At 54.4% G+C, this 135,777-nt stretch overlaps 10 protein-coding genes and 1 long non-coding RNA gene across 16 annotated transcripts; 2 read left to right on the top strand and 9 right to left on the bottom strand.

The window, feature by feature from the left end:
• Positions 1-3,530: 3,530 nt before the first annotated feature.
• Positions 3,531-5,771, bottom strand: HOXC4 (homeobox C4). Of its 2 annotated transcripts, XM_087855886.1 has the most exons (3): positions 5,333-5,472; positions 5,168-5,216; positions 3,531-4,840 (listed from the first exon to the last, which is right to left on the bottom strand). In XM_087855886.1, the coding sequence occupies exons 2-3, from the start codon at positions 5,169-5,171 to the stop codon at positions 4,485-4,487; spliced, it is 360 nt and encodes a 119-aa protein (XP_087712012.1). In that variant the 5' UTR covers positions 5,172-5,216; positions 5,333-5,472; the 3' UTR covers positions 3,531-4,484. The 2 variants fall into 2 exon arrangements, with proteins under 2 accessions (XP_087712012.1, XP_087712011.1); XM_087855885.1 differs by lacking the exon at positions 5,168-5,216 and having other exon boundaries at positions 5,333-5,771.
• A 12,117-nt stretch (positions 5,772-17,888) lies between these two features.
• Positions 17,889-26,935, bottom strand: HOXC5 (homeobox C5). Its single transcript, XM_045800879.2, has 2 exons — positions 25,507-26,935; positions 17,889-24,801 (listed from the first exon to the last, which is right to left on the bottom strand). The coding sequence occupies exons 1-2, from the start codon at positions 25,958-25,960 to the stop codon at positions 24,587-24,589; spliced, it is 669 nt and encodes a 222-aa protein (XP_045656835.1). The 5' UTR covers positions 25,961-26,935; the 3' UTR covers positions 17,889-24,586.
• Positions 26,936-28,286: 1,351 nt separating this feature from the next.
• HOXC6 (homeobox C6) lies at positions 28,287-36,447 on the bottom strand. Of its 2 annotated transcripts, none has more exons than XM_087855887.1 (2): positions 30,173-36,447; positions 28,287-29,477 (listed from the first exon to the last, which is right to left on the bottom strand). In XM_087855887.1, the coding sequence occupies exons 1-2, from the start codon at positions 30,570-30,572 to the stop codon at positions 29,146-29,148; spliced, it is 732 nt and encodes a 243-aa protein (XP_087712013.1). In that variant the 5' UTR covers positions 30,573-36,447; the 3' UTR covers positions 28,287-29,145. The 2 variants fall into 2 exon arrangements, with proteins under 2 accessions (XP_087712013.1, XP_045656839.1); XM_045800883.2 differs by having other exon boundaries at positions 28,287-29,453.
• Positions 36,448-45,459: 9,012 nt separating this feature from the next.
• On the bottom strand, positions 45,460-51,821 carry HOXC8 (homeobox C8). Its single transcript, XM_045800881.2, has 2 exons — positions 49,097-51,821; positions 45,460-47,720 (listed from the first exon to the last, which is right to left on the bottom strand). The coding sequence occupies exons 1-2, from the start codon at positions 49,530-49,532 to the stop codon at positions 47,428-47,430; spliced, it is 729 nt and encodes a 242-aa protein (XP_045656837.1). The 5' UTR covers positions 49,533-51,821; the 3' UTR covers positions 45,460-47,427.
• Positions 51,822-51,830: 9 nt separating this feature from the next.
• LOC148107823 (uncharacterized) lies at positions 51,831-53,544 on the top strand. Its single transcript, XM_087855884.1, has 2 exons — positions 51,831-52,454; positions 52,861-53,544. The coding sequence occupies exons 1-2, from the start codon at positions 52,012-52,014 to the stop codon at positions 53,423-53,425; spliced, it is 1,008 nt and encodes a 335-aa protein (XP_087712010.1). The 5' UTR covers positions 51,831-52,011; the 3' UTR covers positions 53,426-53,544.
• A 2,297-nt stretch (positions 53,545-55,841) lies between these two features.
• On the bottom strand, positions 55,842-58,825 carry HOXC9 (homeobox C9). Its single transcript, XM_045800882.2, has 2 exons — positions 58,087-58,825; positions 55,842-56,382 (listed from the first exon to the last, which is right to left on the bottom strand). Exons 1-2 carry the CDS (start codon positions 58,622-58,624, stop codon positions 56,138-56,140), a joined length of 783 nt encoding a protein of 260 aa, XP_045656838.1. The 5' UTR covers positions 58,625-58,825; the 3' UTR covers positions 55,842-56,137.
• Positions 58,826-68,578: 9,753 nt separating this feature from the next.
• On the bottom strand, positions 68,579-73,708 carry HOXC10 (homeobox C10). 2 transcript variants are annotated; one of them, XM_087855882.1, is made up of 3 exons: positions 72,860-73,708; positions 70,248-70,428; positions 68,579-69,688 (listed from the first exon to the last, which is right to left on the bottom strand). In XM_087855882.1, exons 1-3 carry the CDS (start codon positions 73,613-73,615, stop codon positions 69,411-69,413), a joined length of 1,215 nt encoding a protein of 404 aa, XP_087712008.1. In that variant the 5' UTR covers positions 73,616-73,708; the 3' UTR covers positions 68,579-69,410. The 2 variants fall into 2 exon arrangements, with proteins under 2 accessions (XP_087712008.1, XP_045656836.1); XM_045800880.2 differs by lacking the exon at positions 70,248-70,428 and having other exon boundaries at positions 72,865-73,708.
• Positions 73,709-82,524: 8,816 nt separating this feature from the next.
• On the bottom strand, positions 82,525-86,019 carry HOXC11 (homeobox C11). Its single transcript, XM_045800767.2, has 2 exons — positions 85,048-86,019; positions 82,525-83,788 (listed from the first exon to the last, which is right to left on the bottom strand). The coding sequence occupies exons 1-2, from the start codon at positions 85,727-85,729 to the stop codon at positions 83,556-83,558; spliced, it is 915 nt and encodes a 304-aa protein (XP_045656723.1). The 5' UTR covers positions 85,730-86,019; the 3' UTR covers positions 82,525-83,555.
• Positions 86,020-90,111: 4,092 nt separating this feature from the next.
• On the top strand, positions 90,112-98,031 carry LOC123794612 (uncharacterized). 3 transcript variants are annotated; one of them, XR_015721696.1, is made up of 4 exons: positions 90,112-90,578; positions 92,957-93,108; positions 93,615-93,718; positions 94,970-98,031. It is a non-coding gene; the product is annotated as an uncharacterized LOC123794612 (long non-coding RNA). The 3 variants fall into 3 exon arrangements; XR_006780217.2 differs by lacking the exon at positions 90,112-90,578 and adding an exon at positions 92,545-92,599; XR_006780216.2 differs by lacking the exon at positions 90,112-90,578 and having other exon boundaries at positions 92,862-93,108.
• Positions 98,032-102,560: 4,529 nt separating this feature from the next.
• Positions 102,561-104,153, bottom strand: HOXC12 (homeobox C12). Its single transcript, XM_045800768.1, has 2 exons — positions 103,547-104,153; positions 102,561-102,801 (listed from the first exon to the last, which is right to left on the bottom strand). The coding sequence occupies exons 1-2, from the start codon at positions 104,151-104,153 to the stop codon at positions 102,563-102,565; spliced, it is 846 nt and encodes a 281-aa protein (XP_045656724.1). The 3' UTR covers positions 102,561-102,562.
• Positions 104,154-113,533: 9,380 nt separating this feature from the next.
• HOXC13 (homeobox C13) lies at positions 113,534-120,105 on the bottom strand. Its single transcript, XM_045800769.2, has 2 exons — positions 119,373-120,105; positions 113,534-113,876 (listed from the first exon to the last, which is right to left on the bottom strand). Exons 1-2 carry the CDS (start codon positions 120,103-120,105, stop codon positions 113,620-113,622), a joined length of 990 nt encoding a protein of 329 aa, XP_045656725.2. The 3' UTR covers positions 113,534-113,619.
• Between the last annotated feature and the right edge of the window lie 15,672 nt (positions 120,106-135,777).

Below are 135,777 nucleotides of genomic sequence, written 5' to 3'. Positions count from 1 at the left end.
TACCGGGCCACTTTTAATTCTCAAGAGGCGACTAAAACTCTGATACCCCAAACAGCCACAAGCTTCGAGAAAAAATTTAAATGGGGCTAGCTGTATGGGGTGTAGAAAAAGCAGGCCAAGTTGGGGGGGGGGTCAGTTCAATCAGAAAGATTGGTCAGAGGCAAAGACTTTTTTCCCTACCAAATCCCCCAAATATTTATTTTGGGCTCCTGCCCATCCAGATAAATCAAGCTAACAGATTAGGAAGTGCATAAAATTGTATTCTTAGATAATGATATCCAGAGAGGTAATAAATATTCCCTCTGCTCTGGTGGCCGCTGGAGTTGGGGAATCCTCCCTCGGTCTCTTTTTCCAAGCCTGGGAAGGTTCTCAGAATTAGCTCTCCGAAAGTGGGGTACCAGGTAGAAGCTGTGGAAAACTATAAGAAGTGGCTCTCCCCCAGGACTGGGCAAAAGGCAGAGGAAAAGATGGTGGAATTGCCCCAGGCCACTGCTCCTCCCTCCTTCCCGTCATAGCACCCTCAATCTCGAGGGCCCCCTTCGGAGTCTGTCTTCCCTAATCTTGAACAAGCAGACAAATGGTGCCCAGCAGAGGGTACCCTGGTCCCAAGCTCTGGAGAACCCCTTGTTTTATCTTCCGTTCCACTCCCCCAAACGCACACATACACGTCCATCTAACAGCGGGAAGGCAGCTGTGAACTGCAATCCGCTAAGTCCACGCATGAAAAAAAAAAAAAGGGGGGGGGCTGATGCCCAGATTGCAGAGAAAACTTTGTAGGAAACTTCATACAAGCAGCAGCAAGACGCCCTCAGAGAAATAAAGTTCCCCAGTCCTTCCCCCACCCCAGGCTCACTGCCCCCCACCTTCTCCTTTCTGAGCCAAGTTTCTTCACTCCCCAGGTACACGAGGCAGCACAGAAACTCCATTTTCCCCAAGCAGAAGCCCTCTGTTCATGATTGGTTTTCCCGCCTTCCCTCCCCAAGATCGGGAGTTGAGCTAAAAATGGAATGGCCAACAGAGACAGAGTTGAAACTGCTGTGCTCCTCGCCCTGAGCAGATCGAGTGCTAACTACTTACATGGCAAGGGGATTTGTGACCTGTGGGGATCTCCTGGTGCTTGGAGAGAAGGACCTTGGAAGATTGGCCTTGCCGCTTTCACCCCGTCTTCTTTTAACTTAGCCATTGGAGAGAGAGATACAATACGCTAGCAGGCATTCATGCGCCTTGCCTCTCCCATTACTCTGGGCAAGAAATCCCCAGCCCTACAAAAGCAGTGGCATCCTATCTGGAGACCAGGGGCTGAGCCAGGGCTGGCTTGGGAGGGTCGGAGATGGGGGTGGGGGAGAGGTCAGAGGCGCTGCTGAATATAAAGGCGATGGGAGAGAAAATGCTGTGTTCTTCCCGTGAACCTGGGCTGCGTCCTCCCCGCCCCCCCCCCCCCAGCCTTTCCCCTCTGCTCAACCCAACTTCCATAAAAGCTCTAGCCCTCTGGCAGCATCGCATGGAGCAGCCGCCTCAGCGGGACCCGGACTGTTGGAGCTAGGGGCTCCGGCCCAGGTCGGCCCTCCACACCCCTCACTCCACCCCACCCCATCCTTCCCTGGCACCCTGATCCCATTCCGGGGTGGTCAGGCCCAAGAAAAGGAGAGCTTGGGGAAAGAAGAGAGAATGGAGCCCACTGGAGGGAAGGCCAGAGGCCAAAATCTCTAAAAACTCAAATGTAGGGGGGTTCAGTTTCATTTCATTTGTCAAGAATTAGGGATTTCTGATGTGTCCCCTTGTCACACCAAGAGGAACAGAGAACAACTGCGTGTGTACATGTGAGAGGGAGGGAGAACTGAAGCCCCCGAAAGAAGGCAAATGAAAGAACTGTCCCAATCCTTTCCTGAGCGGGAGGGTCCCTTCGGCAAGTTCAGGGAGAAGCTTAAGAATGAAAAGATAGTAATTTTTCTCCTCCTCACTTTCATGTCTTCCACTTTGGGGAAGAGAGGGGAATCAATTCCTCTAAAACCAAAGGAGCAAAGTTAGAAAAGACTATGGATCTCAAGTTCCTTTTCTTTCTCTTTTGCCCCTCTTTTTCCATTTAAACTTCCTTACAGGGTTGAAAAGACACCCCAGTCCACCCCTCAGACCTTCCTTCCCTTTCCCCAAGCATAGTTCGAGCCCCTCTTCCTGCCCCAAAGTCAATTACCTCAAGATGCTAGGAGCCACAGTCAGATTTGGCCCCTAATTCACTGGATTACACCAAATAACTCCAGATAATTGTTGGCCCTGCTTCCTCACACTGGAGGCAGCGTGTTTTGCTGTCTCCAGGGCACCATTGAGGGAGGAGAAAGTAGACCTGCAGGACCAAGTGATTCCCCCCAACACACACACACACACACACACACACACACACACACACACACACACACAGATGGACGCGCCCACACGTACTCCACTCCAAGTTACCAGCCAGCAAGTGGTTCAAGAAGAAATAAATCCGAAGCACTCCCAACAACAGATTTGCACAACTGTCCCATTGCTACCTTTCACTCCAGAATTTGGGGAGAGGGGATAGGGGTATCCCTGGCTCCTCTACAAATCCCAGATCTCTTCGCCCTCTCTTCTATTTCTGGTAGCCCTCCCTTCTGAAATTTGGATAAATTGAGAAGCTCACCAAGTACCCACCCCACCTTCTCCCAACAAACAAGCAAACACTTGAGCAGGTCTGTTTAGGGCCTGGTCTTCAGGATCAGGATTATTTGGGAGCCTTTGGCTTAAATTAATTATTCAGGTAATCCAGGCCAGTTTTTGTTGTTGTTTGTTTCTCTCTCTCTCTCTTTTTTATCCCCAAGGAAACAATTGGAATTTTTTTTTTTTTTTTAAACAGCAGGGAGAGCTTTTCCCAGCTATCCCCAAGCCCTGCCAGGATCTGGGAGCTTATAGGAAGAGGGGTGGTCCCTGCCTCTCCCTGTGTCTTTTCTCAACACCTGGCAGGTCCATGATAAAAGTTAGGGAAAAAAAATAAAAGTTCTTCATTATCTCCAGGCATCAGGCTTTGAGGCCTACCCATGCAAGGGGGCCTCCCAGGCCTCTGGCCTCCACTTCACCCTTCTTTCCAAGTCTAAACAAACAGAGAAGCCATCCTGACAGGTCACTTTGCTGTTCCAGAATCACCAGCTCAAAATCTTCCTTCTTTTAAGAAGCACAGGCACTGTCGAGAGGCCATCTTCCTTAATCCCTCATCCCCAAAGAGTCCTAAATGATGAAAACTCTTCTCTCCCTCCCACTCCCCAAACTTGCCTTCTTGTCTGCAAATCAGGCAGGCCTACTCAGCAGAGAGGAAAGAGAAGAGGGGAGAGGGAAATCAACAAAAAGGAGACACTGAGCCTAACTAGAGAAAAGTGAGACCCTCCCAGCTCCTCTATAAGTACCCCCAGGAGAGTCTGGCCTCCCTGCAGACTCAGGCAAGGGGCAGGAGAAATCGGCACTAACCTTCCACATTCCCTCTTTTGAGAACCCCCTGCCCCAACCCCCTTGCCGGTTGGTCTAAGGACATTGGAAACCGAGCTGAGAGTTAAGATTTGTGTGTTTGCTTACAGTCAACTTAGGCAACTACAGAGAAGGTGGGATGTTACCAGGCCAGAAGGAGGAGGGGGATAAAAAGAAACCATCAGACATTGACGTAAAACTAATTCACATCCACTGGTTTATTATTGATCACGGGGCATTTCACATCGACACTAAAATTCTTTATTGCAAGTTTTACAATAATCAAGTAAATTCAGTCCAAAAACACAATAACCACGATGGCGGGGGGGGGGGGTTTCTACCTATAGACTGCCTCTCTGAACTGAAAGTTCATTTTTATTTTCTTTTGGCTTCTCAAACTGAACAGCTCTGAGAGGCTCTTCAGATGCATTTAGCTTTGTCTGCTGTCGTCCCCCCTCTCCTCCCAGCCCCCCCCAACAATAATACAAAAGAACTTCATAGCTTTGTTCTCCTTAAAATGACTTCCCCCTCACTAACCTCCCCCTGGTGCATTTTCAATGCAAAAGGCCTAAGGAAAGAGGGGGGAAGGAGGAGGAGGAGAGGAGGAGAATTGGCTTTAAAATCTCTCTTTCCTTTTTTCTTTTCCTCATTTCCCCTGAAATTCACCCAAACCAGACCATCGCACCTTGCAATATATAATTTTTGCAGCTTTTTCCTTAAAAAATAAATAACCCCCCAAAATGGCCTTAAAAAAAAAAAAAAAAACAAACCCCAGCAGGTACCATGCTAAGACAACATCACATGCTTAAAAGGGTCCTTAACAGTGGAAGGGAGAGAAGGGCAGAAGGCTTGTTTATCTGTTTTGTCAGTTTGGAATTGACAAGGGATAATGTGGGAGGAAGAGAGAAAAGAACCAAAAAATATATATATATTAAATTCTATAAATAAGAGTCAATTTGTGTGTGAGGGGAGGATGGGGGCAGGGGTGGGGGCAGGGGGTGAGTTATGTTTTATAACCTGGTAATGTCCTCTGCCCGTTGCTGCTCCGGCGGCGTGGCGCTCTGGGAGTGGTCTTCAGAAGTGCCCGGGGTGGCTGCCGAGAGGGTGCTGGGCGCAGCGCCGGCCGGGGGCGCTGACCTGACTTTGGTGTTGGGGAGCCGGTGGTCCTTCTTCCATTTCATGCGACGGTTTTGGAACCAGATTTTGATCTGCCTCTCAGAGAGGCACAGCGAGTGGGCGATCTCGATCCTTCTCCTTCGGGTCAGGTAGCGATTGTAATGAAACTCTTTCTCTAATTCCAGGACTTGCTGCCGGGTGTAGGCTGTCCTCGAGCGCTTGGGTTCCCCTCCGTTATAATTGGGGTTCACTGGGGGGAGGAGGAGGGGAAGAGCAAATAGTGGGGTTCAGAGGCAGCAGGCTCCCGCCCCCCACCCTCACCCCATCCTCGGCTCTGTGGAACAGGAGGAGGGGGTGGTGGAAATAAAGTCATCAAGCTAAATGGGTTATAAAGAAGTTGAAGGAAGCTGGAGACTTTGTAGTGTAATAAGAGGGGAATCCTCATTGTAACGACACTGAATTATTTATGCGCCCTTAGAAAGCGAGCACAGTTTTCACACATACATAACAGATCGTAGCACATGGCTCGGACTGCCCAGAGTAGCTAAGCCATAAAATTTATGGGGGATGTAATTACCCATTCTCGCTCGTAAATCCAGTTCAATTGTGCTAACCCAGAGTCGCTCCTGGAGAGAGAGGGGGAAGGAGAGAAAGGAGGACGGGGGCCGGAGGGGGCCGGGGAGGGTGGGGAGCGCCGGGGAAGAGGGGAGGGAGGGGGAGAGCAAAAAGCAAAGTTGCCTACCCGTGCTAACGTGGATTTTTTTCATCCATGGGTAGACTATGGGTTGCTTGCTGGCGGCGCTGGAGGGATGGTCAGGGGCTGGCTGGCTGCAGGCTGGCGGGGCTGGGGACGGGGAGGCGGAGGCGCCTGAGAGAGGCGCCGGCTCGCAGAGCGGCTGTGATTTCTCGGGGTGGTGGTGGCCCGCCTGGGCCGGCCCGTGGCCTCGCGAATTGCCCGGCCCCTGGAGACTGGTGCAGCTATACTGGCGCTCGGGGTAGCTAGGGCGCGGAGGCGGTGGTGGGTACAGCTCCTGGTGGTGATGCTGGAATCCCGATTCCCTGGTCCGGCCGTAATATTCCGGACTGTGCTCAGGGATGTAGCTATTTTGCGAATATTCTTCGCATGGAGGAAATTTCGGATCGATGTAGTTAGAGTCCATCAAATACGAGCTCATGATCATTAATTTCTGGAGTGGAAAATAATTTTTCTCGCTTTGTCGTTTTTCTGCTCCATAAAGCCCTCCTACTAGCTAGCGACCCTGTAAAGTTACTTTCACCATGTGACTCCGCCGGCCAATCACACGGAGCAACCCAGTCCCCGGATAAGGAACCGAATCGCTTTATTCAAAATGTATCCAATTTTTTTTTGTGTGGTGGTGGTGGTGGTGGTGCTGGGGGTGGTGGTGGTGGTGATGTGGGGCTAGCCGGCGGGGGCTGAGGTGCCCCCAGTGCGCACCCCGCCAACTGACAGCCCTCCCCTGCAAAAGGAGATGGGAAGCCCCCAGCTCCCTTCCAGAGCCTGGGCTTTGGGGGGCTGTCGGGAGGCTGTGGTTCAGCCCGCTCCCAGAGTCTCCCCGTGGGCCTCCGGTGGGCCCCTGGGCCTCGGCTCCTGAGCTTTTCGAGAGGTCTCCATTCATGGCGATCCTGTCTCAGTCTGTGTAGGTCACCGGGCAGCGCCCCTCTTTTGCAGGAAGAGGAAGTTGAATGAGGAGGACTGGAGTGGAGGTTGGATGGGGAGGGGCCCAGGCTGAGCCCAGGAGGCTGGAGAGCCTGGGGTGCCCCCCATCCAAGGATACCAGAGTCCAGCCCCCTTCCCCATACACACTCACCCAACCCTCTGGCCATGGGGCCGGCGAGGCAGGGTCCCAGCTGGACCGGGCAGGTAGAGGCAGCGGGACGCAAATGATTCTGATGTCATTTCTGGAGGTCTGGGGGTTGAGCCCCCGCTGAAGAGAGACAGGAAGTGGTTGGCAAAAGCAGAGTTCAGAAGCCTTGCCCTCCTCCCCTAGTACCCACTGACCCTCCCTGCCCCGGCCCCAGAGCAGAGGATCTCTTCTTCCGCTGGCTGCTGTTTCCACTCTCATTCCATCTGGCCTGCTGCTTTCTGACAACTACCTCCAGGGCTGGCTCCTAAGGACCTGGGGCGAGCAGGAGAGGGATCTGCCAGGAGCCGGTGCCCTGCGATGGTGCCCAGCCAAGGCCCTGAGAGCTCTTCTTTCTTCATCCCTACAGAGGGATGAGCTTAGCCGACCAAGCTAAGAGGGAGGCCTGTGTGGGTAGAGCCTGCTTCCGGCCAGGGATTGTATCCATGTAACACATGTGTTTACATGTAAACACACATTCCCAAGGGCCAGCTCCAGGCTGCCTTCCAAAAGCTGAGGGGTGAGCTCACCAAGCTGGGGAGGCTGGGCAGGCCTTGGGGGTCTCCAGTCCATTCCTACCCGCTCCCCTTTCTCTGCCACCCACCCACAGGAATACCCTGATGGCGGGGTGGCAGGGCCATGGAGAAAGGAGGGGGCAAGAAAGGGCTGCTTTTTCTGACCCCCCCCCCGCCAGGGGTGGCCACGTCGTGCCACCAATTCCAATGAGCTGATCGCATAACTCTGAGTTGGGGGTGGCGGAAGGGGGAGCCCAGGGAGGGAGCTGGGTCCCCTTGTTGTACTTGATAACAATTATAGTTTAAAATCATAGCTTGCCGGGGCTCGGCTATATTTTACTTGATAACAATAAAAGTGACACATAAAGTTAACTGTTTATGTTTTATTTATTAGACTAAATCTGCCAGCGGTGGTAGGAGCGCTTGCCTCCTCGCTACAGCTTTTATAGGCCTGTAAAACGTCATAAATCAGTCTCGCGGAATCGCCCGCACTCTTTGTGTCGGCGGCGCAGGGCTGGCGGCCGCTGGCTGCCTGCTCCCTCCTTTCCACGAAAAGTCGTAATGTGATTTTTTCCCTCTGATTTTATTATTATGATCGCCGCCGTGATTAGTCAATCTACCTCTAATTCGCCGCCCTACGCTGCCTCCTCCCAGCCCAGCCTGGTTGACACTTGAATAAGTACCTTTTAAAACGGCATAACAACTATTTGAGGGTTTAATTAGAACATCTGCAATTAAGGGAATGAGGAGGGAAAGGGAAAAAAAAGAAAGCCCTCGTGAGAGGGAGACTGAAGGCGGGAGATTCCCCACCTGTCTTTCACCACCTTAGGGATGTGGGAGAGGGGGTCCCCACGTCCAAATTAGGGCTCACCCTGAGGGCAGGAACGAGAACCGCCTGGGCCCGCTGGCCACTCTCTATCCTCCAGGGCTGAGTCTCTCCTCGCCCAGGCTCTCCAGGAGCCAGGGCTTGGGGGCCCCTGGATGCCCTCTCCCCAGGAGGACAATGCCCTGTGCCCCTACCACCAGGAGAGTGAGGGAACAGGAATTCCCTCAGAGAAGAGTCCCAAATTTCCCAGTGGGTCCCTGCCCATTCCTGTCTGGGACCGTCTGCGTGTGAGGACTGGCCAGTTTGGGTGGAAGAGGAACGTGAAACTGTGGGGAAGAGAAGGCTGCTGCTTGGTTGATAGTGGTTTGGAGCCTGGGAGGTTTTATTTGTTCTAATTATTGGGGGCAGGGGTGGGTTAATTATAAGTTGCTGGAAGAGGGCAAAGGGAAACCAATGCTGAATGCTGCCCTACATAAAAGTCTGAACCGCAGCCCCAGACTGCCCCCCGGGGAGAGCCAAAGCTCCAGAGAGCTCAGGTAGGGTGGGGGAGGGTTGCTGAAGGAGGAGGAAGCCTTCCAGCCCCACCCCCAGCCTCCCTTCAGGCCAGCACCTGGATCAGGCTGCCCCACCCAATCCTGGCCGAGAATATTCTCTTCCTCACCTTGGAAAGGTGAGGTCTTGGCCTGGCTCCTCCGCTCCCAGCCCTCACACTCATCTTCTATCAGCCCTGCCCACCCCACCCCCCACAACCCTTTTCTCTTCCATCTTTTCACCTTCTTGGGCTTGTTAGGAAATTCTTCCCAAGGCGTCGCCCATCCTAGCCCCCATTCCCCAGGATTCTGAGCTCCTGCAGGTGGGTCAAGGGAGCCGGAGCAGGAAACCCACTTTGGGACAGTAAGTGTAAGTAGATACAGAGTTCGGGTGCCTCCAGCTGAATGTCAAGTCTGTCTTTGGTTATTACAGCTAACAAGTGTATATGCATACGTGCTGGTAATACTTATTAACACATTAAATGCCTCCTTATGCAGCCGTAAAAACGTGGGGTTCGCATCCCAGGTTTGCACAGCTAATTCAATGCACCTCCAGAAAGTGAAATCTGGGAGGTTCTCCCAAATTTGCCCACATTCATCTACATCATTGGCCAAAAAACTCTTTCTGGGTGCCCGTACCTTAACACCTTAACAGCAAGGAAGTTGCTTATCACAAGGGGGAAGAGCAAGCCAGCCAGACTCTACCGCACACATACATGCAAACATTTTCACCTGGATATTATTACAAGCACAGAAATCAAATCCCTCTGGAGAGCTCGTGCACTTAGCATTGGCTTAAGGGGGGGGGGGACTCAAGCAGCTCTTGCCTGTGATGAGTCCTTGTATCTGGTCCTCTCTCCTTTTGTGCTTTGCCCTCCTGCCCCTGTCTTGCCAGCCCAAGGATCTCCTCCCCGCTCTGCCCTCCACCTCTCTCTGCCCCAATTTTATTTATTTTTTATTTTTTCTGACCACCCTTTGCCAGCGTCCAAATGCTCTCTGCAGGCCACCCTCCCCACCTCCTTTCTAAATCTCGATCTGGTTTCTCTTTCGGAAACATGTTTCAGTACAAAGCGCTTCCCTTCTGACACCGCTGAAGAAAAATATGTGTCCATTGTGTGCGAGGCCTTATTGTGCCCGGATTACCATACTGACCGTTGGATAACCCATATTCCTCCCCTCCCCAGTAACAAGCTGCCGGCTGAGGGACCTCGGCCGCTCCACTCATTCTGTGCTGCATTAAAATCTCACCTCTCAGACTCCCTGGATTTTCCAGGGAGAGAAATCAATGGGAGAACCAACTCAGGATTTGGAGGGCCAAGAGAAGGAAAACGAGGGTCACTCCTTTTCCCACCCTCAGAAGTGCAGGATTTTGTGTGTACGATGTGGTTCTGTGATTGTTGTTTTAGAGATTAAAAACGCAGCACCTCTCTTTCCTCTTCCTCAAATAAATGGACTTTCAGATGCTATGCAATCAAGGAATTCACTTCATTTTTATTTTTTCTCCAAACAGCTTGAAAACCCCAAACTAAAGCAAGACTCTTATCTCATTTTTGCCGTTGCGTCCGTATATTTGTGTGTTTTTGTCCCTTTCTAATGCCAGCAGGCAGAGGTAATGTATGCAAAAGAATATGCAAATGCTTAATTGATTTTTTCTTAAATCTCTTGTCAGTAAAAGTAATGAATTGGTCTAAAATGATTTTAATAACCCAGACGTGTCACCAGAAAATACTAAACCTTTATTTTTCCTCCTGGAATCGCTTATAGTCTCAAAAAAAAAAAAAGCAATCATGGAATGTTAATTTGCCCCCCTTTAAAATATTAAAGATGAATTTCTCTTGTTTGTTCGGAGACCATAGGCAAGGTCCTCTCGTGGATTTCCCCCTCCTTGCCTTGCCTTCCTTGGAATTCAATTTTCCTCAAATCTCGTTTAAAGTGGCTTTTTAAAAAGTGGCCGCATTTTAATATTGGTTAGACAGAGTGACCTGCATTTCACCTCGGGTGTTTGACTTGTTCCAATAGGTCACTGCCATGGGGTTATTGATGGGGAAACTCCATTGAAATTTGTCTCTTCGCAAATGGCCTTTAGATCTTCCAGCGAGTTCAATAACTAGTTATAATGTGGAAGGGGAAAAATGAAGGCCCTGGGCTAACGAATTTGATGTTTCATTTTTATGCTGGAGAAATTGTTAGTTAGAGGTTGGGTTCCCCACCCCCTTCCTTGCTCATCCTGGCCTCACTGACCCCCACTCTCATCCAAGGCTGCTGGATTATATCCCCTTTAAAACTTGAGCTGGGGTGTCCCTTTCTGCCTTTGATGCAAGCTTTAATTCTTTTTATTATTAATATTGTTGCTGCTGCTGCTGGAAATTCTGACTTAAGGTTGCAGGAAGCTTGCGCTGCTGGAGATTTGTAACCTAAACTTTCCTGTTAGAGGGGGAAAAGGACTTTTACTTTTAAAGGAGGTGAAATGCAGTTTTGAAAGTTCTAGGAATTAGGCTGGCTTTAGGGTAGCTTATGGTGGGCTCCTTGACCTGGTGCTTCCAGAATTAAGGAAATGGTAGGAGGCTGGGAACCCTTTGAGGGCTTGACGAGGGCATCTCAAAATGGCCCAATCTGTTCTTGGCCTCTGAGCTGCCACAGACCCATGGGCTCAGGCACCCAGGACCAAGGAAGGCAGAGACTGGGAGGGAGAATTCCATGGAGCAGGCAAGAGAATCCTGGGTCTCTCTCCTCCAGGGTCCGAGACAGAATTCCTGGAGACTTGGATCGGTAACTGCTTGCTTCAGGAGAAGGGCGCTCCAGGAAAGCCCACCGCCTGAAGACAGTGCATTTTAGTGAGCTGGAAAGAACAGAGGAAAATAATGGGGGTGGGGGGTGGAGATTTTTTATAAGATTCCCTTGTTTTCTGGAGTTCTCAAGGAGTCAGAGAGGAAAGGGCAGGGGGAGGGAGGGAAGGTCTTTATTTTATTCTCCCCAACCACAACCAAGTTGGGGCCCCCTTGACTTGTCCAGAAAACCCTCTGCGAGAAAGGACTGTGGGGAGTTTGGTCTCTCCGGCTGACCCAGCCGTACAAGATCATTACCATTATTAACCTCTGTAATAACAAGAGCATCATTCCCTCACGAAACAGAGCTCCCAGTGTGCCTCATTTTCTTCTTCCAGGAACTGTCCCTTCTCCTTCCCTGTCCAAAGAGGCCCAGTTTGTTCAACCCCAAGTTTCTCCTTTAATAAAGCCCACCTGCCTCCTACTCCCTTTCCCAGCCTTGGCCCATAGATGGGAGTCATTCCAAAGGCTTGCCTGGACTCCTGGGTTGGGGGAATCAAGGTCCTGGCCACTATGTAAGGGCCTGAAACCGGGGTGCCACCTCCCTCCATCCCCTCAAACCTAGAGGCTGCATCTTGGTGCCCCCTGGGCTCTCGACAAACTTCCCCAGACGCATCCCTGACACCACTGGACTATGGGGAGCAGAGTTTAACCCCGCACCGCAGCTCCATAAAAATGGGGGGCCGAGAAGGGGCCATCGGGTGGCTTCTGGGTCGGGCCTGGGAGAGGACACGCAGCCTGTTCTCCCCAGCCCAGCGGGAATCAATTGCGATCTGCTCTCAACTTGCCCGCAGCCCCTCCGCGCTCTGGCCCCAGCGGGCGAGCCCCCATCCCCGGGCCGCTCGCCCGCCTCGGCCCACACCTTGGCCGCCTCCTCCGAACCCTGGACCCCCAGCCTCGGGCCTCGCCCTCTCCCCGGTTTAATTACGTGATTGCTTTTCGCTTTGGTCGCGTCGGGACGCCTCTGCCTCCGACTGTTTAAATCTTTCGGCTCTCTTTTTGTGTTTCCGAGTCCTCCTGACGGGCTGTAATTTAGAGGCTGCCCCTCGGGTGGCCTGGGTCCGGTCCGGGCTGCCGCCTCGCCCTACACTCCAACGAAATGGTCCTCCCGCGGTTCTCGGAGCCGCCCGGGCTGCAGCCGCCCCCCGCCGCCGGGCTCTGCTCCGCGGGCCCTGCCCATTCGCCTTCCTGAATTATTTTGTGCTCCATTATCCTCTGATAGAGAAATGTTCCATGGGAGTTATCACTCCGTGCCTGGGCCCGGAGCTGCGCTGCTCCGCGTTTTCGTGTTTTCTCTTCCCCCGAGTGTGGCTTGCAGGAGGAGGTCTGGATCGGGACCGAGGCAGCACCGCGCCTGGCTCCAGGCTCGGCGGAGCTCCAGCCGCTTCCCCCACGCAGCCGCCCGCGCCGGAGGCCCCGAAGCGCCCGGACGAGCAAATTCGGCCGCCACGTTCCGCCACGGAGCGCCGGCGGGACCGCAGGGGGCGGCCCCCAGCCCGCAGCGGGCCGCGGAGTCCGCTTCTGCCTCCCGGCCCCAGACAGAGGCCCGGCTGCGGGCACCTGCGTCCAGCAACACGCGGGGCGGCGGCCCCGGCGCCGGAGGGACTGAAGGTGAGGCGAAGGGCGGATCTTTGGGAAAGAGGGAAGGAACTTTGATTTCGGATCAGTGTGGCTTTGGGGTGGGGAGTGGAAGGGGGAGCCATGGAATAAAGAAAAGGAGCCCCTGCGCCCACCGTGGCTGACCTCTTTCCCCGGCTCTCTCCGGAAGAAAACACTCTCTTTCCTCCCCAAACCGCTGGTTTTCCGCTTACTCATGCATCTGTTTACAACTAATAAACACTTCTCTGATGATTCTCCCACGTCCTGTTCATTCTTTGATCCCTCCTAACGAGGCAAGCCCTGAGTTACTATTAGCAGTATTTTCTGATTGTGTTTTTCCCACTCGGGGAGAGGAGGGACTTGGGAATGTCTTTCTCACTGGGGAAGAAGTTCAGGGAAACTTGAGTTGGTGACAACCTTCTCCCTGTCCTCCGACCTACAACACCCCAACCCCTGCTCCCCCAACCCCCCCCCCCACGCAGCAATGTTGCCAGCTAAATAAGAGTCCGCCTGCCTGGCTATTAGGATTCTGGAGACGTTGGCATCTGTAGCAATCATTAGTCAAAGCCGCGGAAGCCAAAGGAGCCGAGGAGTTGGACAGAAGAAATCTTGGAAATAATATACAGGAGCCGCGAAGGCATCAATCCCGGCCGATAAGAGCGCGGCTGCAGGGAGCGCGCCGCCGCTTAATTGGGCCCTGGGCACCAAGAACAATCGGGGAAGAGGCACCTAGGGGTTGGGCAGTGACCCTGGCACCATGTGGGCACCCTACAAAAAACGATCCGGGGCTTACACACCCTTTCCCCCCAAATCCAGAGGCCCAGTTAGGGTTGGGGAGGACTCTCATGTCCCTGTCAGCCTCTCCACCCTGACAGCCAAGAGGAGCCGGACTGAAGGGCTCTCCCCTTCTTCTCAGTGGCTGTCTTGAGAGGTACTGCAGGATGGGGAGCCTGGCTGGGACTTCAGGGCACAGGGACAGCCTGGAGAGAGAGACTGTGGTCCCTACAGTAGGTTTCAAGGGGGTAGATGACTCAGTTGGACTAGATTTGGAGATAGCTTTAGAGATAGCAGCAGAATTGCTCACCTTAATAAGCAAAACATCCCAAAGATATTTGTTCTCCATCCCCACTTGCCTGATGTCTCTATTGATCACAGAGACAGAGAGATGCAGGAAGTTTAAATCCTTCCAGAGGGAGATCTATGCCCCTACATATAGATATGTGTATTATGGAACCATCTCTAAACATATGCTCAAATGTTTACGTTTGCAGCAAAACTACAAAGACCATAAAGATCTCCACATATGTAGCTTCGATATGTAGCTACTTTATGGGTTGAGGCCCTTGCATAAATCTAGATAAAATTTTCAAAATAGAGATTGAGCAACACACACATAGTTCTTTCCAATCGAGGAAAAAACCCCCAAATATTCGTCTAGATGTTTAGAGAGCTATACCAATACATCCCAGCGTATGCATCCAACCACTGCAGGAAGATTGGTAATGCGCACACAGGAATTCGACAGAGGACTGGATGTTCACTGTGGATCTATAAATCTGAAGCTCTATACACCTGCATTTAAATGTGGAATAGAGAGTGATATAAAACATACGTCCTGTTATATAGACATAGATCGATCTATAAATACATCTTCACGGGGGTAGCTATCGGACTGCTCAGCTCTCTATAACGACATGTGTATTTGCATTGAGTCCTAGGAATGAGGGAGATTCTCTAGTGCTTGTGGGCTTGGGATGTCCCAGCCCAGACCTCTCTGGGAAACAAATGAGGGTAAACGAGAGCCTGTGCATGTGCTAAGAGGCCCAGGAACTCATAATCTACGGCCTCATTTCCAGCATATGGGGGCATTTCTCCGGGCAATGGATAGGAGTCCTCATCCCTGGGCCCCAAAGCGTCCCTAACTGAGATGGAGGGAGAGAGCTCTTTACTTCCTTTCCCTTCAGCTCCCTAGCCCAAGGCTGGGGTGGAGGGACCCGTGGGAGGTTGGGGTGTCTTTAGGGGAAGGCTCATTAACATTACAAAATGGAGCTATTCAGGTAAAATATAGTTTTGTTTGGAGACAGCTCAGTTACAGCGTTACAGCGAGATGTGAGCAGGCTGTGGGCTTTCACACACACACCTGCACCCGTCTTAATCACATAAAACCCGGTCACAGGCTGTAGAGAGTTTCCTCCATTCTGGCTTCTTCTATATGCCTCACTCCCACTGCCTCTTCTCAAGAGCTCTCTATACACCTGAAGTCCCATCTTCCCAAGAAAGGGTTTGGGGCTCAGGAAAGGGGTCACAGGGAATAGCAGACCCAGAAGTCATGGTAGAGTCCCCAGGAGTCATAGTATTAGCCACCAGGTGCAGAAGCTGATTGCCTTTTATGTTAGTTCTTTTTTAATTGCGGGGTTGGGGGGGGACCAAGGTCTGTGTGGGGGAAAAAGAAAAAAAGAAAGATTGCATCGTTTTTAAATCTGGAACTTTGAGGGGGGAAAATCACTGTTGAGCCCTTTTCTTATTGGAGGCATAGGATTTGGAAAGCTCTGGACTTCCTTTTATTCTTCTCTTTTGGTTTACGGGGAAAAGGGAGGTAAGGAGGGGCCCCAGGTGGGCTTGGAGAAGTGCAATCCAATCTAGCTGGCCAGCTTGGGGGAGAGTGATTTACAAAGCAAAACCTCAGATGCCACTTCCTGAGAAGTCACCAGATCAAAACAGCTCCTCTAGGCTTTTATGACCCCGTCTCTATTCCCAACAGGAAAAGCACCCTCAATAAAACCTCAGCCCATGCCCCCATCCTCCATCCAGAGGAGGGGGAGAGACACAATCTAAAATGAGAGACCTGACCCTTTCTCCCTTCATTCACACACCACACACACACACTCACACACACTGGATTTTCCAGAAAGTTGACTTTTTAAAGAAGTATTTACTAGATGAAAATTTCCCTCACTGAGTAAAGAAGCAGCCCTGAGTTTGAGCTTGAGCCTAGAATAGCAAGTAAAAGGAGGATTTGATCAGATAAGGGGTCTGGTCTTACAGTCCCACATTGCCTTCCAACCCCCCACAACCGAACAGGCTAACAGGACACTAAAGGTCATCAAGAGCCTGACTGCCACCATCTGTGGGGGCTGCTCCAGGGTCTTGGTTTTCCAGGGAGGCAGAAGAGAGGAAACTTAACAGTTACCCAGGGCTTCAGGGGGCAGGGGTGGGCTGGGGAGGACAAATGGTCTCCAGGCTGAACGGACGGGACGAACAGGGCAGGACAATGAGTGGGAAGTTGGTTCAGGTCAGCTGGTTTACTGTCCTCTGCCGGGGTTGCTCTTTCACACCATACTTGGACACATACATATGTACACTTCGGAGTGTTCCGGTGTGGTGTTCGGGTCCAGGGGGCTGGGAGATGTAGGGATCTTTCAAGGGCAGAACCCAGCCTGCCCTACCTCTCTGAGAGCTGTGACATCTGCAGTCCTGAAGGAACACCAGGTAGCTGAGCCCACACATTGCACCCAGCCCGTGTGGGGCTGCAGATCATGGTAGAACTTTCTCTGTATGTGTGTTAGGTGTAGAGAAAAAGCTGCCTTCCTTCATAAGTCTCCTAGTCAACTTCTCATTGTGGATCTTAAGGCCTGGTCATCAGAGGCTAAACAAAGTCCTGGGTTAACTTGCCCAACTTTCCCAAGTCCCAAATTGCACCCCACCCATCCACCCCATCTCTCTCTCTCTCTCTCTCTCTGTCTCTCTCTCTCTCTCTCTCTCTCTCACACACACACACACACACACACACACACACACACCCTGAATCCTTCTGGGTATCTCTGTTTTCCTTTTGCCCCTCAGTGATCCTTAGGAATGCCAGAAGTTGGATCCCAGGGTTGTGTAGGACTCAAGGATGAAGAGATCTCTCTCACCCCAGTTCCTCAGTCGAGACACCTTGAGCTTCTGGAGCCCCATCAAAGTAGCCAAGGGATATATACAGACACACTATTCTGGGTTACAAGGACCCAATAAAAGGGAATGTGATTTTCTTGGCCCTCCGGCAATCTAGTTCCTTCCTTAAATTGAATCTCTAATCCAGAAAGCCTTAGCTTGGGGGTCTTAAATCTGGATTGTCTCTCTTCTCCATCTCAAAGAGCTCCAGGGTCTCCAGTCCCATGAGCAGGAGACTCAGAGTAATTCACGCATCCCCGGCAAAAGAAAACAGAGAATTGAAGCCTAGGATCATGATGGTTCAGCTCAAAAACTCAGCCCAAAGCATTTGTACACAGAAAGGGAGAGTCAAAGAGACAGATAAAGTTCACACGGGTATTAGGAGGGATTGAGGCAATACAATCTCTCTTTCCAGTGCCTGTTTGGACAGAAGCAAGCTTCCATCTTTCTTTTTCTACCCTTCATGAGACCTGGAAACTCTAATGTGAGAAATCCACACTCTAGGTGAAGGTTGGTCTCAAAGATTACCACACCATTTACCAGGGAAAAATAAATGTTGGTGCTTTAATTCTAACTCATGAAAGAGGTCAATGGTGCAGTGTGGTTGAAGTTGACTTGGGACGTGGGGGCTCCTGGTTTCTAAGAAGAGCTGCCCTTCCTCTGACTTCTCATCCCAGTCCTTCCCATCTGTCCTGTGGCATTGTCCCCAAATCAGGCCCACCCAGAAGACCAAGGAGCACAGGGGTGCTGACAAAGCCCAGCTCATACTGGCTTATTCCTTCCACCCCTGCACCCTTGATGCCCCCGAAGAGAGATTAGAGGTCTGGGTGGCACAGGCCATCAGACCTCCCGCCCCTCAGTCAGCTTGGGGAGGCAGAAGTTCAAGAGGAGAAGGGGAGTGAAGGGGAACTCAACCATAAAATTCACCATGGAACAAAACCCTGGAGACTGGAAGGCGAAATGTCTGGGTCTGGACCCACACACAAGTGGATTGGCTCAGGGCCCAGCCCAGGTGTTCAGGAAACACAGGCACTTCTGTCCGACGTGCACAGCTTCTGTGCCATCAGATGCTCTTGCTCAGAAATAGTTTCTCACCCACTGCTTGTTCTGACTTGACCCATGTAAACACGAACACAGAAATCCACACCTTCCTGGGCTGTATCCTTTAATAGCTACCCACTGAGCACAGGCACAGGATCATCACTTAGTTGTTTTTATTATTATTATTATTATTATTATTATTATTATTATGAAAAGAAAGGGACTTACATTCATCAACTGTTTATAATATATTGGCGGAGGGTCCTGGTTTTCTGTGCTCACTCCTTTTTCCAAACCCCTTTTTCGACCGGCTCAGAGTTATTCAACAAACTAAAGGTACCAAACACAACTTCCAAACAGTCTCCACTTCTGCTCCCTTCCCCCACCCCATCAGAGGTCTTCTGATAAAACCAATGGCTCCTGGGCACTTCCAGAAAGATAAATCAGAACAGGTCTCCTCTAATCACCCCCACCTGCCCCCAGGAGGATCAGAAGAGAATGAGAACTGGTACAAGGTGAGTGTTTAGAGAATAATCGCCGTCAGAATTTGAATTCGGGGCTGGAGTTCATGTCCACACCTACTTGCACGCCCTGATCTAGAGTCCACATCTCTAAAGCCCAGTGAATTGGGAATGATCCAGGGGACACCCCCACAACTTCAGATCCCTGTAAACCGAGAGGGACCTCAGGGCACATTGTTAGAACTGGAGGACGCAAGCCAAAGACTCCCCAGAACTAGTTCAGAGACAAAGGGAGGGGCTAGAATATTTTCAGCATGGCTTTTCCCATTCATATCTGAGATAGGGTGGACCCAGGAGCTAAAGGGGGTGGTAAGGGAGGGATGGAGGAAGGGGAGTTGAGGGGATGGGCGAGACAGAGATCCAAGTACTTTTTGGCTGATTGGTCGGTGGGGGCCATGTGACCTTGCTTAGAGCCTTTCTGATTGGTTGTTTGACCTTTTCCAGGGTTAAGGACCTAGGAACAAAATTAAAAGCTTCCCGGGTTGACTGGGGCACCTTGGCACTTGATTGATGGCCTATCTCCCACTCCAGGAAGACCCCAAAATTGAGTGGGGGGGCGGGATGGAAAACCAAGAGTCTCAGGCTCAAATGATATTTGTCTTTCTTCCATTTATGTATTTGTTCTACAAAACTGTAAAAAAAAACTGGCCCAGACAGATTATTTGAGAGGAAGGACAATCTATTATTACTGGAGCAGGAAGAGGGGGTGATATTTAAATGGAACTTTTGAGCCTAAGAAACAGAAAGGGAGATGAGGAAGTCATAGAACCCCCAAGAGACGCTGTGTAAATCTGTAAAACAGAAACACACCCCTCTCCATGGACAGGAAGGGAATGGGACTGCGCTTTGGCCAGGAGTACGGGAAGGCCGAGTTTGCCTGGGTGTGGGACTTTGGCCCTGGCTAAATTCTTGGTTGAAGACCATTAGACTCTCACTCCGTAAAGCCCTGGGGAGCTGGCAAGAGGGGAAGAGTCAAGTTAGAGAGCAAGGAAAACTCCCACCTCCCTGAGGCTTGAATGGAAAGTTTCCAGAAACCCCCAAAATCACAGACTGGTGGGGAGGGGAGAGTGGAGAGGGCCGATTATGAGAAAGGGAGAACCTGAGAGTTAACTTTTTGAATGGGCTCCTGGGGAGATCTTCAGGGATCCTCATGCAATAAAGGAGTGGAGAGGACGACAGTGGGAAGGCCCAATCTTGGTGCCGGTGGGGAGGCCCAATCTTGGTGCGGGACAGGGGTCCCCAGAGGGAAGGCGTTGGGGAGTGCCCCAGGTCCCGCGCCAGCACTCCTCACGCAGGCAAGAGCCCGCTAGAGCTGGCTTGGAGATCAGCTCAGGCGCCCGCCCCGTGTCTTTGGGTCTCTGTTCCCCTTCACGCTCCCAGAGTCGGCCTGGGCTCTCCGTCTCTGCTTGAGTCCTGCTTTCCTCAGCCCCCTGGGCGGCAGGGGCACACTCACTGCGTCCTCTCCCCGTCCCCCAACCGCACTTCTCCACAAAAGCAGGTGTCCAGACCCCCTCGCGCCCCAGGGCAGTCCTCCCTTCTGGAAAGGCACAGACCTGGCTCTCCTCCGCCACTCTCCTCCCCTTTCCCTTGGCCTGGACCAGTCGCCCTCCATGGGCCCGCCTTCCGCCCTGATTCAGAATCCCTCCAGATTCGGTCGATTGGGCCGGCCCCTTCAAGGAGCCTGGGTTTCTCCGTAGTCGCTGTCCTGGCTTAGCTCCGGCTGACGCACGGGAGGGGGGTGCACTCGCAGGTGTGGAGGACACGTGCCTCCCTTGCCCGAGGCCTCACTACTCCTTTCTAGAAACCTTTAGGGAGCCCCAGCCTGAGACTGGCCAAAGAACTCTATGCCCATATTGGGCCCTGATGGCTCCACCACCAGCCCCAGGCCACTCTCTCCCCAGGACTGGAGGGCTTTCCTGGACAGCCGAGGAAAGACATTGCCTCCACTCTCCGGACCGGCGGGAACCTCTAGGCCTGCCCGGCCTACTTTACCCTCACGCAAGCGCTAGGGAATGCCAGGGGAGACCCCAACAGCTAGAGGGAAGCATGAAACCACACTGGCCCCAGGCAGACTAAGACCCCAGACTACAGACGCTGGAACAGCTGCCCCCCCCCCGCCCCCGCCTGGTGGTAAGGAAAGAGAAAATGCTCTGGGACTCTGGGCTCAACCCGCTACCTTTAAGATGCTTCTACCATTTCAGGTCACAGCCTGTGGGCTCAGCAGTCCCAGTCCCGAAGCCTTCCTTCCTGGCCTCCCTCTCCAGCTGCCTGACCTGCCTGGACTCTGAGCCACTGGCCCAAGGGCTGGCCTGGCCCCTCCCTGGGCTGGGGGGGCCCCAGAGGCACTTTGCGCTTGCGCCTAGAGTTTGCACGTTCTTACAAACGCCAAACACCCATGTGTCTGCCCAGTCTTGCTCCCCAACTGAGGAGGGAGAGGGGGTCAGGGAGACCTGGCAAAGCTCTAGAGAACCCAGGCCTCTCTTTACCGCAGTCGACTTGCAGCTGGAGGGAATAAAGGGCAGGGAGGGGAGGGCTGGTCAGAGGAGACAAGTTCCCCCATCCTCCTACCTCCCAGCGGCTTCTACTCTTCTTCTTCCACCAAAGCCTGGGAATGCCCGGGGAGGCCTTCTTCCCCTCCCCTTAATGAGTGGGAACTGCCTTCTATCATGGGGAGGGGGGATTAGGTAAACGGGAGAAAGGGTCAGAGAGAGAGAAAATTAACTTACAGCGTTCGCCTGGGATTCATTTGCGAAGATGTAACCTCTCACCGTCATCCCCAGCGCCGTAATCCCCTCTAACTGCCAGGCCCTCTGTCCTAGCATTAAACCCCACCAGCAGCTGCGTGGCTGGACAGTTAAGATTATATATGATGTAAATATATTGTGGGTTTGTCAGCTCTCCCTACACCATAAAACTTGGTTTAATGACATCACGTGGTCCCCCAAGAGCCACTCACGGGCTTGCCTTCGGGCCATTCACATAAATAACCTCCAAAAGTTTCAAACTCCTAAATTCACATAGAAGCCGTGCGTATTTCTCTAATGCTCAGTTACACTAAAAAGCCCTTGTGCTGCTCCTTTGCCCCACCCCCACACCCCCCTTGCAGGGTGGGGAGGGGGGAGAGGGTGGATCCTTATTTATTTATTTATTTACTTACTTACTTACTTACTTATTTCCATAAGGACCTGTCGCCTTGAGGTCGTGTTGATATTTTTTCCTCCTATTTTTTTCCTCCTCTCTCCTCTAATTGCTCAGAGTGGGTCGTGTCCCCCTCTTCCCACTCCCCCGGGAAGGTAAGTCATGCTTCTTCCCCTTTTTTTTTGCTGGCTGCCAGAGGGGGTGGGCTTCAGGGCAAAGTGGGGAGGAAGGCTCCATGGTCCCTGCTTGGGACCCAGAAGCCCCTCCACTAACTTTCCCAGAGCAATGCCAAATCCTGGTGCTTGGAGATCGGTCCGGAGGCTGGCTGGTGGGAGAACCACCCCAGGCTTCAAAGCAGAAGGCTCTGCTCAGAGAGAAAGCAAGGGTCTGGGCCGTACCTAGTCCCAGCGTAGGGGAGTACGGCGGAGGCCTCTGGCTGGGTTGTGGCAGCTGCTGCGGCTGAGGCAGAGGCTGGGGCCTGGGGCAGGCCTGCACACGGACAGGAGGGGCGGGGGCAGGCGGGCGCTGGCTGCGTCGACCCAAGTCTGGCCAACTTGAGTCAACCCTCCAGCTCCTCCAGGGAAAGAGGCCTTAACGCTGCAGGAAGGAGGCATTCTGTGCAAGGTGGGGCTGGTGTGCCCTGCAACGCGGGTCTGAGCAACTTCGCCCCTGGCCCTGGCCCAGCCCTTGGTTCTACCCCTGGGGCGGTGTGTCCCCTGGGGAGGAAGCTCAGGGCCTCGGCAGCCAGGGATGCTGGAGTGCGTGATGGCGGGCGCCACGGCCTCTTTCTTAGTTAACTGTTACCCATTGGAGACGCCAGTGCTTCTCCACGCTTCACCGCCCGCCCAATAGTTTTACTCAGCATGGAGAAAAAATTAAAATAACTCCCTGAAGAAAATTACACATTTTATTTGAGAGAGAGAGGGAGAGAGAGTGAGGGACTGAGAGGGGAGCCGAGTTGGTGCTCAGCTGGGCCGACTGCTGTGTGCTAGTCAGGGAGAGACGCAACTGGCGCCCTAACCTGGACTGAGAGCAGTGCGAAGGGAAGGGTGTAGCAATGGGCACAGATCAATAAACATTTGTTGAGACCTCCTACGTGCCGGGCACAGGGTGAGGAAAGACTCCTGGGTTTAAAAAAAATGACGGATAGCTTAGGCAGTGGGATGCAGAGAAGTCAGTCCTTCTAATAAATCCAAGGAGCATCAGCATTAATAATCATAAATATTCCCCTTGCCCCTCCCCAGAGTCTCTCTGCTCCCTTTCCCTCTTGGCTGTAAGAGCAGCCTTCCAGCCCAGCTCCTGAGCCGCGCCCTCCCCCAGTGTGGGGGGCCTAGGCTTGGCTCCAGGAAATCACCCCCGTTGTGGGAGGCGGGAGAGGAAATGCAGTAAAGTTTTATGGACCCTTCCCACATTTGTTTCTCCTATAAAGTACTTCCTCCCCCATCCCATCCCAGGAACCTGGAGCAGAGCAGAGTGTGGGCCTCAGCCAGCCTCGGCACCACCTGAATTATCCGCCTTTTCCCCTTCCCTTTAGCCCGCCCTCCCCCTCCACACAAAATCCCAGAGACTGAGACAAATGAGGGCAAACAGAAGGACTCCGGCACCAGTCTACGCAGCTCCTCTCCCAGCTAATTGTCCTGCATAGCCTCAGGCCCTAGAAGTGGGGGAAACAGTCTGCACGTTTCCTGCCAGGCAGGTACACTGTAGGCTGCCCTCCTTGCTCCCATCTCCCCCAGTATCTTAAAAAGCTGAGACACACTTCCTCCAACTCCCCCAGACCCCTTCACCAAGCAGTACCAACTCTATCTGAGGAGGCTTCTTGGGACCAAAGGGGCCCCTAGGCTGAGGGCTCAGCCCTCCATGTCCAGCGAGGCCCCCTCAGGGAACACCTAGTCCTGGGAGAGATCTTCAGAGGCCCAGAAGGGCCCGAGAGTCTGAGTCTGAGCACCACGGAGCCCCCAGGCCCTGCAGATTATCTCTGGCATGCAGTGGGGGCTGCTTGCCAGTCTAGAGGCCTCAGACCCACCTAGCCAAGGTGGGAGTGGGATGCAGAGGCCTGAAAGCCTTGGAGAGCCACAGCACGGGGAAAGCCAGTACAGACTGCCTACGTGCTCTCCCCTTTCCCCAAAGGCCCTTCTGAGAACCAGGGATCTGGAAAGGAGCTCAATTTCACCTCCCTCTTCTCAATACCTCTAGAAGCTCCTAAAAATTCTTTTTAAAAAGAGGGCTGAGAGGCTGTGGGTCTCCCCTATACCCCACAGCCCATTTAGACCCTTTCACCCAATGCATGCCCCAAAGAGAGGCACCACTGCATCTTTAGTCCTGTTCTCTCTTTGTCTTTATTTGATATGACAAAATATAGTTTCAGGGAAGACCTGGAGTCAATAAATAGTTGGACAACAGCGATGGGGCAGGAGGGCACAGAGAGTCGTGGCAGGGACTAGTGGGCAGCCAGGAACCTCAAGAACTGCTTGCTGGGGTCCAGTGACAGGGAACCCCCATAGTTGAGCTATCTAGTGGTCTGAGGCGGAGGGGCCTGAGGCGGCATGCAGAGGGCGCAGGCTGGAAAAGTTACCGGGCTTAGGGATGGGTGAGAAGGTTTGGAGAGCCTAGGGCAACCGAGGGGGCCCTAGGCGGACCCTCCAGTCATCTCCCCCTTTCATATGCAAATCATTTAAAAACCGAACATGGACTTTAGTCGCTACAACCAAGCACCCCGAGTCTGGCGCCGGACTCCGCCAAGCACAACCGCTCTCGCCAGCCCTCAGCCGCCTGGCCAGCCTAAGCCGGGAACAAAGGACGGGGGAGGCCGGAGGGTCGGGGCGCTGGGCCTGGAGCGCCTGCAGGGCCCACCTTAATTCCGGCGGGCCGCGCTGGGGCTGGAAGCCTGAGAGGCGGCCCAGGCCCGGGGTCGTTCAGTGCCAGCCCGTCTCCCGCAGCCCTCTGGGGAGCCCCACGGAGCTCGCCCTGGCCCCCGGGTGCTGAGCAGAACTGAGGGGAGTCCGGGCAGCGCGGACAGCCCCGCGGGAACCTGGGGTCGGTGGGGATGCGGAATGCCAAGGGAAAGCGCTTTTGTCTGTGAGGCCCCGCAGCCGGTGCTGCAGCCCCCGCCCTTGCCCCAAAATATAGAGAGAGGAAAACGGAAAAGGAAAGGCGCGGGGACCCAAGCGGGCTCGGGGCGCTATCTGCGGGCCTCCCCGCTGCCTCTAAAGAGCCTCTTTGCTTTTCATTTTGGAATCTTTCTTCCACTTCATCCTGCGGTTCTGGAACCAGATCTTGATCTGTCTCTCGTTGAGACACAAGTTGTTGGCGATCTCTATGCGCCTGCGGCGAGTGAGGTAGCGGTTAAAGTGGAATTCTTTTTCCAGTTCCAGAGTCTGGTAGCGCGTGTAACTGGTTCGGGACCGCTTGCCGTCCGTCTCTGGAATATAAACCCCCCAAGCCAGGAAGGGGTGAATAGCGTGCAGCGCCCCAGCGTCCCGACCCCAGCCCAGGCCCCCACCCGCCGCCGGAGGGAGAGGAGGCGAGCAGGGCAGGACAGGCCCAGCGGGCCGCAGGCGGGCCCGGCCCGGCCCAGCCCAGCCCAGCCCCGGGACAGGCGCCTCTGCCCTGGCAGAAACTTTCCGCCGCAGCCTTCACTCAGCAGCCGGAGGGGCTGAGGGGGGTGGGGGGAGAGGGAGACCCGGGCTCGGACCGAACAATAAGCACCCTCGAGATCCGAGCACCGGGGACCCCCCTCCCGCCCCTCCCGAGTCGCTGGAATCCTCCGGAGCGGCCGGCGCCGGCCGAGCGGGCTCCGCAGGGGAGGGAGGGAGGGAGCCGCGGGGGGATCCCCGCTCTGGAGCCCCGCGCTCCTCACCCTTCAGATCCCTCTATTTTTTTAACTCCCTCCCTCTCCCCCAAAAATTGAATATTGCCTTTTATACACGTTTTGTTCCTATGATCCAATTATGTCGTCGTAAATTTGGGCGCACACAGCCTCTAAGCCTTTTAGTGGACAGTTTTACGAGCCATTGATGCCTGGATCGTAAAATTTATGGCCGCAGGTTTTTTTTCTTTATTTGCCCCGCATGGCCTATAAAACCCAGGCGGACCCGAGCGCGCAAAATGAAGTCCTAAAGTTTACCGTGGCTCATGTGCAGTTTGGTCATCCACGGGTAAATCTGTGGCGGGGCCGGTGGCTGGCTCAGTCCGGCGGGCTGCCCTGTCTGCGCCTGTTCCTCTTTGATCTCCCCACCGCTCTTAGCTCGCTCCTCCAGCGCTGGGCGAGCCGCCTTCTGACTGTACATCCCGGGGTTCAGAGGAGCCGCTTCATCTCTGCCCAGAGCGTGTCCCGGAGCGGCCGCGGCGCTGCAGGCGGGGCGGTCGGGGTGAGCCCGGGGGTTGGCAGCCATGTCTACCCCGTGGAGAGAGTTGGAAGGCGCAGGCGGTGGGAAAGTGATGCTTAAGTCCAATCCACCGTAGCAGTACCTGGATGCCTGCACCTCTGAGGCCGATCCATAGTTCCCACAAGTTTGCATGTTATAGGCAGGGATATTGGGGCTCTGCTTATAGAATGAATTGGCTACGTAGGAGCTCATGGCGGGGAGGGCCCAAAAAAAAATTTCTGCACCCTTTTTGATTAAGGGTGATTTGTGACTCTTTGAAGTTGAGGGTTTTTTTGTTCTCCAAAGTGCACAATTTATAGGTGGAGATATCTCTTTCTTTATCCTATGCGCTCTTCCCAAATAAGGGAGCCTTAAATAGAGTCACGTGACTCCAGCGGCCACTCATAAATTTGGCTTGATGACCTCCGGGAGGTTAGTGATGGAAGCCGGCGAAACGCATCTTGATATGTTGGCAAAGCCCAACCAAGGGGGAGAGGGAGTGAGAGAGAAAGAGAGAGAGAAGGGGGAGAAAAAAAATGGTTCTTGGAATTGGGGGGTAGCCGGGACAACGAGCCCACAGCGACACCTGGTGCCTACTCGGAGGAATTGCAGTCTGGCTTGTTGGCTCGCCTTCAGACCGCTGGATTTTCTACCCTGTAGAGAAACTGGTTGTTGCTGCAACAAACCCTTGAAATGGTCTTTTAAACTGTATTTAATTTTAAGGAAAGATGAGGTCTTGTTTAGGATACAAAAACTAAAGCATAGCCCTGCCTCCCCACCCCCCGAGCCTTTCAATCTTCAAAAATGACTGAGGAAAGGAGATTTAGGTAGGGGGTCCCTGGTCAAGTTGGAGATCCCAAGAGATTTATCTCAGGTTCTCTAAACCAAGGGGTAAGGTCCCTCTCCTTGCAGGCCCCAAGGCCCTGCTACTGCTGAGGAGGTGACTGTCAGCATGGGGAAGTGAACCCAGCCCCTGGAGAAGTAGATAGGGTGCCCAGAGGAGGAGGGGTCCTGGGTGGGCAGACCTAGATAGAGGGAGGGTCAGGAAGCTGAAAGTGCTGGGAACCCTGGGATGAGCCTGGAGGTGAGGATCCAGGGGGACTTGAGTACACCTCACCATGCTGGGACCCCAGAGTGGTAACTAGGCAATTTTCTGTGTGTGTGTGTGTGTGTGTGTGTGTGTGTGTGTGTGTGTGTGTGTAGAACCAGACACAATGGGCTTGGAGGACTGCTCTGCATCCCTGTGTATGACCTTATGGGGTATTCTATGCCAGATATTTGGGATAGAAAATAGATGTTAATTGAGGGCATAGAGACGCAAGATTAAAGCCTCCACAAATATTATATGAGCAGGGCAGAGGAAAAGGCCTGTGTTGTGCCCTTTTTGAAAAAAGGCCTCTGGAACAGGTTTTCAGGGACCTAGATACAGAAGGTCCACAGGAGAGCAATTTCTGAGCTATTTGGAGGCGTGGAAAGGACCTGGCTGGGGGTGGGGGATGGAGGAGTTGGGCAGGGCAGGCGCCTGGGCAACCTTCACAGCCTGTGGCCAGGGGCTCCGCAGCCATTCGGCCCCTTTCCGACCCCCCTCCCCTAGCCCCAAGTCTTATTCTTTCCTGCCTGCCTCTCCCCAGGAAATCCCCGCCCCTGCCAGGAGAAGCCCCCCTCCGGCCCCCCCGCTGGCGGAGGCGCTGGAGGGGGCGCTGGCGGGGATCTGGAAGGTCTGGAAAACTCTGGCGGATTTTTTCCCTCCGGGAGACCCCCTCACTACCTCACTCCCTAGGTCCACTCAGGTTTCTCTGGCTGGGCTTAAGGAGAGAAGGCCCGAGCTGGGGAAGGGTGAGGGTCTGGCTGCGCTCCTCACCCGCCGAGTTTGAGAGGTGGAGTGCGGAACCAGACTGGGGCTGTAAGGAAGAAGGAATTTTGTCCCAGCCCTGTCAGGAGTCCCAGAGCAGGCTCAGTTTCCAGGCTTTCTTTTTCGAGATGTCCTTGAATCGCTCAGTCCCTGCGGAAGGGCTCAAATCCCGCGGTCTTCTCTTTCCCCTCGGCTCTCCGCCTCCGCCACGTTTCGCAACAGTCGGCCTGGCGCGGGCTGGGGGCTGCTCACGCGGCGCCCCCTCCTCACTCCGGGGAGTGGACGGGGGAGACCCGGGTGCCTGGAGAATGCTTCTTTTCTGGCCCTTGGGGGCTCGGGGTTCAGAAGCCGAGGACCCCAGACTACCACAGGCTGGAAGAAAGGCCTGTGTGGGGCTGGAGACCAATCCGAGCAACCCAGGCCCCCCCCCACCCCACAACGAGATCCTATGCGGCCTTTTTTGCGGGGTGAGTGTGTTGCTCGGCTGGGAAGCCCAGAGAGGCCCCCCAGCCCCCTAGCGCGTTCACCAGGAGGACGGGAGGCCCGGCTCTGCGCCCGGCTCCCGGGAAAGGCGAGCGCAGGGGGCTGGGGGCTTGCAGGCGGCGGGCAGACGCGGGAGCGCTCGGAGCCTGCTCCAACTTTCACCCCAGGCCGGCGGACGAGCGAATGAACAGAAATCCCCATATAAACTTTTAAAAATAATATCAGTTTTATTAAATATTCGAGAACGGATCCAGAGGTCGGATTTATACAGGAGGGTAACACGAGGGGATTTTTTTAAATTTATTTTTTTCTCCTACTGGCTAAACAAACGTCATTCACTTTTTTTCTCTCTTTTTGTAATTTTCCCTCTTTTTTTTCCCCTTTTAAGACGGGAGTGGAACACGGACGGTGCTAAACATAAATATAAATACAGAGACCACAAATACAGCTAAAAATATTCACACAGAAACGGTCACAGTTTGTAATATGCCATAATGACCCCCAGGATTCTCTAAATACAATTTGCCTGGGCTGGGCATTTGCTGGGTTAGAGGGGCCGGGCAGGGGCTGCGGGGAGGCCCTGGGGGTTGCTCTGGGGCCACGACGCGCCCTCCTTGGGCCTCCCGCCCTCCGCGGCTGCCAGGCCGGGCCCTGAGGCCCCGGAGCGAGGCCCCCGCCCGGGAGCCGGCTCTCTGCGCAGGGCGGGGGTGGAGGCGCCGAGGGGGTGGCAGGCCCAGTCCTCATGTGGAGGGAGATCTGTAGAGTCTGAAGCGAGGTTCAGGGACGGAGCCCCAAGGCCTGGGCGGGGGAAGGGGCCTGCAGACGAGCCGAGAATGAGCTAGCGAGGGAGCGAGGAGGAGGAGGCGCGTGTGGGAGAGAGTTTGTGCGGTGAGGGAGGGGGTCCAGAGTTGACTTGCAGGTCCATATTTGACTCCCTAATTTTGTTTTAGGGAGTCAAAACGCATCAATTGTGCCAGTGATAAATATAGAGTGTGTGATCAGGAGGGAATTGGGGGGGGTAGCAAGGGAGAAGGAGAGCGAGGGGTGGCAGGGACAGTCCTGGTCACTCTTTCTGCTTCTCCTCTTCTGTCTCTTCCCGCTTTTCCTCTTTTCCGCCCAGGCTGTCGGCCGCGGCCCCTCCGCCGCCCCCTGAGAGCGTGGACGTGAGATTAGATTCTTTTTTCCACTTCATCCGGCGGTTCTGGAACCAGATTTTGATCTGTCGCTCGGTCAGGCAGAGCGCGTTGGCGATCTCGATGCGCCGGCGCCGCGTTAGATAGCGGTTGAAGTGAAATTCCTTCTCCAGTTCCAGGGTCTGGTACCGCGAGTAGATCTGGCGACCGCGCCTCCGGTCCGCTCCGTAGCCGACCCCTAGAGATCCGGGCACAAAACACACTAAAAACAATCAGCGAGGCATCCTCCGTAGATGATATAGCCTAGCAAAGTCCTGACCCTCCCAACTTGGCCAGCAGCTCACGGGCCCCCTCGGACTCCAGCCTTCTCCCTTTTGCTCTGCCCCACCCCCACTGGGGGTACAGCCAGGATCCCAACTTCATTCAGTCGCCCACCATATGTTGGTAGGTGAGTGTCCCAAAGAAGGGGGGGGCAAGAACCAGGCAGAAAGCTGTAAGTCTAAAAACTGGTTTTTGAAAAATCCCAAACACTGGGGAGGAGGGCCCCATTTCTCAACAACTGGGCTCCCCCACCTCCCCAAGCACCCTAGCTCCTTGGAAACTTCTCCCCACTTCTCTGCCCCCTCCTCTCCCCCCTCCCTTTTTCTCGGCCTGACTCGACTTTGGGGGGCTCCCTACCCCCTGCCCCCTCCCATCATACCCTGCCCTGTTCCTGCCCCCTCAGCTAGCCTTGGAGCCCTCCAATCCGTCAGGGGCCGAGGGGGCCAGGCCCCTGCGAGCAAGCGGGAGGCGAGCAGAGGGGGCAGAAGAGGGGGCCCTGTCTCGGCGTCGGCGAGGAGACGAGCGTGATTGTTTTTATGGGGCCATAAAAAACTCTCTCCGCCCGTTCTTCTAGGGAAGCCGGTCATAAAGCCAGTTCAGTTTATTTAATTTATATCTCGGAGCTGTAAAACTCACCACTGTGCGAATTCATTCGCTGCATCCAAGGGTAAATCTGGATGCTGGCTTTCTGGTCCTGGGGCGCAGTCCTGCCCTGCTCAGAACTAAAATCCTGAGCGATTGAGGTCTGTGTGTTATGTCCTAAGGTGTTTTGTCTGCAGTTTGAGAGCATGTCTTTCTCCTGGTAAAAGGAATTAGATCCATAGTCATACGGCCCCCGGCTGGAACTGAACACGACATTCTCCTGTGGCGAATAAAAGGGAGTCGAGTAGATCCGGTTCTGGGCAACGGCTGCTCCATAGGTCGAGAAATGCCTCACTGGATCATAGGCGGTGGAATTGAGGGCGACGTTGGGGAGGACGTCCTGGCCCCCGGCGAGGTGGCAGGATAAGGAAGGGTTAGTGAAGTAGGAATTCATCCCTTTGCCTTTACCTGGTCGGGCTATGATTTCTTTAATATTTATTTCTGTCTCCAGTTTGTACTCGGAACTAGATGGTTATAGGGACGGCTCCAATCCAGGACAGACAAAATGACAAAGTCAGCTGACCCCCTTCCAGCCAATCGCAAGCCAGATGTCAAGAAGGGGGAAAAAAATCGCTTCTGCTTCTGTTGATTCCCTAGTTGAGACTAAGTGTGTGCTTTGAAAGTAAGACTTGGATTTCTTTTAAAAATATATATGCTAGGGAACTGATTTGGAGGTGAAGAAGGGTGCATACGCATTAGCAGGGCCTTGGGGCCCAGGGAGAAGAGCCGCACTGCTAGGAAATCTCAGCCCCAGCTAACTTTGCTGTGCTGTGGCCAGAGCCAGATCTGGAGAAATCCCTCTATTTTCAATCTGATTTCATCTTTTATATCTTTCCCCTTCTAAAATTACATCCTGATTTCTTTATGGAAAGAGCCCCTTCCCAGCTCCTGGGGGGAATCCCCAGAAATCCTACAGGAAATCCTAGTTTGACCCTCCATGGAGTGAGTCCTCATCACTAAACCAGTATTTTCCCCCCAATAATTAAAAAAATCAAAAGTAGAACGAACTGCGTAAAACATGGTGCTCAGAGCAAGGAGAGTGTGGCTGATAGGCTTAGGTGGAAGGGGGATGGAGGGAGCAAGGGGCTCTAAGGGCTCAGGGAGAGATTTCAGGATAGAGTGGCAGAGCTGAAGTACCAAAGGGGCCATGCATTTGCTTCCTCTTCCCCTTAGCCCCCCTCTGCCTCTCAGAACACCCTTTTGGGGGGAAACTCTTGCAGCATTTTTGCCTAAAAGGGAAAATGTGTAAAAACACAATAGAAAAGAGAGAGGAAGAAGTAAAAGGTTGGAGAGAGAGAGAGAAAGGAAGAAAGAAAGGAAGAAAGAACTCTGAGAGTCTTTCTAGACACATCAACTCCTGTTTATGTTGGTGAGAATTTATGATTTGGAGCCAGCAAGGGCCGGTGGGGTAATTCACATAGGATCCAGGCAGAAAGAGAAGGCTGGTGGGGCTCTGAAGGCCAGTTAGCGTCTTGCAGGCTGAAGCCCCTGCACAAGTCAGAAGCCCCCAGCCCCCTCCGAACACCGCCCCGCCAGGGAGGCACCCCTGGACCTGAGCGCTGGGGCTTGGGAGATTCCAGCAAAGGGCTCCTGGGGAACTCTCACTCAAGGGCCAGCCACACCTGGCAGAGCCCAGCCTCTCAGCAGCCCCTACCCCCGTTTTCTCTCCACCTTGGGGCTGAGAAAAAGGAAGAGAAGGTTAGGAAAAGGCAGCTGAGTTCGAAGCTTCTGAGGGAGCCGCAATGGGCGAACTGAAACAGCGGAAGGTGTGCAGATGGGTTTTCTCCTGATTAATCCAAACTTAATTTGATATCGTGACATAGGCTGAAAATGCTTTGAGCTGACAAAGAGGGGGCGGTGGGGCTAGCAAAGGGAGCAGTGGAAGCTCATATTTTCTCTTCACCATTTTTTTGGGGGGGGTGGCTATAACAAGAACCCGGATGTCGCCGGATTTTATGATCTTTTCCTTCTGTGTAACAAAGCGGAGTAATCAATGGGTAGCAATAAAGCCATAAACGGGACTACGCTGGGAAAAAACTCGTTTATTCATCTTCTGTAACGTTAAGGTTTCCCTGGAGTGTCGCTAGGGGGGAAAAATAAAGTTTCGAACCCCAAAGCAGACAGTGTGTAGGAGCTGGTGGAGACAACATGTTAGCTAATACATGAACCTCGTTAGGGGATTGAAGAGTCTTCCTGCCGGACAATTTGTGTTGGCTTTTAAAAATACAGCCCCAATCCTTCAGAAAGGAGGGAAATTTGTTGGTATTTAAAAGGGTGGGGGAAAGACCCCTATAATTATAAAGGTTCCCCCTCTTGGACCATACTTGCTTCTGCTCAAGGAGATGAAAGCGTAAGGGTAGAGGAGGGTTCCAAATTAAGAAGGAAATTTGGAAATGAGTTGTCTTGTTTGGGGGTGACATGGCAGGTACATAAACACAGACACCAGGGCGACTTGCTTTTTGCTCTAGAATCCAGCTGTCCTCCAATTCATGGCGTGCCTGGACAGAGGTTTTCAACAGCTGGCTGGGGCTCCAGGCCCCCTGGAGGGCAAGATGTAGAGCGAGAAAGAACTAGGGGGAGGGGGAAGACCCAGGGGGCTGAGCTAAGAAACAAGTCAGCGCACCCTTGGACACAAGTAGCCGCTCTTAGAGTTCCCAGCCTCATTTCTGCCCTAAGGGTAGCCGTGTAACACGTACAACAGGCTGGAGGAGAGGGTAAATTCCCTCCATCCCCCCCCCCCATTTCAGAGAGATTGCTAGAGGGATAAATCATGTCAGTGATATTTCCTTCAAGATATTAAATTGTTGCAATGTACAACAAATTGAATGATGGAAGATAGGATGTCTTAATGAGGTTTCACTTTCAATGAGTGTTGATTTTCTATGTATTTTTGAATCTCTTTTATGGGGGGTGGGGGAAGGAAGGACCTTGGGAGAAAGAAGGGGCTTCTGGGGAAGCATGTGCTGCAGCCCCCCAGCAAGGATGCCTGGATTTCCTTGAGCCCCTCCTCAACAAAGTCTGGAGGGGAAAGGGGCCCCAAAGTTGGGGATAGTCAGCTTTGGGGCCTGAAAGTAGTGGGCGCGGGGGTGGGCGACCTGAGGAGCAGAATGTAAGTCTCAGCCCCGGAAAGTTAAGTGTTTTATTACGTCCCTAAACAGAGGGCAGAGACTGAAAGGTCTCGCCGATTTATAATGAACAGAAACCAGCTGCTGGGGGAAAAAGGCAGAAATGCTGGAAGGGGGAGAGGAGGGGAAGCAGAAATACAAATAAATTCCCCCCACTGCTTAAAGATTTTTGGCAAAATTAATTTCCAACATACTCTCCCCCATCACCTTTCATCCCTGAAAAAAAGAAGCCTCCTTCTTTCAGTCAGATCTTTAATTATGCAGCTGAAATTTGCTGGAAGGATTCGCTCCAAGGGGGGAGCGCAGGTCAGATAAGCCCGATCTTCCCTCCATTGGATTATATTTTCCTTTTCTCATTTTATGTTAATTTTATTTTTTTGGCGCAAAAACGAGTGTCTATGGGGGGATAGCTGGGACTTGGGTTTTTCTATATATATTTATATTTTCCTGTTAAATTTGTCTGAAAACAATTATGGAAACTCATCAGCAGAAGCAAGAACAGATGTTTTATTAAAACTGCAGTTGAGCTCTGTAAATATGCACAAGTCCTGGGAAGGGGGGGGACTTGTTCTTTGTTTCTATAAAACAAGCCTAGAGCAATCAGAGAACACCCCCATCAGGCCCGCAGGTCTCCGAGTAGCTCTGCCCCTTGGGCCTCCGGAATCAGGCATTCCGAGGGGTTTGGCGGCGAGAGCAGATTTTCGCTTTCGTAGCTGTAATTAGTGGATTCGAAAACAGAATTCAAAAAACACAGAAAAGGAATAAAGGGGGAAAGTTGCCGCTCGCTGCTCCAGTCCCCCCATCTACCCAGTCAAAAAAACATGCTTCTCATGAGCTCTAATTATAGGAGAGGAACTTACTCCAGGCGCCATGGGCCTGCGTGGGGGGCAGTCACTGGCCCGGAGTCCCCAAGGCTAAGGGGTACTTGGGAGGCTGGGCACTTGAAGGTTTCTCAGAATGAGTCAAGCGCTCCTACCCCAGCCTTCACCTGCTCCAGGCCAGGGGCTGGCGGCCTGTGTAGCTCTGAACTGGGGAGAGGGTGGGTATGACTGGACTCTGACTGGGAAGGGGTTCTGGGCAGGCCTCACCTTGCCTGCCTTTGCTTTCCACTCAGCTCTGGGAAATATATTAATTTCTTGGGGAAGGGTATCTGAAGTGAGAGGGATGCGATCTGGAATATTTATTGGGGGGCAATCTTTTCCAGAGGTCCTGGCTAGTTTGTGTTCTGCCAGTCTTCTCTCTTTTCCTAGATCCCCCAACTCTGCGCGGATGTCTGTGACTCACCCAGCCTTGCACACAGATACACACACTCCATTCCTGGCTGCCGGCGCCACCAACTCCAGCTCGGCGCCTCCGGAGGCTGCTCAAGGACCTGGACACCCGGAGCGGCAGGACTCAGCACTCGGCCTGGGCGCTGGGCTGCCTGGAAGCCACTGCAGCTGCCCCACTCACCCCTGCCAGTTCTCAATTTTGCGAGCAGGGGAGGAGCGGTGGCCCCACCAACCCCTTTTGTGCCACTGGGCAAGGGCTGAAATTCCTCTTGCGGAGAAAGCCCAGTTTCAATAATTGTTGAGCTCACCTTACAATCGCACTGTTTGGTTAAGGCTTTGCTGTTCAAGAGCGACTGCTCGGTTGGCCCGACTGGCTTATGATCAGCATTTTTTAACTTAAAAATCAGAAACTAAATTCTACTCCAAATGCCCAGGGTTTTGTGTAGGAGTTCCTTTGATCTCCATAGAATCCGGAGTAAAAGGGTTGCAAAGAGAGTCTCCAGGTCCACCAGAGAACCTGAATGCGGGGAGCGGGGTCTGCCTGGGGACACCACAGCACAGCTCACCCAAGGAGCCTCCACTTTCTCAGAGATGGGGGGGGGGAGTAGTCTGAGCACACACCTCCTCATACACACTGCATTCCAAAACAGAATGTTCCTCCTCCTTTCAAAGTTAAGGCATGGAGACACTTGGAGAAAGGTGAAATCTGACACATCCAGCCCGGAAATGGAGCCCATTTGGGGGTGCTTATATTCTGGGGACAGGGCCCAGGCTGGCCAGCTGAATGGAGTTGGGGGTCAACAGGGAGGGGGGGAAGGAGGATGAGGCCAGATGGGGTATGTCAAGCGCCTGAGAACTGCCCCCAAACGCCTCTGAGGCCTGGGCTGGCAAATTCTCTTTGGAGCTAAGAGGTTGAGAGGCTGCCCAAGCTGCTTTTGCTTTATTTGCAATTAAACAGAGAATAAAGGTACCCTGAGAGGCTCTGCTAAAGCCCATCCTATTTTCTCTCCTCTGTCTCTCTTTCCAGAAATCTGCCTGCCCTTTCTTTACCAGCACTCCAGTTCCTGCTGCTACCATCAGCAGACACAAACTCCCACAATGGCGTTTGTTTAGCTTCTCAATTCACTTCACTAACTGAAGGTTAAAAAGTAAAATAGATCCCCAGCATCTCTGTCCCACCCCACTCAGTCCTGAGCCCCTTTGGGCTCATCTTTGGAAGAAATCATTTCTGGCTAAGCGTCCCACCTCTGTCCCAAGCAGCTGGATATCAGCTGAGGAGACAGCATGCGAGAGAGCCTTCGGACAGAGTATCTCATCCCCACTGGGAATGGGGAGGGAACTCAGATGCTGACTGACATTTCAGGGAGGAAAAGCAAGTGGCCCTGGCTGGCCCAGGAGGAAAACTGAAAATCTAGAATATTTAGAATATTTTTGGCCCCCAGAATGGGGCCAAAGGACCCCCAACTTCCTGGCTTTTCTGAAACCCCTCCCCACTAAGCACTGCTCGAACCCACTTTGCAGGTTTATGAGAACTGTAAAATTCAGGAGCACGGCATTCATGACGTCACAGTGAGTTGTCATGAGGAAATTGTAAATGTCACGTTAAGTTATATACAGTAGGAGTTTTGTGTGGGGGTGCCCTGCCTCTCCTCACTTTTTTTCCTTTTCCCCTTTTTTTCAGGCCTAAGTTCTCCCCCTTGAAAATAAAATGTTATTATGTTCTGGAACAATAAGCCAACAATGAAACATCGTCCTCATTTCCCTATAAATAATTTTATCCTGTATTGTTTGCGGATCTGAGAGAACCATTTAGTCTGCACTGGCGAAGAGAGAGAGAGAGACGGGGAGGGGAATTAATTTCAGAAACGAGAATATTACTTACTTCGATGATACTCCTTTAGATTTGATAGCCAGGAGCAAAATTAGAGGCGAACAGCGGCCTCTCCGACTCTACACCTGGCGGGATTGGAGATTTATAGGATCTTTAGCGAAGGGGCAATTTAATTTTGTAGGATTTGCTCAAATTCACTGCTATTTTGGGGGGCTGAGGAGAAGGGAGGGTGAGGGGAGAACGACATGCTTTATCTAGTTTTATGAATCTGCCAACATGACCCTGATTTAAAACCCAACAACCAGTGTCTCAGGGAAAACTCCTGCAGAAAGGGGTGGAAGAGTGGGGTGAGGGGGACTCAGCTTTCTCAATGACTGTGGCCCCCTTAACCAAGCAGTTGCCAGAGGGAAGGAAGAAAAGCCCGAGGCAAGGGGAGGGCAGCTCTAAGTCTCTCTACCACCAGGACACCCGGAGCTTTATGGTGTCCCCATAATTCCCCCAACCCTATAAACAGCTGCCCTATTTTAGGACGATTTCTGCTTCCTCCCCTGGGAAAGGGAGCGTGAGGGAGGAGGTAATGGCGGGAGCAGGGTGCCGGAAAGGGGAGGGAGCACAGGATAGCGCCGCACTTTGTTCTCCTGGGTGAGTTTGCTGGTTTGGCGGGTTTCTGACGCAGGGTGGCAGCAGACAAAACAAGTAAACAAGTCACAGACACAATAAACAGGGGCGGCCGCAGCCGCCGTGGCAGAGGCCGTGTGCCGGGTGAGGGGCACAATTTGGGGGTAATGTCACCCCAGCACCCAGGCATGGCCGAGGTCCAAAAGCCCGAGGCCACCCCCGTGCTGGCGGGAGAAGCTGGAAGGAAGCTGTACCTCTCGGCCAGCCTGTCTGCACAGGAAAAGTCTTGGGAGGAACCTGATTGCCTAGGGAGTGGAGGAAAACCCCACTAGCCCCTATCCTGTCTTTACTTTCCTTCAGGAGCGTTTCACGGACATTTATATTCTCCCCTCCTCTGCCTTTTCGTGGCCCCGGAAGGGAGACAGGCTAGGAAGGGAGGCTGGTCATTCCCAGCGCGGCCCACATTCAGTGCTCCAGGCCCACAGGCAGCTCGACCCAGCTTCTTCTCCGGCACTGCCCTGTCAGCCTTCTCCCCAGCGTCTTCGGCAGCAGAGAGAATTAAAACGAAGTCCCACCAGGAGCCAGATCTGGGTATTTGGGGCGCTTAGAGAGCCCCTAATCTGCCCCACAGACAACGCAAGCAAATCTGGGGTCCAGTGAGCAGGGGCGAGAGCAGGGGGGTTAGATGTTCACTGCAGCCCTACGCATTCTGTCTCGCCTTCTCCACCAGCCTCTTCACACAGCTGCCTCAGACCACTGCCCAGAGGCCACCTTATTAACCGCTTAGATCTCCTTCAGAGTCCCAGCGAGGCTGCAAGCACCAGGGCCTAGCCAACTGCTCAGAACTGCTCAAAGGTCCACCTTACCCACAAAAAGAGTTTCCCACAAAACTCACTTTCAACACCACAGTGTTTCCCTGGTAAACAGCCTCTGAGTTGGGCAAGTTTGGGGGGAGGTGTGGAGAGAACGCAGAAGAGAGTCAATATTTCCCCAGCCCAGCTGCTTGGTCAGTGAAAGCAATAAGGTCTGGGAAAGCCTTTGTGGCGCCCATCCGTTACTGGAACCCGCATACTCCGATTCCGGCACACACACACGTTTCCAGGAGAGCAGGCACAGAGGGCTTCTCGATGCACCCAGTGCCTCCTTGAGCCCAATTCCATCTAACAAAATTTTGCATGCACATAAAACGGTGTTTGAGCGAGTATAAGCATGGTAATATACAAGTAACCACCGAGGAAATATGAGTCTGTATATATTCATGCATAAGTCCCGGTCTGTACATTTGACACCGTATATAATAAGTGTATAAAGCTACGAAGCCTGGTTTTGGAACACAACAGCCAACCCAACAAGGCCGCCTCCTCCAAACAAGGGTGCATTCTTCGTAGGGATGACAACTGTCAGACCAGGGAAAGGGTTTGCTCTGTCCATTTCTCCTTAGCTAGAAACTGGCGCATGGAATACAGTCCGTGGCAGGGGCTGACGAAGCCTGTAAGGGTCAGGCCTGAGTGCCCGAAGAAGAGTAGACTCAGAGGGGAACACTGGGGGCCCTGGGCTCCAGGGAGTGTTGCCAGGACCTGCCCACAGATTCGCTGCCTCTGCCCAGACTTAGTCCTGGGCATGCAGAGTCCTGCAGCCACATTCTATTCTCAGCCGCCCTGGCTATTATTAGATATACACACCAGTGCTTTCCTGCGCTAAGGACCACGTTTACAGGGAATGTGGCCTGCACGGAGGCTGAGGGTTGCCAACGGTGGCCCCTCCTGTGCTTCTGTTTGAGCACCAGAGTGGGAGAGGAAGAAGGGAAAGAAAATCGAAAGTAAGGAGGGAAGGAAGGGGCTGGCGTTTGGGGCTGGGTTTATCCCCTGGCCCGATGAGAAAACTGGACAACCAGGGTCAGTCACTGCTGCTCCACTTTTCTCTGTATCCCTCTCTCTCATGAGGGTCTAGGGGGTGAAGGACGGGGTGGGGGGGCCTGCAGGACCCTAGCCAGGAAGGGGCAGAAAATCAATTGATAAAAGTACTATATAAGGACACCTCAGGATAGTGCCGTTAACCCGTCACCCCTGAACCCTAGCACCCTGAAATCTCCCCGCCAGCAGCACAACTGTTTAGATCTCCATAGGCCCAGATAAATACCGGAGCCTTACCCAGGCCCACCCCTCGGACGGGAGGGGGGGGCCCCCTCTAATACCCCAGGTGAATCCCCACTGTCCTGAGTGGCCTTCTCCGGAAACTGTTTTCCAGGGTGGGGGACGAACAAAGGAGACTGTGCCCCCCCAAGTCAGTGCAGCCGTCTGCAGGGGCGGAGGGGGGGCAGACAACGGGGGCAGACAAAATACAGGCGAAAGAGCGAAATAGAGGCCTCACCGGTCGGCGGTTCCCACATTACGCCAGGAGAAAGGCTCCCATTTTCAGGCCCCCGCGGGCCCCTCCACCGGCCCATTGCACTCCCCTGGCCCTTCTCAGGTCCCACCGACTCGGGGTCTCGGTGGCCGCGGCGCGGCTACCCGGGGCGTCAGGCCCTGGGCCGCGCTGGAGCGGCGGGAGAGCGCGCGGCAGCCTGAGCAGGCGGCGGGCTGGGCCCATTTGGGGAGAGCCGAGCGCTTTTCTCGATCGTAAACAAGGAACGCGAAATTAGCCCCTCGGCAGACGCCTCTGCCGACACACAAGTCCTATTGGGGGGGGAAGGGAAGGGGGGAGAAAATGCCATTTCTTCCCCCGGGAGAATACCTCAGAGGCCTTTATGTCGGATATGAAACGGGAATTTTGGGGGGGCAGGAGAGGAAGGAAAGGGGATTGTGGGGGGAGGGGAGAGAAGATTCACCATCAACTCGGACCCAAGGGGTTTGATTTGAATGCAGTCGAATGATGTTTTTAAGAATTTGATAAAAACAGGTTCTCCCTCCACCCCCCGACCCCCAGGCGACGGGTCAGGGTTTAAACAGGAAATCGAGGAGCGTTCCCCTCCCCCACTCGGGCTTGGCGGAGAAGCCCAGTCGCAGCCTCTAGAAAGGATTGGAGGTGGGGGGCAGCTCTTAGCTCGGACTGAAGGTGAGTCTGGCCCCCAGACTCTCAGACCTCTCCAGGAATATGCGCTCCCCTCCCCCAGCCCTGGGGTGTGTCTGCCTGGGTGTGTAAGCGTTTGTGTGTGCATCGCCCTTTATAAACAGAAGCTCACACATATAGGGGCCGCCTCGGACCCAGGCCAGGGAGCAGGGCGGGGTCATATATCAAACTGCAACACATTCAGGGCCACGTACATTTGGAAGAAATTAAGCCACTGTGTTATGAAACCATATGTGTCGGGTTAAGACCATACAACACGCCATTAGCACCAATTATTAGGAAGATCCCGAGCGCCTAGGACCCTCCGGGCCGCCCGATTCTGACGTCCCTACCCCAGGAGCCAGCCGCGCTTTGAGTCCTCACTGCCTCCACTCACCCAAGAGGCCCCGCCAGCGAGGCCTGGGCCTGTCCCCAGCCAGCCTGGGGCCTCCCCAATTCCCACCTCCGCCCCAGACAAGGCAGATCCTAGCTCGGAGCAGCCCGGCGAGGCGGGTGAAGCAGCCCAGTGGGCATCCCGGGTACGGTGGCCGCGGTTGGGGGTGGGGGACGCTGGGCCGGGTGAGAGAAGGCAGATTGGCCCCTTTTCTCCTAGCACAAGATGGCTTTTGAGTCCCGCGTCCCCCACCCCCACCCATCCACCCGCAGTGCAGGGCACCTCCCATCTTTCCGTCCGGTCGAGTGGGGGCGGGAGCTGGGGGTGGGCAGACGCACTCTCCTCCGCTGAAGCGCACCAGCCAACAGCCTCCCCCCTAATTGCCAATTAACAGGCCCCGCCGCCCGCCTAGCTGCGCTCTCTTCCTGCTCCGCCGCCCGGCTCTGGGCCCGCACTGCGCATGTGTGAGCTCTAGCGGTGGCGCTCTCCGGGAGGGAGGGGGCTGCGGGCAAGGAGGGGGCCTTGGAAAGTTTGTTTGGGGGTTGGGGGGCTGACTTTGCTCAGGGGGCAATGGATACAGCCTACAGTTCTCTCTCCTGCCCTGGAGTTTGAGCTTCCGGGCCCCCTCCGTCCCAGTCCCATTAGCCAAGAGGCCGCAGATCTATAATAGGTAAGGGCAGGGTGGGCATCGGGCAGCGGGTCAGCGCACTAGACCCCGGCCTTGAGCCCCACAGGCGCAGTCCTCTTGCCCCCCGACCCCCAGCTGCGGCGCACAGTGACATCAGGACAACACACTTCCCACACTACCGTATTACAGCTTAACCCAATCCTCCCCCCCACTTTTCCTCCCCTTAATTGCCCTCACGCCCACCCTCTCGCCAGCCCCCCTCTCCTCTCTAACCAAGACAAGCCGCTGCTGTCCTTATCTTGAAACCGCCACCCAGCTACGGACCATTAGTTACATATTTGAACCAATAAGGAAACACTTACCGGGCGCTGCTGTCACTCTCCCTCTCCCTCTCTCTCTCTGCCTCTCTCTCTCTCCCACTCTCTCTTTCTCGTCTTCCCTTATTCTGTGCCGCTGCCGAGCCTGTCTCAGCTCCACACACATACTTTATATAAATTTAAAAATAAAAAAAGAATAGTCCCAATGATCAAAAAGCCAAATAAAATTAAGGAGAGTTGCAAGAAGGGGGCAGGAGGGAGAGGCTGGGAGAGGGGAGGGGCGGAGGCATCTGCAGCTCCCTATCTCAACTCCTGCTCCCGCATTCCTCCTGCCCCTTGGGGGGCTAGAGGATCGGGAAGGGAGAGAGAGGTGCCCTCAACTCCTGCCCCTTCCCCCCATCCCCCTCCCCCGGTGCCCCCAGCTTCCGGCAACTCCACCTGGGAGGAAAAAAATTAAACGGGGGGGGGGTAGAAAATAATTATTAATCAGATTAATAAAAAAAAAATACTGGTAATGAAGGGAGCGCCCAGCGCAGGTTTCCCTGGCAATGGTTAGGCTCTTACAGGGAGGACTGTTCTGCGGAGCGCTCCGAACGGACAAACCACAATAAAAAGTTCACGTTCATGGATGGAATCCACATGACTTCTTGTGGCCAATCCAACTTGTGAGTCGATCGTAAACTTTTATTACTCAGCTGTAAATTTTCTGCAAACAACCGGGAATGCGATGCATTTGTGTAGCGTGTGCAAATGGGCGCCGCGGTCGCCATGTTTACCCAATTCTCTCGGAGAGGGAGCACCCCCCCGACCCCCACCCCACCCTCACCCACCGCCCACTCCCCACGGGCCAGGCTGCTCCAGGCTAGCGCAGAAAGGGCAAAGGGGGGACGCAAGAGGAGGAAAGGAAGGATTCTGACGCTGAGTCCGCCGCCTCCCTTTCCCATACCGAATTTTAAATATTTTTCTTAATAAATGGGGTATTAAGGTTGGATCTGGGGGAAGTGAGGCTTTGCAAAGGTTTGTGGCCCTGGTGGTGCAGTGACGGCTGGAGGGATGAAGGGACTGAGAAGGGATGCGCTCCCTACTCCTACCTTTTTTTCTAGGAAGAGAACTACATCTTTCCCAGTGGGGAGCCCTGGCAGCCCCCCACTCAGCCCTAGACAGGAACAGGAGGGATACGCGGCTGGAAGCCTCATAACCAATCCTGACCTGGCCTGGTCTGAAGAACGGAGAGGGCTTAGATCCGTATTGGGTAGCCCTGCGGTGGCAGCAGGAGGGGTGAGAGTTGGGGGTAGCCACCAGAACCCCCAAAGTGCCCATCATCCCCAGGCTCCTTTCTCTGAGAAAATGACATTTTTTTTTTCTTCTCCAAGACCATCTCTAGTGTCAGGTCTCCTCAATTCCTAGGTTTAGATGGCAGATTACTCCCAATCTTTTTAGAATTAGAAATAAAATTAAGGCCCAAGACCTTGGTTCCTACTTTTTCCCCCTCTTTGGGTGCAAGGCGGTTTGAAGCTTTTCTATCTTGTCGGGTGACCCGCACCCACCTGGCTTTTTCAGCAAATGTGGCGTCCAAGCAGCTGGGATACACCTTGGAGGCCCTCCCTCCAAAAAGAAACTTATCCTTCCCCAAAGTCCACCTTCTGTGCTAAATTCCGAGCACCTGAGGTGTCCCCCACCTTTCTCCAGACTCCTGATTTTGGCGATGAATCCAATGTGGGGGAACCCAGAATAAATCCCCCCACAGAGACTGCCAACCAGTCGCAGCCCAGCCGAGTCATAGCTCAACACTCCCCACCAGCTGGAGATTTGAAGGCCCCAAGCTCTCCCCTTGATTCCGCACGGAGCTGGCGTGGAGACTTCCATGGCTGGGTGCCCCCACCCCAACCAATAGGGGGTCCCTCATCCCCTCCCCAAACTTCCTCCCTCAGTACGGGAAGCAGTTCCCTCGGCCGGATGCAGAGACCTAGTTTCTTTTACAAACCCACCCATAAATTTTATAACAGGTAGTTAAAAATTACGACAAGGAAGCTCTGGCCCAGCTTTTCACAATGGGCTGATGGGAGAATGGGACAGCGCTGTGGGCTGCTCACCGGAAATTTTACTTCTCGTCTGTGGCACAACCTGTCCCGAGTTCGGTCTAATTGGGGCAAGGTAACTTTCTGCAGCCGGCAGGCAGCCAGTGGGACATCTCATTTGAGGAGGATGAGGCTGGGGGAGGCCAATCCACTCTCCCATGCTAGGGTCCCCCCCAAAGCCCTTTAGAGCACTCGCTACCTCCCTCAGCCCCCAGGTCCCCTGCAGGCCCGCACCTCCCTTGGCCTCTGCAATGAAGTGGGGAGGGAGAGAAAATGCCGAGAATTAAAAAAAAATCCAGAGAAACGAATTTGCCCCCCAACTTAATAGCTGCATTATCCCGTCTCTACGGTTGAGATTAGAATAATAAATTAAAGGCGAAATGAGCGAGATGCTTCAACTCAGCATTTTGAAAGATACTATTTTTCACAAATCACAAATAGCTTTCGGAAGCCACTTTGATTGGCTAATAAAAAAGTAAAGAATGGGAGAAAGTCCTATCCGCTGCAGCCGAATGGTCCCCATTCCGGTAATGGGACGGCGGGAGCATTTGGGAGGACGCGTTTCTAAAGAGAGCGCATCCCGCTCGCAATTAAGCTCCCCCATAAAACGGGTTTTACCTCCTTTTCTCTCCAAACGAGAAAAAAGAGGCGGTGGGCAGAAGGGGTGGGGGAGCGGGTGCTGCAAGAAGAAGGGGCGGCTGGAGCTCTCTTGGTCTGGCCCACCCGAGGCTTCGCATCTCAAGCAGTGCCGGGCGCCAGACTCACCCCGCCCTCCGACGCCCGGCTTGGGGCCACGGGCATTGCTGAGCAGGGCCAGGGATGAATGGGGCATTGGGTGTGGGGGAAATTCGGCGAGGTCTTTCGGAGCCACTTAGTGTAGGGTTCAAGCAACTTGGCTACGGGGCCGGCGATGTTTATTAATAGCAATCATAATTCCACATTAAAAAAATGAAACGGCCCGCGGCCGGCCCTCGGAGTCTGGAAGGGATGCCCGTGGGAAGGCCTGAGGTTGGAGCGAAATGCTCTCTCTTCGGGCTTCCCTAGCGGGAAGCCGGTGCCTCGGGGCAGCAAACGGGGTTACCTGGCTGGCGCAACGGCGCACAGCAGGGACCCCAGGTTTGCAAGGATTTCCCTAGAGCTGCTCAAAGTTGTTCCCGGCTGCCGGCAGCCTGTGCTTCCAATCGGCAGCCTCTCTTGGGTCGCAGGAGTCCCATATCGAGGATGCCTGACCCAATCCTGTATTCACGACCACTTTGCGTGGGAGCCAGGGACCCAGATGTGGGTGAAATTACACAAAATAAGAGTCAGCCTGGGCCTAAGTCTGGGAAAATCATTGACCAGGAGGAGAGAGAGAAAGAGGGAGATCTGGCCTCAAAAATATTTCAGTCTTTGGGGGATCTGGTTTTAAGGACCAGAAGACCCCATCTCCTTCCCTTTCCTCCTTCTCCCGAATGAGTCAGATGACTTGTATCTCTGGAGTTTGGTATTATTTGACCAGAATCTTACTGGCATAAACAGATTGCTCTGCCTAGGACCCACCAGGGAGGAGTGAGAGACCCCTTTGCCCCCTGACTCCCTGAGCCTTCAACCCCTTATTTTGGGGAATGGGGAGTCCAGTGAAGACTCTCTTTACCCTGCTGTGGCTGGGATGGAGGACTGTCCACTCAGCAGGCCCATCCTCCTCACCCCCAGGCCAAGGGCCCACACTATGAGAGCAGGGCAGACTGCCCAATTGCCAAGGTGAAGCCCGGAGCCGGCTTGAAACAGCCAGAAGAGTAGCTGGTGTAGATGCTGGCGGCCTGGGTGACAGCGATGGCTCTGTGCTGACGGAATTTGAATTTCAGAACATGGACCCAGGCTGCTTGGTGGACCAACTCACTCACCTTCCCCTTTTCCTTTCCTTTCCCCCAGGCTGAAGCTTCCCCATCCCCCACCCCTAACCATCTCCGCCCCCCCCCCAGCCAAGTCCTCCAGGCTGCCTTGAGCCTCACATTCCTCCCCCCTGTTCACTGTTCTAGTGCTGGGTGCTGGGTGCCCAGGGTTGACCACGAGGGGCGTGTGGTTCAGAGAGAACCCCACTGTCTCATCCTCAGTCCCTGGTAGTAAAAGGCCTAGCTGTGGGAGGGGCGTGGGGGGCAGATTCTTTGTCTGGGCCCAGCCCAGGGCTGAGGAGGAGGAAGGTGAGTAAGTGGGGAGACGCTTTCTTCCCACTGGGATCCTGGCATCTAGAAACCCATTTTGTTCGGAGCCAAGGTTCTCCCAAGAGCATACTTGAAACACAATGTTCTTCTTCCTCCCCCTCGACACCTCCCCCACCTTTCACCTGCCCTCCCTGCCCAGCCTGCCCTCTCAACTCCTAGGCGCTTCTCCACGTGAGTTACCCCACCCCAAAGTCAGATCAGTGACCACCCCAAAGTCAGATCAGTGATGGAGACCTTTTCCACAGTGCTGGGAAAGAAGGATAAGGAGGGAAAGAGGAGTAGACAATGGGGGGGGGAGGGGGGCGTTGGAGAAAAAGCAAGTCATTCCAGCTTCCAATATTTTTTCTCCTTTTTTTTTTATTATGACTCACGTATACAATACAAAGTACTTGGACCAGGAACAGGGCTGCCGGGACACAAAATCTACATTCATAGCTGGACATAAAGACAAATGACCAAAAATTATTATTATAGATATATTTTAACGTTTTTTTTTCTTTCGAGCACATTGCATAAACAGAGAATTCAAGACAGAGTTAACTATACATTCAGTGCAATTTAGTTCTACTCTACTGGGGTTAGAAGCACAATGAAAGCGCACAGGACCGGCGGGCTAGGCAGTCTCAGTTGTTGGGTTTTTCTTAGTGAAATAAGCAGCAACAAACGACAACAAAACCGCATTACGAATACTCTCAAAGCAGGATTTCCTTCTATAGGTAGTGATAAAATACGTTGGAGGTTTCTTTCTTTTTTTTTAATTTTAGTCTTTTTCTCTTTTTTTCTTGCATATTAGGATTTTTAAAAATTTCTTTTTTATTTTTTCAAGATTATTGCAGGTTCCCTTTAGGTAGTATGTTAAAGATTTATTATCAGTATTATTATTATTATCATTCTTATTATTTTCATGATTATGGTGATTTCTGAGCGCTAGCACTAGTGCGGCTCAGAGGAAGCTGGGCCCAACAACAGAAATCAGACAGCGAAGGGGAGGAAGGCATGGGCCCGAGTGACCATGGGATGGCTAGGTAGGATTTTAGCGGCGACTGCAGGCTCTTGTCTACCCCGTGGGGAGGGGGGAGGGGAGAGACCCGCATCTCCTTCAGGTTTCCATCAGGTTTCTAGAGAAAGTCAAGGGGGTCTTTCTAAGTGGGGGAGCCCCAGAGAGGGAGAAGAGATATTCCTTGCTATCATTTAAAAAATTTCTTTAAACATCTCCCTTTCCTTCCCTTCCTTCCTTCCTTCACTTTTCTTTCCTTTCTTTTGAAAAGAAGTAAATCTAATGCACTAATCCTAGCATAAAAACAAAGCCACAAGTCTTCTTCCACATTTGGAGAGGGCTCCCCTCTAAAATAAATACCAGAGAGGCAGGGAGGTGGGAGTGTGGCAAGAAGGGGTGGGAGGGGGGCAAAGAGGCCAGGTCTCAGACCTTAAAACTCCAAGCAGGACTCCGAAGGGTGGGGGTAGGGGACAAGTGTGTGTGTTGGGGCAAGGACTGAGACAGAGTCCGAACTTTCCGTGGTGTCTCGGTCTCCCCCCTTCAGCCCCCAAACAAATAAAGATCGGGGGAGTCCAAACGTAATAAAACCAGAGCTGCAAGTATCTGACAGGTAGTTAGAGTTGTGAGTGTCATTCTATTCTCTATAAAAGCAAATGACAGTCGTAAACTTCCCAATTTATCCGCTACCATAAAACGAAACTTCAAGGGAGTTGCTAAGGGAGGGGGGTCTCTCTTTTTTGCTTAGTCCTTGTTTTCTTCCTTTTCCTCCTCTTCTTTCTCCTCTTCCTCGTTTCCTTCTTCCTCCACCTTCTCTTCATCTCGGGCTCCAGGCAGTTTATCCTTGTTGTTCTCCTTTTTCCACTTCATCCTTCGGTTCTGGAACCAGATCTTCACTTGTCTCTCAGTCAGTCCCAGGGCGTGAGAGACTTCAATCCGGCGCTTTCGTGTCAAATAAGGATTAAAGAGAAACTCCTTTTCTAGTTCCAAGGTCTGATACCGGCTGTAAGTTTGCCTTCCGCTGCGCCGCCCCGGAGCTGGACAGAATAGAACCCCAATCTGGTTATGTTTGGGTGGGGGCTCGGCTTTCTCCTGTCACTCTTCCTCCCCTAAAGTTCCCCCTGTGATCTCCCCAGTTCCCCTCCCTCCTGAAGACCAGGCGAGAGCAGGGAGCAGGCAAGGGCAGGAAAGTTTGGGGGCTTGTTTTGGTTTGGCTTCACCTTGGGAGATGGGGTGGGGGTGGGGGCAGGGACTGGGGTCTCTCAGGAAACTGGGGGATGGCAGGGGTCTGGGGGGAGCACAGCAGAGTTCCCACCTCCCCCCCAGGCCTGCAGTCTCAGGGAACTGGACCTTGCAGCTTTGTTTACAAGTGCAGAGTGGCATTTGGTGAGCAGAGCTGGGGACAGATTCTGTTTCCAAAAGAAAGGAAAAAAGGTCTGGGGTTAAAGAAGAGGGGCTCTGCTCACTGCCCCCTCCTTGAATCCCTCTGCCTAATGCCTTGCCAGGAAGAAAAATAATTGATCTCCTGGAATGTATCACTGCTTGGCCTGATTGCTAACTGGAGACCAGCAAATAAATCATGGGCCATCCCCGCTGGAACTTGTCGCTTTCTCGCTTCCCCTTTTACTTCGAAATTGGGCCATGAGGGGCCACCCTTGGAGGGGCACATGGCCTGAGCCACTCTGAAGCTCTCAGGGAAAGCCCACAAACCTTTGATTGGGGGCAGCTCCGCTTGGGTCCTCTGGACCCCAGAGCCCTCTAATCTGCATGGCCCCTCTCCTTCCCTGCACTCTTTTCTCTCCTCTCTGGCTCCCTCTCTTCTCTCCAACTGAGGGAACTAAAGCAAAGCTGGGGTGGTGGCCTTAAGGCTAGTTCTCTGAGAGGAGGCAGTGGGTACCCCAGAGAGCCAGAGCACCTGTCCTTGGGGTCTTGTCACCCTCTGGTCCAGGTAGGGGAGGGAAACAGGGGTCTCCCTTTGCCCCAAGACGGCCTGGCCACTGTTCTGGACTGAGGCTTTCTGCCTTTTGGAAAGACAGGTTTGTTTCAAAGGCTGATAACCTCAGGGTCCTCGGGGGCCCCTGCCCAGCCACCTCCCCAACTTTGACTTTAGAGATGGCAAGAGGGAGAGACAGAGAAGGAGACAGGCAGACAGACAGACAGTGGTGGAGAAAGCGATTTTTAACCCTTTGCACCCAGACACCACCTTCACCCCAGTCCCCCAAATATCCCAGGCGAGCCCCGCGCCCCACCCCCAGCTGAACCTCCCAACCTCAAGAAACCCACTCCGGCACGGGGGTGGGGCCGGAGAGACCCCAAAGCCAGGAGGGAACGCGAGGGCAGACAAAAAGGAGGCAAGGGAGGGGGGAGACCCCGGAGCGCGGGAGACCAAGGGGGAAGAGAAAAGGCTTCTCACCGTGGGGTCTCATCCATGGAAACATGAGGCTGGGAGACGAGTTTTGATTTAAGTGGCCTTGTCCTTCGCTACTGTTAGTGTTGGCGGAGGATTTACAGTCGGGATACTGCACCACGCTCGCCTCTTGCTGAGCCCCATAAAGGGACTGTCTGGGGAGCGCCTCGTAGCCATAGAATTTGGAGGCGTCTCCGTGGCAGCTCAGCGAGCACGGGTTCTGCTGGTAGCCCGAGTTGGAGATGCCCGAGGTGCCGTGGTGGAAGAAGTCTTGGACGTGGTGCGAGGCGTGCTGGAAGCCGGGCGCCGAGCCGCCGGGCCCGTACACCAGCGCATGGCTCCTGCCCACGCTCTGCGGGAACCGGCAGTCGTAATAGGCCGGTTCCAGGGACTCGCCGCCTTTGTATTTGGAGAACAGGGGGTTGACGAAGTAGGAGCTCATGCTGGGCACATGAAAACCCGCCGCCCCCTCCCCTCTGGCTCGCGACTCCCCCGCCCCGTACCCCCGAAAGTCCCCTCCCCCGGGAGCGAACCCCGGGCCGGCCGGCTCCCCGGGGCTGGGCTGGGCAGGTGGGGGCGCCTGGGTGCCGGGCCCGGCCGGCTCGGCGCGGCTCCCGGGGCTGGGCGCGGGCGGCGGCGGGCGCGGCGGCGGCGGCGGCGGCGGCTCTCTTCACTGTCGGTAGGTAGAGCTCGCGCTCTCGCACTTAGCTCTTTGCTTTAACAGCCCAGGCGAATTCCTCAGACTCCCGGCGGTGGCGGCGCTTACACGCGATTCGCGTTCATCAATCCACGACATGAAGACAGGCGAGAGAGAGAGAGAGAGAGAGAGAGAGAGAGGGAGAGAGAGAGAGGGAGAGAGAGGGAGAGAGAAGGAGGGATGGCGGGGGGTTGAGGGGTTCAGGGCTGGGGGGACCTGGAGGAAGGGGAGGAGAGGGAGGGGGAGGGAGGGGGTGTGGTATATGTGTGTTGCGGGGGGTGGGTGGTGAGCCAGCCCCTGCTAAGGGCTGGGGCCAGCTTCTCCAAGGTGCGCATTCAGATTTGAAGGTGCCTCTCCCCCCTTCCCCTTTCCTTCCTCTCAGACACAGATACCTGAGCCAGCAGGTCAACTCAGGTTACCTCAACAGGTACGAGACCCTCCCCCCAGGGGGTTGAATGCCAGCAAGAGAGAGAAGGTCCCCTAACCCAAAAGATGGGCTCCCCAGGGGGTCCTTAAGCCGGGGACTCAGAAGGGGCAAGCACATCAGCACAGCATATCCCCAAATACTTCAGGCATCCCAACCCTCCATGTCTCCTGCCCCTCGTCAGGGTGGGAAACCACCTACCTTCCCCCATCCCTAAGATTCTCTTGCTTGCCTGGGTAGAGGAGAGGGCCGGAGGTGGGGCGCACTCCATATACCCAGGCAGGGCTGCACTGCCCCTTCAGACACCAGCTCCTGCCTGAAGCTTGGCTGCGGGCTCTGAGAGCAAAGCAGTTTATGGGGACAGAGGAGAGGGCAGCTGGCGGATCCCTGGTTTTGGGCTGGGCTGATCCAGGATGCTTCTTCTCAGGAGACTATTTGTATCTGGATTGGAGGGGACTGGAGCAGGCCTCTTACTTGTCCCCACATACTCTAGCCCTATAGGAAATGCCAGCTGAAGCCCCCTGGCTTCACTGCAGCCCCTACTTCCCCAGGCAGGCTGCCCAGGCCAGGATGTGGATGGGAACTGTCAACGGACACTCTTTAAATATTTACCCACAGTTTCTCTAGGGGGTTCCTCCCCCAACCCCAAGACTAGGTAAATTCAAGGTAGTTCTAATGGATAAAAGAACCTTAGTCCATCAGCACCCTTCTCTGGCCATGAATGTGTACAGTTATGTGGGGTTTAACACAGACAGAGAGAAAAGGCAGAAAGTGAGAGAGCTGTGAATACGTGTGCTGTGTGCATACGAATGAGGAGAGGAATTAGAAGGATTTTTCCGGTCCTCCCGTTGCACAGTATGTGAGGTTGTGGCACACAGGGCAGTAGTGGGGCACACTGGGGATACACACACCGTGGATGTGCCACCTCCCACCCTGAAACACCTCGAATGCATGCTCCCTCAACTATCATGCATGCCCAGAAGCACCCCTGTCACCTCACAGACCCTGTGCACCCAGGCACGTAGGGAAGGAATACCTGACAAACACACGAGCCTCTTTAGCTGGTTGCATCCTGAAAAAATTTGCTACCGATTTTCCTTCCACATCCTGGGCTTTCAGGGTTGGATGAGGAAGGAGGCTGTTAGAAAACCAGATCTTTTTCTTCCCCATCCGGAGCCCAGCTCTAGGGATGGATGAAGGAATGGCAGTGCAGGAAAGGATGGTATAGATAACACACACCCCCAGTCCCTCTATCATCTAAATAATTGCTGGGAAAATGGCCACTGTCAGCCCAATTCCCAAAGAGTCGTCACTGGGGCCCCAGCAAAAGACACTTGCAGGATCCCTTGAATATGGAGGAGCCCACCTGCGCCTGAATTAAGGACTGCCCAGACTCTGCAAACGTCCAGAACTCTGGCCCTGGAGCAGCAGGAGGGGAGGATCAGAGGAGGGCTGTGCCAGGGCTGCAGGCCTCCCTAGGGTCCAGGACATGCGGGGCATGACAGGGGTCTCCTCCACTACCAGAGCAAGCTCCAGCCTTGGCTTCAGCCCTGCCTTCGCTGAGCCACTGTGCTCAGAGTACCAAGCTGAACGAGATGGGCTCTGGGTTCCCAGCATCTGGGGCACTGGGGACTGTCATAAATATTTTCCCTTCCCTGCCTGGAAAGAGGAGGCTCGGCAGGCCAGATCCGCTCTGGGGCCTGCGCCTTATCTTTTAGAGGGTGGGGGGATATCTCGACATTTTATGGTCCAGCAAAAACCCTGCCACAGAGCTATTCTTCCAGGCCTTTGTGTCTTGGAATGCGACTGTCCCGCCACCACCGTCTGCTCTCAGAGCCCACCAGTCCTGAAACCCCTGGCTGGACTCGATTTCCCCTTTTGGGGGTCCCTCGTCTTTTCTTTCTTTTTTTTTTTTTTCATTTGATTGTCTTTTTTTCTTTTACACGTATCTGGTTGATTTCGCTCCCGGAGCTTGGAAATAAAGGAACCGCAAGCAGCCATCCTCGCTGGGGCGTCTCTGCCCCTCGCCCCAAGGCCTGCTCCGCCCTCCTAGGTACCACGGATTTATGTTCGTTTGTCCGGGTCATTCTGCCTTTTTGTGTTAATTGCGCGCTGCCTGCCTGGTGCTTATCTCCTTCGCAAAGCGATTATTCTCGACGCCAGCGCTCCAGAGCCTCTCGAGCCTGCTGCCAGAGCGAGGGCCCATCTCCCGCCGCCACTCGCGATTTATTTACACCTCGCAGGTGAGAGGATTGATTTGCTCAGAGCCACTGGGGCCGGGCTGGGCCGGGGCGCGGGGCCTTCTCCCCGCTGCTCCTCCGGGCCGGGCCTCAAATGTCAGTGCGGCCAGGCCGGCCAGGGGCACTGCCGCCGCGTCTAACATTGAGCAACAGCGCCACCTCGCGTCCACTTGCTCCAATGCAGTCCGGCCGGGAAAAAGCCCACAGATAGAGCAAGCAGGTCCCAGCCTTGGCCCAAAGGTGGGAAGAGAGAGGAAGGAGTTCCCAAACGGGTGCGAGAGAGAGAGAGGGGTCCCCGGAAGGGAGTTCTCCCAGGACCGCTGTCCTTGTGTTTTCCAAGTTCTCCAAATAAACCTTCTCAAAGGTTTCACACTATTTTCTTTTTGTCACCCTCCCTTCCCGCATTAAGAGACACTGTGCAAAGGACCTGCCGCGATCTCCCCCATTCAGGCGCATTTCTGGGCTCGGAACACCTCCGCTCACGCAGAAGCACGCTCCGAGGCTCCCGAGACCTCCTTCCCGCGGCGCGCACCCTAAACTCCTCGTTCCTCTTACCCTGCCGCTGGTTCCGCACCGCCTATTCCGCCGCCTCCTGCAGGACTTTGCGGTGGGACGCTGACTTCTCCCGACTGTTTGCCCCCTGGTTTGTAGCCCACCTCTCTCTCTCTCTCTCTCTCTCTCTCTCTCTCACGCGCGCCTCTCTCTCTCTCCACCTCTCCCTCCCAGCCAGTGAGGTCCTGTTCTCCGTGGGCCATAGACAAAACATTCCTATAATCCGATTTCAAAGGAAAGAGTGTCCACCTTATTTAAACCATAAAACAATTAAGCCCAGACGTCTAGCCAGCTCCGCGCTGCTGTTTTGTTCGGCCCCATTCAGAATCCAGCGCAGGGAGACAAACAGCGCCATAAAAGTGGCATTTCGGGGCTGCGGAAATGTACCTATCCGCTGCCTTCCCAAGTGGAACAACCTTTAGGGTTTTGTGATTCTGACAAAGGAACAGAGGAGAGGTGGGAGGGGAAGATTAGGGCAGGAGGGCGTTTGCTAGCCCCTCTTCCTGCTCCCCCCACCCCAGCTTTCGCTTCTTTCCCTAGATGTGTGTTGTGTTGTGATTTTAATTCACAAATTGTAATAAATTTAAGAAAATGAATCCAATCCTGACCCGCAGGCCGGAGGCTGAGCTGGAACTGAACAGTGGGCTGGGCCGGGTGGGCCTGCTCTGGATCCCACGCTCTCGCCCGGGCCCTCGGAGCCCTGAGCCCTGCGGCCCTCCTTCCTGTCCGGAGTAAGGCCGGCTCGGGCCGGCTGCAGGAAGCAGGCCGCGCTGAGGGACGAGGGGAGGCGACAGGGCCTTGGAGCAGGGGCGGGGTGGAGGCCCGGAAACGCCGTGGAGCCTGGGCTGGGAGAAAAGCCTGAGTCCCCGCAGTCAGAACCGGCAGTCAGGATCCAGGGACACGGGTGTCCTGGCCTCCGCCCGGTGTGAAACCAACGCCAGTGTTCCAGAACAGCAAAACGGCCAAAGGGGGGAGTGAGGATTGAGAAAAGAGGATGAACTACAGGCAAAACACCATTCAAAAGGACCAAGGAAACAACTGCTTCTAGAATTAGGGAGGAGGTCTCTTCGGTGGGAAAGAGAAGGTGCTTCAGCCACTGGGAAAAACCAGTGTTTGCGACTTTTGATTGTCCCCCTCAAAATACCATCCACACAAAATGTTTGTCCCTTCCCACCTCCTCCAGTGCCCGAAATCGGAGTGTTGAATGGAAGGAGGGGGTAGGAGATTCAAATGATGGGGAAGGGGCTGGTCCCTCCGAGTGCCTCACCAATCCTGTAAGGCCATGTGATGGAGGAAGCTGCAGAAGGACTGGGATCCCCAATGATTTTCTTTTATGGTGGTATTCCCCAAGTACTCAGAACAACACCCTGCACCCTCGCCAGAATGGGCAGCCTGAGATATTAAAGTGCTATATTTCAAGCCGTCTGAGTTTAATAGTTTCCAGATTGGGGGATTTCCGAAAAAGGGGGCGACGGGCTGAGGCATACCCAGCAGCTCGTGTCTGCTTCTGATTACCAGATGAAAACTGCTGGGGAAGGCGCTCTGGGGTGCAGGGCAACTGACCAGCCCCAATGAGCTGTTGCACATACAGGCCTCTACCCTCGTGCCTGGGGTCCCACCACCATCAGGGAACAACCCACTCCAGGCTAATCCCTGACCAGCTTCCTTAGGCCTTGACCGTGTCACCCCCAGAAACGCTGCAGCCACTCAGCATAACCCTGTTACCCCCAAACCAACATTCAAACTAACCACTAGACAGAGAAAGAGAGGGAGAGACTGAGAAGAAAAGAGAACCAGGAGAGGGAGAGCGAGAGGGAGAAGCTGAGAATGCATTGAGAAGTTGAAACTAAATCTAATTCTGATTGTATTGCCTTTGCCATCTTTCTTCCCTCCCTACTTCCTCTCTCCCTCCTTCCTTCTCTCCCTCCCCTCTCTCTCTCCCTTTTTACTCTCAATGCAGTCCCCAGTGCCTATTCTGCTCCCTGAGGCCTGCTCAGCCTTCTCTCTCAACGCTCACCGCGCACCCTCCCTCCCGCCCAGCCACCCCTCGAAGCGCCAATGCAGGCCGGCAAGAATCCAGCCCGGGCCCTCACCCAGCACCCAACTTTCATCTTCACCTATCTCCCCCCTCCGATCGTGTACTCATAAATTATTACAATTAATTACAGCCAGGGAAAACCATGCATGCCATGCCCCACCCCCCTGGACTCCTTCGAGCTACCAGGAAACTCACAGGCAGCCGGCGGGGCAGGCACAAGCAGGGCCCGGGCCTCAGCAGCCTCCACTCCATCCCTGGAGCCCTCGCGCCCACCCCACCCTGCCTGGAGAGCAGCGGCAGGCACTTGCCCTTCCGAGGTAGAGGGAGCCCCTTCCCTGGCTCCGGCTGGCCCCAAAGGAACAGAGCGCTTGCCTCCTGCACGACAGCAGCCTGGGAGCCACGGGGAGGAGAAATAACGAGAACTGGATACGGTTGGGTTTCTGGGTTTTTAAGTGACTTCGATATATTAACACAGAGCTGTTCTAGCATAACAAACAGAAGCACGTAACAGGACGGACGCTGGGGACGAGGAGACACACGGCTATGTACACGCCCGAGGCGCGGGCCTGCGCCGCGGACCCAGCCGCCGGACCCAGCCTGCCGCCCGGTCCGGGCCCTCGCCCCTCCGCTCCTGGGCTGGGGATCGTTATTGTGTAGGTGTGTGTGTCTTTTTTTGTACAAAATCTGCACGCAGAGCACCCCAGGCCTGGGGAGGGATGGCCCGGACCAAATACTATACAGAAAAAAAATAGAAATATAGCGATTCAAGTACTGGCTTCTCTGAAGAAAGGAGGGAAAAATCACATTTGTGTTATTTATTTCAGTTGCGCTGGGAGAAGAGAACGCGGTTTCTCTCCCCGCCGCCTCCTCGCTGGGTAGAACTAACTCTAAAACACCAATTTCTCAACACTGAACCCTCCCAAATCACAAGAGTTTTCCTTTCCCCTTCCTTTTTTTTTTCTTTTTAAGCTGATTGGCTTTTCTCTATCTTGCTCTTTCCTTTTCTTTTCGTGCTCTCTCCCGCCTGGGTTGGGGTATTTTTGTGGGGTTTTTGTTTTTCCCTTGGCTGTGCCGAGGCAGCAGGCTGGGGCAGGGTTTAGGATTGCTCCTTGTCGGTTTTCTCTTTATTCATCTTTTTCATCTTCATCCTCCGGTTCTGAAACCAGATTTTGACCTGCCGCTCGGTGAGGTTGAGAACCCGGGCCACCTCGTACCGACGGTCCCTGGTTAAATACATATTGAAGAGAAACTCCTTCTCCAGTTCCAGCGTCTGGTACTTGGTGTAGGGGCAGCGCTTCTTCCTCGTGGAGCGGGCGTGGATCCAGTTGGCCACGGGGTTGCCTGGAGGGCCAAACACAGGCAGGGGTCAGTGGAGCCCCTTTCTAGCCCAGGACCCCTGCCGCCCTACCCCCCAGGCTTAGCCAGGCTCCCCAAATGCAACAATTGAACCTGAATTTGGACACGTTTTGCTTCGGGAATTTTCTCCCTGACTCCTTGTGCATTCTGCTTCCTCCCCATCTTGCCCCCTCTTCAATTTCTAGCACCTAAAACTATAGGAAATCAAAGCTATCAAAGCCCCTACAGTCCGGTCCTCAGCTTCAAGAGTAGTAATTTGAGAATATGCTCATAAAAAGTCCAAATTCCCAACCGTTTCATAGGCCCATAAACGCTTCTCTCTCTTGTTTTTTATTTTTATAGTGAGGTCTCTCTCCTCCCCACTTCCCTCCTCCTCTGCCCCCTCCCACCCTCCCAGCCCACGACCGAGTCCTGAAATTTCAGCAGTTCTGTTTCCTGACCCTGAGAGTCCCTAAGCCCCTCACTACCCTCTTCAGCGCCCAGCTCCGCTCTCGGAGTTCAACCCTGCTGAGGCGAATTCTCAGAGTGATGCTAGAATGGGGAAAGCCTTTCTCCTCTCCCCAGAGAGCTGCTGGCCTTGGGACAGGCTCCCCCATATCTTAGCTTCCCTGTTAGGCTTCCAGTGCCCCCCTCCTGCCAGCCCAGGACAGGCTCTGCAGGAGCCAAGCCTCCAATTTCAGGTTTATGGGAGTAGCTGAGGGCAAGGAGGGAAGCCTTCAGAGGGGTATAATTAGGCCCTGGCCCCTTATGGGGCTGGAGGAAAGGATTTCCTACAGCCCCCTCCTGGGACTCCCCCAGACACTTCCTCACACCCAGGGGCTGCACCCCCTCCCCTGCTGTTTCCCCTTCTTTCCCCTTTCTCTGGCCCAGCAGCTCCCACCTGCCCCCCCCACCCCTGCCCTTCTTTGCAATACTCAGAAGGCTCCAGTCTCCTTGATGGGAGTGTGTGTGTGTGTATGTGTATGTGTGTGTATAATTCTCTAATCCGGAGATGCCTCCCCCCCATTCCTCATCCCTGAGCCCAGTTCTCAACCCTCTTTCCTGCAGAGCCTCAGAAGAGGGCTCTCAAGTTTAAGGAGACTGGGACCCCACTTCTCTTCCCCAACTCTGGAAGTCCTGATTTCTCCAAGTTCCCAGGCTGTGAAAACCCCCAGACCCCTCACCTAGTGTTCCTGGGGGAAGAAGTCCATGCACCTTCTGTTTAATGACTCCCTGGTGGGGTGAGAACCCCCATGCTGGCTGGGAGGTAGGGGTGATTTTTCTCCCTGGGGTATTTCCTCTCTGTCCCCAATGTCCTCCTCATCTCTCCCCCAATCCCACCTCAAACCATAAAATGAACCTCACCCCCTACACCATCCCCTGGCCCTGTCTGCATTTCTTGGAAAGTAGCGACTGAGCCAAAAAGCCTGGGCTGGGGGGTGGGGGGGGGGGTCTCTCATCAAAGCCAGCTCTAGGGAGAGAAGCCCCCCTCAGCCCTCTCCCAACCTGGCTCCCGGGGCTCCCTTCTCAGACCTTCCTGCCCCTGAAAGCTCCCCAAGGTAATTCGCTTTTATTGAGTCCTCGCCCCCTCGCCCTCGCCCCTCTCCCGCGCTCCCTGCGCTGCTGCGAGGGGCTGTAATCTGGCTCCCCCCCGCCCGGCCTCCCCTCCCCTCCCGCGCCGGTTGTAAAGGAAAATTGCTCCCAACTTACTGGGGTCCAGGTCGGCCTTCTCCTCTTTGTGCTTGCTGCCGGCGAGTGCGTCCGCCTCGGGCGAGGGCAGTGTCTGCGGGGCGCGGTCGCGCAGCTCCCCGGGCGAGCCGTACATGTAGTCCGGGTAGCTGCGGCCGTCGCCCGGGCCGCAGTCCGCGCGGCGCCCGGGGTAGGCGTCCGGCTTGAGGGCGTAGTGACGGCCCCCGGCCGGGAAGCTGGGGAAGGAGACGGCGCCGGACAGCGGCTCGAGCCAAGTCCGCATGTAGCGCGTGTCGGCGCCGAGGTGGGGCTGGGGGCCGTACGGGTGGTATACCACGGACGACTGCGAGGGCACGGGCGCCCACGACGTGCTGAACACTGCCGGCTTGGGCGCGAAGCTACAGGACGGAAAATCGCTACAGTCCGGCACCAGACCGCTGGGTCTGGCGGCGGCGGGGTGAGCCCCCGTGGCCGGAAACCTGGACGCTAGGAGGTCTTCATTGTCGTGAGAGATGAGCGAGTCCACGTAATAGTTACTGATGGGCCCCGTCGCCGACATCGTAACAGGGTTTTACATACATAAGATTATTGTATGAACTGTATATGTACTTTTTATCTGCTCACAGAACAATCAAGGCAGGTAATTATTTTTCCAGCCTTTTCCCCGCAGCTCATTGGTTCCCCGGCCCCCACGTGATCGTATTTACCCAAAAATACGGCGCGGATCAATGCGCAGGGGCTTTTTTTTCCTTGCTTTTTTTTTTTCCCCCCTTCTCCCACCCCCTTCTCTCTGCTGATCCCCGCGACCTGCGTTTTCCCGGGGGTCCGGAACTCTGGACCCAAGGCACCGGCCACCCCCTCAGGACAACTCGTATCTCATCAGAGCACCCCCTTGCCCATGTCCACCCATAAGCAGATGGCCTCCCGCACCCCCCCACCCTGGAGGATTTCTTAATGGGGTGAAAATGCCAGTCCCCGAAGCCAGGGTTGCCGGACCCCCAGGGCCGAGCTTGGGCGCGGGAGCCCCGCAGGGGCGGAGAGGCCGGCCGAGGTAGGTGGAGGAACTATTTCTTGACGTAATCCGTCTCTGTCGGCCCCGATGCTCCCGCAGTCTCTGCGCGAGCCGAGATCAGCGATTGTCAGTTCGGAACGTGGCTTTTAAAAATGCGTTTTTAAATAGTGTGTATGTATGTATTTCTTTCTGGAGCAGCAGCAGCGAGGGAGGGAGGGTGGGAGGGGACTGGGGAAGCTGGGGTGGAGGGAGGGAAGGAGGGAAAGGGGAGCGTCCTTCTGCCACTGGCCAACTCAGCCCCCCAAATCTGGGGTAGGGCAGCTTGAGGAAGGTGGTCTGCGTGTGGGAGGGGTGGGACCTCATACACCTTTATCATCAGAAGTCCTCTCTTTGCTTTGGCACAGATATGCAAGCTCCTTTATTTTAAATTTATTGTCTATATCTATTTATCTTTCTTTGCCAGCTTGAAGAAGTGGAGGAGAGATCAGCACAAGTTAAGTGGGGCGTCCCCATCCCGTCTTCCTGCTCACCCTCCTTTGCCCCCAACTCCATCTCTGCGACAACCCTGCCCCCCCCAAAAGAAGTCACTCCAGGGCTCTGTCTGAAGAGAGCCAGGGTGAGAGCGGGCAAGGCAAGAGAGAGCGACCTCGGTCGTGGGCAAGTAGCTTGTTTTTACGTCCTTCAATAAAATTTTTATGAGGATCATTTGATTGTTCATAAATGTGTCTTTCATTAAATAAAATTGTAGGCTGTTTTTGGAACGGGAAAAAAGCAACGGAGGAATGGGAGAAAGCAATTTCTTTGGGGTCGGATGCAGGAATTCCGGAGGGGGCAATGTGATTGTAGGGAAGATCAGACAACTTGGATTCCTCCCCCCAATAAGTTGGTTGCTACCCTCCTCCTTGAATTTGGGGTTTGTTGCCCAGCCCTCTGCTTTCCATCAGACTGCCCCATGGTGGTTTAGTAAAGGTGGGCTTTTGGCAAGCAGGACATTCTCAGTGTGGGTACAAGAGAGGGGGCAGGGAGGTTGGCTGGGGGGTAGGGAGAAAGGCAGGTGATGTCCCCCAGAGACATGATGCACCCTAGGCTCGGCAGAGTGAGTTTGAAGGAGGGGTGCAATTTCAGGGTCAGAAGAGAGGAGTCCCAGTTTGTGCTATGGGAAATGGGCAGGAGCTGAGGCTGAGACACAGGTTCTGAGGCAGCAGGGAAGGACAAGGATTCCCAGACATGAGACGCCTGCCCTTCTTTCCCATTCCTGTCCCCAGGAGGGGACCAAACGCCAGGGGTGGGGGTGAAGGATGGTTTTCTCCTGCATCTCTGTCGACCTGTCTCCTCTGGGGTGGAGAAGGGCTAGGGAGAGATGTCCAAGAGTGTGTAGCTTGTGTGTTCTGGGGGGGCGGGGAGTTGAGGGGGGAGGGCATATCTGCAGCCTGCAGCACTGACCCCAGCTTTCCAGGTCCCCTCCCTAGTCCCTGTTCCTCCCCCTCTCAGTTCTTTCCTTTTCGGTCTAGCGGGGCTGGGATTTCGACGCACGGGGGGTGTGTGTGAAGTGCCTGGCTGGGGAGAGACAACCCGGGGCCTCAGCCTCCTCGCCCTCAGCTCTGATTGTCTTCCCCTCCCCCGGACTGGACTGGTGTGGGAAATCCAAATTACAGCAAGAAACAGAATATCTCTTTGGCCTTGATGGAGTCGGGTTAGCTGTCAATCAAAAATTCTCCCTCACTAGTTCAAGGAAAAGACAGGAGGTTCCCTCCCGTCCCCCTGCCGAGGCTTTCTCCAAATCCCCAGCACCGTCAGCACCTCCCCCAGCCCTGGCGGCTGGGGACCCTGCCTGGCTCTTGGGCGGCTGCTGGCAGCACTGAGCAGAGACGTGTAGCCCTCAGCGGGCCCGGGGCCAGACAGAGACCTAGAGGACATCAGGGGACAGAGCCTGAGAGAGACTGAGCCTGAGACATAACAACTGAAACACGGCGCCAGGCCCATGGAGAGGAAGGAAGGAGGGAAAGAGAGAAGAAAACGGAGGACTGAGATAAAAAGAAGAGGAGAGGGGAGAATTAAAGGAAAGGGGGGGCAAGATGAAAAGAGATGGGAGAGCAGGGAGAGGAAGGCGTGCAGAGAGCGAGAGGGAGGAAGGGCGGCGATAGGCAGGCAGGACGGGGCAGGGCGCGAGCTGGGAGCAGCCGTGGCATTGTGCAGTCCGCTTGCTTGCCGGGCCTTTGCCGCGGGACCGGCTCCGGGCGCGGCGGCCACTTCTGTCCGGACACAAAGGAGGAAGAGGCCTCCTCTCCTGCCCCTCCCAGGCGACCTGCTGGGGTGGGTACACTAGGCCTCCGGAGGATGTAGAACCCCATCTCAGCCCAGGCAGCCACCCAGGCATCTGGGGGCTGAGCCACACTCTAGTCAAGGAGCAAACAAGCCACGAGGAAGGAGAAGGTCTCACGCCCCGCTCCTCCTTTTGCGTCTTCGCCAGTCGACAGGGCCCATCTGCCCCAATCTCAGTTTTCCTAGAAGAAAGGCGCCCCTAAAGACCCTTCCCTATGGGCCTCTACTATTTGGGAGCGCCCCTCAGACATAGTGTCTGTAAAGAGATGCCCCTTTCTGTCCTACCCCCTTCGGCCACTACCTTCTTTTCAACTCTCGAGCTGCCTGCGTACCCTGCTTGCCCACCCCGCAGAGGCGGCGGAAGCGGGGCAGCTCGGATCACCCGGCCCAGGCTCCCCGCTGCCGTCAAATTCCCTGTGAAACTGAGGGGAGATTGTCGCCTCGTTTGAGAGCGTGAACTCAGACCCTCCCCACTCAGGCACAGACACAGCTGTGGATCAGGAAGCAGGCCTCGCCCACAGCCCCCTCCCCACCAATGCCCCGGCTTGCCTAGGCCTTGCGGAGAGCAGCAGCCGCGAGGAGGGGGGCTGGAAGAGGCTGGGAGTCCCTGAATTCACCAGGCCGAGGTCCCTCGGGTTCCACAACTGCATGTGGGCTGTACCCCTAGTCTCTGCATTTGGAGGTGGGATGGCAGGTCAGGACTCTGAAGCAGAACTTCGGGCTCCCCCCAAATCCCGGCCTGTGAACGTGGGGGCTCAAAGGATGTGGGGGCACCAATAAAGAGGGGCTTGTCTTTCCAGGTTCACCTATTCCTGCTGCGTCTCCTGCCAGATTCCCAGACTCCCTCTCACCCCCACCACCACCACTCCCTTCCATTTTCCTCAGCACCGATGGGGCAAACCCGAGGGACTGGAGGACACTGGGAGTCCCTGTTGGAAAGGGGGGGAAACCCCAGCTTTAGCCAGCAGCTCTGCATTCACTCTGGTTCTTACAGCTCGCCTCCGACCCCAAAAGAATTCACTGGGCACAGCCGAGCCCCCTAAGGGGGAGGGGCACCCTTACTCCATCACCTCAGACCTGCACAGCTGCGACCACAACCAAGCTAGCACCACCGTGGGAAGGACAGACAGACAGAAAGACAGACAGGTTAGAGTCATCTCCTCCCCTTGCCCTGCGCCTCCCTCTTAGTGATTTAAATTCCCTCCGGTTCAATCCACACCGTCAAGTTCGGATTAAATTTAAAGCAGGCTTTTCCCGGTCCCCAGCCCCGCAGGCAGGGAGCCCGCTCCCCGGCTCGCCAGCACCCGCCCGCGCGGAGGAGGCCGTGCTCCATTTGCTTTCATTTTCCTTCTCCCCCTGAAATGGGCTCATTTCACCTCTCGGCTGCCCTCTCCCCCTCCCCGCCCCCTCCTCGGTTCCCCTCTACTTTCCCCCCTTCTCGCTCCTGATCCCTCTTTGTTGGGAAAAGCACACCCACACACAACTCGTCCTAGCTAAGGCCTGCGCTGGAAGCAGACACTGAATTCTCCCGGCCCGCCGCGAGGAGCCCGCGTCCTGCCCCCACCCCAGGTGGGTATCCGGGATCCCTACGCGCCAGGAGTCAGGCCCCTGCGCCCAGCAGGAGTGAAACCCCTAGGGCCTGTGAACGTGGCCCTCTCAACGCCACGGCCTGCCTTCCCGCCGGCCCCCAGCCCTGCCGCCCCGCAGCAAACGGGGCTATTTCCGGCTCCCCCAACCCGGTCTGGTTTCCCAGGCTGGGGAGTGGCTGGGGGAGGAGCGGCCCCCGAACCGGGGGTGCTCTCTGCCTGAAGCCCCCCGGCTCTGGCCGCCCTGTTACCTGATCTTTGTGTGATGTGTGTGTCGCAAGGAAATTTGCAGTGACTTTGGAGCCCAGACTGAGGAAGGCGAGGTGGCGAAAGGAGAGACAATACGGGTCCGAAGTACAATTAAGGGGCCAGAGCCGCTAGTCTCTCCCCCGCCCTCCCTGCCAGACTAGGAGCTGTCTGGCCTCAAACCTCAGGGCAACCCGCGAACCTGGAGCCGGAAACTCAGCCCACGGCGGAGGGAACCGGAGGATCCGGCAGCCAGAAAGCTGGAGGGAAGCTCCCTTCCAACTTGGGGGCTCAGCAGCCGGCCCCGCTGAGTTGCAGAGAATCCAATGAATGAAAGTGCACATTCCGACGAAATTTCCCGATTGTTTCAGCCTTTGGAAGGAGAGCCTAGGGTTCGGGACGTCTCAGACAGACAGACAGACAGACAGGCAGGCAAACCGCACCTCCGGAGGCAGACAGACTCACAACATGAGTGTGAGCCTAAAATCAAATACAGGTTCAACATTCCCGAGGCCTTCCTGCCAGGCCGGGCGGGCGCCGAGCTCCCTACCTTCTTTCCCCTCCAGGGCGCTGGGCAGAGACCCGGAACACTCGGTCCCTCTGGCTCGGTCCAATCCCGCCTCGGAAGCGCCTTCGTTACCTGCTCCTCGGCTCCCCACGGCCACAGATGCAGGGCAGCCGCCTCCCGCCGGGGGAGGGAAGCCCCGGCCACCGCAGCCGCCGCTGCCCGCCCTCCTTCCCTCCCTCCCTCATGCTCGCCCTCCCTCCCTCTCTCCCTCCCTCGCGCGCTGCCGCTCGCGGGGCCCTCCCGCGGGCAACCTGTTCTGGACCAAATCCAGGTATCTCCGAAAGAGAGAGAGAGAGAGAGAGAAGGACCTCTTATGTGGGAAAGAAAGACCCTTAACCGCGTTTATTTTCCACGCTCTGACCACTGGCCGGCCTCCGCGCAGACGCCCCGGACGCGGCCCTGCAGCTGCAGGGGTGTGCGGGGCCTGCTGCCTCGCCCGCGCTGACCGCCGCGCCCCGCTCGCTGCGCGCTCCACACTCTGGGCCGCCGCCCCCCGGCAGCCCAGACACCAAACAGACCTCAAGGTCCTTCCTACAGACTCAACATCCGGTTGCCCGCCTCGCGGCTGGCCTCCGCCCCGGAGCCCGCTCTGCTCCGTCTGCGGCCAAAGTCCACACACAATCCACCTTGTCCGAGCTCTCGCGCCGGGCCGGACACCCCTCCTAGCCAAGGCGCCCGACGGGCCACACTCGGGCCGCGACCCTGCCCCGGACCGCAAACCTCCTCCCCCTGCACGGGACCCACACAAAGCCCAGTGCCCACCCGCAGCCCCCAGTCCCCAGCCGCTGCTGCCCTTCACCTGTTCCCAAGAAAGGCTGCATCTCGGAGCCGAGGCAAGGCCGTGGGCCCGGGCGGAGGGTGCCGGGGAGCCGGGGAGCCGAGGTCCCAGGGAGGCCACAGAGGATCAGCCGGGCTAAGCCGGAGCCCCCGCAGCCCGCGAGATATCTCAGAGACCAAGGCTCTCCTTGGCGAGCTCTTGCCTTTTCCTCCGTCTCCCGCAAATCTTAAACACTCACACGCCGGGAGTTCAGCTCTATAAATCCTGCTCCTCTTTCCCATATCATAATTAAAAAAAACCAGTAGGGGAGGTTTTAACTTTTATTGCGATTTCTGGAGTTGGGCTGCGGAGCATATATTAAGTTTACGCTTATGCGCTCTCGGCGGGGAGGGTCCTTTAAGAAATAAAAATCCATCTTAATATCCGCAGACGAGAGAGATAATTTTTTCCCTCCTCTTCACGCTGTTTCTTCTGAAGACTCCCTTCCAGCGAAGCGAATAAATAATCACCATTGCCTTAGCCATAATCTACGGTCCCAGGGCCCCGGGGATGGACTCTGGCCATCAGACTGGCCCTCACCTTGGCCCGATGAGAACTCACCCCAGTCCCCAGGATCTGGGAAGGGGGACACCCCAGACTCACGGCTCTGTGGCCACCCCCCCCCATAAGCCCACCGACTCTGAAACGGAAACGGGGGGCAGAGAGAGACCCAAAGCGCAAAAGTCGTTCATTGGTGAATTTCGGCCCATCAGGGACACTCTCTCCAAGCCAAGCACTCCTGAGCACCCCGCCCCTGCCTGGGACTCCCTTCAGTCCAACTGGCCCTGTGATTCTGACAGCTTGAAAACTCAGAGACTGCTAGGGGCTCCCAAACCAGGGGAGCCCCTGCCTGCCTCGCACCAGCTGGCCTTCCTCTCTGAAAACCTTCCTATTTCCCCGGGAGCCATAGAGAGATCTGAGCGCTTTCCTTCAAGGGAAGAGATTATTTCCCCCCACAAAAGGCAGGGGGATAGACAGAAAGACAGACTAACAAACTCAGCTAGGGAGAAGAAAGGCTCTCTTCCCATTTTCTCCTCTAGCCTCCTTGGGGTCAAAAGAAATCTCTTTGTAGGAGAGAGAGAGCAAAATACATGAAGTATGCACAAAAAAATATGCTGGGGATTTGAGAGAGTCTGGAGGAGACAGAGATATAGAAACAGAGACCCACACGCATATACAAGGTTAGATACATCCCCCCAGCAGACCACTGTGAGAATATAGAACTCCGTGTATATATTTTGTTACAGGGACATAATTTTGTTCCCCTGTCTCAAAGTTGATAATGCTTTAATAATCACAACTTCAAAGGAAGAGAACCAGGAGTCTGTCCTTCTCCTTCTGGCTCTCTCTTTCCCAGTCCCTCTGAGAACAGGGATGTATCTCCCGCATTCTCCCTGACCCCCCTCCCATTTTTCTCTGCAGGCAGAAAAGCCTCTTTTGAGAGCCTTCTCTCTAGCAACCAGGGCCAGAATTGAGGAACCAGGTGGGGACAGGAGGGGAAGAAGCTTTGCAAAGTTTCACATTGCTCAGATTCTCCTTTACTCCATTATTCTCCCCTCCTCCCCCTGGCATCAGCCAACAACCTTCCCAACAATATGGTAATGGTGGGCGCTGGAAGCCTCTGTTCACCCAGACATTTCCACACAGCGCAAAGACAAGCAGCTGCCTGACAGCCTCAGACACAACAGACCAAGGCCTGTGGGCCACAGACAGCTAGACAGAGACTAGAGCCAGGTTCCTGCCCTGATGTTTCCCAGTAGGGTATGTGCGTGTGTGTGGGGGGGTTCTACTTGGACTTGATGGCTTTCCTCTAACCTACTAACACCCTAAATATGCCCTTCTCATGGGGATGGAGCTATAGAAAGGGAAGGGGAGGTGGCTGAGCTGGCGCTCAGAGTTCCCCAACTCTTGGGGACCCCCCCAGGCACCCCACTTGTCTAAGGGGAAGCTCCAGCCCCAGCGGACTGGAGGCAGATTTTTGTCCTTGGAGGTTGGCAGGTGAGAGAAGCTAGCCCTTCCAGAGACTCCCTTCTCTCTCCTTCTGATCCTGCCCCACCCTGCTGCCCAACTGAGCTGGCCCACCAGGCCATCTCTTCCTCAAATTCCTCAATTTCCTTGGAATTGGATAGACTTTCTTTGTCTGTCTCCATCAGCTGGGCCCAGGAAACAATAGCTGCAGGAAAGACTCCTCTGCCTCGGTCACAGGGATTGGGACAGCATGAGGAGTGGAAAGTATAAAGGGGGGCTCCCCAGGCTTGTCCTACAGCCCCAGTCCCAGCTTGCCCTCCTCGGTCTGTACCCATTTTGCCCTGTCTGGGAGGGGGCTGTGGGGCAGTCCCACTGGGGAGGGAGGGAGCGGGGCAGGCGGGTTGGGGCCCTCGACGAAAACCGACTGATGTAACTCAGGCAGTTTCTTGTTGCCGAGTTCAAAACTCAATCCCAACAACATGAAACTACCTAAGCCACAGATCAGCTGAGCGAGCAGGGCGGGAGATTCGGCTTTGCATCTATCGGGAGGAGAAGGGAAGGGGGTTGGGGAAGGAAGAAATTCAGCCCCGTCCCCCTTTCCGCCCCCACAACCTCCCTAAGGACTAGAGAGTAGACTTTGGGTGGCTGGGTGGGTAGGGGTCTGACTGCCTCAACAGCCTCTGGTCTAAGCCAATTGCTCAGGGAAACTCTGAAACGGGACCTCCAGCCGCCAAACCCCCGCCCCGCCCCCAGCCCCGCAGTGGAGCTATTCCCTTGCCTCTAGCCCTGGCCCTGGGGGAAGCTGGAGTGTCCTTCCACTCTTGAGCTGGGTCCCCTGTCTTGTCCATCTGGCTCTTCTGTGCTCTCCTCCTGGATTCCCTCTGATCCTCTCCCTCTCTCAGCTCTGCTTTGCTTCCCCGCCTCTATGGGTGGCCGAACCAAGGCGCCTGTGCTCCAGAGCCTCTTCCAATCAGGCCACTCGCCTGGCAAAGCCCCACGGCCAGGGAGCGTGGGGGACCGAGAGCCTGAATAAGGCTCGTATCCAAACCAGCAGAAAGCAGGAAACCTAAGCTTCCAGCTCCAGCCCTCTCTAGTCCACCCTCCCTCTTCATCCCCCAGCAGACGACCAGACTGAGCGACATCTAGATCCATGTGTCGACCTCGAGGCGACCCTAAGTGCCCGCGTAGAGAAAGAAGCCAAAAACCACCAATTTACCCCTTTAACCGCCGAACCCCATGGCAGCGGGTCGGTTAGGGGAGGAGAGGGAGCTCCCGGCCACTGCCCCTCCGCTGCGAGCGGCCACAAGGCAAGCCTGGGCTCTCAGCAAGCTCGGATGCCCGAAACACCTTCCTCTCTGTTGTGCCTGCCGCACGCCGGGCACCTGGGGACGCCGCTAGTCCCCACTCCACCGCCAAGAGAAGAACAAGAAACCGCTTCTCTTACCTTGTCGCCGCCTCCTCCTCCTGCTGCCTCTGCCCGTGCTTCTTCTGCTGCTGCTGTCGCGGGGGGGGGGTGGCTGAGCTCCTCGTCCCCCTCCGGCGGTTAAGTTTATTCCTCTCTTTGGATAGGTGGGGGGCTCTTGGGGTTCCCCCAGCAGCGGTGGGGTGCGCCTGGCCCAGCACCCCAGGCAATCAGATCCGTCTGCTCCTCAAGATTGCAGTTTGCTCTCTGCCTCTTTCCCTCCTCCAGTCACCTTTAAATGCATCTTTTACTGCAGCACCACATTATATTTGCAGATCATAAAATCCACCTCTCTCGCGCACCAAGACCGTCCTGACATTACTGTTTTATGACCTTGACTTATTGTGGTCACCTGGATAATATTTAAATCAACGTTATGGTCTCTCACTTACATTAAACCCGCCAAGAGACATTCTAGAAAGGCTCTAGGAGATGAGTCAAACACAAAACACACACATGCACACACTCAGCCTCTTTTGGGGTGGGGGTGTTGCTAAAAACACTTAAAAACAAAAAACCACCCGTTTGAGGATTACGATTCTGGAAATTTATTAGGATTTTCTTCTCCATTAAGGAAGCTACATGCAAAAGATACAACATACAGAATATCTTTAAATAACACAACTCCCAGACAGGGACAGGGGCGGTATTTGGGGGGGGGGAGTCTGTCTTGGCTTCACTATGTTCTATTTTTCATTTTTAAATTTTTTTTTTATTCCTCTGGATGGAATTTCTGAGGTGTCAGTGGCGGGGGAATGTGGGGGCTGCTGGGAGGATGGGAGAAAAGCAGAAAGCAGTACAAATACGAGACTTCAAGCAGATTCTCAGAGCGACTGGGAGGTAAAGACACGGAGAGGGTTTGGTGGAGGCGCTGGGCGCTACGACAAACACACAAACACTAGCCGAACTTTCCAAAACGTCTATTATCCTAAAGGAGGAAATGCAGCAAGGAAGGAGCGATTCTGACTGTGCTCTGCGAGATTACAGACCTTCTCTGGTTGATTTTTTCCCTCTTTTCCCCCTATGATCGGGTGGATTCGACCTTAACTTTGCATGGAGGACAGGGTGGTGTGTGTGAGTGCGTGGGTGAGTGAGGGGCTGACACACACACCAGCCACACTCCCACCCTCATCTATGCGGGCACACCCCACCCCACACCCCGCACCCCGTTTCTCATGCTTTAGGCGGATGCATCTTCGCGGCACAAACCATAGGTCCCTTGGAAGGAGAGTCTGAGGTCTTTGCCTTTTTTGCGGGCGCGTTGCATTTATACTCAGGGAGGAAAAAAAATATACCACCAGGCACAAAGGGAGGAGGGGCGGGGAAAGGAAGGAGTGGGCGGGGGGGGAGGGGAGGCCGCGCGCTCAGGTGAAATTAAAACTGGAGGTCAGTTCCCGGATCCGATTCTCTCGGTTCATTTTCTTGAGTTTCATTCTGCGGTTTTGAAACCAGATTTTGACTTGTCTGTCTGTAAGGTTAATGGTCTTGCTAATCTCCAGGCGGCGCTCTCGCGTCAAATACATATTGAACAGAAATTCTTTCTCCAATTCCAGCGTCTGGTGTTTAGTATAGGGGCACCTCTTCTTCCTTCCGCTCTTTGCTGTCAGCCAATTTCCTGTGGTGTTTTCTGCCTTTATCTCCTCTGTTAAAAATAACATTATTTACATAAGTATCCCTGGAAGAGGCAAACCCTCGCAGCACACTGCAGCCTTTGCCAGCCTGCTGTGGGGGCGGCTGAGGGAGCACAGGGGAGCTGCTCTCACCCCACAGGCCTGGCTGGTGGGGTCCTCTTGGGCTCAGGGCTCTTAGAATTTCTGTGGGGTCTAGACTTCCATGGGGAAAGACAGAAAGCTCTTGCCTCCAAAGCATTTATTAATTAAATGACCCAAACCCACCCTGACCTAGTAGATTCTGAGTACTCCCACTCTCCCTCAGCTTACTGACCCTGGCGGGCGCTCTCAACCTCACCAGGCCCTCCCTCCTCTCTGCTCCATTCCAGTTCTGGAAAAATCCAACCAGAAGGAAAAGCGCTTCCCAGGCCCCAGACGGGGCTGCAGAGTCTACTCTGCTGCCTAGAGCCATTCCCAGAGAGCTTTGATGCCTTTCAACTCAGCGGCGAGACGGAGGGGTGTCGCCTTAGTCCCTGTGGCCAGAGGCCATTGCGGTTGTCCCTGTTCCAGACCCCCAGCCCTTGTTCCCACCTGAAGGGCCACAGAGCAACTCTGCCCCTTTCAATCTCCTGTTGCCAGCTCTTCCTCTCCTGGCCATTTCCCCCAGGTGTGAGTAGCTGGAGCAGGGTTGCTTGTGCAGGCGGCAGAGGTCAGGGACAACAGCTCTGGGGCATGCTGAGGGGTCCTCAGACAACTGCCCCGGCCATAGGACCTAAGGTCAAGGGAGAGAGATACCCTGAGGAAATGCAGCCTCCTGGCAATCTCCATCTAGTCTCTGGAGATATGAATGCCTGTATGGAATACATGTGTGTTCCTGTAGAGAGACACACTCCTACACAAATGCACACACGTGTGCACACGTGTCTATCTATAGGACATGCTATAGCTAGAGTGTGTATCTCCCATTATCTCATTGTCAGCTTCTCTCCCTGGTACACATTCTTGCTGAAATGGACCAGCCCTGCTCCTCAAGCAGCAGAGGAACCCTTGGCCATCCTTTCTAGGAAAAAACCCAGAGCCAGAGACCCAAGAAGGGCACCCAGCAAAGGTGACTGCTGATGGCTTTGTGCTCTATCTCCCCCCTTTGCCAAATGGAACTGCCAGATTCCTGGATCTTATCTTGATGGGGAGTGAGGCAGGGGTCCTAGGGGAACGGGGGAGGGGAGCAAACTTGAGGCTGTAGTTTAAGACACCTGAATGTCCTTACTTCTGCTCCCACCTCTGCACCTGCAGCCTCTTGCTAAATTGTTCGAAGGTTCTCCACATCTACCTCTGACCTACTTGTTTTCTTATTGGGGTTGTTGGGTTTGGGGGGAAGGGAGAAATTACAAATGGGGAAGTCTGGCCAAAAGCCCCTTGCGTCTGGCCTGGTGGAGACACCATATGGGGGGGAGTGGAGGCAAGAAGGGCACAGGCGAAGTGCAGACTGAGAGGGATTAGTTGGGGTGAAAGGGCTTAGGTTGTTGTGGGGAGGGCAGGAGAGAAAGGGGAGCCTGCCAGAATGGGGTAGTTTGAGTTAGGAGGTGGACTTGTTAACCTTGACTTTGCTTTTGGTGGGGCTAGGACGCAGCTTTTCCTACCCTACAATTCTTTCCCAACAAAGCTCAGGGTCTGGGGGGAGGGCACAAAATGAAGCTTTCCTGCTGCACATGTGCCACAGCGAAGCCTTCCTGGGTGTGGGCACCTCGCTGTCTCCCTCAGCCTCATGATCACACCCCTGCTCACCTTCTGGCTGGCGTGTCTATGGGCTGATTTGCCAAGGCCACCTTTGCAGAGGAGACCCAAGAGGGCAAGGCTCTGCCCTTGCCCGCCAAAACAGTGCCTGTGTGTGTGTGTGCGTGCATGTGTGAGCGGGCATGCGTGAGTGTGCGCAAAGCATGCGAGAGGCGTGTGTGTGTGAGTGTGACACAGGTCGCTGCCAGGCATGCGTGTGCGCCGCATCCATATACAAAGCACCACGGGATCCAGGCCGCCCCCAGTCTGCTCCGCTCTCAGGGTCTCATTTGCCTCTGCATCAATGAGCCCCACTTATATACAGCCTCCAGTAGTCAGTGCCATGGGAAACAGGTTTATTCCTCTCCTCCCAGTTGGGCCTTTCTGGATGCTTTTTGCTCCAACTTTTCAGGGAAAGTCGGTCCCCTCAGTCTCCCTCCACTGCTCCCGTTTCCTCCACATTCTTTCTCCAGGTGTCAGAGAAAGGTCCTGGAGGCCCCCAGTTCCTGCAGCAGAAATGAATCTTGAACCCTGAGCTTGAACTCCGGCTAGGCTTTCTCTCTCCAACCAAAATCACAATGAAATCCAACTAAAGCAACACTCCCTTTCAGGAGAAAACCGCTTGCCACGCACACAGAAATTTTCCAACCACTCATTTGTAAGCTGCTTTTGGAAAAGAATGAATTTTTTTTTTTAATTTAACCAGGAAAAGAAAAAGACAAAGAAATTTAACAGGGGAGACAAGAAACTTACACCATTCCAAACGCCCTGTTCCAACGCCATCCCCAAGCCAGGCGCCTGGGGGTGGAAGGGACGTGGCGGTCAGCCCTTCACCTCCACCTCTTTCCGCCCCAGCCCCCGCTGCCCAAGGCCCCCGGCCGAGCCCAAACCGCAGGAGCCCATACCACACAGGCAAATCAGACCCACAAACAACAAACCGCGCTTCGAAGGAAACAATTTTCAACTGGGAAAACGCAGTAAAGCGAAATCCCCCTTGTCCCAAGCCTTCCCTAGTCCCTGGCCCAAGATCGCCATTTTAAGCTTTTTGCAAGCTTCTGACCTGAACGAGGGACGTCAACCCCCCCCCCCAAGTCACCACCGTAGAGCAGGCAAACCAAAGCCAGCAAGCGCCCGGGAGCCGTCATCAGCCCTGGGCAGCACAAGGCGCCCGCAGGCTGCCCGCGGTGCGCACCACTCCGGGGTCTCGGCGCCCACGGCCGCTGCCGGCCCGGCCCCTCCACTCTGCCGCTTACCTTCCTTAGCCAAATGACGCGCCACCAGCCTGGCGCTCAGCAGACACGAATCGCAAGCCGGGATCGCATTCCCGGGACTGTCCAGGCCTCCTCGGCCCGACCCTCCCCCTGCCCCCGCCCCGGCCACGAAGACCAAGTGCCTGAGCGTCCCAGCCGGGCCGCCGCGGCCCAGGCAGCCTTACCTTTCGCTTCGTTATCCGAGGTGTCTGGGCTGGAGTCCGCGGTTTTGGCCCGCTCCTTTTCGCTCTCCAAGGGGCTGCCTTTTGGGCCCGCCAGGCTCTGCTCGGTCTTGATCTCATTGGGACTAGGGGTCTGGCTGTCGGACTTGGGGGTCTCAGGGAAACTCACTTTGCCCCCGAGCTGGGGCGACTCCAGATGTTCGGCGCGCGGGTTGAGACTGGCCCGCTGCTCAAAAGGGGCTTCGAAGTCGTTGGCCCCGGCACAGTGGGGCGGCTTGTCCAGCGCGGAGTAGCTCGGGCTGGCGCGGTAGTAGCTGGGCACGGGCACCTCGTGCTCCCCGAGGCAGGACTCCTGCAGGGGGTGGGAGTAGAGAGCTGCCTCGGGGCCACTTTTCGCCCGCTTCTCTGCGCTGTACATGCAGCAGACATTCTCCTCCTTGACACTAGGTGGGTAGGAGCAGGAGGACAGCGGCCTGCCAACAGGTTGTTCCAGGCGGTAGGTGGCTTTGGGGTCGCCCCAGGAGTCCAGCTGCGAGAGGTAGGACGGGTAGGTGTTGAGGGCGAGGTTGGGACTGCTGCCCTCGTCCCTCTTGGAGAGCGAGGGCGCGAGCCCGCAGCCCCTCATCACCCCGCAGTTGAAGTCACTCCCAGATTGCATATACATGCCTGCGCTCCGGCTATAGCGCTCTCCTCCGCCCGGCGCAGCCAAGGGCTCAGCGTACGAGTTCGGAGTTACATTGCGAGGGCATGTCATTTTCAGAGAGAGGGGTTTTTAAGGAGCAATACTACAGCGGAGGAGCTGACATCTTTTTTTTTCCCCATCCGGGAGGGGGGGCGGTTGGAGGGGCGGGAGGGAAAAGAAGGGGAGGGGGGGAAATATCAGCTCCATAATTATCCGCGCATTCGGTCCTCACCATGTGACGGCTAGACCAATGGGATTTGAAAATGGCCTTGATGATTCAGACGGCCGTGACGTCAGCGGGGTCAAGTTGTCGGCAGGCGGAGCGCGCAGCGTGGAGTAACAGCGCCACCTAGCAGCCGCCTCGGGGTAGGGGCGCCGGAGCCCTTCCCCGCGAACAAAGGAAGCGCCCCCGGGGCGGCAGGGGCAGGAGAGGGGTGGAGGAGGGTGGGGGGGTGGTTCTACGGAGAATGGGGTTTGTTTACCCAGGAACCAGCCTGTAACTCTTGGCGAAAGTGGGGCGGAGAGGGGGGACATGCAGGAGAGAGGGAGAGAGCCAGGCAACTGGGGCTCAAAACAGTCAAATTCAAATTAAAAGGTCAAGACACGATTCAGGTACTTCTTGCCTTCTCTTTAACCTCTTCTTTTCCTCTCCTTGGCCCTCGCCCCCGCTGCTTCCCTTGGGATGGGTGTGGGATGAGGTTTGGGGGGAGGACTCCAGAGGGCAGAGAAAGGGAGAAAAAAGTTAAGGAATCCCAAACAGAACTAAACTTTCTGCTCTCCTGCGTCCCGGTTCGCCGGGCTCGGCCTGGGAGCTCAGTTCGGGGACCTCCCTTCATGGAAGCCGGTTGAGTTACAAGTTCCTTGTGGGGGTCGACGGGGGAATCTCCAGGGTCTGGAGTGGACCAGGGAGGGGGGCACCATCACTTCAGGGCTGCTCCAGAGGGTAAAGGAGGCTTCCAGTGGATCTAGGAGTCGGGGGGAGGAGGAAGCCTGAGACCAGAGGCGCCGGCTCCCGGACCGGGAATGCAGTCCAGGCCTGGCAGAGTGGGCGGCTCCTGGGTCACCCTCTCAGGGGCTTGGAAGGCTTTGGCCTTGGAGTCGGTTCGGCTGCTTTGCTCCAGGCCTTGGCAGCCCTCAATTTCCAATTGACCTTGCCCCCACTAAAACAGGGAATATTCCCAGAGAGGAAGAGGGAACCTGCAGGGCCTCCGCTGCGTTGTGGGAGTCACGTATCACACAGGAAACTAGGACACCAGATGCGACAAAATCTGACCCAGAGAAGTGTCCTTTACAGAGCGAATGAGCTGGGGGCATTTTTGAATGGAGAAGAGGAATTGGTGTGTTGCGTGGTTTTTATTTTTTTAATAAAGGAAAACGAGAAATGAGGGACAAGGTATGTTTTAAATAGTTCTTTCCGTTTCTCCATCGCCTTTCTCCCAAAGCGAACTAAACTCTCCACCCCTTCCTCAGGAAACGGAATCTGGAAAATAACTTGTCTTTCCGGTCGCCCCGCATTTTCCTCTGGACGAAGCCTCGGGTTTCGATTTTCCAAAGGGCTCGAGCCTGGCCGGGAAAGGACCGGTGCTCCGGCACCCTGGCGTGGAGGAGTGCGGAGGTTGGATCGCTTCTAGAGAGGCCCAAACCCGCGGCTGCTAGAAAAGGACTTCGGAAAGAAATCCACTGAACTCCTTCATCCGGGGGCAAGAGAGGCGGCACAGGGCCCGTGGACCCTGGGAACACTGGCAGGAAATGTGTAATGTGTGACTTGCTTGCAGGGCCAGCCAGGGGAGATTAGAAATGGTTTTGTGTTTTCATTTGCAGGGGTCGCCGTGGGCTCGGCACTGGGGTTGGCCGGGGCAAGGTTAGGCTGTTTAGGCCCCAGACGAGACTTGGGACAGCCCGGGCAGCAGTCAATCCAGGGAGCCATTTGTCCCACCTCCCACCCCGCGGGAAACGGCGGAGACTTTATGGCCACTCTGTTTGTATTATCTGCATAAGTCTTTCCCCACCAGTTTGATCGAAACTGTTCGCTTTTACGAGGACCCAACGAAAATTCCCCGTCATATTTATCAGCCGGGGATAAAAATTTAGTATGGGAACTGATATTTCCTCATTTATGGGGCGATGAAATTAAAGACCAAAGCAATTGAGAATTATATGGCTTTGGGGGGTTGCCTCCCCCCTCTTTCACGTCTCCTTTATTTTCCTGCCTGGTGTGCCTGTCCGCGGAGTTTGGCGTCCCAGTCCCCTGCCCTTGCCCCCAGTTTAGGGGTCTGCTGGCCCCTCTCCTCCACACTCAGGTACCGCTTGGCCAACCCTAGCTTCTCCTGACTTTTCTCTCGGTGTTAGCAGCTGGGAGCTGGGACAGGGCTCCTGGAGCCTCTGCCGGGCCAGGCTGGGATCTAGCTGGGGTGGTGGAAGGTTGCCAAGAACCTCGAAGGGGAAGGATCTGAGCCCAGCCTCCGAGGGGGCGAGAAAGGTGGTGGAGGGTGAAGAAGACGAACTCCAGATTACCTCTCAAAAAACAGCGAGCCCCAAGACTTAAGCTGGGGAGCCAGCAGGAGAAGAGCAGTCGCTCGGCCTCAGGACCTGTCTCTCCCTACCAGCCCGACCCCCAGCCCAAACTCACACCTTACTGCAGCCCTGAGAGGGGTGGGAGCCGCTTCAGAATCCTTGCCACTATTAATGGAAATAATCCCCCTGGGAGTAGGAGCCACGGCTTTCACCTTCTCACAAGAACGAATAGTGTTTAAAGTTGAAATAATTAGAAGTATGATAAACACGGCCCATTAATGAAAAAAGAAATCAAATTCATCAGCCTAAGTGGGACCCCCGGTGGGACAAATGTTTGCCTCTAATTACGCAGGATAAACGCAAACCCGGAGCTGTTAAACAAGACCCCGAGCGGACGCAGATTTGAATAACTTGTTGGGTTTTTGCAGACTTTGGGATTCTGCCCCAGTGGAGGTGAAAGAGAGGAAGACATGAGGGTGAGGACGGGGCGAGGGGAGCATTTGAGCGGGTCCAGGAAACTACAGTCGGCTGTGGGTCCCAGCCCTGCCCCCTTGGGCTCGGTCTTTCCCGAGGCCACGAGCAAAGGCCGTTTCCGTCCTATTGTCCGGGCCTGGCGTTCAAAGGCATTCGGGCTGCCACAGCCATCCCGCCTGCTGCCGCTGCCAGGCACCCAGTGGTCCTACGCCACAGAGCCCAGACCCTCAGGCCTGTGCCCCTCGGGAACTGGATTGGGGTCAAGAGAAGTCTATGCGGCTCTACTCAGCCTGTTAAACCATTTCCCCAACTTTCTGGGAGGCTGAGAGACCTGCGCCTATGCCTGACTCCGGGGCTCCCCCTTCTTGCCTCAACTTGGGGCGGTGAAAATCCAGGGGCTGCAGGCCAGAGCGGGGCTCAGGCTGCCTACATCTTGGCCAATCTCACCCACCCCAAGAGCCCTGGCACTCTGTGTGCTTCCTCCTGGTACCCAGAACCTGAAAGGGCAGCAGGGACGGTGGACTGGGCCTCCTGCTGCCTGTTGGACTGTGAGTCAGGGAGCGGAGGAGGGTGCCCCTTGCTCGCTCCCTGACTATTCCAGGAAGATCGGTGGTTCCAGAGGGCAGGCCGAGGGCTGGGGTACTAGGGGTCCCCATGTGAAAACAGAAGAAGGAAAATGTATACTCAATGAACAGAAAGGAACTGCGGCTGCTTCCCTGGCTCCAGCCCTCAATGTGCCCCCAGAAACACCCCGATTTTTCCAAGGAAAATGAGGAAAGTTTCCCCAACAGGTTAAAGAAATCATCTGGGACATTCCAAAGGTGGAGTGAAAAAAAGGAAGAGCGTCTCTCCCTTTGGGGTAAAATAATAAAATAAAATAATAGTAAAGTTGATGTATTGAAATCTCTCCAAGTGAAATGGAAAACAAAATCACACCAGTGGGGAAAGTTGCAGGCTTTTTTCCTCTTGTTTGGAGGCCCAGATAAATCATTCTCATCCCAAAACTTGAAGGAAATTTTTGCTTTTCTCCTTCGCTAACACCGGGCTCTGCCCAGACTGAGTTGGGAGCAGGGAAATACCAGGCAAACAGCAGAATGCTCAGAAGCCCAAGAGAGAGGTTTTCAAACAGGTCCAAGAGAGACATGGGAGACCCAGGACCCTTGGAAGGGCCTCTGGTCTCCTCTGGATCTCGCAGCCACCCTGGCAGCCCGGCCATCAGAGTCCCTCTCACATCTGGACGCTGGACGCCTTGGCACCCAGATGCCGTGGACTTTACCGGTTATGCACTTGTCTAACTTGCCCTTCATTGTGCTCACAGACACAAATATTCACCTTTACCTAAGAGACGTGCTCCCCACGATCCCGCGTCCTGAAGTCTGATAAACCTGAGCCAGCACAGCTGCATTCTTGCCCTGCCGAAGGCAGCCAGTTACCTAACTTTGCCTCCTGAATCGAAACCAGACAGCAAACACTTCGGAAAGAAGCTTTAAGAGAAGGAAACAGATGGGAAGATGTCTTGGTGGGGGGAAGCCTGACCCCCCACTTTAGTGATTTGCTCCCGAGCTGCCCCAGTAGACTGGATTTCCAGTGGGGAGTCAGGGCTGTGGTTGGGCCGGCTTGCTCCGGAGAAAAACCCCCGCTCCTCCCTTACCGGCTACATTCCTTTTCGAAGAATCATTTTGCATCTTTTTTTTCCTCTTTCTCTCTTTCTTACTCTCTCTTTCTTCCTTTCTTCCTTCCGCCTTCCTTCCTTTCTTTTTCTTCATCCTTCTCTTTATTTGCTTCTTTCTCTTTTTCTTTCCTTCTCTTTTTTCCTGCAGTTCATTTCCCCCTTCATTTCTTCCTGCTCTTCTCTCTTTCTTAAGTCATTTTCTTCATTCCCTTCTTCCTTTTTTCTTTAGGACACAATTTATCCTTGGCTCCTTTCTTTCCTCCTCAATGCTTTCCTTCCCTCTTGACTTTCGGTCCCCCCCAGCCTTTCTTGTTTTTCTCTGTGGTGCAGAGCTCGGGGAGGGCAAAGCCCCAGGCCCGGGGGCCTGTCTCCCCGGCCTCACTGCTCGGGCTTGGAGTTGACCTTCTCCGGCCTTCAGCCTTAATAACTCGGCTCCTCACAAGGCGAAGTGTATGGTTGCCCGCGGCTGGCGGCCAGGCCTCAGCAGTCGCCATTAGAGGGAAGGAAAAGCTGGCGCGGGGGCGCCTTCCTACTGGCTCCGATGGCTCCCTGAAGCGCCCGGTCCCAGGGCTCAGGTACCTTAGGTTCCATTGCCCCCAAGAAGCCTCGTCCAGCAGGCCTGTCTTTGGAGAAGTCGCTCCATCTTTGTCCTGACCTCCAGAGCTGAACATTAAAATAGCCTCAGTTTGAGCCGCAATGGCGTCCCCAAGGCTGGAGTCAGGGGAAAGGAAGGAGTGGGGCTCTGTCAGTCCCAGATGGGGGTCAAGATCCTAGGGGGTCAGCCGTGGGCTTAGCAACCCAGAGCCATGTCCCCACATGGGCACCTTTGTTCTCTGAGCTTCCGGACTGCAGCCTGCCGGCCCTCCTCCTTAGGTCTTGCAACCTCTGGAACGTCTGGGCAGGAATTTCTTGGCGTTTTGAATTCTGTCTTTCTTCAAACCCAGCGTGGACTTGGCAAGAAACGGGGACGCAAGGCTGTGTGTGTAGACTCTCCCAAATGAGCGGTCTGAGTCAAGGGGATGGGTCTCTACTTTGTGTAGTGGGCTGAGGGAGTGTTTGGGGCTGTGTGTGTGTGTGTGGGGAGAGAGAGAGAGAGAGAGAGAGAGAGAGAGAATGATGCCTGCAGGAGAACAAGAGGGAGTGATGGGGAAGGTCTGGTCCTGCTGACATTGCCCAACTTTGGGAGTCTGCAAGGGTCTGTCTCAAGAGCCCAGCGGCCAGGACTCTCTTGCAGGCCTGTAACTTCTGTGAGCTGGCAGCCCCCAAAGCTCAGTCCAAGGTGGGCCTCAGGAAAAGATTGACTATGATCTTCAGCCTTGTTCTGCCTTAGGCAGAGAGAGGCAGCTTCGGACGCCACCATCTCCCCCACCGGGGCCCCAGAACCTCTCTCCCCACACCCTCCTAAAGATCTGGAGGTTTCATTCCAGGGCAAGACCAAAACTTAAAGTTTTTTAAAAAGGGAGGAGGAATCTTGTAAAACTTTTATGCCAAACAAAGTTATAAAAACTTCCCGGGCGTTGCCTTTTCCGAAGGTTTATATGAATAATAAAGAGTGTAGTCGCGTGCACGCGGTTCTGGCGGGCTCTGATCAGGGAGGGTTCAGCAAACAGTATTATCCAGCCCTGGGGCACCAGGAAACCCCAGGGACTGCCCCCTTGAGGGAATATTGGCCCAGACAGAATTGCCCTACGGATTCCTGAGAGGGGGCGGGGAAAGGGAAGGGGTGGCGCCCTTGACTTCTTGAAGTTCAAAGTTCTTCTTTGCTCTGGTGAGAAAATCCCCCTCTGCCTTCAGCCCACTCGAGAAATTAGCCCCAGGTAGTTTTTCTCCCCCTGGTTGAGGACGGGCTCTAGGATCCACATGTCTGTGCATCTTTCAGACACCTGGTCTGTAACTTTCTTGCTTGCCCAAATCTGAGCTGCCCATCCTCTCCACCTGGGAAGTCTAAAACCTGTGGCCTTGCTCTCAGAGGCGCCTGCCTGAGCTGTCTTCTAAGGGGCCCTTGCATCCCCATTCCTCGGCAACCCAGGGGTCTGAGGGACAAAGAAACCCCAAACACAAGACTGGCTCCAAGCCATTTCTCCTTTCAAGTCCCCAAGGTTCTCCCTGTACCCCTAAAGCCCATAGTGGGAGGAGGAGGGGCCCATAGTGCTCTCTCTCAGCCCACACCACTTAATACCCTTGTAAACTCCCACGTGCACTATAAACTTGGATTTTTACAACCAACATTCCTCCTTAGCTCCGAGAAACTTTGAACTCGGCCTCGGATTTATTTACTGGGGTGGGGGGAGGAGGGGGTTGGGGAGCTGGAAGCTGAGAAAAGCTGGAGGAGAAGAGGGGGGAAATGCGGGGCAAGAGGGTAATGGCGTGGGGTCTGGGGTGTGTTGGGGGAGCAAGACCTTCCACTGTGGGTTTGTTTACTATTTAGAGCGGAAGCATTTTCTAACACAGGCCAGACTGGGTCGTTAAGGCCGAAATGAAACTGGGTTTAGAGGCACGGGGGGCGCTTTATGGCGGCGTCTAGACGAAGATCTTTTGTTCCCGGGCAGCTCCTCGGCTGGAGGGGATTACCCAGGGAGCTGAGCCCAGAGTGCCCCTGACCGGCAAGGGGGGTTGGACATCCCAGGGACCAGAAGATGGGTTTGTTTGGGGGACAGAGACCCCTTTTTTCTCTTTTTAGAGGGTGGCCGAGGACGGGCAGGTTCCTGGGCCTGGGTCACAGAAGCCTATGTTTTTCTTTCACTATGACCCCCGGCCTTCCGAAATCCCTTCTGGGGCCGGAGATCTTTTCTGGGCTGCATATCGCAGGGCAAGTGGTAGCTGTAGGGTTTAGATATTTTTCTGCAAAATCGGAATCCACTTGGAGATTAACATTTTGCTCTACAAACAGGTTTGCTCACCAGAGTTATCCCCACCTTATTTTATAGGAAACATGGCCAGCATGCCGATATTCTTTGATATGACTAGGGGATACATATCATAGGAGAGAGGTCTTGTGCGTGTGCGTGTGCGCGCGCGCACACACACACACGGCACCCTCAGCTGCATTCTTGCTGACACTCATAAACACGGCCAGTGCTTACACACCACAGAGGACACAAGCCCTAGATGTGCACGGGTCAGGTTTACTCCATAGCACAGACAGAAAGCATACATGTAAGATTCCTTCTCATGTGCACACGGGCACCAACTGAAAACACTGGTGTGTGGGCACATAAGGGAATCGTGGGGCCGTATGTACACCTTAGCTTTCAGACTGGGTCTCAAGACTCACATTCACAAATTACAGATTCAGCTAGCTAAGCGGTACGGACCCCTGTCACCACAAACAACGACGGAGCCGAGATGTGATTGTCCACTACCGGGGTGCTTTCGTCCGTCATTCCACAGAATCGTATTGACAAAAGCATTTTCTTTGAATTATATAACAACGGTTCCAAGGAGAGGGAAAAGATGAGAGAAACTGGTTCCAGATCTTTGCCCCTAAATAACGAATTTGGAGTGCCCTGCTGAACACGCTTGAAAGGACTATGGTTATCTTCTCACAGAAAAAAACCATGCAGCAACGACAGATGTCCCCATGGGTCGCCCCCTTACGCAGTGCCCCACCGCATGCCAACCCCTTCCAAAACAAATCTCTGGGGCTTTCTACTCTGGGAGACCCAAGGTACAAACATCAGGGTGGCCCCAGTCTAGCGTCTTTTTGCGTCTGGAGGAGCCTGGCCATTTGTGCTTGAGGGGGAAGGGGCCCAGCCCCACCTTCCCACCCTCAGGGGCCAGCCTCGGTGAGGAAAGGGAGGGGGCTGGTTTCTCCTCCTCTCCCCTCCCTCCTTCGAAACTGTATATAAAAATTCCAATACAGTCTTCTCATAGAGAAAAAAAAAAAAGAAAGAAAGAAAGCCCTACCCTCAACCCTGCACATTTAACTGCGACAGACGGAGACATCTGGCGGGAGGGCGGTGGAGCCAAGAAAATTCCTATAAATTTAAATTCGATGATGGTTACAATTAACTCCACAACAAACGTATACTTAAACGGAAAGCGTTGCTGGGCGTTTGAACGCAGCTCGAGCCGCACGTGAGAAAGGAGAGCTTTAAGAGGAGCCGTGGAATGTCCTCAGCTGGAGAGCAGGAGACAGCTACCGCCACGCTCTTGGCCTGCGAGCGGAGAGAGGGTGCAGGCCCACCAGCTCGGGCCTACCTCACCTTCACATGCCTGTCCTTGCCAGCTGGGCTCTACCCACCATCCCCCTCCTCCGCCTTGGGAGCACTGAGGATTTTAAGAGGAGAGGGGCTAATAAAAGGGTCAAATAAAATCATAATATTGAACAGAATGAAATATCTTTATTTGCCACAAAAAAAAATTCACAGCAATCCCTCTGGGCTGGGAGCAGGATGGGGGATTGCCCCCGTACACGCGCACTCACGCTCATGGAGAGAGATGGGTGATTTGAATCTCATTCCAGGCGAGTCCTCCCCCCCACCCCATCCCCTCTGGGTAGAAAGAAATGCTTGTGAAATTTATTTACAAAAATTCAGGCCCCAGCATGGGGGAGGCGCCCAATTCCACCTCCCGCCTGCCTCCTCCACCCTAATCTTTTTTTTTTTTTCCTTAAAAAAAAAAAAGGGAGGTAACAACTGTATAGACTATAGCTATAAATCCATGGAGTGGGGCACGGCTTGGAAATAGGTTAGGAAACCTCAATGCACCAGTTAAGAAATTTCAAAGGAGGGCTCTACACGTTCACAGAGAGAACAACTAGGCTCAGGCCGGGGCCTGGGCGCAGACGGAGGTAGGACACGGACTTTGCACACCTAACACCAGGTCGAAGGTACAGAAATTTCACAGCAAGGCTGGATCACATTTAGCTGCCCCCTAGCAGTGGGGCGAGGTGGGGTAGGGGTGGGGAGCCCAAGAAGTCTCCCCTCGCAGACGCAGTGTCTTAGCAGATCTTATCACTTGGGCAAGGGAAGGCTTTTAGTTCAAGGGTTGTTGGCTCAGGCGCCCACTACTCTCGCCCCTCCCCCACCCAATCCGAGCAGCAAGACATTGTCGCGAGGTGTGTTTTCTTTTAAATAGAGTCTTGGCCTCTGCGCCAACGATGTCCACTCGCTGTGGGTTAGACACGTCCCTTCACCCTCTTTCCAGGCCCGGTCCCTCTCCCACAGCGAGTTAGACGGAAGGTGAAGGAGGTTCCAGAAAGAAGCGCGGGCGACGGCAGTGGGGGCCAGCCCTGGCCACGGTCCAGTTTTCCACCCGCGGAAGGAAGGCGAGTTAGCAAATAAAAGATAAAAATAAAATAAAATAATTTCCCCCTTTCCCCCCCCTCCCCGAAAAGGGCCCGGTCTGCGGTTACAGCAGAGGATTTCCCGAGAAATACTGCAGCCGGTCTCTGCTTAGTTTTTTTTCTTTCATCCTTCTGTTCTGAAACCAGATTTTCACTTGTCGGTCCGTCAGGTTCAGCATCCGGGACAGCTGCAGCCGCTTCTCTTTGTTGATATACACGTTGAAGAAAAACTCTCGCTCCAGTTCCCGGATCTGGAATTTCGAATAAGGGCAGCGCTTCTTGCGGGTGCGGGGGGCGTCTGGAGGGGAGGGGAGGGGAGGGGGCAAGTGCGAGGAGAGGGGAGAGAGACACGTGAGACCCGGGCGACCCCAGCCCACGGAGCGCTCCGCGGCCCTTCTCCCAGCCCCTCCGCCAGGCAGCCCTCCCGCCAGGCCGGCGCGCCTTCCGCGCTCGGGCCGCAGTGCCGGGGCCAGCCCGGGACCCCCTGCCAGGTCCGGCTCTTCCGATCCCCGGCCGCCGCGGGGTCGGCGCCCCTCCCCTCGGGCGAGAGCCCCGGCTGGGCTGGAGGGGTCCGGGGGAGAGGGAAGCCGGCCGGGCCAAGTGCGTCCCGGGGACCCGCCGGCTCGGCCGCGGCCTCGGCCTCGGCCCCTTCCTGCGCGGCCCTCCCAGGGGCTGTGAGCACCCACCCGCCCCTCCCCGGACATCTGGGGGACCGCGGGGAACAGGCGCCAAGAAGCGAGAGCGGCGAGAGCCGTGGGAGACCGGGAGGAGGCGAGCGAGCAGGCCCCAGACACACCGAGCCGCTTCCGGGGGCCCTGGCGCCCCGGGACGCCGGGCGGGCCGCGCCTTCCACGCTGCGGGGCTAGGCCGGCGCCGAGGCCGCGGACCGCAGGGAGACCCCAGACCCGGCCTGGAGCCGCGCGGAACCCTGAGCCGCCTCTCCCCGCCCCCTGTCGCCGTGACCCCGGCTCGCTGGGGTTCTGATCAAGGACCCGTGAACACACAGTTTGAACATTTCAAAAATAGTTTTGAAAAGCAGCAGAGCCGTCCTGGCTGGCCTCTCCGGTCTCAGGTTCTGCTCCGCTGCCTCTCCCCCACCACTCCCCCTGTCTGAGTTTCTCCCTGTCTTTCCCTCGCCCTCCCCTTTCTCCCCCTCCACCCCTCCCCTCCGTCCCACCCCCCGGCAGCCCGGCTCCCCATCCTTCCTTAAATGCTCTTCTAAGTTCACGATCAAAGTTAATATCGCTCGCGATGGTGGCGCTTTTAAAAATTTCACAGACCGAGGGAGATAACGGGGAGGGGGGTTCTCCCGGCTTTTCCAAAGAGCCCTTTTCCCTCCCTCCCCACCCCTTCTCCATCGTAAAAAGTCGAGTCGTTGGGAGAGAGGGCTTTGTAGGTTATAATAAAATCCTTTGAATGCTTATAAAACTCCACATAAAATCGGACTGACCCAAAACACGAGGCCGTCCCCGCTCCCCTCTCCTCCCCCCTGCTCTCGCCCTCCCTCTCGCGCTCCCTCCCTCGCTGCCCGCCTGCGTCCCGGCCGCTGCTACCTACTGGGGGCGGCTCCCTTGGCCGGCTCCTTGGCCGCGGAGTGGGCTGAACCGGACGAGCTGGGATTCGTGTTTTCCTCCTCGGCCTCGGCCTCGGCCCCCGCCTCAGCCCGGGACGCCAGTCCCGAGGCCGGGGTCGCCTCAGGCTCCCCCTTGGCCTCGCCCTTGCCCGGGCAGGGGGGCTCGGCAGGCGCGTCGCTGCCACCGCAGTAGGCGTTGTCGAAGAAACGGTCGAAGGCTTGAGGCAGGACGCTGTTCTTGTTGACCGAAGAGTAGAAGCCGGCGGGGGCTGCGTGCGGGGCGCTGGGGTGGTGGTGGCCGCCGTAGGAGCCTTCGTTTTTCATGAGGATCTCGGTGACCGTGGACGGAGGCAGGCACTCCCGGTGCATGAGCTCGTCGGCCGCCGCATAGCAGGAGGAGTAGCTGTTCCGGTGGTGCCACTTGCCGGATGGCTCCAGGCCGTACGAGACCTCCCGGACCGGGGGCACTTGGGCTGAGTAGGGGTAGGAGATCTGACGAGAGGGGGCCTGGGGCAGGAAGGAGGAGACCGTGGAGAACTCGGGCACGTAGTAAGTGCAACTGGGCAGATAGAGGTTGGAGGCGCAGCTCCCTCGCTCGCCGAAATCAGCGCCCCTCTCCTTGCGCGACGGCGAGCAGAAGTTGCCCAGGTTGACCGAGTTAAACATCGTTCTCTTCTCCTGCCGGCTCCAGATGGAGGTTTTGGACCCGATCTAGCGAGGGGGGAAAATTTGGGAAGGCGAGATGACGCGTTATCCGTCTTAGTCTCTCTCCCCGAGCACGTGATCCAAAGTAGATATTGTCATATATCAGTTCGGAGCACTTCGCAGACGTAGGAGGGGTTCTCTCTTAGGTAAGATGGGGACGTTCAGGCGATTGGTTTGCAAACACCGCAGAAACATTATGAAAATCAATTGCAGATTTGTATTCGTTTTTCTCTCGTCACTCCCCTCCTCTCCATTCCACAGAGCGAGCAAAGGAGGAGAGAGAGGGTTGGAGTGTGGGGTGGGTGGTGGGATGGGCGGGGGGTGGTGGCTGGGAGGGGGTAATTGTATATTTTTCTAGCTGTTGCTCTCCCCCCCCACCACGACTGGGGAAAGGAGGAGGGCTCCAACGTATGGGGGTCTTCCCTCCTCCCCGTGATGAGCCCAAGACTGAGGTGGGGATGAAGACCTCTTTCCCCACCGCCTGGTTCCGCGAGAGATGTGAATCCTTCCCCCCAACTCTCAGGGACTCTTACCCCACCAACCCGCAGAGGGCCAGAGCCTGGTTACAAGAGTTTGAAGAAGTCCATTCTTTTCTTGGCCAGGGCTGTATGTCAAGACTCTCTTTCCCCTTTGGAGAGACTCCTCAGAAGAGTATGTGAAGTTTTCCAAAGGTGAGGCAGCCCAGCAGCAAGCCAGTGTCCCAACTTTGTCTGGCTTGCTGTGCTGCCTGCGGCTAGGGACTCAGATTAGTCATAAACGAGTGGTAAGCAGTGCGCCAGCCGCCCAGCCGGTGCCTGGCGAAGTCTGGGAAAAACCTTCTCTAATGTTGTGTTAAATATTTAGTATGAGAGAGTGGCCCTGGGTGAATATTTCATGCCTGCCTTTATTGTCAATCAATGTGCAGAAAGCTACATCCACTGTGGATTTTGAAATCTCAAACCCCAAAGATAAAGATCGGAATGAGAGCCATTTATTTTCTCTGTCTGGGGGTCCTTTGGGTTGGGAGCTCAGCCTCAGCTTGGGGGCTGAAAAGAAGCCCGGAGTCAGGGTCCAGGGAGAATATGGGAGGAGCTGGGTTGGGGGCTCCTATCCTTGAATGATTTGGGGCTGGGAGGCGGGCAGTGGGGCCAGGTGTGTCTGCTGGACAGACTGGGGGGGAGTGGAAGGGAGCTGAGGAACCTGGGTGGGCAGGGCAGGGCCAAGGACCACTCCCTAATGGAGGCCCCCCAGCCCTGCTCCCAGGGGGCTGGCTGTAGGCAGGCTTTGGTGCCTCTTTCCCATTTCTCAGCCCTTCTCTGGCCTCTTCCATGTCCACTACCTGCCTACATAGCTGTGGCCCAAGAGGTGGACTCAGTGGTTCTGTCCTCCTTTGCCTCCCTTCCCTCTGGGCACCGTGGGACACATCTAGGCAGCTGAGAATCACTTTATTGAGAGGTTCTGGAATGGATCCAAGGGGCCGGAGCAGTCGTAAGCAGAAAGCAACCTTGGACCGAGGAGGGGCTGCTAGAGCATGATTTGTTCAGGTAGGAGGGGGGGACTGAAGCCCACAAGGACTCAGGAAAAGCCAGAAATGTCCCAAACCCTCTTTTTATCCCTAACTCTTGGCTAAAATTGATTTCTACTTTAAAAATATTACTTGGATTTGATTTTTCCTTGCTGAGCTTGGGAGGTACTGAGGCCCCAAAACCAGACGGAGAAGACACAAAAAATCGTATCCCGTCCCCAACTACAACTCCCCAAATCCGTTCCTTCTCAATCCTCCTGCCTCCCCAGATCTGCTCAGTCTTTTGATGCTCACCTGGAGTGAAGCCACATTGGCCATGAGCCCCATTCTGGGGGTGGCTCTGGAATACTCAAGGATAGACCTTCAGCACCCCTCTACCCACTCTTTGCTGGGCCATACTCCCGGAGCCCTTCTTTAGTCTTGGCCAGATCTTAAATGACGGCAAGAGAACTAGATTGGGGCTTTGCTAAAGTGTGGGGCTTTGCCATCAATGAGAAGAAGAAAACTGCAAGAAGAAAACTCTGTTGCTTTTCCTCCTTCCTCTACCTCTTTTTATAGGGTGACCTGGGGCTAGCGTTTTTAATTATAATGATGGGGAACTATGGACTATGGCTTTTATGGGGTTCGTGCTGACCTCGTTAAACTCAAGTTTATTGGAGGCAAAATGTTCCCCGAACAGTGATAGGAACCAGCAAGAGGGGAGTGAGAGGTACCGGGATCCCTTGCAGAGGTGGGGATAAGGGCTCAGAGTCTTGGCTTTGGCTTTTCCCAGTTGCCCCAGGGCCCTGCTTCCTTCTCCATCCTGGTCTCCAGGGCATTGTGGGGCCTAAGCCCCCAAGGCAAATTCTGTACTGCTGAGCCGACAGTGGGGAGGGGTATGCTTCCTGTGAGGAGCCAGCTGTGGGCCTGAGCACTTGAATTTGACCACCAAAGTTTATTCCAGGGCCACCATAAAAGTGAGCCAGGCGGCTGCAAGGAGCCACTGGCGGCTTTATTTCCTTGAAACAAAAAAGAAGGCAAGAAAGAATGTCAAAGAAGTTGATGTCCAGGAAACTCTAGGGTCTCCTAACAGAGGCTTCTGAGAATTAATATTCTTCCCCCTAAAAGTAAGGCATGAAGTTCTTTTTTTTTTTTTCCTAGTTTTGGTCTGACTTTTAATTTTTCAACAACTTTTTAAAAATCCCAGCAACCGGTGGTTGCTGCTGGGGTCAGGGAAAGAAGGCTCTGGACACTGAGGTCAGCAAGGCATTGATGGGCAAAAATACCCACAGAGTGGGCTGGCCACTTCCCTGCCCAACCCGGTCCAGGACCACTCCAAAGCATAGATTGTGGCCCTTGCCCCTGGCTCCGCCCCAGGGCATCAGTGCATCCCCCCAACATGAGACTCAGCTGTGGTCCCAAATCGGTTCCTAAGAGCCCTGGCAAGCCCCGCTCCCTGGCAGGAGGTGGCTTCCCCTCCCCCATCTCATGAGTGCCTGTGGCCCTTCCACAATCCTAGAGTCCCATCTTTCACCTGAAACTCCCCAGGGCAGGGCCATCCAGCCTAGCTCACTGGTTCTTGGTGGCCTCGGTCAGCACCTCCCGCCCACCCGCCAGCCTGGCCGCTACCAGGCAGCCGCGGTCCCGGCCGCTGATGTGGTACTCTGGCCAGGACCAAAACAGACTCGAGCGATGCTCCCTGCCACACGTGGACACCAGAGGTGGCTTCAGAAGGGGGCAGTATCTCCTGAATTCTGAATCCCCGCATGGGAGCCCCCACACGCAGCGCTGGCCGGCCTTGCAGCTTGTCCACCTCCCGATTCTAGAGAGCAGATTGGGGTAACCGGGGAAAGGGGCCCATCCCACAGACCGTGCACCGGGAGGGAAAGCCAGACAGGAGAAAGAAGAACTCTTAGAGCTCCGGTGGGCTTGGACTCTAAGTTCAGTCCCGTGTGGAGTCAGTAAGATGAGCAGTGGGCGTGTGGACAACCTCGGCGCTCAAAGGCTTGGCCCGCAAGGATGAGCCCTCACTAGAAATTGCTGGTGCCTTCTTGCACGTCTTAGAGCAATCCGAGGCATTTAATAATCCCTCTAGTGTGCTTGGGGACGTTCAGGCCAGCGGTTTACCCCGCACCCGGGACACATCCCACCCCCAGCCAAAGAACTGGGTCGGAGGGTCAGACTGCTGGTTCTCGGCCTCCGCCTCTCCTCAGCTCTGGCCGTCACCCCAAGCCCAAGGACCCAAGTCAGGTCACCCAAGCGGGTGGACGCTGCTCCGAGGTTCCTCGGCCCCTGGAAGTGACAGGGGGAGGGAGAAGGGCAGCTTCTCCGCCCCCGCAGCCCCACCCACCTTCCTCCACTGAGGGATTGTCCCAGGAGGCTAGCAACACGACCCCATTTCTCCCCATAAAAGTCCCATTTTATGAGCCAGTTTCACTGGGCCCCTCACGAAATGCTCTAAAATGAAGGAAATGTCTTAAAGCAGTCTGAATTGGAGCCGCTGCTATTGGACTTTGGTGTCCAGACCCAGTTGCAGCCACACAGAAACATCTTTTCTGGGCGTGATCGCCCTGTTGGGCCACCGGATCTCTGGTCTCCCCGCCGCCGTGTGGAGGCCAGTTGGCCCGAGCCGCCATTCCCTGGCTTTAGCGCCTGCTTAGGCTCGGACCCAGTCCGCGCAGATCAAAGGAGCTCGCGGCATTTTTATGAGATGAACTTCAGCGGCTCTTTACTTGTAATCAGACGCCTGGTTCGAAAATGCAAAAGGGAACAGCCCATCAATCCAAAAAGGAAAAGGAGAAGGGGGAGAGAGAGAGAGAGAGAGAGAGAGAGAGAGAGAGAGAGAGAACACTAGGGAGAAGAGGGGGACGGGGGTGAAAAAATTCAGGTGACACATAGCAGGAAGATTCTGGTCACCCAGGAGAAAAAGACCCTTTGCCTGCAGCAAGAATGGTTTGTGGGTCTGTTCCAGTCTCCAGGCCCCACCATCTGCCTCTACGCTTCGCCCCGATTTCCAGGGGGGCCGGGAAACCTGACTCGCCTGTGTGCTGAAGCTTGATCCGAAAGCTTCCACAGTGTGGACGCGCCATGTGGGGCGAGTGTGGCCGCCTGCACTCTCCTGCCCCAGCGGGGAAGTCGCCTTCTGCTCACGATTTAAAAGTCTCTCCCATTTTGCTGCTTTTCTCTCTGTGGTCTCCGTGGTTCTCTCGTCACTACAGCCAGAAGTTGAGTTACAGGAAGATTCACCAGAGATTTATCGCCTGGCTCCAAACTTGGAGAGCCCCGTTGTCATAAACAGCCATCTATTGTCTAGACTTTCATCTCCGGGTATGGATCGTGCATTATTGAGGCTCAGGAGACACGGGTCTGGCTCTGGGGCGTGTGGGGGCCGCTGAGCGCTTGCCCTTGCCCCCGGGGTTTCTGGGGGTGGGGTAGGGAAGTGCAGGCATTTGTGTGGTCCTGGAGCTGGGCGGGTACACCTGAGCATCCAAGTGGGGAGGCCCAGGCCGGGGAGGGTCTCTCTGTGCCTGGGAACATTCTGGTGCATGGACTTGTGTGTTGGGTGAGAATTTGTCACGGTGTGCTTTGTTTCTGGGCATTTTAAGTGTTCCTGTCTGGGTTTTTGCAGGTTTTATTAACCTGCATCCGCTTGGCCTGTTTATGTCCCTTCGAAGGAGATCATCTGGTGTTTTTCAATATTGGAGCCCAGTGTGTGTGTGTGTGTGTGTGTGTGTGTGTGTCTGGCTTCTCTGAGGAAATGGATTTGGGTGATACGTTTCTAGTCTTGCTCCCTCAGCTTCCTCCACTTACCCTAAATCACACCTCAGCCTCTGCCTTCCCCCAGAATGTCTGGCCCTGCTCTACCCCCTAAAGGTCCGGAAATCTCCCAAACAGCTACCAATTTTCTGTCACAGGCACGAAACACATTTTTGCAGGATGAGGTCTGGCTATCTCTGTCTTTCCCACATTAGGGGGAAATGTCCCAGCTCATAAACTCCCTCACTTCCGGGGGCTCCCCTTCCCAGAGCTGAGGGGGACATCAGAAAGGGCCTCCCCACTTCATTCTGACCTTTTTAAAATACTCTCCGCACAACTCTCCATAATACCAAAGCCGGCCTGCCGCTCCCTCCCTGGGGCTTTCTGGCAGCCAAGGTCCTCACCCTGGCCACCTCCTCAGCCCCTGGAACACAGGCAGTAGGACATTTGCCCAGATTAAATGTCTGTGGGAGAGACGCCTATCACCTTAGATCTCAGGGTCAGATGCTGTTTTTCTAAGCCTGGATCCTTTAACACCATCAGAAATAATCAAGTCCTCCCCCTTTGTTTTTCATTATCAGGATGCGGGGTGGGGGGGCTCTCGGCCCTGAGGCCTGGGTGTGCCACTGACCACCCCTTGTGCTGGGAGGGGCTCCTACCTGGGGGTCAGGTCCCACTTCAGGTCCCTAGTAGCCCTAAGGCACCTCAGCCAGGAGGGAAACTGGGAGCGCACTGATCCGAGAGGCTGGTTTCCAGCTGAGAAGGACAGAGGTGACAAAACTGGGGCTTTGTGGAGTATCAGATTGAACCAGAAGTCCCCAGAATTGCTTTCTGAGCATTCCTCCCTTCCTTCGCCATTAGAGTTCCCATTTAAACAGCAACGATTGGGCCGAAAGGGGGCTATGTGGAGAGGAGCAGGAGAAAACAGGCCATCAGGGCCAGGAAAAACGAGGGGAGCCCTTCACAGACACCCCTAGGCTATATTCTCTCTCTCTCTCTTTCTCTCCCTCCCTCTCTCCCCCAGTGCTACCCTGCAGGGAAAGGATCAAGGATTCGACTTCAGCTTCCTTCCTCTGGTGGTGCCTTGGCCTTCAGCTGAGCCGCCCGAGGCCCCCAACCCACAGCCAGCCCTGTCCTCACTGCCCCCGAGGGTCCAGAACTCGGAACTCACTTTCCCTCCGGCTGGCGGGCTGCGGCGCCGCCTTCCTCTGTCTCTCCCTGCCTCCCTCCGTCCTTGCCTCTCCCCCACTTCTCAGGCCAGAAGATTTTGGATCTGCTCCTTTCTCCGCACCCCAGGCCTAGGCTGAGCCCGCTCCGTGCTCCAGGATCGCGGCCGCAGGTCCGGGTCCTCGGCCCCGCGCTTTGCTCCCAGTCCCGCCTGCTGCAGTCTCCTTTGCTAGTTGCCGGGTTAGAACGCTCCTCTCTTGCTTTCCTGCGTCTCCCCCTTTCTCTCAGCCTCTGGATCTGAGAAATAAATAAATCCAAGCCTCCTACCTCATCAGCCCTCCCCACTGGCGCCACCTCACTTCTCCTCCTCCTTACCGACTGGACCGCCTTGTTTTCAGAAGGAAATCTTAATAGACATTTAGGCTGTAAATGAGCTTTTCTTTGTGATGGCTAATTTTCTTTCCAATTCTTACGTCCTGCTCCTTTTCCTGGTGGAACGGAACGGATTTAGAAGTCTGCAGTAGGGGAGGGGGGTGTGGAGAGACGGAGCCCAGAGTTACAGACTGGCAAGAGACGCGGAAGACCGAGATACAGAGAGCAAAAGAGGCGTTGGGTTGGGAAGAGGAGGGAGAGAGAGAGGGAGGGAGGGAGGGAAGGAGGGAGAAGGGGAGGGAGGGAGGGAGCCCCAGCTGGCGGGAGTGGAGCCAGAGAGAGAGAGAAAAGGAGAGAAAAGTTTCCTGGAGTCTTCATTAGTTGACTTCTCTGTATGCTGTTTCCCCCAGCCGGCGGAGCTCACCCCCAATCAAGGAAGGAAGGGGGTCTTTATTTTTTTCTAAGACCCCAAAGAGTGCAGTGTTTACAAGACTAGAAACGCTACGGCCTTGTCCCGGCACAAAGAAAGGCTGAAATAGAGGACCGCCGCCTTCCTTATAAGGTACGATGCTAACTTGACCTTCACTTTGTCACGGCGCCCCCCGCCCACCCAGACTGCTGCAGGCTGCCTGGCAGAGTGGGAGGCCGGCAGACCCTGGCCTCTGGCTCCCTCCTGCCCCTCTTTTGCTTTCAAATCTTTCTTTCCTTTTTAAATGTCCCTCCTTTTTCCTTCTGTCTTTTTATTTCCTCTTCTACCTTTTCCTTTTGATTTCCTCCCTTTATTCCCTGCGGTTTCTCCTCCTGCCCCATTTCTTTCACTCATTCCTTTCATTCTTGTCTTCCTGTTTCATGGTTTCCCTTGACTCTCTCTTGCCTGGCTCTTTACCACAATCAATCAATCAATCAATCTCTCCCTCTCTCTCTCTTTGCCTCCCTCCCTCCACCCCCCCAGGCTTCTGGCTTCTGGTCTTCTGAATCCCAGAAACAAGAAACCATATTTTCAGTTTTTTCCTCATCCCCATCCCAACCAACCTCCACAGCCCTAGCCTGACTTCTGCCCCCATCCAGGTGTCCCTGGGGAAGAGGTCCAGGAAAGAAGGCCAAATTGGGATCAAAGGGGACTTCACTCTGGACCCAGTGCCCACTTGGGGATGACAATGAACTTGGTTTTGGTAAGACCCTGTCTTCCTCTTACTGGCTTAAATTGCCAAGTCTCTGTGACAGTAGTAATCTTGAAGTGAGGGGGAAGTCCTTCATTGTGGGGGAACATGGGAGAGCAGAGACTACTGGCCCTGAGCCTCAGGGGGTGATTTAAGCACCAAACTGTTGTTTGCTCTTCTCTGAGCTCCCAATGCCTAAAATTGTAGAGATTTCTCTTAAGACATCTGGGGAGGGAATTTAGAGAATTGGGGGATTTCTGGAGATTCACACACACATAAAAATAGGAAAGAAAGACAATCAGGCCTCTCTCTCTACCTTGCTTCTTGCTGCCTTCCAGGATCCAACAGAGCCTCCGACATTAACTCTAATCATATCTTGTGCGGCTATAAAATAAATAAAATTATCGACACCCCTATAATTATCTATTATTCGCTTACTTGTGATAATTACAATACTAGATGAGGCAGGTCTATACAGACAAAGTAAAACCAAACAAATATTTTGGAAAATGAAACTGGATCGCTGAGGCCTTCAAAATTTCTTAAGAATCTATGAGATCCTGCCTGGGACTTTCTTGGCTCAGGAGAAGCCATCTTGTAGGTCATAGTGTGATATTGGGAGACCCTACCACCTCCTTTTCCTCCATATCCCATATAGCGCCCCCTCCTCCTCTGTACTGACAAGAGAAGATCAGACAATAAAAGGGAAATGCTTTCTCTCTCTCTCTCTCTCTCCCTACAATTATCCGGATAATTGCACGAATTCTTCCTTGAATACTGCTGTGTAGTCAGGATTGGGATTTCAGCAGGAAGTGCAGGGGACAGGATTCCAAATGGGGGAAGTTGAGAGGGTCCTGCGTTGTTACATTCCCAGACTTTATAGTTCTGTCTAGTGTTACATTGTTTCTTCAGGCAAAGATCTTTGTTCGCCTTCAGTCATATTTCTCCCTTTCCCCTCCCTTGCTTTCCCTCTCCCTCCCCCCTTTTTTGGTCCCTTTAAAGGAGACTCAGATCATCTCATGCTCTTAATAGATGACTATAAAAGTAAAATTAATTCCCCCCTGCCCTTTAATATCAATATCTCTTCGTTAAGTATGCACATTGGTGAGAATAAACAGAATTAAGTGTTGCAACCCAAACCAGCAATTACATCCAAGGTTGGTTTTTGTTTTTTTTTTTCCATGGGTTCTGGCTTATCAGGGGGTGTTAACTCTGCCGTAAGATAACCAGGGGTTATTTGTATTATTATTTTTTTTTTACAAGCTCACTGGGGCCTGAGCCAGCACCAACCTGGTAGGAAAAGCAACCAGGAAGCCAGAGAAGGAAGAGAGCTCCAGACAGAGATGAAAAGGAACGACGCGGAGTCATGCAGGGAAAGGAGGAGGCAGCAGGTCTGGGAACAAACGTGGCAGAGAGCAAGACGGTCACTCACAGACAGAGGTTTACATATTTTTATTAAAAAATTTTTTTTTCTTAATGTGGGGCTGGATGAAGAAAAAGGAAAATTCCGAGGAGCGGAGAGGAGAGGGGATTATCGGAGCCCCAGCGTGAACGGCCCAGGAGGGGAGAAGGCTGGATACCCGCGAGCTAGCGGGGAGCGGTTGCGGCGGCCGGCTGGGGCTCTGGCTCCTCGGGGCGCCGCTGCCCCACACGCGGCGGGCTGGCCCTCGAAGCCCCCCCTCGCGGCCGCCAGGGCTTCCTTGGTCTCCTTATCATCTCCATCTTTATGACGAGGCTTGTTAACAAGACCAGCGAGCGGGCCACGCACATCTATCTCTGCGCTCACGCTCAGCCAAGCAGCGGCCGGCGCGGGGACTGGCGAGGCACTAATTAATTGATTCCTTTGGACAGTAAAATATGGCAGTGTCTACACGGAACCCATAAGCAATATCCCTGCGGGGTGTGAGTGCATTGTCTTTCAAAGAATTTTGTCCATAAGCATGTGTCAGGTGGTCTCGGATTTTTAGCTACTAAAGAAAGACCCAAGTGGGACTCATTTTTCCGGGGCCGAAACAGAGTCAGCTCAGTGTCAGAAGATGCTTTAAGCTATTACGGCCTCTGTGAAAGTGTTAGGAGTGGATCTTGTTGAGAAAAACGTGGGTTACGGGGGTAAACTTTCCCCGCTGCCTGTGTAGACCTGGCCAGCATTAAGGATGCTAAGGGCTGCTGAGGGTGGGCCAGAATCCTCTCCCTGGTTGGCTGAGAGGGAGTGGGGCTGCTCTGGGGGTTGAGAGGGACTTAGGAGACCAGGTCCAGCCTTTACTTCATGCCCTCTTTCTCTATTGGAGATTTTAAAAATAAATTTTAAAAAATGTAAACAAACTTCGGCTTTCAGGAACCCTGGAACTTGCCTTTACCCCAACTGCCTGTTACACAACTTGCCAGGTCACTGCACTTCCCTCTTCCCTCCCCCCGTTTCTTGACTGGCAGCCCAGGGTAACTCTCTAACATATTTATCTTAGGTCTAGTAGAACAAGTCCTGAGACACAGGGGTAACCTAATTATATAATGCTCATTCCATACAGGCTGTGATTATGCAGTCAGACCCTGATGCAAACAGCACTTGGGATTCTAAATATAGACCCTGACTCCAGCAAGAGATGTACTAGGGAAATCGAGATAGGCGACCACTTATATAAATAATCCATATAGACATGGAAGGGGGTTTGAAGAGACGGAAATAATAGAAAAACAGTACAGAAAAGAGACTCAGTTGATGGAGATTGTCGTTGCCAATGTCTGGGCTTCCTCCTGCTGTTTGTAAGATAGCCAAATAAATGCGTATTACAAATACAATAATATGTGAGCTCCAAGAATATACTAAAATGTATTTGGTAGGCACATACCACGTAAACAAACTAATTCACAGAACATACTTTCATACATTGGGTAGATATTCAGTTTGTGTATACAGAATAATATGATGTATTTTCCATGTACTTTTTATGTGGACACATTAATATCTGGATGCATTTTCCGTGCATGATTTTATACACCCTATGGAATATATATATATATATATATATATATATATATATATATATATATACATACACACAGATGAGGACTGTGTATTCCCTGTGTAGGATAGATATGCAAGTGTACCGTTTATGTAAATGAATCTTTACCTGTGGTGTTTACCCATGCTATGTGTAACCTTTCCGCCGAAGGCTGCTTTCTCAAACAAATAAAAGTGCCTCTGTATGTATGTTTCCTAGAGAAATATATTTTCCATGCCCGGTATGTCCATGTAATATAGATATCTGTGCACTGCAGACTGTTTCAGTACATCGGTTCTGTTGGCAGTACCGCCAAGTGTGCATTTTCTGAAACACCTTTCCCCGGCCCCGCATACGGACCATGCATCTTTCACAGGGAACTTTCCTAGCAGGAGCTGCCGGCGAGTTCCGTCCGCGCAGACCTGTCCTGAAGGAAGTTCTCCACTCTGGGACCTGGAAACTGACAAACGGAAGGCTTGCCTCCTAGTCTCCAGGAAGTGGCTCTGGCGCAGAGAGGAGGGGATCGCCCACCGGCAGCCGGCTGGGTCACACCGGCTGAAGGTCCGGCCGTGTTTGGTCTCATCTGAGCCCAGTCGCTCCTCTCTGGTGCCAGGCGCCTTCAGGCGGCACAGGCTTTAGGAGCCTCGGCCGCGGGCAGCGAGAAGCCCCGCGGGAGGGCGGCCGGCCGCTGTGGGGACGCCGCGTGCCCAGCAGAGGGAGGGCACTTAGCGCAGAGGCCTGGTTCCCGCAGCCCGGCAGCGCCTCACACTCGGGCTGTTCTTCCAGGTCTCCCACAAACTCGCGGGGCGCGCCCAGGCCCGGGGGGCACACGGCTGAGCGGCGGGGCGGGGCGGGGCTCCGCAGCCTCCACTGCTCCGGCCAGCAGGGGTCATCCCGTCCTTCGCGGGGGCCCGGCGGCCCTCGGGCGGAGGAGCCGGAGGAGCCGGAGCTGCAGGCGGCTGTTGGGCGGGGGAGCCGAGCGGGGCAGCAGGGGCTGAGAGGCGCGCCGGGTCTCCCCTCCCGGGGGCCCTGCGGCGAGCCGGAGCCGGGGCGGGGGCCGGAGCCGGAGCCGGGCCGGCCGAGGACGCGCACCGACCTCCCAGAGCCCTCTCGACCGGGCCAGGCCACGGAGGGCTCCAGGCGCCCGCGTCATCCACCAGCGGCCGCCGCGCCTTTGTCTCGGGGCCTCCCCTGGAGCGGCGACCACGAGCACGGGCCGCGGCGGTGCGGGGCGTTCGGGGCGGCGGGCGCCGGCCGCACGCTTGTCCACGGAAAACCCGCAGCTCTGTCTCGACGGAGGCAGATGCCGGAAGGCGGCCACGGGGGCCTAAGGCTCGGCGGCCACGCGGCTGCGGGAGCCGGCGCCTGCAGCCCACCGCGCGCGGAATGACACCGGACTCTGCGGCGCCTCCATGGGCCCGCCGCGCAGAGAGGGTTGGGGGCTCCGGGGCCTAAAAACCGCTCCTACTTTCCTGGTAATGGCGGGGAGGATGGGCAGGGGCTCCGGCCTGTCCGGAACCCAGGGTCCCGGGGGTTTGCTTTGTCCGTAGATGGGGCTGGCGGTCCCTGCTCCGCTCTGGGTCTGAGCCATCGATCGCGCGCCGGGTTTCCGGCTGCATTAGCATCCGCACGCCCCGCGCTGCCGGCCCCTCTCCAGCCCGCTCGGTAGAGGCTTTAACTACCCTAGCTGTGTCTATGCAGGTCAGAGTGAAGTAGAACTGGGTGGATACCGGGGCCAGCGATGGTATACGCTTACAAATACACAACAGCAGAAATATTTTCTACCTGAATTATCCAGATAACTCTCTCCACTTCTTGCTCCTCCAGACCCAGTTAGAGACACGGGTTTCTCTGTCTTAAAGTCCATGGAGTAAATTGTAGTTTGAGGGTTTAAACCAAATAGCTGCAAAATAGACGCAATCCTTGCCCGGATGCAGAGTTCAGCCTGGGCCTGAGGATTTGGGTTGAGGCTCCGGGCATGACATTCTCTTTGACCCAGAGACCCAAAGAATAAGTTTTTCAACCATTAGGAGGAGGCTATAGTGTCTTTCCTTCTCTGACAGTCTCCCCAGTTATTGAGTTTTGGGACCTGTGTAGAAACCACCCAACAAGGTGTCTCCTTTCTCAGGTCTGCAGTGTCTCTGGGAATAAATCAAGGGAGTAAATTAAAGGCCAGTTATTCCTGACCTCCTTAAATCCCCTCCTTTCTTTTTAGCCAGAAACGCCTTCACTGTTAATTCTTCCTGTATAGATGTGTCCTAAGAAGAGGGTAGTCTCTGGCCTGGGTTCACTGAAATTCAACTCCTGCCCCCCTGCCACCTTAATTCAGACCCAGGCACAGTCACACCCAGCCCCTCTCCCAGGTCATGGCTGCCAGAAGCTAACCTGTCCCCAGCTTTGCCTCTACTCTGTGGGGGCCTTTGGATGAGAGACCCCCAAAGCTTGGGATCTTCCTTCCTGCCCAAACCCCTCAGCTGCAAAAGACAAGCTGTGTGTTAGGAGCAAAATGAGAATGGGATTCAATTTAAATTGGTTAGTTTTTCTAGTTGCAGGAGTAAGGAAAGAAAAGGAGAGAGAGAGAAAGAAAGATTTCAAGGCAGGAGGTGTGGCTTGGACGTTGGGCTCGGTGAGGGCCCCTGCTATTCCAAAGCAGGCCCAAGAGGGTGGAGGGAGAATCTGGAGGAGACTCCATGAGTGGAGCCAGGCTGTGAGAACAGAAAACTCAGGGACCAGAGGCACAAGGGTGGAGACAGAGGGAGGATGTCCCACCCAGAAGGAAGGGGTGAAATGGAGATGCAGAGGGCTCATGGGCTCGCCAGCCAGAACCCAGACACTGGCTTCCACCTGGGCCTCTCTCTGGCAGGGCCCAGAGGGGGTTGCTGACTGAGAGAGATGAAGCCTATTTCAGCTCCAAGGGGTCTTTAGTCCCTTACAAGCTCATTCTGCAGTGCTCGAAATGTGCTCTCAGAGTGAAGCCATGGGGTTAGACCCTGGGGTTGACGTGTGGTTCCACCAGCCCCTGCCCCATATCCCAGGGCACTCTTGCCATCCCTGCTTCAACCTATTTGAGCCCCTACCCTGGTTTCACTTCTTGGAGATCCTGCAGCTTAGACTTCCTCTTCCTGGCCCTGAAGGTGGTTTCGGCCTCCTCTGGGCTGTCTACATTATTTTTATGGCCCCATGACTCCTCAGATATCCCTCTACACCCCCCCCCCAATCTTCTATTCCCCAATTTTCTCTCTGCTAGTAATTGCTTGGGACTAGAGACAGCAGCTCATCAACAGATCTTGGTTGCTAGTATATTTTTGTTGTCCCTGCACCAGATTCTGCTTTTATCATTATACATTTATTATTTTTATTATTCACCTGAGCTGGAGACAATCAAGTGGGGGAGCTGCTAGGAATGGGGATCCCATTCTTTCTGGGCAGAGGGGACCATGTGTGGGGACTCAGTTTTAAAATTCTTTCTCAAAAAAAAAATCACATCATCATTCAGTCATGTTTTAATTATTATTATTAATATTAATATGATGAAGCAACTCTGTACAAGGACTATATAAAGGGAAAACGTGCTAAAGACAGACGTTTGACTAGGAGGGCACACTTACAGAAACTTGGGAAGGGCATCTACCCACAGAGACTACACGAGGTACTAGCAAGGGACACAGAGAACAGGACACAGATTGACAGAAAAGCTCACAGAAGTCAAGTTTAAAGCGACAGGAAGAGAATATTGCATATCTTTGTACCCCCACCCCTTTTGGAATGTTCTGGTCTCCTTTCTCTACTAGGCTGTGGGAGTCAGGCTGGAGTGGTGAAGCTTGAATCCAGTACCCCAGAGCCCAAAGGTCACAGGAGGGGCTGCATAAAGGGGGACATGGGTGACCAGGCAAAGGGGAGAATGCCTCATACCCAGGGCCAGCCCATCAGGGATTGTGCAGACAGCTGGAAGGGTGCTGATTTCTGCGAACTTGTCCATAGGTGAAACAAGTTTGTGTCAGTGGGGAAGTGCGCCAGGTGCCCGGTGGGGGATGAGGGCAAGTGATTGTACGGCCACTCTGCAGGGCTGTATTTGGGGACCTGAGGCTGCCTGCTTACAAGTTCAGTCGGGAAAGTGGCCTAGGCTCAGTGGGGATGCTGGGCTCAGCTGTGGCTGCGTTTGCCCGTGCCTCTGCTCAATCCGTACAGGGACCTGAAGCTGTGTGCTGGTGGGAGAGTGGGCGGCTCTGTAGATTGCCATTCGAGGGTGGGTTAGGGGAGACTTCAGAGGCAGGGAGAATTCCAAGCTAGCAGGCCAGTTCACACTGTGCATGCTGGGCTTAACTCCCATCAGTCCCCTCTTCTCACCTTCTTACTCCTGGCAAGGGTGGGTCAGCAGACAGGGAGGTCCAGGGACTCTCACCAAGAGGGATAAAAAGGGAGGGCAGGAAGGTGCCCTGGGGCTTCTTCACTGCCTCTCTCTCCTAAGCCAGCCTTGATCTATTGGGCTGGGGCTGGGGCCTGAGGTGGCTATGAATAAAAGGCCCTGGGCTCAAGAAGCCACTCTGGCTCCCAACCACTTCTGGGGATGTGCCCCTCCTTCTGCTCTGGTCCTTGTACTTGGTGGCTCTGCAGCTCGCCGGCCAGGGGGAGGCGGAGGCAGCAGATCCTGAGACAAAGGGCGACGTTGGGGGGCGGGTGGAGTGGGGCTGGGTAAAAGAGAGAAAGGAGTTGTGTGGGGGGCAGCAGCGCCCCCCTCCTTCATTGTCACCAGCCTGGGAAACCCGGGCTGAGCAGGGGCCTCCGCGGCCAGTAGCCCCTTTAGGGGCAGATTCTCCTCCTGCCTCGTAAATTATGCCGGTCCAGCCTCTGGCCGGCCGTGACCGTGAACGCCAGCGGGGAAGGGAGAATCAGTGGCGGTAGCCTCGGCTGCCAGAAACTCTCCCGGCCAATCAATGCTGGGCTTCGCAGCCTCTGTCACAGCCTCTTGGGCTTCCTGGAGGGCCAGGTGGGGGTCCCTGGGCTGGCTACTAAACCCGAGGCTGCATCCGCTCAGCTCTGATCCCGCGCTTGCGGCTTCCGGTCCGCAGCCGCCTAGGCGGCAGGAAGAGTGGGTGGCATCACACCTGTGGGCGAATGGGTGGGCAACGCCGGCAGGAGAGGGGACCAGAGACTTCTCGGGCAGCCTGCCCTAGAGGGGACATAGGCTGAGGATCGCCCTGTCCGCGGCCGGGTCTGCCAAACGCCTGTACCTCCCCCTGTTCTACCTCCCCCTGTTTGGTGTCCAGGCCTGGAGGACCAGACCCCTGTGGACTTGAGCATTCCTGATCACTCTGTTCTCCCAAACCGCACTTCCTTCCCCCTGCCCTCCCAGAGCTACCCTAACCCCTTGCGATCTCTCCGCGGATCCTCCACTCTTGCTTCCTCGTCCCCGTCTCCTAACCCCAACTACTGGGAGTTTTGGGAGCCTTGGTTCCACTGTCCCCACTTTTGCCTACTGCAGGCTGACTTAAGACCACGGAAGGAAAGTGTTGGGGGGGGGCTGGGTTACCTTTCCTCCAGATCCTCAGCCCGAGGCCAAAGGCCCCAGTCCCCCTGCAAACCAGCCCCTCCCCAGCACCTCAGCCCTCCCGTCCCTACCCCTACCTGCAGCTCTCCTCTCCCTGGCTGGGTTCTTCCCCTCTCTCTGGGACCTGGCAGGGCCTGGGGTGGGGGGGTGAGTGGGAGGGAACCACAAACAGAACAGACAAGAGGATGTCCAGGGAGTGCCTCCAGAGATGCCCGGCGTTCTAAGCGGGGACTGTGTCCCAGGCAGCGCCCCCTCTTGCTCTCTGCCAAAGACAGGCTCAGTCCGGGGCCGGTGCCCGTGTCTTGCCCCCTAAAAGAAGGAGAGAGCTTGCTCCCTCAACAGAAGTCTTTTCTTTTTCATTCTCCGGTTCTGAAACCAGATCTTGACCTGCTGGTCACTAAGATTCAAGCGGTCTGAGAGTTCCCTCCGGCGCTGCCGTGTGATGAACTCGTTCACCAGAAACTCCCCCTCCAGCTCCGCCAGCTGCAACTTCGAATAGGGCTTGCGCTTCTTCCGGGAGCGGCTGTGGATCGGGTACCAGGGCGCGCCTGGGTGGAGACGAACCGGCAGCGTTGGCCAGAGGACCAAGAGGTGACAAGCCCAATGCCCTCGGTCCTTCCCCAGCCCTTTTCACCTTGGCCTGCCGCCCAATCCCAGGCCCTTGCTCTCCTGTCTCTTCTCCTCTCTTCCACACAGATCCTCATCCCCATCCACTCCCCCGCCTTCATCGTTCTTTTCCCCCTTTCGCTCCTCCTTGCCTCCACAACCCTACCTCCCCTGTAGTATCTCTGACCCTTCTGTGTTCCGATCCCCTCACATCTCCCCAAACCGCTGCTTCTCCCGGATATCCTGGCCCCTTCCTCTCACATCCTCCAGGATGGACACAGGAGCAAGTGGCCAGAGTAAATCGGGTCCACTGGCATTTCTTAAGAGGAAAAATGTAGGAAACGGAGACTGTGCGAAGGTGCAGGGAGAAGCCCTAGAGAGCAGGGACCAAGCTCTCGGTCCCCACCCCCCACCCGAGGCCTGGGGAAGTGTCTGTCAGGATCCCCTTCTCCAGAGCTCCCTGCCCCCTCCAGCCGCAGGTCGGCGAAAAAGGGACTCTCTGCAGTTCTTTTATGGGGATATTTACATGTTTATAGGCGCCCCCCACCCCCCATACTTCTTTTTTAAAGAAGTGCTTCCTTGCCACACATTCTGTCACCCCGGGCGGCCCTAGCTCAGTCCTACACTGCCCGCCCCGGTGAGCGGTCCGGTCCTGAGTACGCCTCGAGAGTGGGCCGGGGTCCTTACCGCTGGCCGAGAGCCCGCCGCCGGGGTTTAAAGGCGATACCAAGCTGACCGGGTCGCCCGCGCCGGCGCCCTTGTTGCCCTCGTTGAGCAGGGACGAACTGGAGTCGGATTCCAGCGACTGGCACGAGGGCGGGTCGTGCGGGGGTCCCGCGCCCCCGTCGCCCCCGCCGCCGCCTGCCGCGTAGTCGTACTTGAAACCGAGCGCGGGCGGCCCCGACGGCTCCAGCGGCAGCAGCGCTGCCCCCGGCCCGACTCCCGGGCCCGGGTCGCGGCCGCGCTCCTCACGCTTCAGGCCCCCGCCGCCCTCGGCGCACGGCTCGCGGTAGTAACCCTTGCTGTCCTCCACTCGCGCCAGCTCGCACGTGCGGCCGAAGGGCGGGTTGAGCGACACCGGGCTGCCGAGGTAGGGCTGCGGGTAGCCATTGCAGGGCTCCGCCGACGGCCAGGGCAGCGAGCACACGTTGTCGCGGCGCGGGTAGGACAGCGAAGGCAGCCCTGGCAGCTGCGCCCCGGACGCGCGGAAGTTGGGGAAGTAGAACGTGTCTCCCGTGTGGATGTTCACCAGCGGCCCCACAAACCCGGGATTCAGGAGATTATGCTCGCCCATTTCCGCGGGGCCCGACCGGCAGCTTCTACTTTATTGCTATCTGACATTAAACATAGTTAAACCTGCACCGGCCACCCATTGGCCACCCAGCTCACGTGGGCGCCGCCGCCAGGGGGATGGGTGGGGACAGCGAATCCCCCCCACCCCGCACCAACTCCAACTTCCCCCTTCCCCACTCGGGGTTGAGGGGGGAACAAAACGCGGGGGCAGATTTATTCGCTGGATTCTAGTTTTTTAAAATATCATATAAAACCTAACGCAGAGAGTGAGGCAATCGCCCGACCCGGGGCAAGAGGGAAAAAGCCACACCAAAAATACCCACACTTACGCACTTCTGCACCACGCACACCCCCCCAGATGTATTATCTTCTCACCAACAGCTGGCCAAGCACAGCCTATCCCTCTGTAATTAGCTCCTTTATTAACTAAAACCGTTGGAATTTACAATATCTCCCCAATAAATTACTATTAGATATTGTGTCATATAAAGTTTACTGGCTGTTTAAGGAGACGGATGAGCCCTTTGGCTCGGGGTTTATTTACAGTAGAGGCGAAGTGGGGATAAGGACAGGTTTCCCTGCCACTGTCTTTCCCAGCCCTGCCCCTGCTCTGCTCCTCTTCCTCAGCTCTTTCTCCTCAGGAATTTTGGGAGACACTTGGGGTCCTCTCCTCTAGGAAAGACTATGGGAGAATTGTTAATGCTGGGTATCCTCCCACCTTGGAGCTGGGAGCCACCCCAACCTCACACTTCCACTCACCGTTAGAAGAAGGATGCAGAAAGGAGGCAGAAGGAGCCAAAAAAACAGGAGGTGCTCAGCTCTATGTGGATCTGACTACCTGCTTTTGAAAATCTGGGGGCCTGAACTCCTCTTGCCTGTGACTTCTGAAGTCAGATGGGCTTTGGGGGGTCTTCCAGAGTCTCCGCAGCAAGAGGCTCTGGGACCCCAGCAGGGCTTGGTTGGCCTGAGAGGCTCGAGACTTCCACTGCAGAAGAGACCCCCACACCCCAGAAGCAGCCCAGCCTGCTGCTGGGACCATCAGATAGCAGCGCCAATGCCAGTAGGTGTGCTGGGAGTGAGGGAGAGGACTCCGGAGAATTATCTTGTTGGGGTTTAAAATTATGTTTATGGTGCTAACCTCAGCAGCTCCTTCTGGAGAAGGCTGAGAACCCAAAGCTGATCACTGATGAGATTAATCGACATCTTGAAACCACAATCGGATCTCAACCAGGTCCACAGAACACGGATAAGCGGATTAAAGTGAAAACCAAAACAAAGCCTTCAAAACTAGGTGTATTCTATTGGTGTCTAGTAGACAAAATACTCGGATTTCCATTTGATTGTTTCAGGCTCCTATACAATGCACGGCTTTGAGTAATATAAGGTAAAATAGATAGTTAGCAAACGTCTAAATGCAGAAAACACCGGACGATCTAGAGACATTTGGAGAAACCAAGAGTCCCCACGAGAATATGGCAGGGAAAAAAAAAAAAAAAAACCCATGTAGGTGAAAGTTAAGTATCTGAGAATGAGGCGAAGCTACAAAAGCAGACCGAAGCTGAAGATTCTCATCTCCCTTTTTCTCTCTCTCCTCTGCAGGACGCGGCAGAGAGAAACGCAGATTCTTGGAATTCCACAGGTCGCCGGGCGATTTCATATCCCAAACCAGAACTGCTCCCTCGGACAGAAATGTGTCCGCACGAGCGAGCGTCGCCCTGCCTGGCGCAGCTCAGGGCTCGCAACGCGGCGCCCGCCCCTCTCCCGCTTCCCCTTCCCCGCCCCGCTGCCGGGCCGCCCGGCCAGGGCCCTCCCGCCCCCAGGAGCCCGCGCCGCGCTCGCCGGGCCCACTTGCCGCAACCGAGGCCGAACGGAGAGATGCTAGCCCCGCGCAGTCACCTCCAGTCAGAGCGGCGCGAGCCGGGGCGCCGAGCAGCGGGCAGGAGACCGCCTGGATTGGCCTTTCTGTGCCTAATTGATTAAGGGGCTGCGCGGCTGCAGAAAGGAGCATCCCTGAGCTGCAAATTCCACGTCACAGCATCTCTAGCATCCTATGCATGGCCTCTTTTTCGAGATGCATTCATGAGCACCACTGAAAATTTAATTTTTAAAAATTTTATTTGGGGGTTATTTTGGTCAAGATAAACAGGGTGTGACTTGAATATTGTTGCTGTTTTCGGTCAGAACACTGCGCCGGCAGCAAGGTCTCCGGGCCTCCGGGCCTCTGGGCTCGGCGGCTATTGTTGGTATGAGGGATGCCGAGCTGAGCCGTGCAGAGTCACCCCTAGTCCTCGTGGGGTACAGGCTTCTTCCCATCCTCTTTTACCTTTCCAGATGACTCCAGTCTCCCAGAAAGGGGACTCCAGGAGCAAGGTCCCAGCCTCTCCCTGGCCCTCTCTAGCCCAAAAACCTGCGGCCCAGAGCCCTGCACGCTGCCCTCTGGCCAGGCCGCCGCGCACACAGAGCAGCGGCCACAGGGCGGCGGATGCAGCGCTGGGGGAACTGAGAATGGAGTGAGGGCTTCCTTCTTCCCGGCGCGCAGTTTCTCCCCGTTCGATTTGGCCCCATCTGGAAAGGGCGTTTCCCCCAGGTGTCCACTGTGTGGACAAGGGCACGCACACGAACCCTTCTTCGGTGAGTGCAGCTGCCCCTGACTTCCTCTCCAGGAGAGCGGCCTGGAACCGTCAGCAACGTTCGCATCCCCGTGTCCCGCTCCTCGAGGCCCACTGTGAGCCTAGGGGTTCTCAGGATCTTGGGGACGACCCAGGCAATCTAAGTGTACCATCGCGGATCCGTCCGCCTTTAAGGCACCCAGCCACACACGCCGCTGAGCCCCTTCCTTCCGCCGGGCTCCCACGAACAGGGCCCCGGAGCGCCCGGCCCAGCCTGGGTCCCCGGGGCCGGCGGGAGGCTCGGGTGCGAAGCTTCAATTTTAAATCCAGCCCCGGCGGGGGCCGCCCGCCAGGAACCAACTGGGGCCCGGGGAGGGGACCGGGAGGGACTCGCAACCCAAAGCACCGGGCAGCCGCGTCTAACCGAGTTTTATCCACCCGCACTTCGCAGCCCACACGCAAAACTAATTGGCCAGACCCAGGCTCTGGAGCTGCTGAGGGCCCTGTGCGCCCACTCTTCCCGCACATTCATCAAATCACCAGGTGGGAAGAGGCGGCCTGCCTGCTGGCCCCTGAGCCGCCGGCCCCCGCTGCAGCTGGCCTGGCGCAACCGTGCCCCGCTCATTAACTCAGGGGTTAATTAAAACTGAAGGCTAGGATGTGGCCCGAGGCTTTCCTTGAAGACCCGAGGCAGCCCTCCTGCCCTGAGCACCCACCAGCTGGCTGCCCCGCCGCCTCTCCCGCGCCTTCTGTCTGTGCCTGCAACCCTCCCGCATCTTCGCGGCCTCTGCGCGGGGCCTCGAGTCCCCGCCGCGCTAGGCCCGGCGGCGGGAGTTCTTTCTAAGGTCCGTGCCCGCTCTGGGGGCTGGGGCCAGGCGACTGCGGGAGGCTCGGGCCACCGCGGAGCGGCTGCGAGCTGCCGGGAGCCGGTTCCCCCGTGGACCCGAGGTCAGAATTATTCCCCGCGGTGCTGCCTTCTCCGCGGTCAGTCGAGAGGCCTCGGCGGCCCAGTTCAAGGTCACTGCCTAGTTTGCAGAAAGCGGTTCTGCCGCGTATGCAAATGAGTCAGGGCCTGGGCCGCGGATGGGGTGTGAATAGGCACCGAGCGGGCGTGGAGAGGGGAGAGGAAGGGCGGCAGATGAGGAAGGTCTGGGCCCCCACCCGAGCCTTCAGACCTCTCTATTTCGTTCTTTTGAGGCAGCTCAGGCTTGGTACAGCCTCTTTGTTGGGTTCAGACAAGGCTGGGGGTGGAGGTAGGGGGGCTCGGTCTCATTTTTCTCTCCTTCACTAACTCCTCCAGGGGTTGGAGCCCACCTGGCTCCCAGCCACCCCTCTGGGTGTCCGGGATTTGAGAGGAAGATTGGGAGACCCCTTCTCCAGGTGCTGCTTTCTAGGCATCTGCAGCCTGGGGCGGGGAGGGGGCGGTGCATTAGAGGAACCTGGGGTGAGGGGCCCAGTCAGGCTTTCTGGCTCACACAAGCGGCCTGCGGTCAGCAGCGACCTTACCTCCTCCACCCCTTCTGCGGCATCTCTGGGGCCCCTCCCTCCACAAGACCCCAGCCTGACTGCCACTCCGGAAATGGGAAGGGGGGGGTCCCAGGCGGCAACATCTGGGAGGCCATCTCTCCACCTCTCACCTGAACATCCCTACATGGGCCCTCTTCCCCCATTTTCTCTGTCCTTTCAGCGCACTAACAGTTAACTGGTTTCGCGGCTCTGACACTTTCCCCCTCCGCCAGCAGAGGATCTCCTCCGCCTAGTAAATTACTGAGTGTTGGGAAAGGTGTGGGGACCGAGTTAAAAAAAAAAAAAAAAACAACACACCACTCTCATCAAACGCCACACCCACAGCCGCCTGCACCGTATCCGGGAGCCCGGGGCCTGGTCTCGGCGACCTCGAAGCTCGGTATGGGGTGAGGACTACCCGAGTGCCCTCTGCCCCACAGCCAGCGGCTCGCTGTGACCATGGCCTCTGGCCAGGCCTAGCACTGGGGAGACGCTGAGATCTGCTCGGGGTCTACTCTGCCCAGCCTCCACAGCTTCCCAAATCCAAGCCCCCAGTCCCCGGGGCGGGGGGCGCGGGGGGCCTGGGGTGGGGGCCATCGCCTGGCGCGTGGGGGTGGGAGGAGGTGCTGTTAACCTCGAGGCTGGGCTGGGAGAGCGGGGGTCTACTTACCTCTGGAGACAGAAGAGGTTCAGAAGGGTGCGGGGCGGGGTTTCTCAGCCTCTAGAAACCTTCTGGGTGCCCCCTCCCCAGGGCCGCCGCAGGCCCAGCCTCGGTATCCGAGGAGGGCGGGGCGCAGGAGGCGGAGGGAGCGGCCAGCGGTAGGCGCGCGGGAGCCGAGTTGCCGAACATCTCTGGAGAGGCCGCCTTTTATGGGCGTTATTAGCGCCCCTGTCTAGACTGGAGACGACACCTCCTCTGTGTGTAAACAGAGGCGGCGGGCTCTGGCGGGAAGGGGGATGGCGCGTCCAGGGGGCGAGCGGCCCTCCACTGCTCTGGCCACCGGAAGATCAAGGCCTTTTCCACCCTGCCCCCCTTCCCTGTGCTCCCTGTGATGTCAAGGTCAGAAAGATCTAGTCACGGTCAAGGCTAAAAGAGGAAGAGCCTGGTTGGTTGCGCAAAGGCTCTGGCCCCCTCCTCCTCCCAGAAGCCCCTCGCTCCCCAGGGCCCCTCGATCCTCCACCAGCGCAGGTCTGGATACACATCGGCCGGAACCAGCACCAGGAGCTTTTTGAGGGGTGGGCTCCCGACACCAGCCACGTCGGGCACAGGTGGATCCTGGGGGGGGGGGGAGCTTGCTTTTGAATTGGGGGACCTGCCGCAGGGTTCCCAGCTCCAATCCTCTGAGAGATGGAGAATGTCCCAGGGCCGCCCCCGCCTCACACCACACTGGCCCGTGGATCAGCCTCAGGAGCAGAGGGTTTGGAGACAGTCGTGGAGGGATCTCCCTGGGAACTGCTGGCCTTGCTCCTGCAGGTGGGTTCTTAGCTGTGGGACTACAGGCTGAAAGGCCCGGTCTGCTGGCCTAGGTCTGGGGACGAAGATGGGGGTGGGGAAGGGTTTCCCCCCAAGCCCAGGAAAGGATCTGAGCCTTCCCTGGCAGCTTGGTAGAGTGACCTCTAGATGGAGAGTCCTGTGGGGCTCCAGCCCAGCCAAGTCCCTCGGTCCCCGCCTGGGGAGGGGGGGCGTGGGGAGCAGGGAGTGCCGCTGGATTATGAGACCGATCACAGGAGCCCCAGTCCCAGGGGACAGAGATTGTCTGTTTCCAGGGGCAGCCTCTGTGCTCTCAGCCCTTCACCCCTCTTGTACCCCCTGCACCCTCACACAGAGTGGAGCCCCATTCTCACATGAGCACTAGGAGATTGGCCTTGGAAAGAAAGGCTTCTTACAGATTTGAGTGAAGAAAACTAAACATGCGCTACACCCTGAGATGACAACATTCCTACTTATAGGCTTGTACGCACACGGGAAAATCTCCACTGGTCAAAACTCTCCCCCCCACACACACATACACGCGCACGCGCACACGCACACGGGCGTGCACGTGCTCACATACACCTTCACAGGAATGCCTCGCAGACTCCCCCGAGAGAATGCCAGCTCTTGGAGGAAGGAAAGGTAAGGGACCCACACAATCAGGAAGAGAATAATATGTGTTCCCAGTGTTCCCATCTTTGCCTCCCGAGAGTACACACTCGCACGATACCTGTCTCGCACAGGAGTTTCCATTCTCACGCTTGCTTACTCTTATGGGAGAGGCGTCTCCAAAATCGATCCAGACATGATAATTCTCCAGAACACATTCAGGCATATTTAACCCAGTGTAAGAGACAGTCCTAAACACCCTGGGCACACCGGGGCTCCCGGGGACTCAGAGGGACTGCCGTCTTTGCCTGGGTTTTCCCAATGCAACCCCAATGAGCCTTCATGAGCCTTCTCCTTTTTTCCATCGCCCCCTTCTGGGGCTTTAGGGAGGGTCCCTCTGTGTGGGAAGAGTCGCTCATTAGACTCTCTGTGAGTTTGTGTGCAGAAGTAGAGGGATCCCTTGGAGAACTCTAGACTTCTCTTTCCCTACAGTCTCCAACTTCCACTGTATCGACAGTTGTCATGGGAAAAAGCCAGTGTATCTGCAAGTCAAGAGGGATGGGGACCCATATCAAGAGAGCCCCAGGCTTCTTGTCTGCTCAATTCCCTTTTCTGACACACACATTTAATTTTCAACTCTTTCCATTTCAGGAGAGACTCAGGGTTTTGGGAAGAGGTTAAGGTGGCAAGTGGTGAGAGAAGGGAAGATGGAATTAAAAATGAACCTTATTGCTGGGAGCTTCACCTATATCCCCTGAACCCCCACTTCCCAGCATGTGATTCTTTGATAGTTAAGCCAGAGTTGAAGTGGAGTAGAGTCAGACTGGCAGCCCCATCAGTAGCAGAGCCTCTATAGAGGTTACATTCTTCAGGCTCTTTGTCCCTCTCTGACTCCATGGTGTGTGTGTGTGTGTGTGTGTGTGTGTGTGTGTGTGTGTGTGTGTGTGTTTCACCCCCAGAAACATTTATTTAAATAAAATTGTAAGAACCTCAGCCGTCAGGCAAAGGGAGACCGGAGAGCTCTGATTTCCAACCCAATGCCTCCAGTCTTTCTGTGTCTCAGGAGAGGAAAAATATTATATATAAATAAAAATTGCTGCAGTAAAGATTTAATCTGAGATAACATTGTTTTAGGCTATATTGCTTTTTAAAAGTCTCTTAACCTGACAACTTAACGATCTCATTAACTCCGCCAGATAGGGAGATAGGTATGGACGGACACGACAGGGAAAACAAATTAATGGCAGAGTCTACACGGCTCCTGACGGCCTAGAAGACTGTGATCCCCAGGAATGCTGGGGGAAAAAAGGTGGGGTTGCCTTATGACCTGGGGGGCCCAGGGGTCCTAGTGGCCTGACTCTGCATGAACTGATGGGGAAGAAAAGAGAGCAGCCTAGGAGCGCTGAGCTCCCAGCCACCCCCAGCAGGACAGGCTGTGCAGACCCCCTCCCAGCCCCAGCCCTGAACTGGCTGGAGGGGTTGCGGACCCTCTGGTGGGCAGTGCCCCGGAAGCCCAAGATTAGCTCCCCACCGCGGGGGGCCACCGCTACCACCACAGCATCCAGCTCTGGCTGGGTGCTTCCTCCTCAGCTTCTAAACCATTAACTGAAGTCCACGACCACGGGCAGCGTACTTTTCTCACCCACCTGCTTCCGGGCCTTCCCAGTCGCTGATTACACCCTTCTCCCCCCAACACACACTCATCTATTCCGAAGGAGTTTTCTCCTATCTAGATCCCATCAACAACCCAAATAACCCAAATAACTCACTTTAAAAAACATGAGTGGAACAAAATATGAGTTTGAAATGTACCCCCCTGGGGTGCTGTCTACACTCCTCCCCTCGCCCACTCTGGCTGAGTTGGGGCAGCGAAGAAGACGCCGATGAGCCAGTGGACAGAAGGGTCTGCAGAAGGAATCTGAGTAATAAAATCAAGGCAAAAAAAAAAAAAGATTTTATTTTAAAAACAGGTTTGTGGGTTTTTTTCCTTTTTGCATTCAGTACATTGTCATTCAGACATCACAATACTATATACAGATACACGACATTTTAAAAAAGCCTATTTCTGATGCACATTTCAAAAGAACACTGTTTTGTAACGCACCAGTGGGAAGGGAGAAGGTGCGGGACCTCCCCCTCCGCCGCAGGTTGGCCTCTGAGGAGGGTATGTTAGCCAGCGTGTACATTAGCTGGTTAATTGGGGGCTGGCTATCTTGGCCTCCTGGAAGAAAACTGCTTTCCTCTGGACGATCAGTAAAAGTGAAAGTGTGAGGCTCTCTCCTCAGCGATTGCCTCCACGGAGAGGCAACTGGACGGGGGCTCTGCTGGGACCCACGCTCCATCCCCTTGGAAGAGGAGTTTGTCCTTTCCTTAGAAAAATGTTCTGCTTCTGTACCTGGCCTGATCCCCAGTAGAGAGAGGGAAGGAGGTGGGGGGGGGGAGAGAGAGAGAGAGAGAGAGAGATATTTAGCAGCGTGGTTGGAGTTTCCATTCTCCTTGGATTTCTGCACGTTGACTGAGACAGCAGCAGAGAGGAGGAAGTGGGGCAAAGTTGGCTCCAGAGAAATTCAGTTTCCGGGTTGAGGTGGGGGTAGGCAGCTCCTCCACCAATTCCAGCTTTTGTTGAAACAGGAAGGAAAGAACACCTATGCGCCGTCCGTACTCCAATCACGATGCCAGATCCCTAACAATTATCATTAATATTAACGCGACTTTTAAAATATGCACAGAAAATCTTAACTGGGAAGTCTTGCCTAACTAAGGAGTGTGGGAGGGACAGGGAACAGGAAGAGGAACTGGAAGGATGGTGAGAGCTCACCAGGTCCTGCCCCGGGGCCCCACCCTCGGAGGGTCATCAACCTGCCTGGGCAAAGGATGAGGCAAGAGTGGGGTCATTCGGGTTCCCCAACCCTGCTTTGGTTGGAATGATCGGGCTCTTTGCCCCCTACCACTCAGCTTTCTGGCAAGGCGAGGGATGAGGGCGAAGGGGAGTGGAGGCCGTCAGCCTTCCTCCCACAGCCCACCCAGATCCACCGCCAAAGCTCCTGAGGCCTGGTGGGTCCCGTCTGCATGGGGCTGGGGGTTGAGGATGGGGTGGGGAGTAGGGGGCTGCCGAGCGCGCCCTCTGATCCTCTCTGCCTCCCGCGGCGCAGTCACTCTTTCTTGTTAACATTAAATATTCGTCTGCACCGGCGAAGCGTCCTTCGTTGGGTTCGGTAATGGTACAAAGCGGCAACATAAATAGACGGGGCGGGTGGCCGGTTGGGCGGTCAGGTCGAGTGGAGATGAGGCGCTTTGGATTTGCTGACCACCTTCTTTTCTTTGACCCGTCGGTTCTGGAACCAGATGGTGACCTGGCGCTCAGAGAGGTTCGTGGTGGCAGAGATGCGCCGGCGCTTCTCTTTGGTGATGAACTTGCTGGCAGCGTACTCCTTCTCTAGCTCCTTCAGCTGCACCTTTGTGTAGGGCACGCGTTTCTTGCGCCCGCGCCGGTAGCTGCTCACCTCGGGCTGCAGGGGAACCACGTCTGGGGGGAGAAAGAAGCCGGGCGGCAGGAAGTGAGTCTCGTGCCTGGACCCTGGCGCGACCGGGCTGTGCGCCCCAGGCTGCTCCACGGAGTGGGCTCGAGGTTCCAGCAGGGGCTCTAAGGGACAGACAAATTGCCCCCTGATCCTTTGCGCCTCTGTTACTAGCAAGGCCATGACTAAGGCGAGGCCCTGGATGTGTTGCCTCGGGTGAAAACTTTAAAAGAGGGGGAGCCAGACACTGGGGAATCGAGATAGGTAACATTTTAATGCAATGTTTAAAAAATCAGAATGAATGCAAAAAAAATTAATGATAAACAAAATAACAAATTTTAAATAAACATGGGACCAGTAGTACTGATTTTTCCTTTTGCCTCAGGCTCCAATACCGCTCTGCACAGCATTTGTTATTAGAATCCTGTACTCTTAAAAGGGTCCCTACAAATTCCACCCTGGTCTGAGGGCCTAGAGGATTGCAAATATTCAGGAAAATTCCTCCTTCCAGCAGTTAGGTCACTTGGGCAGCTATTAGCGTAAACTGTGTCCCATTATCAGGGGAAGGTGTTCTGTTGTATGTTTGAGGGAGGGCATGGCAGGAAGGGAGAGAGCTTCAGTGGGCACAGAACACCAAGTGGGGCCTCATGCCTTGGTCACTGCTTCTGCCCTAGGAATCTGAGACCTATACTAACAGATAGAGAAGAAAAGTGTCCAGGGGATGCCAGCCTGCTTGGGAGCCAATCACTCTAGGCAGGCGCCAATGTAGTGAGCCACTTAACAACATTCAAGTTGAGAGATCCTGGATGGGAGATGTAGGGGATCGGGCCCTGGGCCCTGGACGTAGAATCCATGCCCCAGGGGCTGCCCACCAAAGGAGGCACTAGGAGAGCCCTTCTGGGGTTAAACCCAGCGGTTTACATAAGTCTTCTACAAAAAGAATTCAGTGCCTTTTCTTGCTCCCTCCCCCCAAATACCCACTCACCAAAACAGAGCAAATTCTGCTCCAACCCCCTCTCCTCTCCATTTCTCCAAAGCTGAGAGAAACTGTCTCCATCGCATACAGGAACCCTAGCCACCCTAAATACCTTGTTATCCCAACCGTTACTAGGTCAATTTCTTTATGCTGTGTGAATTTCACAGGAACTCAGAACAATATATGTCACTTACATCCCCCTTCCGTTCCACACTCACCTCTGTTAATAAAAAGGTCATTGCCAGGGTTTCAAGGTTGAAGCGGGGAATTAGGGGGATTATCTGAATAATTCACCCCTCAATTTTTAAAAATATAATTTTTATAATTTTTAGACTCCTTTAGGCAGAAACTAATGATGAGGAGTGAATATTTGGGGTTCCCCCTCATTCTCACTGCCCTCTGGAAGTGGACAGGCAGTCCAGAACACAGGCACAAAGCTCTTCCTGAAACGCTTGTTCTCACCCCACCCTCATAAAACACCTTCCCTACACCCATTCCCACTGGGTCTGCTCTCACCCAGGAATACTTGTCTATACAGGCTGGAAAGAGAAGAGGTCACAATCGAATGCAGTAGGAAATTAAGTGCTCGGAGGAATATGTGAAAGAGGGGTTTCCAGTGGCCTGGCTTGGCTGTCTTCATGATGACAAGTTCTCAGGAAAATTGTGGGGCTTGTCACTTTTCTCTGCCTGTGTAGGAACAGGCCAAGGTTTAAAAAAAAATCTGAAAAACAAAACAGCTTCACTTTAACAGAGAAGATCCTTTAGGTTAAAAAGAATTTTTTGTACAAGATAATTTTGTAAAAATTTCTCAGTTCTCAAGTTTGTTTTACTCCTACAGATGTAACTATGATTCAGGAGATTGATAATTCCGGGAAAAGAGTAAAACAAAGAGGGTAAGTACTGTTACCATGAGGCGTTTGGTGGTGTTTCTTTTCTTTTCTTTTTTTTTAAATTTAAATCCTCAGAACATTTTTTCAGGCTTATTTTATTAAACCCAATTTACAAGATGAGGAATCTGAAGCTCAGAGTGGGTAAAATAACTAAAGTGGCAGAGCCAGATTTTAAACCAAGATTTTTCTGATTCGACATAATGACACTGTCAGTCCTAAAATGGAAATAGGCTCCTCTTCCCTGGAGAGCTAAATGAGATAAAGTGGGTTTTGGTTCCAGAATTAACCAGCTAATTGTCCCTGACTTTTCATCTTACTTTCTGGAAATGCTCACAGTTACCTACCCAATTCTGGATCATCTAAACCCCAACTCTAAATTTCCAATGAGGTTTAATCAACACAATCCTTAAAAATCGGTTTTAAAGAGCAGCTACCTGGACTAAACTGGCTATTTTTCTCTATAGGACGCTAAGGATTGACTTGCCAAAGTTCTTACTGGATCTGACCAAAATGTTGGTTGTTTTGGCCTCTTGGGAAAATACCTTTTAGTCTTGCCTTTTCAAAGAAGCTTCCTTTCATTGTCTGCTGTCTTGCCTGGGAAGGAATTAGGATCTACAGATATGGAAACATCCGGAAGCTCAGACCTCGAGTTGTGTCTATACTGCCTAAAGTAAGTAGGGGACTTGGTTATTAATTTTACAATCAAACCTTCTCTAACATCCCTCCAGACACACATACACACATAAACCCCTTCATACCTGGGGACCTAATAGACACCTTTGAGAAGTGAAGAAAAATCAGATCAGTTATCAGCTGTCACCTTCTCTTGGGGTCCTGTGGATAGGTTCCCACTGCCCACTTGCTCTTGACCACTTACTCCTACAACAGGGCTCTGCGCTCTGAAGAGGACTTTGTCCAGCTAGAAATCCTAGCTGCTCTTCTCAGCCATAATCCAAAGGCTTGTCAGTAGGGACTTCCAGTATGGCCCAAAGAACCCACTATTTCATTCTATTGCTCTCCCCCAATCTTATCTGACTCTGTCTCTCCCTGCCCAACCCCCACCCCCATGTTCTGATTCTCTCTTAGAATTTCTGCTGATTCTCTCTTGGAATTTTTGTGTCTCTCTGTAAAAAAGAAAAAAAAAGTGCCTACACTCATCATAGGAAGGGGGGAAAAAGCAATGAAACAAGGGTCTGTATAATTGGGGGAGGGAAGAAGCCACAACAGATCTTGGCCCTAATTATCTGGATCTTTCTGAACAATTGCCTCCATATCCCACAGCAGCCCAGACTGCCATAGTGAGGTTTCTCAGAGCCAGAGGCGCTAAAGAGAGACAGTAGTGTTTATGCCCAGATGCTGCCGGCACAAACCACAATTGCATAGACAGAGTTATCTGGAAATCTCACTACTTCTAAAAGATCTCTGTGTGGGTAGAAAGATGGAGGGTGTCTGAAGGTAAGTTCTTTTTCATCTGCTTTTTGCCTGGACGTCTGCACTCACTGAGATATAACAGCCCGAGTCTGTTTCCACACAGGGAGTGTGAGCTTATAGCTGCTGAGACAGTGGGTTTTATATCCATTTCCACACAGTAATTTGCAAGTATAGTAAATCTCAATTGGGCTGTATTTTTTTTATTTCAAAGATATTTTTCTCTAGGAGGTTATGATCAAAAAGTGTTTATTTTTAGCAGGTTTCTTTTTTCCCTGGGAATCTTTAAGATGTTCATTTTGCTCAAGGATATTTCTGAGCTGGTTTCCAATCCTTCACCGCCACCTCGCTTCACATGCATACACAGCGATGCCAGCGCAGCTCCTTTTCGTCACCTCTCCACACTAAACCCATTGTCCATTGCTCTAGACCTATGCCTCTGCCCACAGTGGGCGAGGTGGGCATCTGTTCCCCTGCCCTTCGGCCCCTTAGCATGGCCTACCGGCTCCCCCTGCTTCAGGAATTCCTGCCTGAGCCCTGTGTCCTAAAGAGTTTTCCGTTTGGGTGAGATGGTGGAGTAAAGGGCCATCTATCTATAATACCTTACTGTATACTTACATGTGAATTGTCTGTCTTCTAGAAATGCATTATCATGTGTTTCCTATTAGGAGGCTGATAACAGAAATTATTATATAAAATATTATTGCCAATTCAGAACAGGTAATGCATGATACCATGTACTAAAATTCTATCATCCTGGCAGCCAGAAATGGGGTGCCTAGTGTGGGTCCCACCCTGATATTCAGTTGTGTTATACTAAGTAATCTCATATTTGCAAGAATGTTATCTTCTACACTTTCTAATATCAGTCAGTGATTTTTCACCATCTGCTCTTGCCCCAATCCCGCCTGCAAAGGAATTTCAGGCCCACCCTTAGGAGGTCTTCAGATCTCTAATTCCCAGTGAAAATGTCCCTGGACTCACATGTAGAGCTGGGGGGCCCTCTGGATAGTATGGAGAGACATCTATGGCTTCCATGCCACCCCCCCCCGCCCCCAGGATTCCTGTAGGCATTAGTACGGAGCCAGTCAGCCGTCTCCCACCTGGCTCTGCTTACAGCCAGAGCAGACGCAGGCTTTGGATTTGCAATTTCTCAGCCCTGTGATGAATCCAAAGCTCCTGATAGTGATTTTGACAAACCTGGGACTGATCTTTCTCCCCTGGGGAATGGTGGGGATTGCAGGATCCCCTCTGGTTCAGAAACAGCCTCAGTTGGAACAGGAACAGGACATCGGTGAATTCGGCCCCCCCCCCCCATACACAGGCAAAGACCTAGAGGTCCCTAGCTTGGGCCTGGATCCCAGATGTATCCAGAACAGGTCTTCAGTCCCTCACTTCTCATCCTCATTCCCCTTTTTCTGTGTTTGAGGCATAGAACTCTCTCCCTGACATTTGGGGGAGTTGGCAGTGGGAACACCCACAGGATTTGAGCTCAGGATACCAGAGAGGCAAAGAAAATTTTATAACCCAGGAGAGGGATACAAACCCCCTTCTCGCCACATCCTTTCCAGAGATTTTAGTTCTGCTCCTTTAAGGATCAGAAAATTCGTGGCCGAATTCTTAAAATAAATTAAGAAAAGAAAATATTCTGCATTTCTTTGGACCCGGCAAATTAGATCCCTATTCAAAAAACAACAACAACAAAAACCTATCTAGTGCTTGAACGATCTGAAAATTCAGGCAAGATTGTTCTTTTTTTTTTCCCCCTCAATTATTCGGTGGGTTGAGGCTTTTGTCCTGGTGGTTTCGGATTCCAAAGCACCCAAAACCCACCCCACCCCCATTCCTGGCTGGAAGCGGGCTTCGGGGGCCAAAAGCCGCGCGAGAGACTAGAGCGGGCTGGGGGAGGAGGAGGCGAGCTCCCGACTCGAGCCGAGCCGGCAGCCCGGCGCTCGGGCGCCTGTGATTGCTTCACTCTCGGCCGGGCAGCTCCGGGGAACGTGTCGGAGCAGATTTCTTCCCCGGCGCATTCCTCAGCGCAGCTCGCCCGGCCGGCTCCAGCGGCAGCCCAGCAGAGCCGGCGCGCCGGGGCCAGACGGCGGGGGTGGCTGAGGCGCGGAGCCCCGGGGCAGGCAGGGCGGGGAGGGGTCCTGGCTGCTGCTGCTGCTGCTGCGGCGGCGGCGGCGGCGGCGCTCGCGCCCCTTCCTTACCTGGAAAGGGAGACTTCCAGAGGTGAGCGGACTGCGACTGCTCCTTGGAGCAATACACCTGACTGTCCCAGCCGTTGGAGAGAGCCCAATGCTGGTAGCCTTCGACGGGGATGAGCGCGTCGTGACGCGGCTCCGGGTGCCCGCTGATCCCAGGCACCACCGACACGTCCAGGTAGCCGGGCATCGCCTGGTAGGAGCTGGCGAAGCTGGGGTAGAAGGCGAACTCCTTGGCCCTGGAGGACAGGTCATCACCGGGCAGGGCGCCCGACGGCTCCGGGTATTTATCGCCCGGGTGGTAGGCGCAAGGCTTTTGCTGCAGGTTCACGTTGTGCGACAGGCGGCAGCCGTAGTAGCTGCCACCGAACGGGTAGCCGTAGCCCAGGGTGGCGCTGGACGAGGTGGGGGGCGCCGGCGGTGGGGCGCACTGGCGCGCCGCCTCCGGGGCCGGGATGTCCGTGTAGACGGCACCCTGTGGGGCGCCCAGGGGAGCCGGCGGGCGGCCCAGCACGGGGTGTGGAAGCAGGTCGCGGCAGTGGCTGGCCGGGCAGCTGCTGCCCAGCCCGTCCATGCTGGGGGCTTTGCCGGGGCTCGCTCCGCTGCAGCCGCCCCCCGCGCCGCCCGCGCCGCCGCCTCCCCCGCCGCCGCCTCCGCTGCCGCTCTCCGCCGCGCTGTCCTCATAGACGTACATAAGGCTCTCCGGCCAGCGCGGATGCAAGAGCAGCGAAGTCGTCATGACATGATCTGCTCGAGCTTTTTAAAAACTCCACTTGCCAGAGGCAGCGAGCTGGGGAGACACCTCGCTCCCTTTTCCCCTCCCCCATCCCTCCTCCCTTCCCTCTTCTCCCCTCCCCTCCTCCTGGTGCTTCCACCTACCTCCCTACATTCCCTCTACGCATGCGGAGACACTTCATTAAGAAATCCGCCGGCTCCCGCCCGGCTCCCCTAGGCACCCCTCCCGCGCCCACGTGACGCGGCCAACGCACGTGACTCCGGGGCCCGGTCTCCAGGTGTTCCCACCCCTCGCTGTGGGGCGGGGCAAAAGGAAACAAGTCTCTGCTGATTGGCTCTCGGAAGGGGCAAAGAAGGGGGAGCTGCGAGATTTAAAGGGACAGGGCAACGCCCCCCCCCCAGCAGGCGGGAGGGAGGGAGAGGGAGGAGGGGGAGGCTGAATTTGGCCGACTCAAAGGGGTCTGGAGAGACTCGGACTGTTCCTGGGCGCCTCCCTCTAGATTTAGGTTTAGGTTGGCTATGGGGGAGACTGAGCCTTACCCAAAAAAAACGGTCGCTGTGACTGGATTGGGGTTGGGGCTAAGGGTTGGGGAGAAACTGGATTTTTTTTTTCTCTGAATAAACCAGAAAGCAGGCGGAAGCGTGCGGGCAAGGCGTGGGGAGCCCTGGTTCTGGCCCTGGCATAATCCCCTAGAGCTCGTGGATGGAAAGAACCCGAAGCCGCGCAGCGGGAGACTTCGATGCCGGGATTGCATTTCCATTTCCTACTTTCAGCCACTGTCTCCAAAGCCCCAGTTGTCTGAGAGGGACCCTTTTGGCTCTTCCACCTCCACCGCAGAGCAGAGAGGGCTGAGAGGATATGATAGCCCCAAAACACACATACACACACACATCACTACACGGAGGGGGTCGAGGGATGCTGTCAGTGAAAAATGGAGAAAGAATAAAAGGAGGAAAATGAGGGCAATAGAATAGATTGATATTTCAATGTACAACAGAAATGAAAAGCCTCGGAGTAAGATTTTCAAAGAAAAGGGCGGGAGGAGGGGGAAGAATTCGGTCTAGGAAAGCTAAAAAGCCCTCGATGCGGACAAGAGCAAGCGCTCTCAGATCGGTGTACAAAAGGAAACGTGGAATGAGAGTCGGCCGATCTGCACCTTTTGAGGGACCTTTCCCAGGGGCAACTCTGTAAGACCCCCGAAGGACCGACCTAAGCCTCGCGGGCCCGCCTCCGCCCTCTGCAGCCTGGGCTGAGCCGGCCTAAGAGGGCCCAGGGGCAGAGCCAGGATCAACACAGTTCTCTAACTTTAGCTCCCACGGCTTTCTGGGGGTCACTCCCTTTCAGTGTGGAGTGTCTTCATGCTTTAAAATTGCCCCATATATCAAAGAAAAAATTAACACCAATTTACTGATTTTTGAAAAAGCCCCCCCCTTCCTTACCAGTCTCCAGACTTGGATTTCCCATGCCCAGTTTAGCTCCTTAATAGAGTCACCCCTTTCCAGAGTGTATCTCCATGGAATTGAGCCAAGTTTCCTTTCAGCACAGGGCCTCCCTGAGGAGAAGAGGTAATAAAGAGAGAGGAAAACAAACAAACAAACAAACAAACAAACAAACAAACAGGGGCGAGGGGCTGCAGCATCTCCCTCTTTCCTGCCACTGCCACAGATTTTAAACGCTGGGTGCTCCCGTCCAGATGGCAAGCGGGCGGTGGCCACGCAGTAGCCCCAGGCTAGTCCAGACCCTCTGGATCCCTCGAACCTGAGAGCAAATGCCAAGTCTGTACTGAGATGCGGCCCACTGGCCACCTCCCTTCTCCCTGCATGGGAAAGGTGGTATTTGACGATGGAGCATGCCTTGGTGTCGGTGAGTTAGGATAAAAAAGGAATACTCTTTATCAGTGTGATATTCTTCCGGAAGGGTCACCTCAGAGTCTGAAAGCAGGCTTTGGGCTGGGCTGGCAGTAGGAAGAAAATACAACAGAAAGGTTTGAAACCTAAGCCGGCGTAGCTTGAAAGTGTGTTGAGGGCTGATGATGGTGGAGGGAGAAGAGATGAGCCAGGGGAAGGTGGGGGCTTGCTGGGAGATGGCTTTTGGCTAGGAAACTGGCTTCCCTGCCTCAGAGTCCAAGGTCAAGATAAAACAAGGAGAGCAAACACTGGGCTGGCCAGTCTAAACTGGGCCGTATGATCTTGCCCCCCCCCCCCATCTGCCTGCTGCCTGGCTGGTGGGGGTAGGTGGTGAGGAGGTCTGAGGTTTTCCTGCCGCAGGTGTAGAGGTGGTTCAGGGACCCTGGCTTCTGCTACTTGGAAGTGCTGGGTGGAGAACCCAGGGCTACGTGGACAGGGGACAAGGCTCTGTGGGGCAGCCAGGAGAAACAAAGGGCCTGAACCGCCCACCCCATTCTTGGGGTTCCCTTCCCAGTCCAGGAATGCTCTAGCCCAATGCCAGATGTGTCTTCCGCGGACCTGGACCCAAAGACACGCTTCCCCCAGCCTTTGGGAGTAGGGGGCAGAACGGCGGGAAGGATCTGGGTGCAGGGCGGCCCAGCAATAAATAAAATTAATAGTATGTTCTTTTCCAGGTTTATGTAAGGACATTAACTATTCCTATTGCAATGAGATATAGATTTAATTAACCCGGCAATTTTACAATTCCATTTATTAGGGGCACGATGCGGCCAAAATTTAGCAACGAGAGGAGAGGGAACCAAAGTCTCCTTCATCAAGAAGACCAGCCAGCGAAGATGTAGGCCCCCCAAGAGACTTGGGGGTGTGGGGAGGCTGGAGGAGGGGAAGTTCAGGACTAAGGGCGTTCAAAGCATCTGGAGACGTGTCCGCGTACTCTGAACGATTCCCGGTTCTTTCGCTGGGTTCCCCCAAGACATTCGGCGTCTGAAACCGACTCCTCTACAGGGGCGCGCCGGGAGCGGGCAGCGAGGCTGCAGTCCAAGAGCCTTCGGGCGGGCGGGCGCCGGAAAGCAAAGCCTGGTTGGTTAATTAACTTTAAGCCTGGGGTCGCTTCTCTCTCCTCCCCCGAGAACAAATGTGGATCTCGCTGAGACACAAATAAAACCAAATTAAACACTCCAGGAGAATATGCACCACTGGAAACGTAGTAATTACATCTCCGAGGCGATGCCGCCCTAGAGAGCCGGGCGCTGAAACCCGCGGCGGGGCGCTCGCCCCCCCACCGCACCGCCACACCTCGCCCGCCGGGCTTCGCGGACGGGGCTCTGGAGCTTGGCTGCGGGGAAAGTTTAGAGGAAATCAAGAGAAAAGAACAGGAACGTGACTCCCCGGTCTCCAGCTGAGCTGCTGGTGTGGGAGTAAAGACGCAGCGTTTCATTATATCAAAGGAAAATGGAAAATAGCCCCTCCGCCCCGTCGGGAAGACCCGGCTCTGCTCTGGGCTCCTTTCTCAAAGGGACATTTGCAACGGCTAGGCGGCGGAGCCACTCTGTCCTTAGCTTGCTCTCGGGACTGAGTGCCAGGATAAGTTCAACTCTGAAATTCTTCTTTTCTAAGTGTCCAGCATACAAAGGAGATAGCGTGCCTTCTCACTGAAAGTGTGGGGGTGTGTGTGTGTGTACGCGCGCGCGCGAGTGCGCGCTCTCCTGGCCTGTGGATTTGGGACCGTGTGCAGGCTGCATGCACTGTTCCAGCACATGCCCTTGTGGACAGAACCCAACGTGTTCCTGAAGATACCCAGCTCTCTGCTGACATCCTCTATATGCAAATAAAGATCTCTGCTGGTCTGTTTATCTCTCTGGATGCACACTTAATTTACATACTCATCCTATCTACCTACACATCCCCCAGGAAAATACTAAGAAAATGAAGAGGCAGCTGCCTGCGCCTTTCCTAAGGCGAGGGGTGGACTTCCTGGTCCACTATATTAAAGACAAGTCAGAGGTGTAAGTTAGCGTCTGCAGCAGGCGGGTGCAAGCCTGATGAGCCCGTTTGAGGGCTGGGTGTACCTTAAACACCAGGCCAGGGAGAAGGAGGAGAGGAATGAAGTTGGTGTATTCCTACTCCCAGATTCTTCTCTCTGGGAATTAAGCATCAGTTGATTTCCCTTTCTTTTCCCCACAATTTCTTGTTTCCTTCAAGTTCCCCAGGATTAAAAAAAAAAAAAAAAAAGCTCGAATCTCTTAAGCTCCTGCCCCCCCTTTTTTTATGGGAGAAATTTCAGTTAAAAAAAAAGGAGGGGGTGGGTTGAGGCTGCCCGAGAACAAAGAGCCTCGCCACCATGGGGTCTGGATTCTGACCCAGACTTGGGGCCTTATTGGGCGGGCATCGTTTGGGGGGCCCTTTCTTGTCCAGGGCACGGGCTGCAGAATGGAAAAGGAGATTTGCAGATTACAGAGGACATAGGGCTTGAACTACCCAGGAAAGAAAGGGATGTTTTGGGTGGAGAGGCCACATACAAGAAGGGTTTGGGGGTGCAGGGAAAGCCTAGGGAAGGGCACCCCCGACAGTGTGTCTGAGTGAGAGAGGCTCCTGCGCACTCAGCGCAAATTCTTGGTGGGTTGCAAAGGTGACATAGGTGAAGGAGGAAAGAAAAGTGATTGACCCTGGGGCTCCCTGGCCTAGCCCAGTCTCCTTCTCTCCTCTTTCCCTCCCCTTCTGGGCTCTGGAAGGTTGGGGATGACCCAACGAGTGTGGAGACACAGATCCCACCTCCCAGGCTCCTGGATCCTTCTGGAACCTGTTCTACTTTATTTTCTTCACCCCTGCTGTCTGGCCTCAGAAAAGGGCCACCCAGACCTCTCATCTCAGCCTGGGAACTCACCTGCTGGACAATGGCTGCCATCCTGGCGTCTTCCTTTATTGTTCTCCCGCCCTGGGCCCCCAGCTTGAGGGAACATGGGACCAGGACAGCTGAGGCATCCCTTTGCTCCTAGTTTCAGAGTTTTTCACTCTCAAACCCTAACTTGCCTTCCTCTAGACCCCATTCACTTCCCTCTTCTAGGCATCAGGGAAATCCACTCCCTTCTGCTGTCAACTTAGGACTTGCGGTGCTGCCCGCTGGCCGAGAGTTTGGGGGACCACATCAAACTTTCCTCTCTGGCTCTGCAGGGATCCACACAGGAGTTCAGGTTCAGGTTGTTATCACCAGTCTTTTCCTGGATTCTCCTCCAACCTGCCCACAATCGGAGATCCTGCCTGGTGGTGCACTGGGTTGGCGGGGAGATCAGCCCCTGCCATGGAGAACTCTCAGGAAGCCTCCTCCAGTGGCTTCCAGGGTCCCTACCCCAGCCCTCTTTCTTCCACTGCTTCCGGGCCCTGCCCCCACAGTCTGGCCAACCTCCTGATGGAGGCCCTTCCCAGCCTCCTCATTTTCTCCTTCCCCAGCACCATCCCTTTTCTAATCTCATCCCTCCTACTCTCTTGTCTCTCTTGGCAACATCTCAGCCTGTCATTTGTCCTTTCCTCACCCTCCACTGACAAAAGAAATTCAGAGAATTAACATGGAGTTTAGAAATTAACAAGTACTTCCTCCCCCTTCTTGCCTCCCCGGAGCCCCTACCCCTACCCCATCTTCTGCTGTGGGTGAGAGCTCTCTGTTCCCTCCCCCTCCCCCCAAAACACCTCCCCCTTTTAGGAAGCCCTTCAGAAACAGACAAATAAAATCTCTCCTGGTTTTAGGGCCTGTCTGAGAGGGAAGTCCAAGTTCATTTTCAAGTTAGACAAGGGAGTGAGGGGGGTGGGGAAGAGGTGGAGGAGTGTTTGCTGGGAGCTGGGTTTGGCTTTCTTGCAGAGATCTAACAAAGGCCCCTTTTGGTCAGAAAGCCAACAAACCGAATGCTTGGAAAAAGCATTTATCACTATCAATCATTTCCTCCATCTTTTAAAGTTTGGATTTGGGGCTCCTCAGAGAAGGCTGACCAGTCTCTCTCTCTTTCAGATTTCCAGTTACTTTCAAAGAAGATATGGAGAATAACGTTTTTCTCAGGAAAAGAAGAGGTAGTGGACCCCAATACATCATTCTTCTGTATCAAAGAGGACTGTTTAAACTGTCCCAAAGAATGACTAAATATAAAAGTGTTGAAGGGCTAGACGTCTCATTTCTAACTAGGTGAGAGACTCCCTTAATGCCACTATGATGTTGGGAACTGGAATTTGGTGGAACCCTAAGAGGCAGATGGTGGAGGATAAATGTACATTTCATCATGAGGAAGGGGGGAAATTACACAGCCTAGTCCTCCACGTGACCAGATACCCTCAGAAGTCACAGAAGAGGATACAGTCTAATCATTTTAATTTGAGAACAATCAAGCAGGACACTAGCAACTGAAGGACCTCCAGAAGATGCTTTATCAAAAGAAAGAAAATTGAATTTCCCCATCTCAAATAAAGAGGGAAGTGAAGACCCAAGATTCAACTAAATTTGGTTGGGAGGGGTGGGGGGTTGACGAATAAACCCCTCTTTGTTAAAATGGCCAACCAGGCTTGGGATCTGTGGAGCAGAAAGGCAGGAGGGAGTTCGTTTGGGTACTTGGAACAAGATTCCAACTGGTGGTAATTAATTCAATCTTCCTTAAAAGATATAATTTGGTGCAGTTTTAGTGACTGGTGGGAAATTTATCCCTATGACACCCTTGGGGGGGTGTTAGACTTTCCTTCCCTCACTGCCTCCTCCCCCTTTCCAAATTCCCCTTCTCTAAAGAGTATTTAGGACCACTTTTTCCTCTCCCTCTTTTTTTCTCTCAAGGGCACTTTTTTCTCTCAGTTGCCTTGTACATGCAGCAAAGTGGACAAAATCTGAAGAACTAGAAAGGAGGAGGGGGCCATCCACTTTTTTCTCTTCCCAAAGATTACCGCACTCGCTCGCAGAGTCAGAGAAAATTGAACTCAGATAAGAAGAAATATCTTTCAAGGCATAGAGACCACCCCAGGCTCCTCACACTTGAGGGACTTCTGCATTTCTAGGGAGCATAATTGCTAAGTCCCGGCTTGCGGACACTCCTGGAGAGTTAGTGCCCACGCCGGGGAACACGTGCTGCGATGGGCGTGCACTGTGCTTGCACAGCCTGGAGTCATGTATGGGTTGGTCAGGACAGGGGTGCTGGTTGGGGCAGGCTGATGGAATGGGTAGGGGTGAAAGGAAAGGAAATACTTTTAGGATGGGAGCTTGGGGAGACGCTGTGAACCCACCAATTCCAGCTGTCTCCAGAGGCAGCCTTCTCTCCTTCCACTCTAAGCAAATGGATGTGAGAAAAAGACCATCTCAAGTTTTGCAGACGTGCAACTCTTAAGGCATGGGGAGGGGGACCTTTGTGTGATTCCTTGCCTACTCCGAAGCCTTAGGAAAATCCTTTTCTGCCAGCACCTGCATTGTGATTTAAAATACTTGTAACTCTCTTTTCAGTGCTTGGCTTATTAATGAATTTCCCTCCAAAGAAGTAATACAGATTTATTTCTCTCTCATCTATTATAGAACCTATCATCTCTAGACAAATAAGTATATAATATATGCTTTGCTGGTTGGTAAGGGAACTTTAGATAAATATTAACACAAGCTATGTGCCCTCAGATACCCATATCCAGATAATTAGGTAATCTTTATAAAAGCTTCAAAAATATTTCCCTTGAATATGAAACACAGTCATGTTTCATTTTTAAAATGTAAAGCCGTTCACTGTGTTTATGCCCATGGCGATATGTAGGGGGGGGGCGGACGCACCTACAGTTTTGTGGGTGAAGATACACGTTGGCAGAGACATGTTCATTCATTCACCTCCACCGGTGTTTTCTCGGGTGCAGTTAGCTGTTCCGTGGAAATGGTATTCGAGCCCGCGTAAGGCAGAAATGCTTGCTCCGAGTTTATCTTGGAGAGAGTCAAGACACCAGGTCCGCGGGCACGCAGGGGCAGCTCTGCAGCGCGCACTTCTCAGACCCCCCCCCCGCCCCCCCAGCTATCGCTCAGCGGAATCACGCGCCTGCGGGAAACCGAGTTGCCCTGTCGCCAAACTTGGCGGCATCCTGGCGTTGACACTGTCCGTTCCGCGCAATTTTTTTCTGGGCACGGATCTGAGCACATTCGGGTCACTTCTGGAGCCTGGATGGCGAGTCCCCTCCGCCGGAACAGTCGCCGCCGCCTGCCTCCGCCGGGAGCTCGGCGCCACTCTCTGACTCCTTTCCCTTTTCTCTCTGGATTGCTCCCGGGCCTCGGAGAGGTCCTGCGTTTCTTTTACTAGGCTGATGGGGGGGGGGTGTTGTTGTTTTACGTGTAGTAATTATTGAGTATTTGATTTCACCAACTCCGACCGAGCTTCGGCTGCCCGAAAGCCGCTTGCACCCAGGACAATAAATGGCCGACAGGGGAGGACCGCGGGGTGAGGGCCCGCATCGGGAGGCGGCCATCCGCTCCCCGCGGCCGCCCGGCAGAGCCCGCGAGCCAGGCGCGATCACCCGGGATCCTGCCCGACGCGCTCGGGTGCGCTCGGTGGGCACCTACAGCGGAGCGCACAGGTGAGTACGTTCATTTGTGGGGTAGAGCAGACCTACGAGGTCCCGGGAGTTCTGGGGGGGGAGCGGCGAGGGCTTTCCCCGGCCGCCGGAGCATTCCAGGGTGGGCTCCTGGGAGCCTGGGGGGGGGGGGGGTTGGGAGGCAGGTCCCTGCGCTTCCGGGGACTCCTCTGCTTATCCACAGGGTCACATCTGGACTGCAGATTTCTGTGGACAGCCACCACCGCCGAGACCAAGAATCACCCAGCCCTCCCTTCCTTCTGCCTGTCCGCTTGTGCCTGTGGAAAACGGCACCTCCCAAATGCGAAAGGAAAACAAAACAAAACTATTTTCTGTTCCTTATCTCCAGTCTTGGGATAGAGAAGTGGTTTTAAAAAAAAATCATGCACCCATTAAGAAAATTTGTGAGAGAATTCTTGGCTCAAAAAAAAAAAAAAAAAAAAGGTGGGGAAAGTGGGTGGGAAGGACCGGAGGACAGAGGCAGAGAAGCCAAGAGAAAGGACTTCTGCAAAGCTGGGCAAATGTAGATCTTAGCTGGCATTAGGGTAAAGGAGAAAAAGTAAATTATTCACACGATCGAAATCTCAGTATTAATTTCGGTGTGGCTATGTATCTGTTGTCATTTGCTGCATGTGGCATGGTCATGTTTTGTGTAAAAACCCAGTTGGGCGTATTTCAAATGCACTTCTAAATCTGAGGCACTGTGGGTCTACACACTTCCTATATTAAATCTTTTCTTTAGAATACTTTGTACTTTAAATAGTAGGATCATAAAAACAGTGGCGAATTTCTCTCTTCAAACATTGCCAGTAAGAAAAGTGGGCTCACTACCGGCAAAACTTGGCCCCACCCTTGAAAAAAAGTTTCCCAAACGTGATTTATCCAGGGAAGAAGAAAGCCCCATCCCAACCCCCTTTTCCCCAAAGTAACTGCTCCCTAGGTCTCAGGGTACTGGCTCCCTGGGTGCAGCCGTTAGAGCCCAGCTCCCTGCTAGGTCCAGAGAAATCCCCTTGGTCTTCATGCTGGCCTGTCAGGGCTCACTCCTCAGGCTCTGGTCTCAGCAGGGATTTCTCAGATGTTCTGCCCAGCTTGGAATATGGATCTGAATCTCCCAGTTCAAGTCAGGGGAAGTAATCCCCCAGATTCACTCTGCAATTGCATATTCAGCCTAAAAATTATGTGGAGGAGGATGGTCCTACCCAGCTTTAATCACTGTGGAAAAAAACTAGAGCCCAAGTATTCCCACCAAGAAAGATGTTTTCCAGCGATATAAGTAGAAACCCCTTGTTTTCCACCATACACACCCGCACATTTTGGTAACTTTATCTAGCACTATGCCTTTTACCACAGTGGAAACAATATCCTTCCAGGAACTGATGCCCGGGAAAGGCAGACTCTGTCCTTTTACACCAGAAAATATGCACAGAGGACCCATTTCACTATCTCAGCGCACACTCCACTGTTCTCTATTAGATTTTCCTTCTTTTCTCTCTCTTTTTCCTCTCCAGCGATGATGGCTCTCCACAAGCAACCAAAATTCTCCTTTTCCTGAATTGCTCAACTAATCAAAAGGTAAGGGAGAGAGGAAGAGTTGCCTGAATTTTCCCACGATTTCGCTGTGATGATGTGTTTTAGGATGGAATATTGTCCGCCCACTTCCACGGAGAACCTTGCGGTTGAGACCCGCCCCACACAGTGGACCTGAAGAATGAGGTCTACGCTATGTGAACAGGGAACGTATTTGCAATAAGTTCAAAATCTGCTTTGTTACAAACCCCTAGGATAGTGAAGAAACCCCCTCAACGCCTCCCTCTCCACCATTTCCTCAACCATTATTTAGCAGCTTTAGTTTTAAGTATCCAAAGCTGGGGGCGGGGAGAGGAGAGTCCCCCTTCTCAAGGCCCAAAAGGCATCTTTTCGCGCTCGTGCTCTCCGGGACCGAGCCAGCTCGGACGTGCACGGTGGGGGGTGGGGGGGCGAGCCTCAGTGGAAAAGCCAGTGGGATTATAATCTCGCTCCGGATCTTTATTTTCGAGATCAGAGGCTTATGCATTTTTCTTCTCTCCCAGGGCCGTTCGAGGAGCTCAGGAGCATTGCCTTCCCGTCTCATTCCCCAACAGCTTCGTATTCTGCCCTCGAAAACCGGCCACCTCCTCCAGCCGAAATCAGGCGGAGGGCCTAGCAGAAGTCGAGCGGGGAGCTCTGGCTGAGGACTCGCCGCCTTCTCGCCTCGCAGCCGCGTGCGTCGGTCCGCGCTTTCCGGCCCGCGGCTTCGAGGGGTGCGGGCAGCGGCGCTCAGCGCTTTTCCCCTGGTCCGCCCCCCGCAGTGAGCTGGGGTCCCCGGGTGCGCACGGCCTCCACGGAACTGTCCGAGGCTCTGGGCGGCTGGCAGAGCGCTCCTCTTCGAGGGAGCCGCGGAGGTCTGCACGGCTCAGAGACAGAGGGCCCACGTTCCCAGCCTGGGACAGGGCGACCCTTATTTTCTCAGCCTGAACCAAACGAAATCTGCCCCAGCCAGAACCTCAGTGCCCAGACCGGGTGGCGCCCGCCCGTCCACGTCTTTGGTTTTCTGACGGGAATAGACTTAAAGGGAGAAAAAAAACCCGAACAGGGAGAAACTTGATTTTCAAACATCCCTAGCAGATCTTTTACGCGTTGGCGCCGCACTGGGGCCCGGCAGCCGCCCAGCGCCGCCTCGCTCTTTGCAGGAGCTGGGTCCCGCGGCAATGTCTCCACGTTGGGGGGGACCCAGTCACTTTTCCGCTGTGGCCCTGCTGAGACCCAGAGCTCCCCAAAGCCGCTTTTCGAGAGGGGCGGCTCCCTCTGCAGGCAGAGTCCGAGCTGCGGCCGCCGAGGGCTGCAGGGGGCGGGCGGGAGGGGGCGTGGGGACGCAGCCCGGCAGTCCAGCCCGGGGAGCGGGGCTCGGGACCATGCAAGCCTTCGGACCCGGCTTTTGCGTGGACCGGCGAGGAGGAGGGGGTGGGTGGGAAATGGAGGGATTGCTGACCTCCCAAGCCTCCGAAGACCGCTCTTTGCAGCTTTTGTAACCCCCAGAGCTGCTGGCGCCTAAAGGCGAGGACGGGGTCCTTCTTAATGATGGCATTGGAGGGAGGGGGAGTAATTTCAACCCCGCGGTACCTACACTAACGGGTTATTTCTTCCTTAAATCCTTCTCCTTTACTTAGGAAGCCTTGGCTGCTCTTTGCTTTGGGATTTGACAGACCTCCTCCCCTCCCCCGTTTTGTTTTTCCAGGGTGTGTTCCAGCTCATCTCAAGAAACCGGGCAGGGTAGGGTGCTTAATGTTCAAGTCCAGTGAAACTTCACACAGACGTGAATACGGTAGTGAGCGTCGCTGCAGAGCCGTGCATCTGCACGAGAAAGGAGACGCCCTTTTATTTTTAATAGCGAGCTAGAGGCCCGGAATATAGGTAACAGAGGAGACTGAGTTTCGGGAAACTTTGCCTTCGGTGGTGGGTCTTGCGAAGCTGTTTGCTCCCACCTCGACTGAGAATCCAAAAGAGGCGGGTGTTTTTTTATTGCAAATATTCAAACTCTTCTTGTGATGACCTCATCTCTGCCAGATGTGTCTTCTGATTCTACCAAAATGAGGCACTTAAAAAAATTAAATTTGGTTTTATGACTAATCTAACGTAAAATATGATTTTGTTTAGGGTTGAGGGGCCAGGCAATTCTTCTGCATTCACTGGATTTTACTGGCTTCTGTATCTAGTAGCAAATTTTACGGGAGATTCTTTTTAATAGCAAAAAGGGTGTTGTTGTTGTTTTCTTTTAAGAGGATTGTCTACTTCCAGGCTCCCCAAGATCTAGGGATTTCAGGCACGTCTTCCTTACGCAAGAGGCCAGAAGTTCCATGGAGGAGAAAGAACCAGTCTCTTGCAAGTGGAAGGTCTCAGGAGTCAAGCTACACCAGCCTTGTCCATCTTCATGATACCTGATTGTGGTTATTTCTGTTCTTTCAGAGAGTCCTGTCAATTTCTTCCCCATTCCGTCTTTACTCTCCCCCATGCACCAACACACACTATCTGGAGGAAAGCCTCTTCGGGGAGCGATGATCTTCCTTTCGAAGAAAAAAATATTCTCACAGTTACGCCTTCTATTGTGGTTGAACCATTGGTTCTCCGTGAGGGTCTTCCAGGTGGGTCTCTATAGCAATTGCTCCAAATGTGGGACTTCTCTTGGGCTCACAGCTGGACTACATTCCCCAGCTTCCTTTGCAGTTTGATGTGGCCATGTGACTGAGTTCTAGTCAATGGAATGTATATGCCATTTCCCGGCCAAAGGTTTTAACAAGTGAATGTGTCCCCACCCCCCTCTCCCATGTTCTCTGTTTCCTTCTTCAGTTTGGACGCCAGCCTTTAGGCCCTAGGGAATAGTGGTCACTCGTACAGGAAGAGCCCGGACCCTTGAATCACATGTAGAGAAGAACTTTCCACCAACAAGAAGCATTTACCTAGGACTTTACCTAAGGGAGAAATAACCTTCTATTATGTTTGAGCCACTGTACATTTTGGAGTGTATTATGGCCACCCAGTCCATCCTTAACTAACACACCCTTTAACAGACAAAATGCAACTTGATTTTTATCTTCCATCACTCCTTATAAATGTCAGTGGTTGTTAGGTAATCCTTGTTGACCCCTGGATTAAAACTCTAGGAGGCCCCAAGACTCTTCCACTCACTCTTAGGTAACAGATAGTCCTATAACAACTTCAAGTCATATACACAATTTCAAATCTGTAGTTAGAATGTCCAGTCCAATGTATCTTCAAGATTCTGAGTTTGATTTAATGTGAAATCTTCTCCCCTCCCTAACTCGGGTTTGCTCCATCCCAGACGCCTGTAGAGGGGGAAAGAGGGTGATTTGAGCTCTTCTATTTCTCTCTCTCTTTTTTTTCCCCAAAGATTTTTATTTTTAAGTAATCTGTATACCCAACATGGGCTCATACTCATAGCCCTGAGGCCAAGAGTCACATGCTCCACCAACTGAGTCAGCAAGGTGCCCCCCACCTTTTTAAGATTTTATTTATTTATTTGAGAGACAGAGAGAGCACAGGGGAAGGGGCAAAGGGAGAGGGAGAAGCAGATCCCCCGCTGAGCTTAGAGCCCCAATGACAGAGTTCAAGCTTGATCCCAGGACCCCAAGATCATGACCTGAGCCAAAGTCAGACACCCAACCAACTGAGCCACCCAGGCGCTCAAACCTTCTCTATTTCTTAACCTTGAGTTTCTCTTCCTCTATCCTCAGCTGCTGTTTCAGACCCCACTAGCGGGTTCGACATGGAGAGAGTGGGGGATGGGCTCAAGCAATGTTTTTGTGACTTGAAGTTGTGGAGATAAACCAATTAGATCAGGGCTACTGAAGTGGAAACTACATATCACCAAATGAAGCAGAACTTTGGCAATTAGTTAATATGACATATAGACAAGAGAGTGTAGATCTAGATGGTTTAGGATTTTAAGTAGACTTTCTGAATTATTTCGTTCCATATATTCCCATATCTAAATACAGACTCACTGTTTGCTTCACTGGAAGCAAAGCCTCATTTGGTCCCTTGGAAAGGTGGCTAGTACGAAGTATTTTCTCCCAAGGTAATGAGGATATATTGCTTTGAATTGGTTCACCCAAATCCCCCCCCATCAGCTCCCATTATCTTCCCCAGATATATAGACTAGACTCTCCCTCAAGAAGTAAGTTCTCCTTTTCTGGCCCCTTCCAGCACTAGGAACGGGGCAGTCTCCTTCCTGCAGTTCTGTTTTGCCTTCTGCTTCTTCTTTTATGGAAATGATGGCAGCTGTCTGATAGTCAGGATGCCTGCCAGACTCTCTGGCACTTTCGAGATACTGGCATCTCTTTTCATTACCACTGCCAGGCCACTCACGCCAGGCTTGGGGTCACCAGGTGGGAAGTAAGCCTGTCCAGCCACAGCATGCCAAGCGGAGAAAAGAAGTAGTAATCGTGCAGTTAACTTTGTCCATGGACACTGCTCGACTACAGAATTTTAGGGCTATTGACCTGCTGATGGAGGACAACTTCAATGGGTTATTCCTTCATTTGGTCAGTTCCAAATACCTAGATATATGGAGGCAAGTGGGTGGATTAACTAGATGACATTTTCCTCCTGCTTACACCCAGCAGCCTGGCATTACATAGGCCTGTGGTAAGTGTGTGTGTTATTGGCTGATACCAGCATTCTGTGAGCCTGAGCTGGGGGAGGGGCTGCAGACTGGGATGTGGGTAGACAAGAGCATTGAAATCTGTGGGTGAGACTAATCTAAACCTGGAAACCCGCTTACCATGATGGTCTAGAAAGGGTTTCAGATGCCCACATTTAGTTAACAGCTAAATCAGTCTGGAAATTACTCTGGTCTTTGCTAGGAATGTAGATCGTGTTAAAGATTGAATTATTCATCAAGGGTGATCCCTTGGCCCACTTTCTCTGGATTATGTCCCATCTTCTAACTGAGTTTTCCAAGTGTACAGCAGCTTGTGTTCACCATCACCCACGTTCTGGGACCAGTGGAAGTAGGAAAGGCCTGACATTGGAAAGGAGAGGCTGTGGGTCCATATAATGAAAGTGACAGCGACGCCTGTTAGATAATGGAATGAGAATTGAAGAGTACGACACCTATTACCCTCTGAATACCAGACCTTTCTAACTTACCTGAGCAGAAATGTATGGGTACGGGGCCAGAGACAGGGGCGTGTCCAAGATGACCTCGCAAAGCTCTCTTTTGCCTTTGGCTTCTATAATTTTCTGACAACAGCCGTACCTGTAAAATGTGTCAGATTCAGTAGCAGGGTCAGGGGCTGCTGTCATTTGGCAGACTTCGACAACATGACCCTGGCAAAGACTTTGGAATAAAAACATCAGGAAAATAAACACTCAATGCTCCATAGACAGAGGAACGGCTGCGAGCTGTCAGGTTGAAATACTAGTCTATTTGGGAAGGGAAGGAACAGGAGCAAGGCCTCCGACACTCCTCTGCCTCCTAGAAAATAGCCCTCCAGCAGCAGAGCGGGCGCCAAACACATCGAATTAATTAAGAAAAGAGATAGGAGCAGTATCAAGGCTGAGCTTCTACTCCAGCAGGTCTGTCAGTAAACGTCCTCTCAGGAAGAAGGCACTGCCAATGGGGGGGGGGGGAGGGGACCACCACAGAAGAAGAGATCAGGCCAATTCC

Source organism: Ursus americanus, chromosome 25, assembly GCF_024610735.1.
Source record: "Ursus americanus isolate L20-20 chromosome 25, mUrsAme1.1.p, whole genome shotgun sequence".
Lineage (NCBI taxonomy): Eukaryota > Metazoa > Chordata > Mammalia > Carnivora > Ursidae > Ursus > Ursus americanus.
This window is presented reverse-complemented; position numbering and strand designations above follow the sequence as displayed.

Bases quoted from the DNA above. Each gene is read 5' to 3' on its own strand.
- HOXC12 (XM_045800768.1), bottom strand. From the start codon at position 104,153: ATGGGCGAGCATAATCTCCTGAATCCCGGGTTTGTGGGGCCGCTGGTG. The intron at 102,802-103,546 runs GTAAGGACCCCG...GTCTCCACCCAG, and splicing joins CGGCGGGCTCTCGGCCAGCG to GCGCGCCCTGGTACCCGATC.
- HOXC11 (XM_045800767.2), bottom strand. From the start codon at position 85,729: ATGTTTAACTCGGTCAACCTGGGCAACTTCTGCTCGCCGTCGCGCAAG. The intron at 83,789-85,047 runs GTAGGTAGCAGC...CCTCCCCTCCAG, and splicing joins GGCCAAGGGAGCCGCCCCCA to ACGCCCCCCGCACCCGCAAG.
- HOXC4 (XM_087855885.1), bottom strand. From the start codon at position 5,771: ATGATCATGAGCTCGTATTTGATGGACTCTAACTACATCGATCCGAAA. The intron at 4,841-5,332 runs GTAGGCAACTTT...TCCTCCCCCCAG, and splicing joins AAAAATCCACGTTAGCACGG to TGAACCCCAATTATAACGGA.
- HOXC5 (XM_045800879.2), bottom strand. From the start codon at position 25,960: ATGAGCTCCTACGTAGCCAATTCATTCTATAAGCAGAGCCCCAATATC. The intron at 24,802-25,506 runs GTAAACTTTAGG...TTTATATTCCAG, and splicing joins CAAACTGCACATGAGCCACG to AGACGGACGGCAAGCGGTCC.
- HOXC6 (XM_087855887.1), bottom strand. From the start codon at position 30,572: ATGAATTCCTACTTCACTAACCCTTCCTTATCCTGCCACCTCGCCGGG. The intron at 29,478-30,172 runs GTGAGTTTTACA...GATTGTTTTTAG, and splicing joins GCGAATGAATTCGCACAGTG to TGTGTTTTGTGCCCGGATCT.
- HOXC10 (XM_087855882.1), bottom strand. From the start codon at position 73,615: ATGACATGCCCTCGCAATGTAACTCCGAACTCGTACGCTGAGCCCTTG. The intron at 70,429-72,859 runs GCTGCCTGGGCC...CCTTGACCTTAG, and splicing joins ATAACGAAGCGAAAGGTAAG to GTCCTATGGCCGGGGCAGTT. The intron at 69,689-70,247 runs GTGGGAACAAGG...TATTTTTAACAG, and splicing joins GTTGCTCTGTGGCCCTTCAG to AGGAGATAAAGGCAGAAAAC.
- LOC148107823 (XM_087855884.1), top strand. From the start codon at position 52,012: ATGCGACTGTCCCGCCACCACCGTCTGCTCTCAGAGCCCACCAGTCCT. The intron at 52,455-52,860 runs GTGAGAGGATTG...TCCCGCATTAAG, and splicing joins GATTTATTTACACCTCGCAG to AGACACTGTGCAAAGGACCT.
- HOXC8 (XM_045800881.2), bottom strand. From the start codon at position 49,532: ATGAGCTCCTACTTCGTCAACCCCCTGTTCTCCAAATACAAAGGCGGC. The intron at 47,721-49,096 runs GTGAGAAGCCTT...TATTCTGTCCAG, and splicing joins TCCATGGATGAGACCCCACG to CTCCGGGGCGGCGCAGCGGA.
- HOXC13 (XM_045800769.2), bottom strand. From the start codon at position 120,105: ATGACGACTTCGCTGCTCTTGCATCCGCGCTGGCCGGAGAGCCTTATG. The intron at 113,877-119,372 runs GTAAGGAAGGGG...TTCTCCCCCCAG, and splicing joins CTGGAAGTCTCCCTTTCCAG to ACGTGGTTCCCCTGCAGCCC.
- HOXC9 (XM_045800882.2), bottom strand. From the start codon at position 58,624: ATGTCGGCGACGGGGCCCATCAGTAACTATTACGTGGACTCGCTCATC. The intron at 56,383-58,086 runs GTAAGTTGGGAG...TTGGCCCTCCAG, and splicing joins GAAGGCCGACCTGGACCCCA to GCAACCCCGTGGCCAACTGG.